General features: G+C 33.6%; 10 protein-coding genes and 1 pseudogene across 15 annotated transcripts; 5 read left to right on the top strand and 6 right to left on the bottom strand.

The window, feature by feature from the left end:
• Positions 1–27,711: 27,711 nt before the first annotated feature.
• Positions 27,712–33,699, bottom strand: LOC25501428 (caffeic acid 3-O-methyltransferase). Its single transcript, XM_013590646.3, has 4 exons — positions 33,182–33,699; positions 31,675–31,985; positions 31,349–31,413; positions 27,712–28,092 (listed from the first exon to the last, which is right to left on the bottom strand). The coding sequence occupies exons 1-4, from the start codon at positions 33,637–33,639 to the stop codon at positions 27,796–27,798; spliced, it is 1,131 nt and encodes a 376-aa protein (XP_013446100.1). The 5' UTR covers positions 33,640–33,699; the 3' UTR covers positions 27,712–27,795.
• A 6,651-nt stretch (positions 33,700–40,350) lies between these two features.
• LOC25501430 (caffeic acid 3-O-methyltransferase-like) lies at positions 40,351–44,539 on the bottom strand (annotated as a pseudogene).
• Positions 44,540–48,257: 3,718 nt separating this feature from the next.
• On the bottom strand, positions 48,258–52,173 carry LOC25501432 (caffeic acid 3-O-methyltransferase). The gene is made up of 4 exons (XM_039828588.1): positions 51,715–52,173; positions 50,123–50,433; positions 49,592–49,656; positions 48,258–48,675 (listed from the first exon to the last, which is right to left on the bottom strand). The coding sequence occupies exons 1-4, from the start codon at positions 52,134–52,136 to the stop codon at positions 48,379–48,381; spliced, it is 1,095 nt and encodes a 364-aa protein (XP_039684522.1). The 5' UTR covers positions 52,137–52,173; the 3' UTR covers positions 48,258–48,378.
• Positions 52,174–56,848: 4,675 nt separating this feature from the next.
• LOC11423705 (anthranilate N-methyltransferase) lies at positions 56,849–61,223 on the bottom strand. The gene is made up of 4 exons (XM_039828512.1): positions 60,654–61,223; positions 59,390–59,700; positions 58,863–58,927; positions 56,849–57,235 (listed from the first exon to the last, which is right to left on the bottom strand). The coding sequence occupies exons 1-4, from the start codon at positions 61,070–61,072 to the stop codon at positions 56,939–56,941; spliced, it is 1,092 nt and encodes a 363-aa protein (XP_039684446.1). The 5' UTR covers positions 61,073–61,223; the 3' UTR covers positions 56,849–56,938.
• A 5,808-nt stretch (positions 61,224–67,031) lies between these two features.
• On the top strand, positions 67,032–70,727 carry LOC11423702 (nicotinamidase 1). Of its 3 annotated transcripts, XR_003008137.2 has the most exons (6): positions 67,034–67,264; positions 67,347–67,530; positions 68,446–68,579; positions 69,171–69,356; positions 70,349–70,557; positions 70,599–70,727. XR_003008137.2 is itself a non-coding variant. In XM_003628849.3 (5 exons), exons 1-5 carry the CDS (start codon positions 67,088–67,090, stop codon positions 70,424–70,426), a joined length of 735 nt encoding a protein of 244 aa, XP_003628897.2. In that variant the 5' UTR covers positions 67,032–67,087; the 3' UTR covers positions 70,427–70,727. The 3 variants fall into 3 exon arrangements, 2 of the variants coding, with proteins under 2 accessions (XP_003628897.2, XP_013446107.1); XM_003628849.3 differs by having other exon boundaries at positions 67,032–67,240; positions 70,349–70,727; XM_013590653.3 differs by having other exon boundaries at positions 70,349–70,727.
• Positions 70,728–71,363: 636 nt separating this feature from the next.
• LOC25502885 (protein NETWORKED 2D) lies at positions 71,364–75,222 on the bottom strand. The gene is made up of 2 exons (XM_024773045.2): positions 74,926–75,222; positions 71,364–74,453 (listed from the first exon to the last, which is right to left on the bottom strand). Exons 1-2 carry the CDS (start codon positions 75,017–75,019, stop codon positions 71,584–71,586), a joined length of 2,964 nt encoding a protein of 987 aa, XP_024628813.2. The 5' UTR covers positions 75,020–75,222; the 3' UTR covers positions 71,364–71,583.
• Positions 75,223–77,118: 1,896 nt separating this feature from the next.
• Positions 77,119–81,000, bottom strand: LOC25502886 (uncharacterized). 3 transcript variants are annotated; one of them, XM_024772176.2, is made up of 3 exons: positions 80,805–81,000; positions 79,442–80,034; positions 77,473–77,905 (listed from the first exon to the last, which is right to left on the bottom strand). In XM_024772176.2, exons 2-3 carry the CDS (start codon positions 79,908–79,910, stop codon positions 77,850–77,852), a joined length of 525 nt encoding a protein of 174 aa, XP_024627944.1. In that variant the 5' UTR covers positions 79,911–80,034; positions 80,805–81,000; the 3' UTR covers positions 77,473–77,849. The 3 variants fall into 3 exon arrangements, with proteins under 3 accessions (XP_013446110.1, XP_024627944.1, XP_013446109.1); XM_013590656.3 differs by lacking the exons at positions 77,473–77,905; positions 80,805–81,000 and adding an exon at positions 77,119–77,333 and having other exon boundaries at positions 79,442–80,792; XM_013590655.3 differs by lacking the exon at positions 80,805–81,000 and having other exon boundaries at positions 79,442–80,591.
• A 1,767-nt stretch (positions 81,001–82,767) lies between these two features.
• On the top strand, positions 82,768–86,512 carry LOC25502887 (uncharacterized protein At4g38062). Of its 2 annotated transcripts, none has more exons than XM_024771877.2 (2): positions 82,768–82,919; positions 84,007–86,512. In XM_024771877.2, exon 2 carries the CDS (start codon positions 84,052–84,054, stop codon positions 86,353–86,355), a length of 2,304 nt encoding a protein of 767 aa, XP_024627645.1. In that variant the 5' UTR covers positions 82,768–82,919; positions 84,007–84,051; the 3' UTR covers positions 86,356–86,512. The 2 variants fall into 2 exon arrangements, with proteins under 2 accessions (XP_024627645.1, XP_013446111.1); XM_013590657.3 differs by having other exon boundaries at positions 82,770–82,919; positions 84,016–86,512.
• A 1,160-nt stretch (positions 86,513–87,672) lies between these two features.
• LOC25502888 (very-long-chain (3R)-3-hydroxyacyl-CoA dehydratase PASTICCINO 2A) lies at positions 87,673–90,720 on the top strand. The gene is made up of 9 exons (XM_013590658.3): positions 87,673–87,919; positions 88,021–88,132; positions 88,282–88,300; positions 88,396–88,484; positions 88,863–88,916; positions 89,382–89,452; positions 89,528–89,609; positions 90,105–90,201; positions 90,302–90,720. Exons 1-9 carry the CDS (start codon positions 87,849–87,851, stop codon positions 90,370–90,372), a joined length of 666 nt encoding a protein of 221 aa, XP_013446112.1. The 5' UTR covers positions 87,673–87,848; the 3' UTR covers positions 90,373–90,720.
• Positions 90,721–98,897: 8,177 nt separating this feature from the next.
• LOC25502890 (kinesin-like protein KIN-14B) lies at positions 98,898–114,968 on the top strand. The gene is made up of 23 exons (XM_013590661.3): positions 98,898–99,370; positions 100,632–100,755; positions 101,129–101,215; positions 101,410–101,580; positions 101,682–101,788; positions 101,928–102,059; positions 102,182–102,360; positions 102,619–102,780; positions 104,041–104,132; positions 105,706–105,857; positions 106,080–106,253; positions 108,352–108,498; positions 109,155–109,328; positions 109,809–109,880; positions 109,984–110,057; positions 110,132–110,366; positions 110,916–111,107; positions 111,245–111,436; positions 112,102–112,452; positions 113,013–113,111; positions 113,716–113,856; positions 113,944–114,102; positions 114,322–114,968. Exons 1-23 carry the CDS (start codon positions 99,149–99,151, stop codon positions 114,775–114,777), a joined length of 3,894 nt encoding a protein of 1,297 aa, XP_013446115.1. The 5' UTR covers positions 98,898–99,148; the 3' UTR covers positions 114,778–114,968.
• A 204-nt stretch (positions 114,969–115,172) lies between these two features.
• Positions 115,173–117,069, top strand: LOC11423703 (N-acetyl-alpha-D-glucosaminyl L-malate synthase). The gene has a single exon (XM_003628850.4). It carries the CDS (start codon positions 115,414–115,416, stop codon positions 116,881–116,883), a length of 1,470 nt encoding a protein of 489 aa, XP_003628898.1. The 5' UTR covers positions 115,173–115,413; the 3' UTR covers positions 116,884–117,069.
• The last annotated feature ends 5,386 nt before the right edge of the window (positions 117,070–122,455 follow it).

Below are 122,455 nucleotides of genomic sequence, written 5' to 3' on the forward strand. Positions count from 1 at the left end.
ATGTTTTGCAATGGTGCAAGTAAAGCTTCACATCAATGATCTTTTTTTTTTTTTTTTTTTTTTCTATAAGCTTAAGCCTGACCAATTTAAATTAATGAGTTTTTTAAAAAGCTTGAGCCAGACATATTTAATAAACGAGTTAGGTCAAATCAAGCTTTAAGTAGACCGGGCCATAAGCCCTGACGGGAGGCCTGGCCTATTTCCACCCGTTTATGAGTGATAATTGTTATTGAATTGGTGTGTTGTGATTGATAAATGGTGCTTCTGAGTTTCAAGTGTCTAGACAAGCCGTTTCGTGTCTTGGTTATGCATTCAAATGTTGCAGAGTGCAATTGTCTATAGAACTGATACTTAACTATCGTAGGTGCCAACGATAGTTAATTACTGTTCTTAGAGCGATAATTAACTATCGTAGACAGTAATGGTAGTTAACTGTTGATGGATATGTTTTCGTCTGTTTAAGGTGTCAAAGAGCAAATACTGGAGTCTAAATAACAATTTTCTAGCTAATATTGTCAATTCAGTTTTTGTTGTGTTTGTAATGAAATCTATGATACTATATGTAGCATCTTTTAGCTAATGAAACAGGAGAGATTTCACTTGCAATAACAATCTTCTTGATTTTTAACATTTTCGATCAAGGGTGACACTGATGGTTGCGGTAGCCTAGGGCATCATTCTTTTAAGGGCATCAAAATTATTTATTTTCATTTTGTATTTAAAACTATATAAATATATTTTTTTATAACTTCTTTTGACTAATTCTTTTTTGAAGAAGGTAAAATGGAATTTATTAAAATCACACTAAATCCTAACCAGCACAAGGAATGCTAGAATAGGATTCGTAAAATAGCAAAATAGTACAAAGGAAAACCACCACACACAAAATAACCAAACACCTATGTTATTCTAACAACCACAAGCTCATCTTACCACCGAATAAATTCAATTCTACCACCACAAAAACCACCATGAGCCACCACCATCACGCCACAACCATCATGAAATCTACCACGAAAACCAACACAAACACCCATAAAAACCATCGAACTCTACCAAACGAACCACCATAAGAGCTGAAGTAGATAAAATAGTCACAAGGAAGGGGGGGTTTGAATTGTGACCCTTTAAAAATTAACCTGAAACTTAAAAGTGATTCTCAAGTAGTTTACTTGGAATAGTTAAGTTAATATTCTGACTTCAGAACGTTCTGAAGTTCATACACATAAACAGTTTAATAAAGTAAATGTGTAAGTGTGTGTTGTGTATACTGTAATTAAAGAGTATAGGGAAGAGAGAAAGAACACACAGAGAATTATAGTGGTTCACCCAATGTGGGCTAGTCCACTCCTCACAATCTTGTGAGAGTTTCCACTATGATGCTTGAGATAACCTCTCAAGTCCTGCACCATACAATCTTTGTTCACCTGAACAATTACAATCCTGTATTCTCTAAGCCTCAGCAGGCTTGCACCTTCTTGCTAAGTTAACCACTTAGACTTTTACAAACTCATCTCAAACTAACACTTTAGTACCCCTAAAGCTAGATGAGATTTGTTTCTTTTCTTCTTGCTAAGTTACCCACTTAGACTTTTACAACCTTTGCTCAACCTAACACTTTAGGACCTCTAAAAGCTAGATGAGACTATGTTTCTTTTCTTCTTGCTAAGTTACCCACTTAGACTTTTACAACCTTTGCTCAACCTAACACTTTAGGACCTCTAAAAGCTAGATGAGACTTTGTTACAATTTGTGTGGAAGTTGGATGTTTGTAAAACAAACAGTGGAAGAAGAAGAAGAGGTTATCCTACAGATAACAAGAGTATTGATTTGCACTAAGTTGATGAAAGACTTAGAGATTGATCAATTTCAGTTTGCAAAAGCTTCAAACAATCAAGTTGTTTTCTTGTATGCTTTGCAATTTGTTTTGGAGTTTGAATGTTTGAGAATCAAACAGAGGAGGAGGAAGAAAGTTATCTTTGCACGAGATAACTAAGAGTATTGATTTGCACTAAGGAAACAAAAGCCTTAGAGATTGATCAATTTCAATTTGCAAGAGCTTCAAACAATCTTTGTTGTTTTCTTGTATGCTTTGCAATGGTGCAAGTTTTGCTAAGGCCAAGCCCTCTATTTATAGAGTCCTTGGGCTCATATAGCCGTTGTAGGGTGTCCAATGGTGTTATGCCATGTGTCCTGGGTCCCACAAGCTTTAACTTGAAATTCTGGGCAAACATTCTGATCTCTGATGAACATCAGAATGTTGTTGTGTTCATGATGATCTTCATCTGGGTTCATCACGTTCTTCATCTGGGTTCATCATGTATGAATGAACACATGAAGTTCTGGGCTATGCATATGCTTTTCATATGAATTTCTGGACAATAACCAATGTATGGACTTTTCTTCATACATCAGAATGTTCCTTTCCCAGATTTTGTCTTGGAACCGGTGCAGGAGGATTTAGTGGGATTCTGCATCTTCATGCCCATGCTTTGAGAGATTGTGTTGTCCTTGTTCAGTACCAACTCTCAGACGTGTCTATCTTTTGTTGAAGATGACAGATTTGCTTTGCTTTTGCTTTTTGCTTTTCACCTACTATACTGTTCATAAAGTAAGCATGAGCTGAGCTTGAACATTCTGATCATCAGAATGTTCCATCTGTTTCACTTAGGATGATTTGTAAGACTATCATTTGATGTAATCAAATCCTAATAGTGAAACAATAATGAAGAGCAGTGATAATAAAATCTAGGATGATATTCCTTTGTGAAATATTCCTAGTACATCAATGTTCATAGTCTTAAATGAACATTGAATGCCTTCTTTGACATAACTCTTGTATATGCCTTTATTGCTTGATTGATCCATGCAAATGTACTTTCCTGGACATATATTCATGTCACATGTGCCTTGCATGACCTTGATCACAGTTCTTGAGATTCTTGGCTTGTATAAGAACAACCTTCTGAACTAGGTTGCTTCTGAACAACCTTCTGAACTAGGTTGCTTCTGAACTGGGTTGCTTCTGAACTGGTTGCTTCTGAGCAAGGTTGCTTCTGAACAGGGTTGCTTCTGAGCTGGTTGCTTCTGAACTGGTTGCTTCTGAACAACCTTCTGAACTAGGTTGCTTCTGAACTGGTTGCTTCTGAACAACCTTCTGAACTAGGTTGCTTCTGAACTTGTTTGCTTCTGAACAACCTTCTGAGCTCTCATCAGAACGTTCTGATCAACATTCTGAACTAATTTTCTGAACTTCAGAATTAGTTCATGGATTCAATGTCCTTTGATTTTATGCATCTTGGTATGATTCAAACCTTGTTCCTGTCTTAGTGAAAACACTCAAGAGCACAAGTTAAATACCAAGGAATTAATCAAAGTCCATTTAATCCTTAATCATTAAAGTTTATTATCTTTAAAATTAATTAGGGATTTTGCCTCAACAAGAGCCGCCACGGAAATCAACACAAACAATACGAAAACCACCTAAATATGCCACCACACTTGGAAGAGAATAGTAATCACCAACAAGAACACACTAGAAATCAACCCTTACTAACAACGACAAAATGAAATCAAAGAAGGATACGCTACCACCACAATTGCCACCGGTGGACCCTTGAAATCAACCACCACCACCACCCCCTACAACCACACAAAATCAACACCAACTATGACCATCTCGCGAGTCACCACATAACCACCCATAGCCATCACACAACCTCAATAAACACCTAAGCCAAAATCAACAACAAAAGCTTGTTGAAATAGTGACAACACCGTTGACAAACCCACAGCCCTATATAAACAACACTTGTACCACCTCTTGATCAGCTCCAGTCCACCAAGAAATCCGACTTCAGATCCGAATCCAAAATTTCGACCACGATACCATCCAAACCACACCTATACATCCACGAAAAACCACCACCACCACCGACCCACCCGTGAACCACCACTACCTAGCAATAACCACCTTAAAACCACCACAAAAATGCCACTTAAACCTGAAGGTGAGAAAAACACAAGAGGGGGGGGGGGGGGGGGGGTTGAATTGTGTTTTCTTTTTCTCTATAAAAATTCTTCTTCTGATAGTACTTCAGAAGCAGTTTGAGAAAGCTTCTGATGTAATGACTAGAATCAGATATGCAGCGGAAAAGATCAAAGCAGAGAAAAGAAAGACAAAGACACAAGCAGTTATCCTGGTTCCTTCCACAAAACGGAAGTAGTCCAGTCCCCCTTGCACTTCCAAGGAGATTTCACTATAATCACAAAGATTACAAATGCTCAATACTCTCTAAGTATGAGACTTCACAAAAATGCTCAAGCACACACGCAAGAGTCTTCCAATGCTCAAGCACTAAGCAAGAGTCTTCTAATGCTCAAGCACGCAGGCAAGAGTCTTCTGATCAAACAAAAAATACAATGAAATATGTTTGACTTGAACACTTGATATACAATCAGTGGTGTTCACAATACAATACGTTAAAGACTCTAGACTTTTGAATTTCTAAGATGTATCAAATCAGTGCAGAAATTCAGTGTGCTTTGTAGAATCAAATTGACAGAGTTTTGGCGCTTGTTATCATGGTTTTTGGGTGCCAAGCCATTAATTGGACTTGAACCTTTTGACCGTTGATATTCTCTATTTTTTCTTGGGAAGGGCAAAATTGAGAAAAAACCCTTAGATTCTAAGTTCGGGGGTCGTTTTCGCTACGGGAAGGTGTTAGGCACCCGGAGCGATTATGGTATTCCATAAGAACCGCTCTCCTAAGTTTATTTCTACGCTTTAGTTTTATTGCTTATTTGTAAAAAAGGAAAGTGTGATTAGTTAAGAATGGGGGTGAGAAGAAGTAGAATTTGATTTTATTTCGGCTTGGATGAGTTTTGACTCATTGCCTACGTACCCTTTTAAGGGATCAAAACCGTTCGTAGTTCTTACTAAAAAACTTGTTTTTTGTTTTAATTGTTTGATTTTAAGTTTTGAAAAAAAAGTTTTGAGGAAGGAGATTGGGAGGCTTCATGAGCATTAGATTTAGCAAAAAAGTGAGGTTTGATTAGTGATTAGAAAGAAAGTCTAAATGATTAAGATGAATTGAATTTTTTCTTAAGAAAAAAAGAAAGGAAAAAATGAAGTGTTGACTTCATATTTATTATGAAAATTTTTGAAGTGAAGTTCAATTGTTTTTTTTGAAAAAAGGATGGATTTTCTCTAAGTGTTTAAAACCTAAACGCTTACTTAACCATACAATCCTATACATACATCTAAGGTGAGTGTGTGCGTGTCGGTGCGCCATAGTGTCCATAGTCCATATTACAACATTTCCTAAATACATTCTATGGCCTCTTTGCCAAGCTACAAACCAATGGTAAATTACATCTCTAAGTGAATTAAAATTTGCAAAAATAAATGCTAGGCTAAAGAAGGCAGAGGGAATACTAAATGAGATGCATGAAACATGGAAATAAACTTGTTAGTGAAAAGAAAGAAAAAACATAACAAGTACTAAGAAATAAAAGCATGCAAGATGGCACAAAAAGTTAACAAAATGACATTAAACCCTAAAAACTTAGGTATGAAACCTGAAGCATTCTTGGCCTCTAATTCTCATGCTCTAACAAATTTTGAAAGAGTTTTCTTTATCTCAAGTTATAGCATGGAATTATTGGAAATATGCAAGCATGGTTTCATGCCATATTTTCTAGAATAAACTTGGCATTTCATATCTTTCAAAATATGCATATATTGTTCATAAAATCAAGAACTTATGAACCAAATCAAAACAGCAAATCAACATGAAATTATAAGCACAAATCTCTCATATTATCATATCAAGTAGCTTTTATCACATATTCTTACATCAAGGACAAATGTGTGAAGAAGAATCCATAACAAATAATTCAAAGAGAACTAAAATGCTATGAATTAATTATACAAAAATTTCATAGATCCTTAATGTTCAAAAATGTCATAAAAACACTAAGAAAATATCAAGAAACATGTGATAATTTTTCTAGGAATTTTACCACAATTTTAATCAAGACATAGGTGCAGGTAGCAAAAAATAGGGGTGTGAATAGCACAGGAAAAACAAAAACGCAGAAAATCAAAGAAAACAAGCCCAAGCCCAAACCTAAAAGATCCGGATGCACAGGAGCCACAGGATTGATCCAGGGTTCTGAAACCCTAGATCAAACGGCCAGGAATCGAAGGGGAATGGACCGGACTGGACCGGTCCGGTTCGCTGGCTTATAAAAAGGGAGGAGCTCCGGTTTACTTCATTTTGCTGCCCTCATTCTCTCTCTAACTCTTCTCTCTTCTCTCATCTCTCACCTCTCACTAACCTCGCCGCCGGCGAGGATGAAGCTACGGCGGAGACCTTGAAGGTCCGCCGGAAACTTCATCTTCTCCGGCGAGTTCATGCAGTTTCCGGTGACCTAAATTTCCAGATTTCAAAGATTCTTACTTCATTTGATTCGTCCTTTAACCCTAAACACGAATCCAGTAGCTGTTTTTTCAAATACGGTTTGAAACGTTGTAGATCTAAAAAGTTCCGTACGGTTTTGAAACTGATTTTTTGGTTTTTGAAAAGAAATGTTTAGATCGTTTAAAGATCTACATCGTTTCGTTGTTTGATTACGCTTCTAGTACTCGTTCTTGCTTTCAAAACTTAGATCCTTATGGATCTAGGTTTCGTGTTTACGGTTACGGTCTTCTTTGAATTCTGGAAATTTTTTTGATGTGCTTTGCTCGCGTGATTGTTTTCTACAGGTTTAACAGTGATATTACTTTTGAGGAAAGATTCTGAGTTTTACCTAAGGTTTTGGTTGAAACCTTTAATGGAGGAAATCTTTGGGAAAACTTGAATGTTCTTGCTGGTTTTTGATTCCTTTGCTTGCTCTTGGACCGAAAATAAATCGGTGATTCTCCTTTTCTCACTGATTCCGTTTCTTCATCTTCTTCGCCGGTTTAGAACTTTGCTTCTTTCCCTCTTCTTTTCACGCTCTGTGATCAACGCTTGAGCTTGCTTCAATGCGAGCTCGCGTTTGGAATTGCAGAGACTGATCAATTCGATGATGAAGATTCAACAGAATCTCTGAGAATTGATCCAAAAACTGTTGATTCTGATGAATTTGATTTCTGAAAAAACGGTTAGGGTTTCGTGTTCTTGGTGATTTCTCTGTGACTTTCTGTTTTTGATCTAGCTAATTGAGAAAGAGAAATTGGAAATGTGTTTATGAGTTGGCGTGTAGTTATTGCTTCTGATTCTGACTCACTGTTTATATAGTTGACATGTGTACACTTGAGCCAATAAAAATGTGACACCTGGATTTGTATGGAAATGGCACGGCCTGGACCTGAAAAATGAACTTTGGACTTTTCTGCAAAAATAAGAACTTGAGGACTAAACTGCAAAATTAAGAAACTTGAAATGAAATAAAAAAAGAAATTTGGACAAAAGTGCAATTTTGGGACCTCAATTGAGGGACCAAAATGCAAAAAATAAAATTTGAATAAAAAACAAAATTTGACCAAACGTAAAGTGAAACAAAAAATAAAACTGACAAAACGGACTAAAACGAACCAATGGCCTAAATGAGGTACTTCAAAGTAACCTCCCCATGCCAAAATTTTATGTGAAATGACCAAAATGCCCTTAGGGCTAAAAACGACCTAAACTGACTCAAACAGACTTGACACTGACTCAGACGCAAGTTTGAAATGAAATTAGCAAGGTTTACTGATGAAATGTTAAAAATCAATCTGAAAAGATTCAGAGACAGTCACAAGGATGAAAATGGGTCCCACTGCAGGAAATGACCAAAATACCCTTCTGTATGACCTTTTGCAAATTTTGAAATAAACTGTAGAAAAAGCAATGTAATGATTCAGAGACACTTTTGAATGACTTACAAGACAAGTAAAGACATTTTGAAAGGTTTTATGCAAGAAAAACATAGGTAAAAATGTGATTGAAAACACTGCGTAGCAGAGACAAATTGAACTGTGCAGTTGAAATTTGACATTTGACAAAGTTTGAAATGAAATTGGGCCCAGTATTTTTAGGTCCAAAAACAGGGTATAACAGCTGCCCCTATTTAAGTTTCTTTGTCTGGAGAGTCAAGAGACGGAGTCTTTGGCTTGACAGGACGAAGATACTTAAATATTAGCATTTGCACTGTATTTGGACGTAAAAATACGCCTACCCATTTTCAAATAATATGCATGCCATGCATCATTTGGATTATGAATGCAAGACCTCATGGGGATTGGAATTAACAAAATATGTCGTATCCATTGCGGGATTGGTAGACATTGACAAAGATAGTGAATAGCAGAGTAACGGGAAACTAGAAACAAGTTGGACAGGTACAAGCTGTTCTTGGATTCGAACTAGCCACTTGACCGGGGATGAAACAAACAGACAACTGCGAGTTGTTCTTATGGATTCGAACTGGTCACTTCACAGGGGATAGAGGTTACTGGACAAACATGAGTTGTTCTTATGGATTCGAACTAGTAACTCACTTGGGGATATTGGAGAGTGCGAGTTGTTCTTATGGATTCGAACTGGTGACCCGACTGGGGAAATTGACAAGTACGAGTTGTTCTTATGGATTCGAACAGGTTACTCGACTGAAAGCAAGGCAAATAGACAGGTGCGAGCTTATTCTTGGATGCGAACTGGTTACTCCACCGGAGACAAATACAAAATAGACAGGCGCAAGCTGCTCTTGGATCGAGCTAGCCACTTGAGCGAACAGAGACAGATAGGCGGGTACAAGCTGCTCTTGGATTGAGCTGGGCACTTGACCGATAACATAAGCAAATTGGTAGGTACAAGCTGTTCTTGGACTTGAACTAGCCACTTGACCGAACAGAAACATATTCACAGGGGATTGGTTTGTTGACAAAATATAGATTGAGATTGACTTGACGTCGATTTGAATTGAAAGGTAGAAATTGACCGATATTATTGGCTCACAAGGTTTTGACAAAGGACCTGTCATGAGTTTTGAATTGGGACTGATATTGACATTGGAAATGCAATATGCATGGATGATATAACAATTTTATTAAATGCATGGGTACGTAATATGCATGATTATGCATGTATGAATGCTTGTAATGCATGACTGTTGGCAGTTTGTAGGCACGACTTCACGGGGAAGACAAGACATCAGAATATTGGGCACGTAGTGGCTCGTGCTATATTACACATTCTTGGAAATCCTCTTTGAAGATGACATCGTTGGGAGACGTATCGGAACCATGGCTGAGGGCAGGTAATTATGTAACTTGCTGGGTATAGAATTTTGGAAGACTTTACTGGGGAAAACGCCGTTGTGATGGGCATGTTGTAGCCATCGCATCTGTGGTCAATGCTCTTTGCATGTTATTTTCTCAATTTTCATTTTTATCCCATTTTTGCCTGGATCGCCCTTTCGGGTTTTCGATCCACCGGGGAAATAGATTCTTTTCAATGCCCCATTTTTGCCTGAACTGCCCTTTCGGGTTGTCAATCCAGCGGGGTGCTCATTTTTGCCTAAGCCGCCCTTTCGGGTTTCCAACTTAGCGAGCCTATTCAATTTCATGCATTTTCATTCTGTTTTTTCATTCTTGCCATTGACCACAGACTATCCTGGAGGAGAACCTGCTTGTAACATATATTGAAATAGACATCAACATACTCTCGCTCATGCATGTTTCATTTGAATGTACCCTGTTGCTCAGGTTTGCTTTTCAAAATAGACAAAAAGTTTTCAATTTTCAAAAAAAATGTTTGTTTCAAGCATTGTCATTATCAAAATAGAAGGAAAATGTTTTGTATATAGCTTTGAAAGTAAAAAGAAAGCAGAGTTTCAAACAAAAGCACAAGCTCTAATTGATGTATAAGAGTGGTGGTCAGCCGAAGGCGTGACTCCACGGATTTACAAAGCTTGGAAAATGGTAATTTTATTGGTTGGTGGTACATTGAACACAGTGATCATGACATTTCCTAGAAACTTTGAATTCGCAAGCATTCGCTTTTGATGAAGATGGTCATTAACAGCTGCAGATGCCCCAAGGGGGACGGTGGTTGGCCAGATATAGTTACTTGCCTTTTGTTTCAATCTCATTTTTGCATGAACCGCCCTTCCGGGTTTTCGGCTCATCGAGACGCTCATTCTTGCCTGAGTTGTGTACAATCTCAGCGAGCTTTTCATATATTTTTTTGTCCCTTATTTTTGCCTGGACCGCCCTTTCGGGTTTTCGATCCACCGGGAAGCGCATTTTTGCCTAGGCCGCCCTTTCGGGTTTTCGACCTACCACGCTGTTCTTTTCATATTTCTAGGCAAAGTATTTCTTGACTATATCGGCATTCACTGGATTTGGAAGTTCTACACCATCCATGTGTGTAAGGATTAAAGCACCACCGGAGAAGGCCTTCTTGACAACATAAGGACCTTCATAGTTAGGCGTCCACTTGCCCCTTGGGTCGGGTTGCTGGCTTATCCTCCTTTTCAATACAAGTTCCCCTACCTTGAATTCTCGAGGATGGACTTTCTTGTCAAAGGCAGTCTTCATTCTTGCTTGATATGACTGTCCGCGAGCCATGGCATCCATACGTTTTTCCTCAATCAAATTCAACTGATCATACCGGCTTTGGCACCATTCAGCCTCAGATAACTTTGCTTCCATGATCACACGGAGAGACGGGATCTCCACTTCCAAAGGAAGAACTGCTTCCATACCATATACAAGAGAGAAAGGGTTGCCCCGGTTGAACTGCGCACTGTAGTACGGTAGCCATGCAGAGCATAGGGTAACATCTCATGCCAGTCCTTGTAAGTGGTTACCATCTTCTGGACAATTCTCTTGATATTCTTGTTGGCGGCCTCAACTGCACCATTCATCTGAGGTCTATAGGGAGAAGAGTTATGATGCTCAATTTTGAATTCTTCACAAAGAGCTTGCACCACATTGTTGTTCAGGTTGGTACCATTGTCGGTAATAATCTTGCTGGGAACACCATATCGACAGATGATGTTGTTCTTGATGAACTTAGCTACCACTTGCTTGGTCACATTGGTATAAGATGCTGCTTCAACCCATTTGGTAAAGTAGTCAATTGCCACTAAGATGAAACGATGGCCATTTGAAGCTTTCGGTTCAATTCTTCCAATCATGTCGATGCCCCACATTGAGAACGGCCATGGAGATGACATAACATTGAGAGCGTGCGGAGGCACATGAATCTTATCAGCATAGATTTGACACTTGTGGCATTTTCTGGCGTACTGGTAGCAATCATGCTCCATAGCCATCCAGTAATAACCTGCCCGTAGCAACTTTCTTGACATAGTATGCCCTGTAGCATGGGTCCCGAAGGTACCGTCATGTACATCATGCATTAACTGCTCTGCTTCATGTTCATCAACACACCTTAACAATACCATGTCATAGTTCCTCTTGTACAGAATATCTCCATCTAACAGGAATCTACCGGCCAATCTTCTCAGGGTCTTCTTATCTTGTTTGGAAGCACCCGGCGGATACTCACGGCTCAGCAAGAACTGCTTGATGTCATAATACCAAGGTCTATAGTCAACCACATTTTCACCAGCCTGATCGATCACATCCCCAATAGCAAACACATGCGAAGGTCTTTCAAGGCGTTGCACTTTAATTATTGGCACATCATTCCAATGGTTTACTCGAAACATGGAGGATAGAGTAGCAAGAGCATCAGCCATTTGGTTCTCATCACGAGGAATATGATGCAGCTCAACCTTTGTAAAATATGTCAGAGGACGTCTCGCATAATCACGATAAGGAATCAACTTAGCATGGTGGGTCTCCCATTCACCCTTTATCTGATTGATGACGAGCGCAGAATCTCCATAGATGTCGAGGTGTTTGATTCTCATGTCAATTGCTTCCTCGATCCCAAAGATACATGCTTCATACTCAGCCATGTTGTTTGTACATTCGAACAGAATTCTGGCGGTAAAAGGGATGTGATGCCCCTGCGGGGATACAATGACTGCCCCAATTCCTTTGCCATAAGCATTGACAGCACCATCAAAGACTAAACCCCACTTGCTATTGGGATCTGGACCTTCATTAATCAACGGTTCGTCGCAGTCTTTGGATTTCAAATACATGATCTCTTCATCGGGGAAATCAAATTCAATTGGTTGGTAATCATCAAGAGGTTGACAAGCAAGGTGATCGGCAAGAATGCTGCCTTTGATTGCCTTTTGAGTTTTGAACACAATATCATATTCAGACAGAAGCATCTGCCAGCGTGCGATCTTCCCAGTAACGGCCGCTTTCTCAAAGATATACTTTATCGGATCCATTCTGGATATCAACCAAGTTGTATGATTCACCAAATAATGACGCAGGCGTTTGGCAGCCCAAGCTAGAGCGCAACAAGTCTTCTCAAGCATTGTATACCGAGTTTCACAATCGGTGAACTTCTTGCTTAGATAGTAGATAGCATGCTCTTTCTTTCCAGTTTCATCTTGTTGACCAAGTACACATCCCATGGATTCATCAAATACTGCCAAATACATAATCAAAGGCCTTCCTTCCACGGGAGGGACAAGGATAGGTGGTTCCAGCAGGTAATTCTTGATGCTATCAAAAGCTTCTTGGCATTCATCATTCCATACAACAGGCTGGTTCTTTCTAAGTAGCTTGAAGATCGGCCCGCAGGTTGCAGTCATATGAGATATGAATCGGGAGATGTAATTCAAACGTCCCAAGAAACCTCTGACTTGCTTCTCTGTCTGTGGAGCTGGCATTTCTCGGATGGCCCGGACTTTATCAGGATCGACTTCAATGCCCTTTTGGCTGACAACGAAGCCTAATAACTTGCCGGATCTGACGCCGAATGTACATTTGTTGGGATTCAATCGCAGCTTGTATTTTCTCAACCTTTCAAACATCTTTGTTAAATATTCAACATGCTGCTCCTCATCTGCTGACTTCACAATCATGTCATCCACATATACCTCGACTTCTTTGTGAATCATGTCATGAAACAGAGTGGTCATTCCCCTTTGGTAGGTAGCACCAGCATTGATTAGGCCGAACGGCATCACTTTGTAGCAGAAGGTACCCCATGGAGTGATAAAAGATGTCTTTTCTCTATCTTCAGGAGACATTTTGATTTGATTATAACCGGAAAAACCGTCCATGAAGGAGAACACCTTAGATTGAGCAGTATTATCAACAAGCACATCAATATGAGGTAATGGAAAGTTGTCTTTTGGACTGGCCTTGTTCAGGTCTCTGAAGTCAACACAAATCCGGACTTTACCATCCTTCTTTGGCACAGGTACAATATTGGCAACCCATTCAGGGTACTCAACTGTCATGAGGAAACCTGCATCAATCTGCTTTTGAACTTCATTCTTGATTTTGAGAGCCATATCAGGATGAGTCCTTCTCAATTTCTGCCTGACGGGATGACATTCAGGCTTGGTAGGGATCCGATGCTCCACGATCATAGGGTCTAGACCTGGCATATCTTCATAGGACCATGCAAAAATATCCGGATATTCCCGGAGGAGCTGGATGATCTTCTGTTTAACCCCTTCCTCTAGAATAGCACCAATCTTGATTTCTCGCTTGTTTTCCTCGGTACCTATGTTGATAAGCTCAATCTCTTCCTGGTGAGGCTGAATGGCTTTCTTTTCTTGCTCAAGTAACCGAGTAATCTCATATGGTACGTCATCACCTTCCTCATCTTCGGCTTCATACACAGGGAATTCAAAATTTGGAGGAACCGTAGGATTACTGTGTTCAACGGGTTTATTATGGTTCAACCTGCATATAATGATTGGATGATTTTAGAAAGAGTTTTTTTTTTTTTTCATGCAGATTTTTGAAATTAATAAGAAAATACAGACGTTTTGGTTTTTTCTGGCATTACCATTGTTTCCAAGGGAAAAAGCACTAAAAAAAAGTAGTCGTGGAAGAAACGACAAAATTTTATTAATCAACGGCAATGCCGAAACAAACATGCCCTTACAGAAAATATCACTCTCGCTTTGGGCAGAGCGAGAGGATTGTTATTTTGAAAACAAAGCATTAAAGCAACAAGACACATTACTCAGAAACATGCATGATTGAAGGAATGTCAATGGCGTCCCAATCACTCGCAATGCCTCCTGGTGTAACAAATGCAGGCCTGAGACCAGATCCAATGGCTTCTTCAGAGATAGCATTAACAAACCCAGCACTGTGGAAGACTCCCGAGGAAACTCTTGATGACGGGGAGAACCCGAGACCTTCTTTACGCTTGTTCTCACAGAGCTGTATCACCTTGCCCCAGCCGGCAGTCTGACCTTCTTGAATGGCTCTCTGAGCATCCTTCAATGAAGCCATAGCAGCCCCAGCTTCCTTAGACTCTGCACCTTCAATGGTCAAACCTTGGAAAGCAGTTCCTTCAGCAGACCCTGCTTCAATACAAGAAAAAGAAGACAATTGGCTGACTAAGTATGCTTCTTCACCATGGATTGTAACGAGTTTTCCATTCTTCACAAATTTCAACTTCTGATGTAAGGTGGAAGTAACCGCACCTGCATCGTGTATCCACGGTCTTCCCAGCAGGCAACTGTAGGATGCATTAATGTCCATCACTTGGAAAGTAACCAAGAAATTCTCAGGGCCAATGGTTATCGGCAAGTCTATCTCTCCCAGCACATTCTTTCGAGATCCATCAAAAGCTTTGACCAAGAAAGTACTTCTCCTCAACGGGGTCCCACGGTAGCTCAACTGATCTAGAGTTGTCTTGGGCATTACATTGAGGGAGGAACCGGTATCCACCAACACATTTGATATCATGTCTGATTTACAATTTACCGAGATGTGCAAAGCCAGATTGTGACTCTTTCCCGCTTCCGGCAACTCTTCTTCACTGAACCAGAGGTTGTTACAAGCAGTAATATTTCCCACTATGCCACCAAACCGATCTACCGTAACTTCGTGGTCAACATATGCCTGCTCCAGCACTTTCAACAAGGTATTTCTGTGAGCCTCAGAGCTCAGGAGTAATGACAAGACAGATATCTTCGAAGGAGTCTGCAGCAACTGATCAACGATCTTGTAGTCGCTCCTCTTTATTATCCTCAGAATCTCATCTAAATTTGAATCCTCTATAGATTTGCCTGACTGGTTCATATCTGTAGCAATGGGTGAAACAACGGTTGGAGTTGCTTCTTCAACTGGCGGAATGGTCGGTGTAGCTACTTTCTTCTGAAATAACGGCGGACGGACCTTCCCGCTTCTTAGCGCTGCAGAAGTCCCTTCGGCAATATTGCTTACTGTGGCAAAGGAGGCTAGAGGCACCTCTACTCCATTTTCTATTATAGTAGCATTGTACTTGTATGGCACTGCCTTGTCCGAAACATAAGGAATTGGTCCTGGCAACCTTATCACCAAAGGCTCAGCATTCTTCTTCAAAGGTGTACTCTTGACAGGCGGATCGTGAAAAACTGGCACAATCACGCAAACATCACTGACGGTCAGAAGATTATCATTCATCAAGCTTTGGATATCGCCTTGAACAGCATGGCAACCCAAAGGATCACGGAGGCATCCTAGACACTTGGCATGATCATGGCTGAACAGAGAAGCTTCGCACAGCTTGATGTGTAAAGGCACCAGAGGAGTTGCGACGTTGCGGACATCAAGTCTAGGAACTTCCTCACACACTTCGATCATATTCACAGCGGCATGATTTGGAAGAGGATTGTCAAGGACATGTGGAACATTATTCTCAAAAGTCAGCTTCCCTTGATCGATGAGCTTCTTCACGATATACTTCAAAGCATAACACCCCTCGACATCATGACCTAGGGCACCTTGATGAAAGTCACATTTGAGATCAGACCTGAACCTTGGAGGCAACGGATCAGGTGGAGGCTTGCCCTGTCTAGTTGTACAATGCCCTCTCTGGAGTAAAGTTGGAAGCAACTCAGCATATAACATCGGTATCGGAGGGAAAGTAGGCCTAGCTTGCTGATTTTGTTGTTGTTGTTGAACCGGCATCTGTTGTTTCATCTGTTGGGCAATTGCATTGACGGGCACTTGAGGTTGACCCGGCGGCAGGGGGTACTGATGGTAAAACGGTGGGAAGAAAGGATGCTGAGAATACGGCATATATGGGTATGACGGAGGCAATTGAGCTGCATTGATAGGAGCAACGGTAGCCATGGATTGACCGGCTCCAGCTGACACCATCCCCACTTCCGTTTCTTTCTTCTTGTGGTGTCCATTATCATATCTCTTCGACGCATTCACAGAGGATTCAGCTTTCTCAAACACAATGATTCCATCCCTGACGGCTTCCTCAAGACGGGTTCCCATAGTGACCATCTCTGAAAAGTTGTTCGGGGCAGCGATGATCATCCTCTCAACATAATCTTTCTTCAAGGTCTTCAAGAATGTCTGGGTCATTTCTTCTTCATCTAAAGCAGGAGTAATACGGGCAGCTGCCCCTCTCCACCTTTGCGCATATTCACGGAAACTTTCCTCCTTTTTCTGAGATAGGGACCTGAGAAACTCCCTATTCGGCTTCAATCGAGTGTTAAACCCGTAGTGGCTCTTGAAAGCAGTGGCTAGCTCATCAAAAGTATGGACATCATCTTTGCTCAGACTAGTATACCACTCCGCAGCATCTTCCATCAGACTGTCTTGGAAGTAATGGATCATAAGGGAATCATTGTCCTTGTAGTTGCCCATCTTCCGGACGTATTTGACAATATGATTTTGAGGACAAGTCAGCCCGTTATACTTGTCGAACTCCGGGACTTTGAACTTTTTAGGAACATCCACTTTCGATACTAAGCAAAGATCCTGGGTTTTAATGGAGTCTCCATTTCCCCTGTTGGCCTTAATTTCCCGTCGGAGCTCTTTGGCAAGTTCTTCCATTCTCTCTTCCATAGTTCCGGTTGTGGCAATACTCCCGTGGTGCGCATTAGCATGGGCAAATAGAGGCACCGCATTCACAATGGGCTCGGTAACAGTTGTTGCAGCTTGAGTCAAGGCGGTACTCACAGGAGTTAAGTTTGCCCCTGAGATTGGGCCACTGTTGGTAGTACCAGAGGTCCCTGCCCCTGTATTAGCAGTATAGTACAGCGGAAGTCCGTAAGGATACCCGGATGGCATGATAAAGCGGGGATCAGTCGTTACGGTAGGAGTCACATTTGCAGCTGTAGAAACTACGGGAACTGGTTGTTCCTGAGCAGCCAACAGAGCAGTCATAGCATCATGAGCTTTGGCCAATTCCTCCCTTAAAGATGCCAATTCAGTACGGAGTTGCGCGTTCTCTTCTTCCATAGCCCTTTTCTTTCTTCTGTATTCTCTGGTTCGATCAGTTCTATCAGGTTCGTAAATCCTCTGAGCACGAGCCACTTTTTACACTGAGGCAGAGAAACCAGGAGATAGTGAGCACTTGGAAGCCTTTGTGACCAATGCATGATGCACATGATGCATGATATGCAAATGCAAATGCGAAAGACTTATTTTTTCATCGAAGGATTTTTAAACAAATTAGAAATCTTGCAGATAATCAAAACTACATAGTATTTTCAAAAGGAAGACTTTGAAATTTCAACAAGATAAACAAATGAAGCCCTCAAGCATAGGAAGTAGTCGGAGGATCATCGGACTCGGAATCTGAATCACAGTATCTGGCAAAGAAGTCTCGTCGTCCTCGGGCTCTCTTGGAATCCCTCATAAGCAGCTCGTCTTTCTCTTCCAATTCCCTCCGGGCCTTAGCTAGTTCTTTCTTCAACATTAGATTCTCATGAGTCTTCTGCTCATCTCTACCATCCAAAGTCATGATTAGATTCTCGGCTTGATTGTACCGAGCTTTCCATACTTGCTTCTCATGACTCTCCATGGCTAGGTGCTCCTGATACATATCCTGAGTCGTAGGGAGCAGAGGTAGAGGCACAGATGGAGTAGACGAAGACACGTATCTCATAGCTGGATAAGGCATACCAATCTCCTCAGCTCGATCTATCACCCACTGAGTGTAGGCCTCATGAGCAACACCGGATCTCACACCTAGATGCTTCACACTCTTCCTTCGGACCTTAGACCAAGCATCTATGAAAGCTTTCCTTTGTCCGGTAGGAGCATTCGTGTAGAAGAAGAACTCTGGAGATGTAGCAAGATTGATGGGCTTCGACTTCATAGGGAAACCAAACTGTCTCATAGCAAGCTCGGGGTTGTAGTTAATTCCTCCACGAGTACCAAGAAGAGGTACGTTGAGAAAGTCTCCACAACCCATGATAATTTCCTTGGCTTGAGCGGCGGGAGTGATCCAGACCACCTCATTAGGAGTGAGAGCCATAATCCGCTGAGAGTAGGACCAATTTTCCGAGTTATCATGGAAGGAACTCGGAAGGTGCGAAATAAACCACCTATACAAAAGAGATATGCAGCAAAGAATATACCCACGGCCTTTGAGAGTCCTGTCATGAATGGCGTGGTAGGTATCCGCTAGCAAAGTAGGAACCGGGTTCTTGGAATGGAAGACCTCGATAGCATTCATGTCCACGAAGTTGTCGAGGTTCGGAAAGAGAATGAGCCCGTAGATAAGCAAAGCAAGAATAGCCTCGAGTGTATCCTGACGAGTAGTACTGAGATTAGCCTGATCAAGAAGATACTTCGAAGTGAACCCCCGGATGTGAGACTTGGTAATAAGATGGTTGGAGACGTCGGAAGTCTTGAGGTAGAGATCCTTAGCAATAACCAGAGGAGTAAGAGAAGTCCCGGGACCAGTGAAAGGTGTCTTCTCGGCTATAGGTAAACCCACTAGATTGGAGTAAGCCTCGAGAGTAGGAACCAACTGGAAGTCCGGGAAAGTGAAGCAACGGAAGCTTGGATCATAAAATTGCACCAGAGTGTGCACTAGCTTCTCGTCCACATCGGTTCGGAGCAAAGTAAGCAATCCCCCATATCGGAGTCGGAACCCTGTTTGACTCTTGACCTTGAGTGCCAACTCTCTCAAACTAACCAAATCCACCTCCTTGAACTTGTAGCACTTAGTCTTCTTCATACCTGTGATTATTTACAAAAATTTCCATTTGTTTAAACCCTTCGATGAATGCATGAAAAATGTTTATGCATGAATGCATGTATGCATGATTGTGTTGTTAAAGAACAAAGTGGGTTGAGTTTCAAAGTAACGGGGCCACGGATGGACACGGCGTCCGGTGAACTAAGGCTTTGGATAGTAGTAACCAAGGTTCTAACACAGTTCCCAAACTGCAACCTCTCTCACATATATCATGGTAGTACAGGACGACACCCGTTCCATGATTATTTGTGAGAAGGTCTAGTTTGAGTGTAGTATCGCGTGACGACTAAAGTTTGAGACAACACTCAATTTAGCCACCGCACTACGTCCTAAAAAGGCTAGGATGGGTTTGGTAACTACGGTTCATAGCTTCGTCGAACAATTGAAAGTGAAGTGCCTAAGCATGACAACACACGCCGACAATATCACCTTCAAAATGCCTCAGCTATGTGAGATTGATCGCATAATCCAATACACGAGGCAACCCCCGGATCGAATTGTCGATTATATCTCTACCTAAACATAAGTTCACTCAGCCCGGGTTAGGACTTTTGATATTCTCACCCCACACGTCAAATGAAAGTAAACAAGTATTCACATATGTAAGCAATAAAACAAAGCGTAAATATAAACTAAGGAAAACTAGGCGCGACCCGCTAAAAAGATGTCCCCAGTGAAGTCGCCATTTCTGTTATCATGGTTTTGGGGTGCCAAGCCATTAATTGGACTTGAACCTTTTGACCGTTGATATTCTCTATTTTTTCTTGGGAAGGGCAAAATTGAGAAAAAACCCTTAGATTCTAAGTTCGGGGGTCGTTTTCGCTACGGGAAGGTGTTAGGCACCCGGAGCGATTATGGTATTCCATAAGAACCGCTCTCCTAAGTTTATTTCTACGCTTTAGTTTTATTGCTTATTTGTAAAAAAGGAAAGTGTGATTAGTTAAGAATGGGGGTGAGAAGAAGTAGAATTTGATTTTATTTCGGCTTGGATGAGTTTTGACTCATTGCCTACGTACCCTTTTAAGGGATCAAAACCGTTCGTAGTTCTTACTAAAAAACTTGTTTTTTGTTTTAATTGTTTGATTTTAAGTTTTGAAAAAAAAGTTTTGAGGAAGGAGATTGGGAGGCTTCATGAGCATTAGATTTAGCAAAAAAGTGAGGTTTGATTAGTGATTAGAAAGAAAGTCTAAATGATTAAGATGAATTGAATTTTTTCTTAAGAAAAAAAGAAAGGAAAAAATGAAGTGTTGACTTCATATTTATTATGAAAATTTTTGAAGTGAAGTTCAATTGTTTTTTTTGAAAAAAGGATGGATTTTCTCTAAGTGTTTAAAACCTAAACGCTTACTTAACCATACAATCCTATACATACATCTAAGGTGAGTGTGTGCGTGTCGGTGCGCCATAGTGTCCATAGTCCATATTACAACATTTCCTAAATACATTCTATGGCCTCTTTGCCAAGCTACAAACCAATGGTAAATTACATCTCTAAGTGAATTAAAATTTGCAAAAATAAATGCTAGGCTAAAGAAGGCAGAGGGAATACTAAATGAGATGCATGAAACATGGAAATAAACTTGTTAGTGAAAAGAAAGAAAAAACATAACAAGTACTAAGAAATAAAAGCATGCAAGATGGCACAAAAAGTTAACAAAATGACATTAAACCCTAAAAACTTAGGTATGAAACCTGAAGCATTCTTGGCCTCTAATTCTCATGCTCTAACAAATTTTGAAAGAGTTTTCTTTATCTCAAGTTATAGCATGGAATTATTGGAAATATGCAAGCATGGTTTCATGCCATATTTTCTAGAATAAACTTGGCATTTCATATCTTTCAAAATATGCATATATTGTTCATAAAATCAAGAACTTATGAACCAAATCAAAACAGCAAATCAACATGAAATTATAAGCACAAATCTCTCATATTATCATATCAAGTAGCTTTTATCACATATTCTTACATCAAGGACAAATGTGTGAAGAAGAATCCATAACAAATAATTCAAAGAGAACTAAAATGCTATGAATTAATTATACAAAAATTTCATAGATCCTTAATGTTCAAAAATGTCATAAAAACACTAAGAAAATATCAAGAAACATGTGATAATTTTTCTAGGAATTTTACCACAATTTTAATCAAGACATAGGTGCAGGTAGCAAAAAATAGGGGTGTGAATAGCACAGGAAAAACAAAAACGCAGAAAATCAAAGAAAACAAGCCCAAGCCCAAACCTAAAAGATCCGGATGCACAGGAGCCACAGGATTGATCCAGGGTTCTGAAACCCTAGATCAAACGGCCAGGAATCGAAGGGGAATGGACCGGACTGGACCGGTCCGGTTCGCTGGCTTATAAAAAGGGAGGAGCTCCGGTTTACTTCATTTTGCTGCCCTCATTCTCTCTCTAACTCTTCTCTCTTCTCTCATCTCTCACCTCTCACTAACCTCGCCGCCGGCGAGGATGAAGCTACGGCGGAGACCTTGAAGGTCCGCCGGAAACTTCATCTTCTCCGGCGAGTTCATGCAGTTTCCGGTGACCTAAATTTCCAGATTTCAAAGATTCTTACTTCATTTGATTCGTCCTTTAACCCTAAACACGAATCCAGTAGCTGTTTTTTCAAATACGGTTTGAAACGTTGTAGATCTAAAAAGTTCCGTACGGTTTTGAAACTGATTTTTTGGTTTTTGAAAAGAAATGTTTAGATCGTTTAAAGATCTACATCGTTTCGTTGTTTGATTACGCTTCTAGTACTCGTTCTTGCTTTCAAAACTTAGATCCTTATGGATCTAGGTTTCGTGTTTACGGTTACGGTCTTCTTTGAATTCTGGAAATTTTTTTGATGTGCTTTGCTCGCGTGATTGTTTTCTACAGGTTTAACAGTGATATTACTTTTGAGGAAAGATTCTGAGTTTTACCTAAGGTTTTGGTTGAAACCTTTAATGGAGGAAATCTTTGGGAAAACTTGAATGTTCTTGCTGGTTTTTGATTCCTTTGCTTGCTCTTGGACCGAAAATAAATCGGTGATTCTCCTTTTCTCACTGATTCCGTTTCTTCATCTTCTTCGCCGGTTTAGAACTTTGCTTCTTTCCCTCTTCTTTTCACGCTCTGTGATCAACGCTTGAGCTTGCTTCAATGCAAGCTCGCGTTTGGAATTGCAGAGACTGATCAATTCGATGATGAAGATTCAACAGAATCTCTGAGAATTGATCCAAAAACTGTTGATTCTGATGAATTTGATTTCTGAAAAAACGGTTAGGGTTTCGTGTTCTTGGTGATTTCTCTGTGACTTTCTGTTTTTGATCTAGCTAATTGAGAAAGAGAAATTGGAAATGTGTTTATGAGTTGGCGTGTAGTTATTGCTTCTGATTCTGACTCACTGTTTATATAGTTGACATGTGTACACTTGAGCCAATAAAAATGTGACACCTGGATTTGTATGGAAATGGCACGGCCTGGACCTGAAAAATGAACTTTGGACTTTTCTGCAAAAATAAGAACTTGAGGACTAAACTGCAAAATTAAGAAACTTGAAATGAAATAAAAAAAGAAATTTGGACAAAAGTGCAATTTTGGGACCTCAATTGAGGGACCAAAATGCAAAAAATAAAATTTGAATAAAAAACAAAATTTGACCAAACGTAAAGTGAAACAAAAAATAAAACTGACAAAACGGACTAAAACGAACCAATGGCCTAAATGAGGTACTTCAAAGTAACCTCCCCATGCCAAAATTTTATGTGAAATGACCAAAATGCCCTTAGGGCTAAAAACGACCTAAACTGACTCAAACAGACTTGACACTGACTCAGACGCAAGTTTGAAATGAAATTAGCAAGGTTTACTGATGAAATGTTAAAAATCAATCTGAAAAGATTCAGAGACAGTCACAAGGATGAAAATGGGTCCCACTGCAGGAAATGACCAAAATACCCTTCTGTATGACCTTTTGCAAATTTTGAAATAAACTGTAGAAAAAGCAATGTAATGATTCAGAGACACTTTTGAATGACTTACAAGACAAGTAAAGACATTTTGAAAGGTTTTATGCAAGAAAAACATAGGTAAAAATGTGATTGAAAACACTGCGTAGCAGAGACAAATTGAACTGTGCAGTTGAAATTTGACATTTGACAAAGTTTGAAATGAAATTGGGCCCAGTATTTTTAGGTCCAAAAACAGGGTATAACAGCGCTTTTAACTTGTGTATCTCTATCTACAATCTTCAAGTCTTCACTCCTTTATATAGAGGCGTGAAAAAGACGTTGAGATGATTAGCACGTCTAAAGAGTCATTTGAAATCCTTTGATCATTCACCAGTAATCCTTTGCCTGATTTGGGTGTAGTCCTTTGAAGAAATAGCTTCAAATTCATTCCCATCTTGAAGGCACAAATTCTGCAGGCATAGCTGTTGTCTTGTCTTGTAGCGTGGACAAAACAGAGTAGTGGAGGTAGTGGTTGTACACATGTACTTTGTCAACTCTGTTAACGAAGGACAAATACTCAGTGCTATCCAAATGACCGTTGATACCTCCCTTTCAATTCTTCGTTCTTCTTAGATAAGGTTGAAATGAGAAACAACTACTTTAGATCTTCAGTTTGAATTTACGGATTAAATGTAGCTTCTGGTGATGATATCGCTTCTGATGACCTTTTGCTTCTGATGACCTTTTGCTTCTGATGATGTCATCACTTCAGATGCACTTCAGCTTCAGACGCAGTTTTCTTCAGATGCTTAGAATTCTTTTGCTTTCCATTGTTCTTCCAAGACCTATTGAAATTACTTGACTAGCCTTTGGTCCTGTACACTTGAACAATTATTAGCAATAACCAATTGACAATTTTTAATACCTTGTTATCATCAAAACTCATTAAGGTTCATTGTGAAACACATTTTGTTCCAACAAAACCACCATGTCACCATCACCAGACATCCGCATTTCACCACCATTTTACCATCTCAAAACCACCACAACACTACCTACAACACCGCACGTCACCGCCTCCTCACCACCACAGAACCACCACCTCGTCACCACCCACAAAACCACCCAAAACACCGTGACCCCACCTCTTCACCACCACGGAGAACAAGACCCCATCACCGCCATAACTCGCAACAAAAATATCAGTGGAGGTCGCCAGCATAGCTGCAGCCGCGACTGCAAAGCAAATCTAAAAATGAATAACAAAGATCTGGAGCAGATCGGAACGCGAAGACGAACCCGGGAAAGGGAGATCAGATTGGGACCACCATTGAATCCACCACAACCTTACACCTTGCATCGATCCAAAAGAAAAACGACGCGGGACGATGAACAGAAAAGGAAGAGCAGCGAAAAGAACAACAAAACAGATCTAGTACTTCCAAAACTAACGACGATGTGGCCGACAGCGATCTGGAGGCGAGGGCCACGACCCTTATCACACCACCACCTAGAGGTTCTACATTTTGGAAAAGTTGATTGCATTTTGAGCAATTCTACTGAAAATATATTTCTAGAACGCAAAAAATCTTAAAACCGACTCTGCTTTTGATATTGGCGGTCTTCCATTTTTATCTATCTATCACTAGAACATGTTAATTAGCATTAGAGTATGCTGCCTCTATTTGGATTCTAAAAATTCACTGCACATACATGTATGTATGCATATACAGAGATGAAATTACCCATACATTTCATTTCAGTTTGATTGGTAGGTGCAATCATGTAACCTTTAAACCTACAGAAAATGCAGTCCCCGGCCACCTCCGAATTTATGTTAGTGGTGTATAACTTTTGGCATGGAGTTTAGAATGACAATACATCACTTTTTGACTTTTTTATGTTCATAGTATCAATTAAACACATACATTCAATAAAATAGATGATTAAAATACTTATTACAGTCCTTCAAAAAACAACATTCATACTGTATCACCACTCAAAAAACAATACTTAATACACCAACTCACAGATTTGCTAAAATTGAAAAAACAAAAATGATAACTATGACAATACATAAAAATGAAAATTGGAAATTGACATTGAGATATTGTTCTGTCTGAATTCGGCCGGCGATGGTTTGAATTGCGGATCTCATTAGTGATTGTACCATTTTTTATCTCTGACACACAAGTCACAATCTTCATTGGTGTTTCTCCTATATTGCAGCAGTGCTTTGACTATGAAATCTGCTAAGCTTCTTTCCATTTCGAACACGCTTTATTAAGAAAGAGCACTTGATAACAATGGAAGCCATCGACACACATATAAGAATAACAAAAGGGGTTACAAAAGTAACGATCTTTCCACTTCTAGGGGTTATCTGCAACATAGAAATCAAATAACAAATGAAAAACCAAGAGTACATAAGAACGACTGGTGTCACACTTGAGGCTATAGTTATTATTCCCATAGTTGACATGAGAAAGAGAATCATATTCATAGTCGAATCTGGCATGATGGACTTCCCAACATTTGCTGGGGTAGAAATAGTAGAGTTTGAGGAAGTGATGTTCAAATTACTGTCACCAGCACTAAATCTGATAAATTCCACCAGGGGGTGTCAGAGCTGATTCAAACATGGTAGTTGCAATAAGAGTCGCGACTATTAACCAAATGTTGCGTTGATCCTCTGTTAAGTTATTTCTAATACGAAAAAAAACGACGGCCATTTTATCTGTATAGGAGGTCTATATTACCGGCCTGAGCTGCCGCGTTCAATCGAGCCTGATTTGCAGCTTTCAATTGGTCACCATTAGTATTTGTGGACATGTTTGAAGCTGTAAACTTTTGGTAATGTGTGCAATATAAAACAAAATATCAGCTATTTTGATTGACATAGCTTCGATTTTCTTTACTCCTTTATAGAACAATTATGCGGGTGCTTTAACAAAATATCATGATATTCACACGCCATTTCTCTGATTTCTACACCTTTTAGTTTTGGGGCAAATTATTTTATCAAAAAATCCCTTGTGAAAGAAACTACTTGGTTGGTCAAACTATTTATGTTTAGGCATAGACGTATTTGAGAAAGGGTAGATAGAAAAAATAATTAAATAATATGTAATTTTATAGTTTATGATTAAAATATTATGGTGTAAATTGATCAATGCAATAGACCTTATACTTAGTGGGATAGGACTTGATTATTTTTGTTGTATAATATGTAATTTTAAATAACCAATTGATATTCCTTCAAAAAAAAAAAAATAACCAATTGATATGTATTTTTATGTGAGTGTGTCCGGCGTCCAAATATATGTGACTATGTAAAACTTTTTTTTGCGAAAAGAATAATGAAGAAACATAGTTTGATTTGCTTATCCAATAGAGTATTTATTTTTGGAGTATTGCTGTTGACACATTTAGTTTGGTTGAGAAACACGAGTAAATTACTCAAATGTCCCTCGGCAGTTAACTGCCGAAGTTTAGTAAAACCGGCTGCAGTTAACTGCCGAGGAAAACCTCGCCAGTTAACTAGCCAGGAAAATGAAAACTCAGAATTATCATCATCCATCATCAATGGGTTCATTATCAAGAATCTACACATTTCGGTTCCAATTCTCTTTCATTTCCAATTCCTAGTGTAACAGTGGTTACATCATCATCATCAATGGATTGAATTAAATTCGATTTCGATTTGTTATGGATATCGCTACATAATTCACAAATCATTGAACACGTTAGTTTTTGTAGTGATTTTTTAGTGATGATTTTGCCTTTGATTTGTCTTATAAAAAGTATTTGTTCAACAAGTTCCCCGTAATCGACATAGCGTATTATAATTTTTGCCTTTGAATGCATTGGAACTGTACCTAGAACTGCCGAAGGGCATTTTCGTAAAATACTCGTGTGGCACAACCTTATGTAATGTGTTAACAGCAATTCTCTTATTTTTGAAGTTGACATTATTTTTACTTGTGACAACTGTATTAGCTGAAACAAGTTTCTCTTGTGAATTTTGCTACGAGTCAAATGAGAAATTGTACGAGAAAGACTTTTCAAACGATTGTCTTGTAACATAAATAGAAATTAATTTTATCTTTTGAACAGAAGAGATTAATATACTTGATAGCGTTGAGAATATGCAATAAAAAAAAAATGTTACAACACTTTAAAATAATATTTTTATAGTGTTTCATCTTTTCATTGATTTTTTTTAATAAAGAATATTTTGAAGAATGCTTCAAATAATAAATTGATTTAAGTTTAGTTCTTATTTAAGTGTAATAGTTTTTTAATTCTTAAAATTTCTGCATACAGTTTTAGTCTCTTTTAAACACAAATTTATTTAGTTATGCTTAAACTCTAGAGTTTTTGAACAATTTTTTGTACGTGTATTAAGAGCATTACTAAAAGTTCCTTCACAAAAAAAAAATTAGCTCAAAATTTGACTTCTACGTCCATATTTTAGTTACTTATATCGTTTAAAAAAATTCTTATTTAATTCATCTCATCTTAAACAATTTAAAATTTTAGTAAATGAACATTTTATAATATTCTATAACTAAATTTCATTAGTTCAACCAGTTGGTTTGATCTAACAATAGTTTTAATAATCCACTTCACAAAATGAATACATAATACTTACTGTTTTTTTATTAAAATTTTCATAAATTATCATATAGTATATTATTTGATTTTTCAACCATATGCAACACACGTGGAATTTACTGTAGTAGTAGAGAAAGAAAATAGCACTAGCATGTGCTCTTTACTTAAAGAACTCCATAACCCATTTGTTACGAACACAACATTCATAATTGATGCCTCTAAATCCAGCTCTAGTTGCCAAATCAAGAAATTCTTGCTTAGTTCTCTCTTTTCCTCCTAGGGTTTGAGTCATCATCAGAACATCTAATTGAGAGGTAGACTTCGAAGCATAATCATTCTCATGCACAGTGGGAATTTGTGCCTCTAAAACAATCACCTTCCCATCATTAGGGATAGCATCATAACAATTCTTCAAAATCTTTAAGCAGAGCTCATCACTCCAATCATGGAGTATGCTCTACAAAATATAGGCAACATACATAGATTGATGTTATTTGAACATAAAAAATTAATATTAATATTGGACTCTGATGCTTTATAAATAAAAAAATAAAAATAAAAAAACATGCATAAATATATGAGAGGAAAAAAAAGAAGTTAAATTGAATCCGAAATCCGAGTCATGTATATAAAGAAGATCAAATTCGGGTTATGTAGCAATTGGATAGTGGGAAGGTGATTGTTATCAAATTGTCCAGTAACCTTTTGTTAGAATCTGTGTTGGGGGGGTTTGTTGCAATAACTTGACCAAGAAGATGATGAATATGAACATGATGAAGAATGCGCATAAATTCCAAAGCGTGTGTGGGACACACTAACTTTTAGGTTTGATTCGCCCTCACCAGTTATGTCAACCAGATGCAAAAGGGTATACTGGTGTGGCTTATACATTCACACCAAGCGTATTGATCAATGATAATTTATAGAATAAAGTTCTGTCAATTTTCCTCGTGCCCTGGAGAAAAGAAAGAATGATTCATATTTTCAGCTGAATTTAGACTCACAAGAATGTGATACTTTATCTCTTTTTCTCTCAATCATTTTCTGCATCCAAAGTGTCTCTATTTATGGAGAAACTTATGTTCTTTGGTGAAGAGAAACATCCCTTTAGAAGAGTTTGTTCATGAATGGTTACATTGCTTCAATTGTTAAGCATTACACATTTTCTCTAAAAGATCTCTATTTACCCATTGCAACTTTTTCGAAATATTTTAAAAATTACTCTCACACCTTTTAAAATCTATGAGTAGTCATTTTCAACATTTGAAAGACTGAAAATCACGTTTGCTATGAAGATTGTTGACCTTGTGAACATTAACAGTACTCACTCTCTATAACTGAGAAACCTCAAAGACTGCTTTATCATAAACAAAACAAAAAAAAGGGAACATTTTGAAGAATCTACTTGGCAGTGGCACCCTTCAAATTAGTTCATATATCTCCACTTTTCCCATACACATGTATAAAAATATATTTCATTTTTTTTAAAAACAGGAAAATCAATTGTTCTATATTTTTCAATATTTGAAAAATTCTGAATATAATTTGATTTTTATTAATATTTTAGAAACTCAAAATTTCAGATTTTTTAAATATTTGAAAATTCAAAAGCTATTTTTCTTGAAATATTTAAGTGCCTTTTTTGGTCTTTTACTTTTATGTGATTTAGGTTCAATATAATTGTTGGCATCTTATAGCGCAATTAAAAACATGGTGTGCTTTAAAAACATGGTTTGGGTTCAATATCATCTTATTGTTGGCATCCTTTTTATTTGCAGCGACAATTTGCTGGATTTTGAGGAATAGAAACATGACATGCTTAGGCAATGAAAACCGGTCCAACACTCGGTTATCCTTCAATATTATAGGTATGGTTGATACTCTCAAAACTTGTTATCCTTGCAACACTAATAGTACCGAGGAAGACAAATTTGTAAAGTGGAACAACAATAATCATTCATGTTTAATCCTAAATGTTGGTAGAAGTTGTCGTGGCTCTCATATAAGAGTTGGCTATGGAGGATTCTTAAGAAATGATGCGGGTTTTTACTCTCAGACTTTTTTTACTACATCCAAAATTCATCTGACATTCTATATGCGGAACTCTACACCATCTACCTGGGCCTCTTGTTGGCCAAAGACATAGGTATTATTGACTCAGTTTATTACTGTGATTCTTTACACCGTATCAACATAATTAATGATCCCTCATGAGGTTCTGTGTTTATGTTGTTTTGATTTAAGATATAAAAGAGTTATTGGAGCAAGGAAATGTTACACTTTATCACACCCTTCGAGAAGAGAAACAATGTGCAGATTTTTTTGGCCAAGTTTAGCCCTTCATTGAATATTAAGTTCTTTCGTCATGACTCTCCTTTGATATATCTTTGAAATCTTCTTTAAAGTGATCCAGCTTAAATCTTTGAGAGTAACTCTCTCTTTGTTTTCTCGCTTTCTCTTTTTCCTTTTCCTTTTTGTTTTAGCATTGTACACAAAAAAAAATTTGTAACTTTCTCTCCACACTAAGAAATTAAATAGAGAACTGCTTTTTTGACGAGTTATATATGATGTTGTTCTAAATAGTTTCTCTCCACATTCCTATAGATTTGTTTATCTAAACAAGAAAAAGTAGTTTTTTTTTCTCGTCTTAGGATAGGTATATAAACAAAACGGTGTTTTTCCCATTCAACTTGATAAAATAGGATGAGCTGGATGGTTTTTAAGAACTATAAGGATAAAAAAAAATAAAAAAAAAAGAAACAGCTCTCAAAATTATGAAAACCACTGTCGACAATTTAGCCAAATATATGGGTGCGGTTATCATGCATAAGGAATCCTTATGCACCATGCATAAATCACAACCCATTAACCATTTTGTAGTGGAAATGGTTTCTGTGAGTTGGACTCCAAAATCATTAGATGTACTTAATGGTTTTCTTTGATCCAGCAGGGTGCAATTGAAAACAGAACCGACGGAAATCAGTACTCTATAAAGGTACGACGAGCTTCGCCAGTGAAATTGAAAACAGAACCGCCGGAAAATGAATTTCACGTGAAAGTTACGAAACCGTGAAGTTACAATTCTGTTTTATGCTTCCTTTGCAGAAACAGAATTTCACGTGAAAGTTACGATTATGTTTACACGGTGAAAGCATGTCACTTCACAACCAACAGAACAAATTTCACCGTCGTGAAAACATGTCTCTTCCTTTGCAGAAACAGAACTGCTGGAAAACGTCGCCGTGAACCTGGCCGGATAAATCACGTCGGAGCGGCGAGCAAGGGTGAGAATCACGTCAACGTCAGAGCTACGATGAGCTTCTGCATGTGTGCGATCAAATTGTGAGAGTGCGATCAAATCTGATGGTTGTGAAATGTTTAATGCAGGGTGCATAAGAAAATGGCTTATGCATAATAACTTTGCCCCAAATATATATGTTATTGATAAGTATGATTTATTTGGATTGAGGGCTATTCTCAATGGATTGGCTTATTCTTCTTATTTATTTATTTTGCTACAAATGACTGGTTTATTCTATTGTATTTCATTCAGCATTTTTAAAATAAATCATCTCGTTCTTTAAAATAAAATTTGTCTTGTGTTTGTTTAGGAAAGAGCTTGTTTATTTTCCTAGTTATCCATTATAGCAAAAACAACAATTCATATTATCTGTAAAAAAAAAAAAAAAAAAAAAAAAATCATATTCACTAACCTTCATAAAGATGGCATCTCCTTTAGGAACACTTTTAAACATATCTCCGTCAACGTGTTCAACTCCTACCAACATTAAATAGTTTCTTCAGTTAGAGATTTTTTTTTTGTTGGAACTCTCATACCCTAAAGTTTCAGTCGATATAGAATCCAACATCTAATAATTTGACACCACATTACTTTTTTATATGTAAGTATTTTTAGTGAATTTAAATTTTAGATAATATATATATATATATATATATATATATATATATATATATATATATATATATATATATATATATATTTCTTTGAGAATGATAAATAACATTTTAAAGATCATACCAGGATACGAGGGGGCATGTTGAATGACATGAGGCAAGTCGAAATTGATACCGTGTATATGAGGGTGTTTTGAAGTGATCAAGTTAATGTTGATCCCAAGACCACCTCCAACATCAACAAGCCTTTTTATGCCCTTGAAACCATTGTAGCTCTCAAGAACCTTCTTCATAACTATTTTGGTATAACTGATCATGGCTGTATTGAAAACTTGATTAAACCTTGAGTCAAAACTTGCATAATCAAAGGCATGTGTGCCATGAACCATGTTGAATGGGACACCCCCTTCTCGAATTGCATTCTTAAGGTCAGACCTAAGAATGAAGAAACAATTATGTATTTAATTACTATCCTAATAAATGAAGAAACTGGCTGTTGAGATTGAAAAGGTCTCTATTGGAAGGCTTATCTAGCAAACAAAATTCATGTTGCAATGTTGGAGCAACAATTTTATAAACAACTAACAAAGTTTGAAAAATCAATTGGAATTTTCTATGGTCCCTAGACCAATTGAAAGGTTGTTCATATTCAATTTTTTAAGGGGAGGTTGTTGATATTCAATTATTTCTTTGGTACAATTTTATTGGGATTTAAAAAAATAATAGAAAATATCATTTTTTTATAGTCAAAAAGAAAAATATGTGGCTAAATATTATAGGCAAAGTAAATAATAACACCCTCACTTTTGTTTAAGGGAAGAGAGAAGGGAGAATGTAAAGACATAAAAGAAACAAGGATCGACAATCTAGAGAAATCAAATGTGATATGGTAATATTTTTTTCTAATAAAGATAGGTTGACATCTTTAATGTGTACATCATTTTGTATCATTCTAAAAAATTTCAGTTAACTAAATATATGGTTATGTGACCATATTTTTTCGTTGCATGACTTCTATTTTTCCAGAATTTAAAAACTAAAAAAATGCGATCACACAATTAAAATGCAAGTGACCATTATTTTTCTACTTAGTTAACCAAATAAATAATTGTCACGCAACTAACAAAATGTGGTCATACTGAACATATATTTGGTTAACTTAGATTTTCTAGAGTGGTATAAAGAGGTGTCAACCTATCATTGTTGTATTTTTTAACAACAAAATACCCCATCAAAATCCAACAATATACACTTTAGAAAACAGTTAGCATTCAGACGGACAACATGTGACCTTCTTTTTGTTTTTTTTATTGTGCTAATGCATATAATAATGATGATGATAATAATAATAATAATAATAATAATAATAATAATAATAATAATAATAATAATAATAATAATAATAATAATAAGAGGAGTGTTATGTACACTCTCTTTCTAACACTCTCTCTAACACTCACTCTCTTATTGGGTTAAATTTATGTGGGTACCACATATTGGAAATGAATCCCACATAAAGTGGTGAGACTCACATGAGTTTCACTCAATAGAAGAGTGAGTGTTAAAGAGTGTGATAGAAAGAAAGTGTTCATAGCATTTCTCTAATAATAATGAGAAGGAGATGAACTAACCAGCTAGCCAAGAAAACCTTATCTTGATACAAAGCCAGCAAGGGTCCTAATGAAACACCATCAGAATTAGGAGCAAAAAACCTAGCAACAGGAGTCATACTATAAAGTCTACGAAATGATCCAAGCTTTTGTTCATCTTGAATGACCAAACACTTTAACACATCATGTGATGCAAGAAGAGCAAGAATGCGATCCAACATTTTGGGAGCATCAGGATTGCTGCAAGAAATACGCGACGCAATCTCATCGGCAGAGAGTTGAGCACCTTTACCAGCTTTTTGCAACACATCAAATACACCAAGCTGACTTGCAGAATGGAGTACCATTGGTAGCACCATAGAGTTGCAAAGCTGTATACCAAATGAGAAACTTTCTTCATCTTCTAATTCTTTTTTTTCTGACCTCCTCTCTCCATTTCCATTCACACCTAAGTCTATCACATTAGAATGGTTTGCCATATGAACTTGAAAATCCTAACACCTGCAAACTAATGTATGTAGCTATAAGTCTAGTTGTCTTGTTTTGTTTTTTTAGCTATATTAAGGTTCGTTTTAGGTAGTTGATTCTTTTTCCAGTTGTCTTGTCTTGTTTTTTAGCCATATTAAGGTTCGTTTTTTGTTTTGGATTGTTGTCAATTCCCCACTATTTTTTGTATTGTATCACTCATAATATAATTGTATTTCTTTCCTGGCAAAGTGTCATCAGTCATTTTTTATAGGTAATAACCACGATTCTTGTCTTTGGAAGCAGTTAGTTTGTTGGGAAGTAGTTTAGGGTTAAATATGTTTTTGATCTCTATAAAATTTGGAATTTCTGAATTTAATCCTTATTTAATTTTAATAATTATTTAGTCCCTATAAAAATAATTTACATGTAGTTTTAGTCCCTAATGAAACAAAGTTTCTCTAATTATCTTCAAACTCTTAAATCTTTAAATGATTTTTTGAGACAAATTTAGAATAGTACCATAAAAGGTTTGTTTACTAAAATTTGGAATTTATTAACATGAAATGAATTAAATATAAATATTTTTAAAAGACTAAAGTTTAAGATAAAAGTAACAAAAATATGGACGTAGAAATAAAAATTTGAGATAATTTTAGTAATATTCTTAACACTTCTACAAAAAATTGTTCAAAATCTTAAAAGTTTAAGCATAATTAAAAAAAATTAGATTTAGTAGGGACTAAAATTGATTGCAAATTTTTTTTATAGAGACTAAATGAATTATTAAAATTAAGTAAGGACTAAACATAAAAGATCTCAATTTTATAGGGATCAAAAATATATTTAACACGTTTTTTTATTAGTGATTGAATATGGTCCTAACCAAGGTACATTACCATGATTTTGATAAAGACTATACTTTAAAATTTCAACAAAATCATTTTGTCATTTTGATTTTGTCAAATTCACCCTAGATCTAAACATACACTGAATTTTTTATAGTTTATAACTTAAAAAAGTTGGCAAATTTTATCGTGGTGTACTTTGATATGTGGTCAATTTTAGATTTGTCTTTCAAAATCGTTTAAAACTTTAACGGTGGTATATGTTGTCTTTTAAAAGTGGGAATTAAAGATCTTTTGTGTACTTAAAATTGAGATAATGAAAGTATTGATGTAGGTTTGAAAAAATAGGAAAAAGAAATTATATTTTGATGAAATATTTTTAAAAGGACGAAAAAATTTGTAAATCATATCGCAAAGAATAAGGATGAAAATGAATCTTTTATAAGATAAAAGTCCAAAATAAATTTTTAATAATAAATAATAGGACAAAAGAATATTTTATCATTTCTTTTTTATAAAGTAACCGCATTATATTTTGATTTTTTTCTAACGACATAATTTATTATTGATAAACAAGACGAATTACAAAGTACAAATAATACTTAGACGACCAAAACGGATACAAAGTACAGTGGGTACTTAGGAAGAACAAACACCAATCAAAAGAAACTCACCTAGTTTCTCAAAATGCACTCTTTAAGATACCTCAACCACTCATAGAATAAGTTAGGACATCTCTTCTTCCTACCCAATAATCATTATCCAGAGACATGTTGAATATGATCCACAACCTCTGACGCCAAAGATATTTTAAAAATATTTATACCCCTTTTCTTTTTTCAATCATACTTGTTTTAGTCTATGAGTGTGTTATGTTAATCAAAGAAATGAATATACTATATTCAAATGTACACATGGGCACGTTGGAAAGTGGCCATGGGTTCTTTAGAAATATAATTTCAAAATTTGATTCATGTGGTTGTCAGCAACCATCATACTGCAGCAATCAAAGGAGGAGACCATGCAAAATGACGACTAAGCTAAAGACATCCTATGTCTATTTCAAGTAATTTCGTGATGGCAACACATAAATATTAAGGACAATATGCATATGCTTCTTTTGCCTCTGCATACTTATATAATCACTTTTACATTTGCCAATAATTGCCATTTCATCCATCAATTGTTATGATTTAAGATTGATTTAATTATGATCGATGAATTGTCGGCCTGGTCTCAGAATATGTTATTTAATTAAAGATAGTTGTTTTATGAATTTAACACTGAAAATAATATCCTCGTTTAAAGGTATGGATGACGTTTTATCCTAAGTTTGGAAACTCATTTAGATTTATTTTTTTTTTTTTTATCTCAATCCACTATTATTTAATCTTTTTCAGACGTTTGCAAGGATCATTCAAAATTCGATCACAATTGATTCTAGGTTTAGGAATGTTTTTTTAAGTTGCTTACTTAAAAAAAATAGTTATGTAAACAATTATTTGAGTTTAATGTCTAAAGTAATGTTTAATTGTAAAGCTCAGTTGAAAAGAAAGATGTAATCAAGTTTTCAAGCATCTCAAAGCCAGTTTTCCATGTATCGTTCTATATTCTTCTGAAAATGAGTTTAAATTTCTATTTTATAAAAAAAAGGGTGTTATAAAAGGGACACAAATGTCTAGATGCTAGTGACAAGCTTATATTTCTGAAGATATCGTATTTGATGAATCAGAGTTTCCTTATGTCAACTTATTTTCCTTATATATAATGTAGACTCTCTTTTTAAATCATAATCAAGTATCATAATGAAAAGAATGATAGAATTCTGCTCATTACCCAAATAATATCGCTCATTTTAAAAATAAATGTCCAAAATGCCCATGGGCATGCGCGACGTGACTTAACATGCGTTAATGTATTTTCTTACCTAAGTTAAGTCACGTAGCGTGATTTAACTTGCGCTAGTGTATTCTGAGCGTGAGTTAACTCGCGCCAGTTGGCCGGTGCAGAATTGAAGAACAAACGTTTTTTTGGTCTGTGGACAGTTTTTCAACATTCAATCCACACGTTTTTAACACTATTTTTCACGTTTTTTGACCATATTAATGGTGTTTATAACCTATACTACCATTCCCACCTATAAATACCCCTCCATACTTCCCTAATTCCTCACACCATATCACTTTCTCCCCCTCTTCACTCTCTCCCTCTATTTCTCTTCTTTCTTTCTTTTTCAATATTCTCTTTGGGGGAATCAATCTTCGTCGGAGTAAAATAGTGAGAAGCCGACATGGGGAAATGATCGACCCTTGGAATAAGTTTAAATTTGTTTTTTTTTTTACTCCATAAACTTTTTACCGTGGGTAAAAGATTCTTGCTGGGGTATAAAAAAACCAGATTTAAATTTAGCCCAAGGGTTGGTGATGTATTTTCCCCAAGAAGGCGGCTCACTATTTTACCCCAAGAAGATTGATTACTTTTTACCCCAAAAGGGAGAAAATAAGTAGAATAAATTAGTGAATTGGAATAAATTATTGTATTGTATGAATTCTATTAATAAAATGAGATATTGTTATATGCCTCAATTTTGTTCATTCCTTTTTATTTTATATTTGCTTTTATTTTCTAATTTTGTATTCAATGAATAAATATTAATTTAGTTTATTTACTTTTATTTATATTTGTATTTATTTAATGAATAATATCGAATCAATATTTATTTTTAGTGCATAAATAATTTAGAACAATATAATAAACTAATTTAGAATAAAGTAAATAAACTAATTTAGAATAAAGTTCTTTTTTTTTACAAGTAATTTAGAATAAAGTTAATAAATAAAATTAGAATAAAGTTAATAAAATAATTCAGAATAAAGTTAATAAAATAAATTAGAATAAAAGATAAAATGTAATAAAAAAATAAGAATAAAGGCCTAATTGAAAATTATTTAATAGGTTTCATAAGCACTAAATTCGGTCAAAAAAAAAGTAAAAAAACACGTGTAAAACTCAATAAAAGTTTTGAATAACCGACCAAAGTTCATAAAACGTGTTCTTGACCACTGGCTAAACTGGCGTGAGTTATCTCACGCTAGTGTTAACCTGGGCGTGAGTTAACTCGCGCTAGTGTTAATCCTGGCCTCAAGAACACACGTTTTTTTGACTTTGTTCAATGCATTTTAATTGTTTTTAAATGTTTTTGTTAAATTTAACATGTTTTTGTTAATAAAATGATATTTTATATCTATTATTTTTGTTTCTTTATTTTTGTTAATTGTTGCATTTATTTTATGATTGATTGCGTGCGTACTGAATTAAAAATTTGAGTAAAGTCAATAAATAAATTAGAATAAATTAAGCGTGAATTCGAATAAAAATTGGGACAACGTGAATTCGAATAAAAATTTCGACAGCGTGAATTCGAATAAAAATTCTAATTAAGGTTTCGTTACATTACATAAATGGCATGTATGTCAACAATAACATTACATTTCATGCACCTTCCAACTACAACAATTGTCTTGCCCTTGAATGGGGCAAATTCAAACTTGCTAAGCAGCAAGACTCCAATATTCGATCAGCATCTTGAACGCTGGTATTCAAGTGTCAAAAGAATGAGGTGCATTCCTTGACACTTGAATATCAGCGTTCAAGACGCTTGTCGAATGTTGGAGTCCTGCCGATTTACAAGTTTGAATTGCCCCATCCAGAGTAAGACAATTGTTGTAGTTGGAATGTGCTTTTCAACTACAACAATTGTCTTACCTTTGAATGGGGAAAATTCAAACTTGTCAAACAACAGGACTCAAGCATTTCGCCCCACATTCGTGTTTTTCCTTTGAAAAGAATAAATTTTTGTTAGGCTTGCTTTAGATGATGGTATTCAAGTGCCAACGAAATGAGGTTCATTCCTTGACATTTAATACCTTCATCTAAACCAGCATAAAAATAATTTAATCTTTTCAAAGGAAAAACATGAACGTTGGGCGAAATGCTTGAGTCATTGCCGTTTGGCAAGTTTGAATTACCCCATTTCACAAGTAAGACAATTGTTGTAGTTGGAATGCACCTTACCCTAACTAATGACAATCTTCTGGCGGAATCAAGCGGTTGATGATATCTTCAGTTGATCTCAACAACGTTACACGCATATCGATCCACTAAAACATGTTGTGCTCCCAAAACATGCTCGTCACGTTTTCGTTGTTCTTTAACTCCACTCAAGTGAATGATATTCTCCCCTCGTCGAGCGTTGGACGTTTATACCGAACGTATTCCACCCTCCTTGCGTCTCTGGGGTTGACTCCTTGGTTGAATTCATTTAGTTGATCCTTGGGACCTTTTAACGTTACATCAAGGCACCGAACCTTCAACCTCTGAGGTTCTCCGCCATTGAATTCTGCAAGAACTTCGATCCACCCGGCAATTGCTTCAAATCTACACAATAAGAAATTAAACACAGTCAATGAAAAACTCAAACAAACATTTTATCAAACACTTGGAGTGCAAATTATACATAAACCCTAAAAATGATAACTACAACATAAACATGCAAACATCTAAATAATTAAGCAATATTACTCATTTGCATGTAACATTGGGTCATATCTTGCAAAAGAAAAAGAAAAAGATTAAAGAAACCCTAAATCTAAAAAAATCTAATCTAAGTGTAAAAAATCTAACATAGTATCTAAAGATCATAACAATTAAGCACTATAAGTCATTTGCATGTAACATTCTATTATTTCTTGCAAAAAAAAATTGAAATTTTAACAAAACAATAAACCTAAAAAATTCTATATTAAGTGAAAGAATCTATCATACCAACATAATTTAAGTGAAAGCTTACCTGTTCTTGTTGTTGGAGTGTTGTTTGATTTGAAGTTGAAGGAATTTTGAACTTGGGTAATTTGAGAGAAAATTGAGATTTGTGTGTGTGTTGTGTTTGAAAATGATGCATAATGAGGTTCTGCCTGAGTTAATAACAGCACGTAGCGTGACTTAAGTCACGTAGCGCAACTTAAGTCACGTTGCGTGACTTAAGTTGCGTTCCTCTTATAACTAGCGCAACTTAAGTCATGCTATGCATGTTAATATTTGCAGGGGCATTTTGGAATTTACTTTAGAATGAGCGATATTGTTTGAGTAATGAGTAGAATTTTAATGAAAATATCTAAAAATTTGCAAGCAATATATCTAGTCATGAATCTTAACAACTTGTAACACTATAGAGAACTTCGATACATATGTAATTTAAATATTTTTTTTTTTTTTCAGTATATAAATGTATAGTATATGTGCATCTAAAGGTCTTTAAGTTTTTTTCGTTTTTTTTTAAGTGGTCCTTAAAGTTTCAAAAGTCTCAAGCAAGTCTTTTAGTTTTTGAATCGTTTCAAACAAATCCTATTGTAGATATCATAATTGGTAATTGCTTCCTTGAACTCATCTTTGATACCAAATCTGGCTCATAACACCCACTTAAAATTAGTCATCTTTTAAGGCATGACAAATGGTGGATAATGCTCTTTGTTGCTATCATCTGAATCATCACCATCATCCTGTAAAAGGACTTGTTTGAAACGATTCAAAAACTAAAAAGACTTGTTTGAGACTTTTGAAACTTAAAGGACTTGTTGGAACTTTTAAAACTTAAAGAACTACTTTAAAAAAACAAAAAAATTTAAAGGACCTTTAGATCCATTTGACCTATATGTAATAAGCAAACAAGTAACCCAATTTGAAAGAACTTCGATCCCATATAGCAGCACTCTAGTTTTTTTTTTTTTTTTGAACGGCGAAAAACTCTTATATTAAAAATAGAAAGGAGTACAAATAGTACTATACCCAAGTTTAGTTGGTAATAGATCCACCCAAAGACACCAAAGAACACTAGTACATGTTCATTACTTAAAGAACTCCATAACCCAGAAATTACAGACACGACATTCATATCTGATGCCACTAAATCCAACTTTAGTTGCCAAATCCATGAATTCTTGCTTATTTCTCTCTTTTCCTCCTGGGTATTGAGTCATCATCAGAACATCTAATTGGGAGGTAGACCTCGAAGCATAACCATTATCAGGTATAATAGGAAGAAATGTCTCCAAAACAATAACCTTTCCATCATCAGTAATAGCATCATAACAATTCTTCAAAAGCTTTAAGCAATTATCGTCGCTCCAATCATGTAGTATCCACTATAAAAATTAATCAATATATATAAACTAATGTTATTTGATCATAAAAAAGTTAACATTGTATTTTGCGTACCTTATATAAATGTATTACAGATAATTGATGATCAGACATTCGGAGAGAAAAAAAAATTCAAAGTCAAAATGTATCCTTATTACACTAATCGATAACTTTTTATTAGATACATACATATTTAATATAACTGAATGTTTCAGAAGATTGTTGAAAACATGAATAATGACATTTACTACTCATATGGGAGTGACAAACCTCAAAGCCAACTACGTTATCACGAACAAAAATATATAATAAAGGAACATATTTTTTGCGGTTAAAAATTGATATTTAATTAAAGTTTTGTCAAACAATTCTAATATTTTTTTAGAGATTTTTACAATATTATAAAACTCATATTTTTTTATGAGTTGACTTAAAAATAGGAACTAAAAGTGGTGCTTAGAATTTATAGATTAAAAGTCAAAAAATATATTAGGGGAACTAAAACGAAAATTTATTATATTTATAGAGACCAACAACATATTTAACAACAACATATAGAGACCAACAATATATTTAACCGTATTTTGTATATGGGTTTAATATTCCTTATTTGAGCCATATTATAGCGCAATTAAAAAATTGAGCATTCACCACACCAAAGAAATTTAGAAACACTACAATTCACATATTATCCAAAACAAGTTGATAAGCTTAAAACCATAAGTGGATTGAGGACTACCTTTAATGGTTGACCCACTCTCTTCAATTTTGAAATAAATATTAACATTTTTATTTTCATAAGAAAAATAAGAGCTTATTTGTTGCCCTAGCTATATCCACCATACCAAGAACAATAATTCATATTTACTCACCTTCATAAAGATGGCATCTGCTTTTGGTACGCTTTCAAACATATCTCCTCCGATGTGTTCGACTCCTACACAAGTAGTTTATTAGATATATATTCCCAACATTAAATCATTTGACACCATGTTACAATTTTTTCATATTAAGGGTCTGTTTGGGAAAACCCAAAAAAGAGCTTTTAGCTTTTAACTTATAGCTTATAAGCTCGTTTGACAAAAAAAGCTCTGTTTGGTAACACTTTTTCACCATGAGCTTATAGCTTATTTCACGAGCTTATAAGCTATTTTTCAGAAGCTATTCCAAGTAGCGTTTGAGCTTATAGCTTATAGCTTCTCACTTTTTCTTCCAATTTTACCCTTATTATTTCATTTAAATTGTATTTTTATCCATTATAATTTTTATAATAAGCTACGTAATAAAGACTACTATCCCTTTATTCCAATTTTTGTATATATATCAGCTGACCTTTTTTTTTTTTTTAAATATATACCTTCGTTTTTTTTTTTTTACGAAACAAAATACTATTATTCTATTAGTGTTACTTTTTTTTTATTTTTTTGAGGTAAGTGTTATTTTCTTTATTCTCTGTTATTAATATTACTCTATTAGTGCTACCTTTTTTTTTTGTTTTTGAGGTAAATGTTATTTTCTTTATAAAGTGGAAACACTTAAATGATAATAAATATAAGATAAAATTTTAGTGAATAAAATTTAATTTAATAATACATAGGATATATTAAATTAATAAATTTAAAGTATTTTTTTAAAGAAAAATTAGTTACAAAATTACAAATACTTAAATTAATGATATAATTTTTATTATGAATTAAGAATACCCTTTATGTCATTTTACATTTATCAGCTAGTTGAACCGCTATTTTTACCAAACACTTCAGTTAGCTTATCAGCTAATTTATCAGCTAAAAGCTATCAGCTAACTTATCAACTATCCGCTATTTTTACCAAACAGAACCTAACTATTTTTTAAGCTGATTTAAATGTTTTAGTTGATCTGAGTTTAAATTATGGGTACAATATCTACTTTTTTTCATAGACATATCAAAGATTTTTCTTTTTAGGAATAGAGTTCTCTTTAAAGAAAAAAAAACAAATAAAATCTTTTCTAAGGAATATGACTGTCGTGTAATAGGTCATACCAGGATAAAGAGGGGCATGTTGAATGACATGAGGCAAGTCGAAATTGATACCATGTATATCATGATATTTTGATGTGATCAAGTTAATGTTGACCCCAAGATCACCACCAACATCAACAAGCCTTTTTATGCCCTGGAAACCATTGTAGCTCTCAAGAACCTTGTTCATAACTATCTTAGTATGATTGATCATCGTTGTATTGAAAACTTAGTAGAACCTTGAGTCCAAGCTTGGATAATCAAAGGCATGTGTGCCATGAACAGTGTTGAATGGGACACCCCCTTCTCGAATTGTATTCTTAAGCTCAGGCCTAAGAATGAAAAAACAGAAACGAGAAAATTGAGATGTGTTTTTGAATCAAGTTTTTTTTTGGTTCCCATAAAACGAAGTGGACATGTTTTTATCCTTACAAAATTTTCATGTACACAATTTTGTATAGACAAAATTTTTAAATTTTCAAGTACCGAAAAATTAATATTTGTATAGTACCAAAAAAAATTGAAATGGTCAGAAAACTTTGAAAGTTTTTTAATCAAGTATTTTTTTTTTGTCCCCATGAAAGGAAGCAAACTTTTGAGATTTAAAGAATTACTGTTTAATTCATTCAATGTTAAAAAATTTCAAAATATTTGTAAAGAAACATTTTATAATGTTTTATGTATGCATGAAAAAAATTGTTCAAATATTTAAAAGTTTAAGAATAATAAATAATTTTGATAATTTTAAAAAGCATGAAGGACTAAAACTGTGTGTAGGAAAATGTTGTAGATACGAAAACATGCCACATTTTTTATGGAGACATAAAATAAAATTTGATAATTTTTTATAATTTGTAAAAAAAATCTAGATCGAATACTACTATAGTTATGTTCACTCTTTAAAACTTCTAATCGTCTCAATCGAATTCGAAATATCCAAAGACTAACTGAGTATCAACATAATTCTTTTATTTCAAAGAAAAAATTATTATTTTTTAATATGTGGAATACATTCCAGTAAAGTATCGATCTCATACTTTTATTTTGGTAAAATCTTTTTCTTTTTTGGACAAAATCTATTAGGGTTCTTAGTTGGCCAAATAGATCTCACATTCTAATCATAATTTTTTGTATTCATATGATCTAAGTCCAATTTTATGTGAATATTTTGCTGTTTCAAAAAAATAGTGTCCCGGTTTATTGCTGAACAAGTAGAAAAAAGAAGATGCAAGTAAATTAAGGGTTTTGTGTAGTGGTAAAATTATAAAACTTAGATTAAAAGGTGCTAGATCCTAGTCCTGCTGGGACATTCTCCTCTCATACCATAATTTTATTTTATTTGTTCAAAAATAAAATAAAAAGAGAAGATGCAAGTAGTGGAAAAGGAGATGAACTTACCAGCTAGCTAAGAAAACCTTATCTTGACCCAAAGCCAACAATGGTCCTAATGAAACGCCATCAGAATTAGGAGCAAAAAACCTAGCAACAGGAGTCATACTATAAAGTCTATGAAATGTTCCAAGCTTTTCTTCATCTTGAATGATCAAACACTTTAACACATCATGTGAGGCAAGAACAGCAAGAATGCGATCCAACATTTTGGGAGCATCAAGATTGTTGCAGGAAAGACGGGACGCAATCTCATCGGCAGAGAGTTGAGCACCTTTGCCAGCTTTTTGCAACACATCAAATACACCAAGCTCAGTTGCAGAATGGAGTGCCATTGGTAGCACCATAGAACTGCAAAGTTGTATAGCAAATGAGAAACTTTCTTCATCTTCTAATTCTTGTTTTTCTGATCTCCTCTCTCCATTACCATTCACATGACCGAAGTCTAACACATTAGAATGGTTTGCCATGTGAACTTGAAAATCCTAAGCAAACTGAAATAAATTAATAATGTTCCTAACTAATATATATAGGTATAAGTCCTTACTCCTTGCTACCACTGAGTGGGTGAGGGTGACCTACAATTGATTTTATAGGTAGTTGAATATTTTTCCAGTTGTCTTGTCTTGTTTTTTTAGCTATATTGAGGTTCGTTTTTGGTTTTGGAATATTGTTGTCAATCAGCTCACTATTTTTTGTCGCTTTATGAAAAAAAATTGTCCCAAATTATATGTTGCTTTAAAATATCAATGCAACATTAATGTTATTTTTCCTATTATAACCTTGATTATTTATTACTCTCTCTTCTTTCAATTCTTTCATTTATCTTTCCCATATTATTTATTAAGGACAATTTTGTAAAACAACTCATAATATCTCTTTTCCACACAATATTAATTGCATTTCTTAATATGTGTGAAATGCCCAAAACGTCATACAATTTGAGACGGAGGGAGTAATATATATAATTGTATTTATTCAATTATATACTTTCTTTCCTGCCATTGTTATCATGTATTTTTTATATGTAATAATTATGATTCCTATCTTTGGAAGTAGTTTATTGGGAGAGGCCACATCTGAATAAGTATATTTTTTATTAGTGAGTGAATGTGGCCTAATTATGGTACATTACCCTGATTTTGATAAAAATTATACTTTAAAATTTCAACTAAGTCATGTCATTAGAATTTCGTCAAATTCACTGTAGATTCAAACATACACTAAATTTTTTAAAGTCTTGTTAATGAGTGTCTTTTAAACATTGTTTAAGAAAGTATTAAAAGGAAACATTGTCTTCAAAATTTAACTTTTATGCAACTTAGACAATTAAAAGTGTAATAGTTTAAGACCGGAAATAAAAATTGAATTGGTTCATCCTTTACCGTTGTAGGCATCTAGATCGAAAGGTCAAAATAAAATTTTCAGAAAGAGAAATGATATTTGTACAACCATTTTTGTATAACTTTTATACAACCTTCTCTCTCATATTCACATTATCTTCTTATTTTCTCTCTTCATTTTTCTCTCTCTATTGTTTTCGACCAATAAGAAGAGAATACAACAAGGTTGTCCCAAAAATTGTACCAAAAGAGTTGTTCAAATATCACTACTCTTTCAGAAATAGACTCCCATTTCCTTCTTATCCACTCCTCCGTCCCCCCTTAATTAAAAGCGTAATAAATGATACTTATGAAATACGAATAAAGACGAAAGACGTACTTGTTTTATAATATAAAGTAATATGACGAAATGAAGTATGTTGTAAAGATGATGTGTTGTTGATGTAATTGTTACATGATGTTTAATGAGTCTCCATGCATCATATCATATTGCATAAAGACGAAAGATGAAAGACGGGTGTATGTTCAACGACACAACTGACCTACATTATAAAGACGATAGGATCTGATACCAACATGTATATAGATGATAGGAAGAAGTGCATTGCATATGAGTCATGATGTGTGTAATTGATATGTGTTTAATGACGAATATGTGATATATGTGCTAACGATAAGAACTATTATACGTGCTAATGATATGTGTCTGATGTATGTGATGAAGATGTGTTACTGATTTATATGTTGATGAGGTATAATCTTGATGAAGTAGTGTGAATAAGTTGTGAATGATGATCATTGACGATATGACTGTTTATTTTGATTTATTCATGTATCCCAATTAACTATTATGATGTGTATTTTCACCCCTTTGTTTATCCCAATTAAATGTATCCCAATTAAATGTTATGGGTGGTAAACCCTTGTTTGCGAGTTTTAAAAAAACAAAGGAAATGTTTTGGGGGGTTTTGAAGGACTTCATTTGTCCAATTTTAAAGTTCCCCCAAATTGAGGGGTTTTGGGGGTTAAACATACAAATTGACAATTTTGCCCTTATAATAATTCAAAATTCCAATTTTAAACATTACTGAATTATTACAATCTTCTTCAAAAACAATTTATTCAATACAACTTATTTATACAAAACAGCTTATCACGAGCTCATTTTCAAAAACCGCTTATTCAAAACAACTTATTTATACAAAACAGCTTATTACGACCTCTTTTTTCAAAAACAACTTATTTATCCAAAACTGCTTATTACGACCTCATTTTCAAAAACAACTTATTCAAAACAACTTATTTATACAAAACAGCTTATTACGACCTCTTTTTTAAAAACAACTTATTCAAAATAGCTTATTTATGCAAAACAGCTTATTACGACTTCTTTCCAAAAAAAAACTTATTCAAAACAGCTTATTGATGCAAAACAGCTTATTACCACCTCTTTTTAAAAAACAACTTATTCAAAACAGCTTATTGATGCAAAATAGCTTATTACAACCTCTTTTCAGAAGAAAAAAAAAAGGACTAATTCAAAACAACTTATTGATGCAAAAGAGCTTATTACGATCTCATTTTCAAAAACAGCTTATTCAAAACAACTTATTTATGCAAAATAGCTTAATACGACCTCTTTTCAAAAACCAACTTATTCAAAACAGCTTATTGATGCAAAACAACTTATTACAACCTCATTTTCAAAAACAACTTATTCAAAACAGCTTATTTTGCAAAACAACTTATTACAACCTCTTTTCCAAAAACAACTTATTTAAAACAGCTTATTGATGCCAAACAGCTTATTGCAACCTCTTTTTCATAAACAACTTATGGAAAACAGCTTATTTTCAAAAACAACTTATTCAAAACAACATATTTATGCAAAACAGCTTATTTATGCAAAACAGCTTATTATGACATCATTTTCAAAAATAAAATGTTTTGCATAAATAAGCTGTTTTTGAAAATGATGTCCTAAGAAGTTGTTTTTTTATAAATAAGTTGTTTTGAATAAGTTGTTTTTGAAAATGATGTCATAATAAGCTGTTTTGTATAAATAAGTTATTTTGAATAAGCGGTTTTTGAAAAAGATGTCGTAATAAGCTGTTTTGCATAAATAAGCTGTTTTTGAAAAAGATGTCGTAATAAGTTGTTTTGCATAAATAAGTTGTTTTTTTTTTAAAAAAAAGATCGTAATAATTTGTTTTTTATGAGATAAGCTGTTTTTTAAAAAGAGACCGTAATAAGTTGTTTTTTATAAAGTGATTGTAATAAGTTTTTTTTATTCTATAAATAATTTGTTTTTCATGAGATAAGCTCTTTTGAATAAATTAGAAGCTAAATTACAAAATATAACACAATGTATTAATTTTAAGAGAAAAAAGGGTAAAATAGGAAAATTATAACATAAGTCATTCATCTCCTTTCCTTGTTGGTGTTTTAACTCCCAAACAAGGGGAATGTTTTCCCTCCTTTCTCCCTTCCCTCCCTTTCCTTCCCTTCCCCTCCTTAGCCTTTCCTTTCCTTCCCCTCAAAACTCGCAAACAAAGCCTTAGTAGTAGAACCTCACATGGCTCATACGAGTTCTTCTATATAATACAAATTCTCTCTTTTAAATCATAATCAAGTATCATAATGAAAATTTGAAAAAACTTGCAAGCAATATCTCTATTCATGAATCTTAACAACTTGTAAGGAGAGAGAACTTCAATACATATGTAATTTAAATATTTTATTTTTTCAGTATATAAATGCACATGAATATTATTGTAGTAAGCAAACAAGTAACCCTAGTCGAAAGAACTTCGATCCCATACAGCAACACTAGTTTTTTTCTTCTAAAAAGTGTGTATATATGTATATGTTTATGTATTAAAAATAAAAACGAGTACAAGTAGTACTAAACTCAAGTCATAGGAGAGAGAATAATAAATCCACCCAAAGACACCAAATTAAGGACATGCTCTTTACTTAAAGAACTCCATAACCCAAAAATTACAGACACAACATTCATATCTGATGCCACTAAATCCAACTTTAGTTGCCAAATCCATGAATTCTTGCTTAGTTCTCTCTTTTCCTCCTGGGTTCATAGTCATCATCAGAACATCTAATTGGGAGGTAGACCTTGAAGCATAATCATTATCAGGTATAATAGGAATAAATGCCTCCAAAACAATCACCTTTCCATCATTAGGAATAGCATCGTAACAATTCTTCAAAAGCTTTAAGCAATTATCGTCGCTCCAATCATGTAGTATCCACTATAAAAATTAATCAATATATATAAACTAATGTTATTTGATCATAAAAAAAGTTAACATTGTATTTTACGCACCTTATAAAAATGCATTACAAATAATTGATGATCAAAGAACGTAGAGAAAAAAAATTAAAAGTAGATCAACTTGTATCCTTATTACACTAATCAAAAACTTTTTATTGGATACATATTTAATAAAACTTAATCTTGGATAGAAAATTTTGTATGATATACACTCCTTCCGTTTCTAACTATATATCGTAGTCAACCACTTTACAGTACATAACTTTGACCGTTTATACTTTTAATTATTTACAGTAAAAAATTATAAAAATTTAATATTTTGAAAATACTCATTGAGACAAATCGAACAACATCTTGCATACTACTGCTAACATTTGTATTTATATATTAGTTATGGTCAAGGTAAATTATGTTAATAGTGCACATTGTAGGAATGCGACATCTATTTATGAACGGAGGATGAAGTATCATCTTTGTAAATTTTACAAAATATTAAAAATAGGGTCTTGCTAATTAATGTCCCAAGAGCATTTCTTAAGGAACTCAAAAAGAAAAAAATATATTCTTTAAAATATAAGTTTTTATTTTTTATTAAAAATAACTACCCAACTTTTTAATAAAAATTTATTTTTTTAACTTACTTAACCAATGCTCATGAACACTATTTATAAGCTTAACCAAAGTAAGGGGTTGAGGACTGCAATTCACATATAGATTATCCAAACATGTTGATAAGCTTAACCCGAAGTGGATTGAGAACTACCATGGTTGACCCACTCTCATCAACTTTGAAATAATTAATAATATTTTTATTTCATAAGAAAAAGAAAGAGCCTATTTGTTGCCCTAGCTACATCCACCCATACCAAGAACAATAATTCATATTCACTGACCTTCATAAAGATGGCATCTGCTTTTGGTACACTTTTAAACATATCTCCTCCGATGTGTTCGACTCCTACACAAGTAGTTTATTAGTTATATATTCCCAACATTCAATCATTTGAAGCCATGTTAATCTTTTCATATTATTTTTTAATCTTATTTAAATTATGAGTTGAGTTTATTTCACGGGTATAATATCCACTTTTTTCATAGATATGGACGGTTCGGTGTACTAAAGTTTCCGCATAAGCAAAATTCGGAAATGTCTCTCACTATTTTGGCGTGTAATGTACGCAATCTTACCCTATTTTTCACACAAAAAAAATTTGTTTTTAGCCCTTTTTTCTTTTTGAAGGAAAATTGTTTTCAGAACTTGAAACCCATGACTTTTTGAGTCACTTGAGAACAACTTTATTTTTCCCCCTATACTTTTTTCATAGATATAACAAACTTTTCTTTTTGAGAATAGAATTCTCATTAAAGAAAAATACAAATATAATCTTTTCTAAGGAATATAATTGTCGTGTAATAGATCATACCAGGATAAGAAGGGGCATGTTGAATGACATGAGGTAAGTCAAAATTGATACCCTGGATATGAGGGTGTTTAGAAGTGACCAAGTTAATGTTGACTCCAAGACCACCTCCAACATCAACAAGCCTTTTTATGTCTTTGAAACCATTGTAACTCTCGAGAACCTTCTTCATAACTATCTTGGTATGGTTGATCATCGCTGTATTGAAAACTTGATTGAACCTTGAGTCAAAACTAGGATAATCAAAGGCATGTGTGCCATGAACCATGTTGAATGGAATACCCCCTTCTCGAATTGCATTATTGAGCTGGGACCTAAGAATGAAAAAATAGAAACGAGAAAATTGAGATGGTCTGAAGACTTGAAATTTTTTAATCAAGTTTTGTTTTTTTGTTCCGATAAAACAAAAGACATGTTTTTATCCTTACAAAAATTTCATGTACACAATTTTAAAATTTTGTAGGGATCAAATTTTGAAATTTTCAAGTACCAAAAATTTAATATTTGTATAGTATCCCTTCTGTCCCAAAATGTAAGCAAAAATTGGTCAATAAAATTTATTGTATTTGATTCAGAATTTATACAGATACATCAACTTTTATTGACTCATTTTTTATTAGATTTTATGATGGATGAGTATCAAAACATTTTGAAACGGGAAAATTGAAATGGTCGAAAAACTTTGAAGTTTTTTAATCAAGTTTTGTTTTTTGTCCCCATAAAACGAAGTGAACTCTTGAGATTTAAAGAATTACTATTTAAATCATCTAACGTTAAAAAATTTGAAATATTTGTAAACAAACATTTTACAATGTTATAAGTATGCATGAAAAAATTTGTTCAAATATTTAAAATTGTATGGATAATAAATAATTTTAAAATGCATGAAGAACTAAAACTGTGTGTAGGAAATGTTGTAGAGACAAAAACATGCCACATTTTTTATGGAGACGTAAAATAAAATTTGATAATTTTTTTATAACTTGTAAAATAATCTAGGTCGAATACTACTATATTTATGTTCACTCTTTCAAACTTCTGATTGTCTCAATCGAAATACCCAAAGACTAATTGAATAGCACCATAATTCTTTTATCTCAAAAAAAATATTTTGAATTTTTTTAATATGTGGAATACATTCCATTAAAGTATTGATCTCATACTTTTATTTCGGTAACTATGTTTTTTTATTTGGATAAATTTTGGTAACTAATATTTAGTTGGCCGCTTTTAAAGAGATCTCACATGCCAATCATAATTTTTTTATTCATCTGAAGAAATCTGAAATATTTGTATTCAAATGATCTAAGTCCAATTTTATGTAACTCAACATAATGTTAATACCAAGTGTCCCTGTTTATTGCTGATCACAAGTACCAAAAAGAAGATGCAAGTAAATTCTAAGGTTTTTTTTTTTTTTTAAACAAGTAAATTCTAAGGTATTGTCTAGTAATAAAATTATAAAATTTAGATTAAAAGGTGCTGGATCCTAGTCCTGCTGGGACATTCTCCTCTCATACCATAATTTTATTTTATTTATTCAAAAATAAAATAAAAAGAGAAGATGCAAGTAGTGGAAAAGGAGATGAACTTACCAGCTAGCTAAGAAAACCTTATCTTGACCCAAAGCCAACAAAGGTCCTAATGAAACACCATCAGAATTAGGAGCAAAAAACCTAGCAACAGGAGTCATACTATAAAGTCTATGAAATGTTCCAAGCTTTTGTTCATCTTGAATGATCAAACACTTTAACACATCATGTGATGCAAGAAGAACAAGAATGCGATCCAACATTTTGGGAGCATCAGGATTGCTGCAAGAAATACGCGACGCAATCTCATCGGCAGAGAGTTGAGCACCTTTACCAGCTTTTTGCAACACATCAAAAACACCAAGCTGACTTGCAGAATGGAGTACCATTGGTAGCACCATAGAGTTGCAAAGCTGTATAGCATATAAGAAACTTTCTTCATCTTCTAATTCATGTTCTTCTTTCACATTAAAAAGGTTGGCCATATCAACTTGAAAACCCTAACACAAACAAACTCTCTACGGAAACTCCAATTTATATATAATAGGCATATAATAGACATTGATGTTCCTAACTACGTGATGCGTGTGGTGAGAGTGACATGTAATTAGTTACAAGTACTCAAAGAACGGTAGTTGATTCCTTTACATGTAGTCTTGCATTTTTTTCTTCAAATAGCCATGTGGTGAAATCTTGTCCATGTTTTGGCCATTGATAAAAACGTCATTGGTTTTATTAGGCATGGCTACTGGGCAGGGGCTATGACGGTTTTTGCCTTCTCTATCCTCAAATATGATGGAGTTCATGTATTTTTGTACCCGTCTCTAATCACCGAAGGGTCACCTTTAAAATTAAAATTAATATTTGAAATTATGAATGTAACTTATAAGTTTAATCAAGGACTTCTAATTTAAACAGAGGTAAAAATGTAATTTTGATATAAACGGTGGGTTTGGGGATGTGTTCGGGGTGAGTATCAATGTTCTCATTACTCGTCCAACCCCGTCTTATGAAATCAAAGGAAAACTCGAACTTGAACTCAATGAATTTGGGTTTTCTCAGTTGAAGCAGGTTCAGACGAATAACCACGAATACGTGTTTTGTTGCATTGATTGACACAAATGATAAATAGCATTTTAAACTCTATAAACTATGGTGTTCTTTTAAACTTGATCCATATAATATTTTGACCATTTTTATTCCTATAGAGGGACTAATAACGCCCTTTTTTTTTTACCATTTTTATTCCTAAAGAATGAATAATAACGCCCTTTTTTTTTTAAAGTAAATAACCATTTTTTATTTTTTTATAAAAAGAAATAGGTTAACCCTCGTTTGTTTACCCCAAAAATAAAAAACACATTGTTTTTATAGAAAGTTGTGTAGGAAAAAATCAGAGATAATGTTTTCATAAAGTGAAGTATTTTTCTTCACAACTATGCATATAAATAGGCAAAAATTGAAAGAAAAATGATATTTATACAATCATTTTATGATAATTTTTAAGATAATTCTCACTCATTCACACTCTCGTATATTCTTAATCTCTCTATTGTTTTGATTTTCGTCATTAATACCTATATTTTTTTATATTTCTTTAATTGTCTCCTAAATTTCTCTAAAAATGATTGTTTAAAAGACATATATACCTCAACTAAAAAATGCAAATTACTATGAAATAACAATAAGAGAAAAAATAAATAAGAATGATATTAGCAGTTTTTACGTGGAAACTTTTTAAGTGCCCTTGGTGGCACAGTAGAGTTGCTAATTAAGCTGTATACTATAGCATATGAGAAACGTTTTTCATCTTTTAATTCTTCTCCTTAATTCTTTCAATTTTTCAACCTCACCCAACAAACCCTACCACTAGGGGTGGGCAAAAATATCTAAAAACTGAATTGAACCGGTTAACCAAACCGAACTAAACTAAAATTAACTGAATCATTACATTGGTTATTAAACAGAACCGTTATTTTAAAAACAGTTCATTAACTGAACCAAACGGTTAACCAAACCGAACCAAACTCAATTAACTGAACCGAACCATTACATAATATATTTCAGATTTTCTTTGAAATTTAAGCATATCAAAACCGCTTAACAACTAGAAAGAAATGCTTGCCTTGATTAAGGACTATGAGAATTTAAGAGAACACATAACTAAATGAAGAGACCAAATATAAATGCCTAGCAACATACATCAATCACTATCATGCACGAACCTAAAAATCACCAATATAGTTTATGCAATGGTTTTTATGTTATTATTCTGTTCTTAATTTAACCGTTACATTAAAAGTCCGCTGTTGTGATTTCATCATATTTTAGATAATGATTTATATATTCCCCATGAGGCCATGATATGTTAGTATTTTGTTTTGCTTATATTTTTCTTATCAGATAATGTCTTTGTTTATGCCTATTAATTATAAACATTTTTGCAGGATTTGAAGTGCTTTGTTCTCAATCTTATTTCACTTCACTTCAAGATCAAGCCTATACCTATATAAGATGTTTACTGTTAATTATGAGTTCGTCCTGCTGGGAATGTGAACATTTTCAACAACTTTTCCTTTTTGCTAAAGAAGTTTGACATCTGAATTAGTTCGACAATTAAATTTGCAAAAGGATAAAAAAATACATTTTGGTTCCAAATTTTGGTTTTCGTATCGGTTCGGTTTAGATAATAGGCAAGCAAACGGTTAACCAAACCATAACTTTGGTTTAGTTCGGTTAGTTCCAAATCCTAAACGGTTGGTTCGGTTATTCCGAACCATTTCAACACTTCAGTTCGGTTCAGTTCGGTTAATATAGTTAACCGAACTATGCCCACCCCTAACTACCACACATTAAAAAGGTTGGTAATCTCTGAATTTGAAAATCCAAGCACCCTACCCTATACGGAAACTGCTATTAATAAATCTCATATATCCTAACTCGGTGGGAGTTAGGTGAGCGTGACTTGTAATAGTTTTTAGGCAGTTTATTGGGTGATATATAGCTTGTATTATCAAATAAGTGGTTTGTTGGTGGACCACTTTCATATACTGATTTTGCCGGACCTGAAATCTTTAAGTGATAATGTTGAATGAATTTTGTGTAGGGTATTTTCGTTAGCAACAACCTTCTTTTTCAGGCGGATGAAGGTGGCCAGTGTACAAGTGTTAGCGCAACACGCATAACTTGTATTACAAGCAATCTAATAGAATGAATGAAAACTAAGGAGAAGATGGTGAAATCAGATAATAATGCTGAAATGAGAGAGTTTTTTTGTAATTGTATTCATTGATTGATGAACTGTATGTGTACAACTTTATTTATAAAGATAGCTTGTTGGTTAAGAAACTAGCTTAAAACCAACTAACAAAACTAACCAAAACTTAACAACTTTGTAACTAACTAACACACCCCTGTAATCCATAATCCTAAAAGCTTATAAGACGTAACTTGTTTCTTAAGAAAACAAATATGTCAATCTTCATTGCTTAGTAAAGGCATATGCAAGTTGATACTCAGTGGGACATTATATGATTTTCAGCATTCCTTTCATCACTTGCTCTCTGATGAAGTGAAATCTAGGCCATATATGCTTGCTTCTTCCATGTGCAATTTGTGTAAAATAGATTTTAAATTTTATTTATAAATAAAAAATTTAAAAAATGTTTGTCATTTTTAGATTTTATTTAGGCTTAATAGGTCATTTGATTTCCTAATTAATTTTAAGTGTTCATTTTGGTTCCATAATTAATAAAACTCATGTTTTGGTCTCACTTAATTGTCTTCCCGTCAGTCAAATAAATCTGAGACTATTAAGTTTAACCCCAAATGTCTATCATGAACCAAAATTGTAGGTGGTCCATCATAGACCATATTAATTTTTTCAATTTTATCCCTTTGATCTTTTTTAAAAAAGAGGATCGTTGGATCATGCAGGTGTATCGTACCTTACAATAAACCATCACCAATTAATTTTTTTTTTTCAATTTCTTCATCTTCTTCCCTAAACTTCTTTATACAATCTTCAAGAACATTCATAAAAAATCCTAATAAAAAAAAATTCTAAAATTCTAAAATCATAGTGCCTAGGGGTTTTTTCTTTAAAGCTTGTGAAAGAGAGGTTGTTTGTGTGAAAAATATTTTGGCTACTTATGAAGACGCTTCGGGGCAAACCATTAATCTATAGAAGTTAGAATTATTTTGTAGCCGTAATACTCCAGATGATCTGAAGAGCCTCATTGCTTCTACTCTTGGTGTTCGCCAAGTCTTAGGAATCGGTACTGGTAAATATCTTGGGTTGTCATCTATAATTGGGAGAAGTAAACATGCAACTTTTAAGTTTATAAAGGACCGCATTTAGAATAAAATCAACTCATTAAATCAATCGTACAATATATTCCTTCTTATGTGATGAGTGTTTTCCTACTTCCAAGATTACTAATCAATGAAATAGAAAAAATGTTAAACTCTTTTTGGTGGGTTCATAATTCAACATACTCTAGAGGATTGGATTGGCTATCTTGGGAACGTCTTTCCATTCCTAAGGTGTTTGGTGGAATGGGTTTTAAGGCCATTAAGGCATTCAATATGTTTGAAAAAAAGTCAACAAAAAATTTGGTCGCCCTCTTCTTTTAGTGATATGGCACAATCATTAATGATATGTATGGTGCATATTTGGCATTACTGAGTTTGAAAAATAATTTCCATGTCAACATTGTTATAATTAGTATAATAATTTGTTTTATTTATAATTAACAATTAAAAATTATTGTTGATAATTGGAAGGAAAAAAAAAAACACATACACACATTCATCATCATCAAATCTAGATATGAACCCACCACCATCATCACCCAATGTAGGAAATTATGATCCAAAATCAGTATACTTTCGACTGCATAATACCTTCCAATTTTTACAAACTCAGCAACATCTTCCAATGACGGAAATACCTTAACCGAAACAACAAGAACACCAATGGCAAAATCCATAATCCCTATTGGAACTTTCAAAAACTTAGGCTCCTTCCCCAAAAGCTTAAACAAAATCTCCCCTTGTTCCGTTTTTGTCAATGCATTCTTTGGTCCTCCAATAGGTATAATCTTGTTAATTTATTCTAGCTAATCACACAATCAACAATAGTATTTAAGAAAGAAAAAAAATAATGAACATACATGAAATAGTATTTCAGCAGTAGTAGAACATACATGTAAATTGTAATATTATTGTAATAGGAGTAAAACAAACAAGTAGCTCAATTCCGTATAGCACAAGTAAAACATGTTCTTTACTTAAAGAACTCCATAACGTAGAAGTTACAGACACAGCATACATATTTGATGCCACTAAATCCAGCATTGGTAGCCAAATCCATGAATTCTTGTCTATTTCGCTCTTTTGCTCCTGGGATTAGAGTCATCATTGTTACATCCAATTGCGAGGTAGACTTGGCAGCGAAACTATTTGCAGGTATAATAGGACAAACTGCCTCTAAAATAATCACCCTTCCCTCGTCAGGGAGAGCATCATAACAGTTCTTCAACAGCTTTAAGCAATGCTCGTCACTCCAATCATGGAGTATCCACTATAAAATTCGGTCAATGTAAATATTATATTCTATCACCATATAAAAATACATTACTTATAATCTCTCATTAGACATGGGAGAGAAAAAATATAACAAAAAGTCAGTTGTATCCAAATCTTTGATGTAAAGAGGGATATAATTATATTGCTGTAACACTTGAATAATGTTTCATAGAATTACCCTTGTATATTTATATTTACTTGATAGATTTTTTACAAAACACGTTGTTGGATCAAAAGTATTTTATCATATAGATCATTCCTGTAAATTTACATTAAATTGAAATTATTTGATGATATGTCAAGATTATCTCTGTGATTATTTCAGTGTTTGAGCAATTGTAATCTTGTGTGATTATTTGTCAAGATTTATGAAGCCCCGATATTTCAAAATGGATGACGTATTGTATCCCCTGCTAACACCGATACCTTCTTGATAAAATTTTAATATTTTTAAAAAATAAGGCTTAAGTGCAAAATAATAAAAAATAATAAAAAAAAAGACAATTGATTATTTTGTTATGTAAATCGTAACCAAAAAGCCAAATGCAAAAGTGCTTCCCAAAACCAAAGGCAGAAGCCAAACGTAGAAATGCATCACTTCCAGTCCTCAATTTCTTGTCGCCGTTCCTTACCCTTTCCCCTTCTTCATCGCCGTCTCTGTTCTCACTCTTCGACGTCGTCCTCAATCTTCGCTGTTCTCACTCATCTCTTATTTGTTGCTTTAATGTTTATGATTTTTGGTGTTGTCCCTTGGTCATCTGGGTTTATGTTTTTGTTGCTTTTGGGTCAGTTATTCAATTGAAGGCTTTAACATGAAAATTGGGAAGAATGTTTAAATGCTGGTGTTGTGTGATTTTTGTTACGTGTGGGTTGGGGTGTGTTTTCTTAAGTTTGGATCGATATAATATACCATTAATAATGTTTCTTTTGGATATAGTATAGCACTTATTGTGCTTTTTTTGGGATATATTGTGTATGTAATTGACTAATCATCACTCTTTTAATCGTCAATGTTATTTATATTTATGTTGATGTTCTACGAGCCTATGACTAGATTCTTTTATTTGTTAATATATTTTCATATTAAAAAATGGTTATAATTATATTGTACATTAATTATATATTTTTTTTATTAACGTATCCCAGCCGTATCGTATCTTGATTTTTGAAATTTTTTCGTATTGGTTTAGTATCGTATCCGTATTGTATTTCGTATTCGGGCTTCACATGTCAAGATTAAAATGTGTAAAAAAAAAAAAATTGGTTTTCGCACCGGTTTCCGACATACCAATGGTGGGCAACTGATCTGGCTCGTGCGTAAAGACATGCGCACTGATTAAGCGTTGTAATTAAAATGTTAATTATTGGCTTGAAAATTTAATAATTTATAACTTGAATAGAAGTTGTTTGAAATTGTATCAAGAAATCATTTTCAATGTATAGAAGACAAGAAATCATTAAAATGTTGTAATCAAGTTTTTAACAATAAAAAAAACACCCCTAAGTAATTAAGAAACACTGCATGAGTGCATTCTATTATATCTAATTCAACCTTTGAAATAATTCAACACGTTTTTTTTACAAAGAAAGAGATAGAAGGAACAACCATTATTATTACTCACCTTCAAAAAGATGGCATCTCCTCTAGGCACACTTTCAAACATATCTCCACTAACGTGTTCGACTCCTGCCAACATCAAAAATATTATTAATCTTTGTCCGAGAATATGTGGAGCACACAAAATTATGAGTTATCCCTTTTTAATCTAATTTTCTTCAAATGCAAACAAGGGGAGTTAAGATCCTCTCCATTTTGGTTCTTCTCTATTTCTTCTATTTGGAGAGATAAAACACAATACAACTTGAAAATAGTTAATAATGGTGGGACCCACTTGTTGGTAGAATCCATAATCTATTTTTTTGTCTTTTTTTAAATACAATCTCCATTTAGTTTTATAAATGGGGAGGATCCTTACTCAAGCAGTCAGCGAACTCTTGACCACTATACTTATTAAACATTAACTCTGATCTAAATTCTCTGCCTATTGAACTAACTATTCGTTAGTAATATTAAACATTACTAACATAGAAACATGATATATATTGATAACTTTCCTCATGATGATAGAGAACATGTAAAAAGCCATACCAGAATATGAAGGGGCATGTTGAATGACATGACGCAAGTCGAAATTGATACCATGTATATGTGGGTATTTGGAAGTGATCAAGTGAATGTTTGCCCCAAGACCACCTCCAACATCCACAAGCCTTTTTATGTCCTTGAAACCTTTGTAACATTCAAGAACTTTTCTCATGACTATTTGGCTATGATTATCCATGGCAACATTGAAAACTTGGTTAAACCTTGAGTCAAAGCTTGGATAATCAAAGAGATGTCTCCCATGAACTCTGTTGAACGGAGTACCCCCTTCTCGAATTGCATTATTAAGCTCGGACCTAAAAATGAATAAACAATTATATATATCTAATTAGTCCCCTAATTAATAAATTGATAAACCAAGTGTCGAGGTTGCAAAAGTCTCAACTGGAAGATTGATCTGCCAAATTGTTTCTTGTGTTAAAGATGGAGCAAAATAATTTATACGAAATCTTGTGTTAAAGATGGAGCAAATAATTTATACGAAATTATAAGAGTTTTTTTTTTGTTACAAAATTTTTAGGGTGAGGGGATGGTGCTGCAGTCCAAGGTAGGGAAGACCTTCGGGCTCAAAGAGCACTTACAAAGGTATTTACATTTACTTTCCTCCAAAGGCACTAGTGGGGCTTGAACCCAGGTTCTCTAGAATTCAAGACCTGTCATTTTACCACTAGACCAAGCCTTTGGAGTCGAAATTATAAGAGTTTGAAAAACTAATAGGGGTGATGATGGCCAACGATGGGAAAGAATTTTCTAATTAATTTAGATTTTTAATTAAAATAGTGTTCTTAAATGTTAATGACATGTGGGTTACCAAAAATAAATGTTAATGACATGTGGAGCCCATGTAATTTAATGTGGCCATGTGGCACCCCGTTGCGCCTCCACTTCATACTTATGTGGAGACCAATCTTGCTAACGGTGGAAACATAGACAAAATATTTATTAAAATTTAATTTGGAACCGAAGATAAAATGTCGCAATTTTTCAAGGAGTTGATGTTAGGATAATTAAAATAATGAACACTCCATGTGGTGGGGACTTACCTAATTCTAGAAGTAAAAATTACTCATGTGGTGTGCATTTACCTATATAAACATTGTATGACCTTATAATAAAGTAATGAAGAATTTCATTATTATTTTAGTATCTTATATAGGAGTAGTTAGAGTAAATTAGTACTTGGTGATATTCATCACCTAACAGTTGATTTGAAATATATTAAACTCTAATAATAATGAGATGAACTAACCAGCTAGCTAAGAAAACATTATCTTGAATCAAAGCCAAAAAGGGACCTAATGAAACACCATCAGAATTAGGAGCAAAAAACCTAGCAACAGGAGTCATACTATAAAGTCTATGAAATGATCCAAGCTTTTGTTCATCTTGAATGAGCAAACACTTTAACACATCATGTGATGCAAGAAGAGCAAGAATGCGATCCAACATTTTGGGAGCATCAGGATTGCTGCAAGAAATACGCGACGCAATCTCATGGGCAGAGAGTTGAGCATCTTTACCAGCTTTTTGCAACACATCAAATACACCAAGCTGACTTGCAGAATGGAGTCCCATTGGAAACGCAATAGCGTAGATAAGTTGTGTAGCATGTATGAAACTTTCTTCAGCCTCAACCAACTCTACCATATTAGAAATGTTGTTGGCCATCTCAACTTGAAAACCCTAACTCAAATAAATTAATGTTTCTAACTCACCCGATCGGTGTTGTGACTTGTGAGAGTGAAGGTAGTTGTTTCCTTTTCAAGTAGTCTTTCCTTTTTTCAGTAAAGAGTCATGCGGCAAAGTCTTGCCTTTTTATCGTATTGATAAGGACGTCATTGGTTTTACATTTTTTATTTTGTCCTTTTTATATGAATCATTTACTAATTCCAACTACATTAACATACACACGCCCCTATTTATTTATACATCTTTTTTTTCAATGAGCAATAAATAATATATAGAAAATATAAATTAACTCTCGCTCTTAAGGATAAAATTGTAAAAACAATAATAATTGTAAACAACTTTAATACAAATATCCACTTTTTTAATTCCCATAATTTTAACAAAAGGGTCTTATATATATGAACGGAGGTAGTAGATTTTTAATTTCTATAAAAAAAAAACTACAAATTTAATCTTGATAAAAGTATGAGTGTTTTTTGTCCCGTAAACTTCGCGTAATAGGTAGAAATATTGCATAATATATAAAAAGATTGAGGTTCAAATTTTAAACTACTCACTTATTATCTTCAAAAGAGAATTTTTAACCACTACTCTAATTAGAAAAACAAGCTTTTTTCTGTACAATATAAAAGCACGACCTGTTTACTGTGGATTTGGCTTAGAGATGAGCTATACTATTATTTTTAATATTTATTAGTAATGGGAAATTACACAAAGTCAATAGCCACTTCTCAAAATATCATGGATGAATTAAAAACATGAGATTAGAACCGATATATAATGGCAAAGCCTCTCTAAGAAGTTAAAACATTAACTTATATTGCTATTTGGTTAGATAGGCATTAACTAATGAAAATTGCTTTTCTGACATTAGAAATGTCCTAATAACATAACTGAAATAGGTTTTGAATTTAGGTTACCCGTTCTGTCCCAATTTAATTTAAGGACAGATGTTTTTTTTTTTATATTATTTTACATACTCTTTCAAACACGCTCTCTCACGTACGACTTTTTCACTTTCACAATATTCACTTTCTATTTCGAACTTCAACTTAAGGTTCATTTCACACGCCGCTTCATTCCTCCTCTGACTTAGTCTCATGTCGTTGCTTTTCCGGCTTAGTAACACACTTTCTTAAACCATTGTTTCTTGAGTGAAGATTGTACTCTTTAATTTATGCACCATTTATTTTGATCATACATAATATGCACGGTTAATTAATTATAACACACTGTTGCTACTACTATTGATTATATTGTTATTTCCTATGATTCAAATAAAAAAATTGATTAATTCTTTTTTTTAAATGTATGTATTGGCGACTTGTCTTGGAACAAACTCGGTTTTATCTTTGTATTGTCTCATTCTGGTTGGACATGAATCTCATCAGGATTGATGGGGTTCATGGACGGATTTGGGTCTAAGAATTAGTCCGGTCTAATGTGAGGAACAGGTTGAGGTTACATACAACCCAACCTTACCCATCCTTTGTACGCCCTATTATATGGCACTAATTTTATTTGAAAGTTTTCTACCAAAGTAAAAGTTCATTTGAAAGTCGAAGGCAATAAAATTAGGTGATTAACAGACAAAATGAAATGATTTTGGTATAACTCTTGTTCAGAACTTGCATACGCGAAACCATAGTTTGAAGCTTTGAAAACATAGTCTCAATATCTTCTTTTTGAATAGATTATATTGTTGGACTAGAAGATTTTCCTTTGCTTCCTTCATTTGTTGAATAGTTCAATTAAGTAGCACAGAGAGAATCAAATATACTTTTAGCAATAGAATTGTCAGCAATCTTAATATACTCAGAAAAAGGAAGAGTGTTCACCATGTCAACCTTGTCTTTCTTTTCTATAAAATTGGAGTCCCTATAAATAGACTGAAATTAGTTCATTTTTGTATCGGATACGAGTTTTTTTTTTTTTAAATATCCTCTTGGAAGAGCACATCTTAATAAACCTTTGGTGGGTAATTCGTCTTAAAATGTTAGACAAGTTCTCACTACACTACCTGTATGCATGGTTAATTGTTCATTAATACTTAATAATTGTTCAAAACTCTATCACAATAGATGTTATTTTTTAAAGTAGAAGCTCACCATAGAAATAATCATTTGATTCGTGTTGGTTCGACAAAAACAAAAATTATTATGTATAATTTCAAAGACTTGATCTAATGATAAAAAAAAAAAAAAAAAAAAAAAAGATTTTAAATTTAAAGGTCTCAAGTCCGAGCCTCACTAATGCATTTAGAGGAAAGTAAATGTAAACATCTTTATAAATACTCTTTTAAGTTCGAAGGTCTTCATTGCCTTAGAATGTGGCACCATCCTTTCATCCTAAAAAAAAATTTACCAAAAAAAATTAATATGTATGCCTCAAAATTCACATTCACACTGTGACTTAACATATTTTGTGACTTAACATATTCATCAATTTATAAAGGGTTAATTAAGTTTTTAATCCTTATAAATATTCACAGTTTTGTTTTTAGTCCCTACAAAATAAAATCACACTTTTTAGTTCTTATAAAATTTTCCATCAGCATTTTTAGTCTTTATAAAAATTTTCATCAGCACTTTTAGTCCCTGTCAAAAATTTTCATCAACAATTTTGGTTTCTAAAATGTTTAAGAAAAATGTCACATGGACTAAAAAGTGAGATTTTATTTTGTAGGGACTAAAAACAAAACTGTAAATATTTATAAGGACTAAAAAGTTAACTAACCTATTTATAAATTTAGCAGAAAATTCTAGAGAAAAAAATTGATTCGCTCTCCATTTGATATGGATGGTGTATGTTAGGGTCATTTGAAAGAAAAAGAGTAGCTGTATTTTCCGCCAGAAAGATCAATCTTTGAACCACCTGATGGAGAATGTGAAGCTTTCCTCTTGCAGGTGGTTACAAGCAAGAAATAGTAACTTAACTTTCGATTTTCATTGACAAACTAATTTGAGTCAGTGTTTTACATTTCCCCATATCTAGCTATTGCTCGATTTCTAGCTAGTGTTGGTTTTGGTTCATCGTATTTTGACTGTAATTACTTTTGAGTCTTAACCTAACACTCTTTGTATGCATATGGAGTTTCATTGATTAATATGTATTTCATTTTGTCTTCTTCAATAAATGTATTTCTTTTTGTTAACAAAAAGTTATTTTAAGCCTAGGAGAAAAAAAATTACATAGAAATTAAATGAGAAAAACTCCAAAAACATTGGGATTAATCAACAAGTTAATTTGAGCATGGCATGCATCAAAACTGCCATGGATTATCAGTTTGTTACCATCGCATCGCATCTCATATTTGCAAGAACATCAACACATCGGTTAGCTTCAGGATAAGAATGACAAATTTCGACATCTCCCGATCCATGATTGTTATTATTTAATTATCACTATTATTTCTTTATTTATTTATTTTTCATAGGTTGCATTCACTTCAAATAATGAAAGGTCTGATACTAAGCAAAGATACCTCTTTGGTCGGAATATCTCATTGTAGAAGTTTGATCCTTTCTTCTACAATAATTTAAGAGTCTACCGCAAAACTTACATATTTTAAAAGTTTTTTTTTTAGGAACATATTTTAAGAGTTGAGGAGTGAAGAACTGCATATTCGAATTAGCCTTTAAAACATAAGTGTTTATGCAACCTTTAACTATATGAGTTGGACGTACTAGATTAATTATCATTGTTTTTAAACTTAATTATCATTAACTTTGAGCACTCATGTAAAATATGATGCACTGTAGCACTACATCCTCATTAGGGATGGCAAAATGGATTGGACCCGTCGGATTGACCGGTTTAACCCGCTATTTTTAGCGGGGTGGGTTGAGATTTTGAACTTGCCATAAGTAGGGTGCCCGCTCCGCCTAACCTGCTAAAAAACGGGGCGGTGACGGCGGCAGGGCGGATTGGACCGTTGGGTTGATATATTAAAAAGAAACTATATTTTTCACTTCTTTTTATTTATAAGTCACAATCAATTTATCAATTTTCACCTTCACATAATGGGAAAAAAATACAATTAATTTTATCACTTTTGTTTATGATTTTAGCCTTATATTTTTCACAATTAGTTAATTTATAACTCATGGAATTTTATTTTCAATATGTTATTGATTTATTATAGAATTTTAGGACATGTAATTTATATGTTTGAATAATTATTTTTATATTTTTACTGGAGTCACTAGTTATATATTTAGATTTCTTTAAATTTGCTTTAAATTTATATATTTTTACATTGTTTATATGAAGATTTTAATTAAAAAAATTTAAAAAAAACATTGACGGATCAATCCGTCAGTCCGCTATAAAACGGAGCGGGGGTAAGATTTTCAACCTTATTTCTCTAATTAGCTCGCCTCGTTCCGCCTCTTTTTAGACTGGTTATTGACAGGACGGGACGGGTCGGCCCTTTTTGCCATCCGTAATCCTCATCGCATCACATATCAGCTTTTGCCATCTTATAAGGGGCTATAATCATAATCAAAATTGAAAATACAACCAAAATAGAAGTTTCGTGATCATTCTTCAATTTCTGTGTCGCAAGAATTTAATTCCTTTAGACAGACAATCTTTTGGATTGCAATATGGATAAAAACATTGCCATTAATGAAAAATTTAATTATCATGCTTCGTTGACAAAAATTGTGCTATTTTCGGTAAATAGGAAAGAGAAAAAACTCAAGGCTATGAAACACGGATACGAACGTCGGACACGACACGGATAATGATACATCGACACTGCTAATAATTTGAAAAATTCACATAATTCAATGTAACTACAAATGTCGATGTCGTGTCGGTGTCGGACACGACACCTGTCCGTCACCGAGACAAGTCTAATTCAAGGAGTGTCCGTGCTTCATAGCTCAAGGGAAACTACGAGCAAGTCACGTTTGAAAATTGCTCCTTTTCCGTTCGTTTTTTATCATTTCCTTAATTCAGCATGAGTTAACTCATGCCAACACTTTTAAAAGTGTCAACGTGAATTAACTCACGCTGAATTAAGGGAATGGACAATTTTAAAAAGGAGAAGAGCAACTTTCGTCATGATGATACCAATTACATCAAAATTAGTTCTAGGACTAAATGATCCATAACATAAGTAGGATTGAAAAATAAAATCATTTTCATATTATGCTTTATTCGTGCTTATGAAGACAATCATATTGTATCATCATAAGCACGATTAAAACATAATACGATAATTTATTCTAACTTATCTTTTTTATTTTTTATCCATATTATAAAGTGATGTTTTTTTGTCAAGTAGTTAATGACTAGAAATTCTAACATTTAAGGTGAATAAATGACTGTTTGTATTTGAACCACAATGCTTCACCCCTGCATATATATTATGCAATGTCTCTACCAACGATAACTAAAGTGAATTTTATAAATACTAAGTATACCTAACCACTATCTAGTTTAATTGCGGTCAACAAAAAGATAGAAGAAGAAAGTTGTCGCAAAACAGTACGAGATAAAACAACACAACATAAGATAAAACAGCACATGATAAATTTTTATGACATTGAATAATTTTTGATCTTGTACGATTTTTGGTGAACAAAATTTTATTTTGGTATTTTAAATAGCTTGTACGTAGGACAAAAAATCATCTAATATGCCACTTTTAACTTAATGTTTTTTAGCACAATAATAAAAGAGACTAAAATGACTAACAAAGAAGGATTTAAGGGATCGAAACGTAACTTTTATTAATTAGAAGACTAATATAAAACTTAAAAAATATTTAAGGACTTAAAAGTGTGATTAAACCTAAAAAAAAAAAATAAAAAAAATATCAAGTGGACATATTGAATGAGTAAAATCTTAGCTACTGCCACCGAGAAAATGATAGTTTATTATCAAAATTGAAAACACACACAATTTGTCCCTTATATATATAATTGTAATTACGTGATTCGGTCAAATAATTTGCCTTCACAGTCAACCCCAAACCAAAACAGCATGGGCTCTGAATCTCAATCTCCGACCTTGGAGCTTGTAAAGGAAGAAATCCCAGTTAAACAACAACCTCTTCTTCTATCAGATAACTTCAAAACTGGTCTTGTTCTCGTTGATCTTGTTAATGGTTTCTGCACCGTTGGATCCGGCAACTTCGTAATTCTGTTTTTTCCTTTTAACGTACTCTGTTATCTCACCTTTGTCTTTTTCGTTGCAATTGAATAAATTTTTTTTATTTTTTATTTTGTTCTTGTTATTGTAGGCGCCAAAAGAACACGACGAGAAAATTAGTAAGATGGTGGAAAATTCAGTGAAGCTATCAAAAAAGTTTGCTGAGAAGAATTGGCCAATATTTGCTTATCTGGATTCTCATCATCCTGATATTCCTGAACCTCCTTATCCTTCTCACTGTCTTATTGGCTCTGATGAAAGCAAATTAGTCCCTGGTATTTTTTTCTTTTCTATGATTTTCAAATAAATAAAATAATATGGTTTCACTTCATTAAATTTTTTATATTAGAACATAGACATAGATGGACCCTAAACATTAACATTGATACGTCGACACTGATAATATGTGAACACGTCGAGTTTATTGAATGTAACTATATATGTGGGTGTTGTGTTAGTATCAAACAACGAACGGTGAACACTTCTTCAATCCAAAGCTATGAAGCACAGAAAATAGGTGTGTCCTAGTGTCCGACACCGACACATATAATTACATTGAGCTATCTGATTTTCTAAAAAAAAATTAGTAGTGTCGGCGTCTTGCTTTATAGATCCAAAGTGTTGGTGTGTTGGTGCTAGGTGCTAGTAGTTTTTACGTGGATTTTGTCATTTATACATCACCCTTTTTTATTAAGCCATGGCCCACAAAATGACATACCAGACAAGGGTGCCTACATATGTGCTAATGTTTATTCAAAAATGTCCTTCAATGAGAGTATCTAAAAGTACCATCTTCCTAATAAGGAAGTACCCTTTAAATCCCCTCATCAAATATGGAAACTCTAAAAAGGGATATAAGTATAATTTTCCAAACAAATAGAAGGGACATGTAAACCAAACCTTAGGAGAAGTAAGTTCTTTTTTTCTAAATTTTATGTTAGAGGTTCTTCAAGTCATTTTATTGGTGAAGAAATTAATCCCTAATGTTAATTTTTTTTTTATCAAATTATTCCCTATAATTTTTTAGCATTATTTCAATTATTAAGGAATTAACATGAGTCATGCTATATGTTTCATAAATTAATTAATTTAACTCTTTACTCTTAAACCTATTACTTGATACAAAGATATATGTTTATTGTGTTGGTGTTTTCTTCCCTAATTTGATTTTGGTTTCCTCTGAAATGAAGATCTCCTCTGGCTGGAAAATGATCCAAATGCAACACTCAGGAAAAAAGACTGCATTGATGGATTCATTGGTTCATATGAGAAAGATGGCTCTAATGTCTTTGTTGATTGGGTGAAAAGTAATCAGATAAAACAAGTAAGCATTACCTGTGTTGTTATTATTTTATTCTCTGTTATTACAGGAGTTTTTTAAACCATCATAAAGCAAGAATGTGTAGTTTATTGTAGTTAATAAGGTTGCAGTAGCTTTTAGAAACCGGTGGCATTATATGCTTCATTACCATGGTAAGCCACTATGTTTAAGGTAGGGTTTGGTTTTGATTTTTACTCATTTGAATTTGGGATAGGTTTTGGTTTTAGGCACTATAAATGAGAAGGATTAAAATCTTCTGAACCATGATAAATAACGATAGGTTTTGGTTTTACACTTTTTCGAAGTGAGAATTAATGTTTTCACTTCCCTATATGTCTCCCCAACTAATGATTGTTGGAATCTTGAGACCATAGTTCTAAATTGAGGTCTGCCAATTGCGACTGCAATACAAAGGCCTTACCATAATGGCATAGTAACCGCAATTGCAGCCGCATTGGCTGCATCTGCAATATGAAAGCTTGCAGTGGAACCTTGACCACAACCGCAACTGAGAGATTCTTTATTGATATCATTTTTTTTTAGTTCATAGATTCTTGGCTGAGGTTCTGAGGCGCTGGTTTTCCCTTGTTACAGGTTTTGGTTTGTGGGATATGCACTGACATATGCGTGCTGGATTTTACCTGTTCAGTTTTGTCTGCGAGAAATCGTGGTTTCCTTTCTCCTCTGGAAAATGTGATTGTGGCCTCCCAAGCTTGTGCTACTTATGATCTTCCACTACATGTAGCCAAAGCTAGCAAAGATCTGGTGTCCCATCCACAGGTATTTGGTCAAATTAAATTTTAGCTTTCAGTGATACACTTAATTATCTTAAAGTTTTTTGTTTGTTTTTTATTTGTATTTTAATTTAAATTGCATAAACTTTAGAACTCAAATGATAATTCTGCCTTTCCCATCTTATGTTGGTTATAAGTATTGCAAACCTTGCAACTTTAGTTATTTTTGACAGCAAAATGAAGTCATAGGGAAAATTTTGCAGCTTTAAGACGCACTGTAACTGGTAGAAAATATAATTAGCATAATCTCATTATTTAGATGTTGAATGATGGTCATTTATTTGACATTGCCCCTTGTTTTTTTTTTTTTTTAAACATTGAGGTAATCACATAGTCACCAATTTGGTATGTTGAATCAAGATTGAACAGCTCATGTTCTGACTTTGTATTTTGGATTTAACATACAAAGTTGGAACCTGAACCGTCTGATTTTGAAAATTTGGTCCAATGGTCTGGATGGCGGGGCCACGTCAAATGCATGATTCCCAATTTCCCAGAGAGATTGGATTGTCTGTAGCGGCTGCAAAGCGGTTGGATCAAGATTCACATGGGTGTAGTTGATATTGATATTGATCTAAAGGCCATTTGCAGTGGAAGCAACAAAATCCTTCCTTAAATGCTTGGAATTGAGACTCGTATCTGTTCTTTATGTCACTATATGATAACGAACACTTGCCAAACCTCTAGAGTTCCAAACTGTGATCTAGACCTTATTTTTACTGTCTATTTTTTTGCATCTACATTCGTTTAAACACAAATGACTACTTTATATCTAGACTACTATCATCCATAGCAATGGAAGGGATTTTAAGATGGATTGAAAGCAACAGTTAACGACAAACATTGTTTGTGTCCATGTGAATTGTGATAGTCGAAACGCAAACAATTCTTGTGCTGATTTTACATCGAAAAAACTTAAAAATCAAAGTTTGTGACTATTTTTTTTTTAATGTTTTCGTTATTATTGTTATGCTGCAGGAGCTAATGCATCATGTTGCACTTTACATAGCTGTGGGAAGGGGAGCCCAGATAGCATCAGAGGTGTCATTTGAATAATGGAAAGAGCGCTATGTGTTGGTATATAAATAAACGCTGTCATTATCGTTCAAAAACATGTTTCAGGTGGCATTTATAAAAATTCCTTCGATGAAAAGTGTCTCAGGAAGGAAAAGTTTCTCTAGAAGTTTGTTCTATGTTGATAATATTCTCAAGCAAACAGACACTTAAGTCTTATTAAAATGTTATTGGAATTTGTTTATAGTAGTTGGTGTACTTGAACTTGTACTCTTATTATTATGTCTCACACGATCTTAAGTTTTTTCATGACTCCTGAAAAATTTAACAATTAGTTAAATTATGTAAACTTGTTAGTAGAATTCCTTAAGTATGTAGAAGAAGTTATTTGAGCAATTAGACTAGTGTCACTTTCATTAGCAAGTGTCTAATTACGAAACTGTAGAGGAGCTAAATCCTAATTAATTCAAAAATGATGTTTTCTTTAAGCAGTACTCTTCTTGAATTAACTCACCGTTTTAACAATAGCCTTCCAAAAAAACCCACTGGGGTTGGCCTGGTGGTATTACTTGGAATCTGGGAGTGCGCTCCTCCTTAAGGTCTTCGGTTCGATTCTCCCCGGTATCAATTTGGGTGGACTAATTTAGCTTTTTCAAACAAAAAAAAAAACCATGAACTAAACATTATGAATTAATGGCTTATTCATTAAAAAAAAAAATAAAAAGAAATTAAACTAGTGGAGCCCTATATGTCATATTTTGAACTGGATTAATTATTGTTATTTTAATTGTAAATCTCCTATAATCTTGAAGAGATTGTAACATGCACAATATTTCTGATTTTTATATACATCTACACCCTGAGTGAAATCAATAGAAACATATCAGAACCATTCTTTTGAAATCCTTTCAAAGTATTTCATTCATGAGATGTTTGGTACTTGGAAGACAACATTTTTAAAGAAAACTGGATTCACTGATGTACATTGAAAAAGGCTCAAAATACATAGGGTAATCTAAAGCCCCTACACACATTTGGTCACACTTCTTACAATATATATAGACAAGTATAAAATGAAGATATTCTCCCTTAAGTAAAAAAGGCCAATTGCAATCTCTAACAAATTTCAATACATACCCTACCTAATGAAACCAATAAAATTAACAGTTTAAAAAATTGAACAAAATGCAGTATGAGTATTACTTTACACGGTATTTCCTATGCATTGAAAAGATAGACTGTTTTTGTTTCTTTGGTTTGACTCCAAAGATAAATGACCTTAGAGGAACAGCGTTCTTCGAATCCGAAGGTCTCGTCTGGTTTCTCTTGGAATTTGACAGTCCAAATTTTTCATTCAACTTTGCAAGAGCCTTCTCAGCATCAAGTTGAAGAGTTGTTACAAGATCAAACCCAGCTTGAAGCTCATCAGCAACTTTATGATTCTCTTGTTTCATATTCAAAACCTCTCCTTGGAATTTTGCAGCATTATAGCTTGTAAACTTGAAATCATCGTCTTCAGCACTCACTTTCAATGCTGTTGTTATCTCTTCTTGGATTTCACACAACGACGAGAATCTTTGTTGAAGTTCTTCCTTCAGCAACGCGCTGTTTTCCAACCATAATGTGAGTTCATTTTGAATCTCTGCAAGGTGTTTATAAAGTGGTCTTGCATCTGATTTCAATGAATATTTAGTGCTAGTACTTCCTTCTGTTGCTTTCCATTTTGTTTCGAGATTCGATACCTCAATCAGTAAATCTTTTGTAGTTGTTTCGTATTTCTGTATCTCGGTGAAAGAAGTGCTGAATTTCATCCAGAATTCTAGATTCTCCTCGAGAAGTTCGTCGATACCCATCCGAAACTTCTCTTCAACAGCAGAACTTGATTCTGGTTCTTCTAACTTAAACATTTTCTCAATAACATGATTTTCTGGTGGCTGCAAAGGAGGTAACTCTCCGATTTCTTCATTTCCCTCAAGGCTTTTGTGCAAAAGACTTAGTTTCTGACGTAGGAGTCGAATCTCTTCGTCTTTCACGGCATTAGAAGTCTTCAATTCTTTCACCTGCAATGATGACTCAAAGAGTGCATCTTGATGATTCTTCTCTAATTCGCTGAGTTTGTTCTTCACTTCTTCATAATTCATAAGAGTGTTCCTATACTCTAAAAGCAAAGCATTATCTTCTGGTGTTGTTGCTTTCTCCTCGGAATCTTCTTTAAAAGTAGTAGTTGTCTCGGATGAAATTTCCTTATAATCCTTTTCATGATTTCCAGCATCAATTGATTGTATTATACTGTTATTGCTAATATCATGAGTCTTTTCTCTTTCTTTCAACACTATAGGAGATTCATTTTCCACTGAGATTGTTTCTTCTTTTATTTGTGAATCAGCGACATTAACTTCATTTTCCAATGAATAAATGGCCGTATTGGACTCTGCACCATCATTCAATAAGATTTTGTCTTGATCTAATGCATCTTGTGATTTAACGTCATGTTTCGGTTCATCTTCTATTGATGAATTCTTTTCTGTTTGAAATATTTCACTCACCTTATCCTCCTCGTTGGGTATCACCTTTTGGGCTTCATTTTCCAATGAATCAATGGCCGTATTGGACTTTGCATCATCAACATTCAACAAGATTTTGTCTTGACTCAATGCATCTTGTGATTTAACATCATGTTTCGGTTCATCATCTGTTGATGAATTCTCTTCTGTTTGAAATACTTCCTCTTCTGTTTGAAATACTTTACTCACCATATCCTCCTCGTCTGGTATCACCTTTGGGACTTTATCAGAGAGATTATCAAGACTACAATGCGCTTCGGTGAAATGAGTTTGAAGATTGTTGTTCTGATCTTCAACAACTTGGTTTAGTTCTTGCAGTTCATTCACCATTTCGTCCATTTCTCTAAGTTTCTCGTTCAATTTAACTTTGTCGTTAACCAAACTTTCCTTTTCCGTTTCAAGGTTGCGAACCAGCGAATGGAGTTCATCAGTTTCATCTTTTAAATTCTTTACCAAAGCTGTTTGAGAAGAAACAGCAGATTCTAAACTAATCACTTTTGTAACAAGCTCATCAATTTTTTCTGCCATTTCTGACACGGTTAAAGTCGAATTTGAGCCAGCCTCGAAATGTTCTTTAATCTTCTCTTGCAATAACTGCAACTCTTGTCTCTGCTTAGTCATTGTCTCCACATCTTCACTCAAATCCTTTGTTCCTGTTACTTCTTTTACACCTCGTTTTGGCCTCGGCTTTTGCGAATTGGATTGATCATATTGAAGTTGATTCATAAGGGAACTTAACTTATCCCTTACTTCCCTTACTCTTTTGGACTCGATTTTCGTCTCATCAAGCGATTCTGCCTGTTTCTCTTGCAAACGTGACAATGTTTCTTGGCACGATTTAAGAGCCGCTTCTGCCATCAAACGGCGAGCCTCCTCATCATCAATAACATTAACAACACCTTCACCAAGTTCGTCTTGCAAATTGGAAACTCTCTCTTGCAATTCCTTAATCTGTCCCTCAGTATCCCAATATTTAGCAATGGAATTATCATAAGAGCTTTTCAGAAACTCTTTCACAGTTTGTAATGCTAGAATCTGTTTCTGAAGTTTATCAACCTCTTCAATTGCTTGCTTTCTACTCAATCCTGATTTAGGAGCTTTAGGAGTTGTTGATGAAGATGCTTTCTTGTTACTGAATTTCCTTGTGGCTGTCGCTGTCGTTATGACACTTTTTAAATCTTTGAGTGGAGTCTTTGGAGCTTTCGGAACGTTTGGTTTCAATCCTTCTGGCATTTTTCTTGGTGGCCTTGGCGATGCTTCGTCATCGTCCTCATCCATATAAGGAACTCTTTCTGGACAGACAGAAGCAATTGTGTTGTTGGCATTTTGTAACTCCGTTGATAAGTGATCGTACCTATCGGCTAAAGATCGGTATGCGCGGAACGATTCTTCAACGAAGTTTATTACCTCTGGTCTCCTATTGTAATACATTTGTGCTCTTTTTGCAAATGAGTCTCCCTCTTCTTCTAGAAGCTTTAAAACAGATTGTACTTTTTCCTCCATATCTGCACATATCATTTTGCATATTTTAGTTTGATCTATATAATTATATAACAAGTACACAACCAATATGGTAATAGGTTATGGGAACATTTGATGTGTTGTGGCACAAGTTCGAACTCGTATTATCTAACTTCTCTACACTTAATATATGTGATTCTCGCTTCTAGACTTGTAAAATAAAATAAAAAGTTAACTATCCATATACGGTAAGTCACTTATTGATCATTTTTCGATTTGTGACACCTTCCTTAATTATTTTCCCGTACGAAAGAGCAAATCTCTTTATACCAAAAACTTTCGTTTTTTCTATCCATGACACCTTCCTCGATTTTTTTTCCGTACGAAAGAGCAATTCTCTTTATACCAAAAAAAACAATAAGAAATTGCATTTTTCTACTATGAACATATGTTACAAAACTTATATGATACATAGTTTGAGTATATAGAAACAAGAAAATAAGGAGAAAAAATAACCTTGGAGGTTTTGTTCCATCCATTTTGATTGCTTTGTTCTAATGTGGCTGGCCCACCACCATGAATAAGCATTGCTTGCAGCTCTTTGCAACATGATGAATTGTTTTTTCTTCTTATGATAACACTTTCTTCTCTCTCTATATGTCTAGAGAGGGAGGAGAAGACATGAAGTCTAGCATAGAACCAAGATCATAGAAATTAACAAGTAGTAAAAAATTGAACAAAACAAAGACTCATTCAACAAATAGAATAATTGTTACAAGGTTGGTGTGGAAAAGAGAGCATGGAATGGAACTAATATGTTCTAATTATGGGATCATGGAGGGGAGCAAACCTCGCCCGAAGTTGATGTCCCTACTCTCCTTTTCCAAAACACAACAACCAATCAGTTATGTGCACTTGGCACGGTCCTATGTTGCCAAGCTGAAAATTTGATATTATCAAACTTCAAAGTTGAAACATAAATATTCCTTGGGATAAATATATTTTTGGTCCCTATAAAATTGCGATCTTCTAAGTTTAGTCTTTGCTTAATTTTAATAGTCTTTTTGATCCCTACAAAAAAAAAATTACTTATAATTTTAGTCCCTGCTAAAATAAATTTTGCTTAATTATTGTTAAACTCTTAAATTTTTTAACGATTCTTTTTATACAAGTTTAGAACACTATGAAAGGTTCATTTACTAAAATCTATAATTTTTTAACATGAAATAAATTAAATATGAATTTTTTAAAACGACAAAAGTTTAAGATATAAGTAACAAAAATATGAACGTAGAAATCAAATTTTTGCGATATTTTTTTCGGAGGACCTTTTAATAACGTTCTTAACACGTCTGTAAAAAATTGTTGAAAAACTTAAGAATTTAAGCATAAATTAAACAAATTTGGATTGAGTAAGGACTAATATGAAGTGCAGAATTTTTTTGTAAAGATTAAAAAAGCTATTAAAATTAAATAAGGACTAAACTTACAAGGTCGCAATTTTGTAGGGACCGAAAACATAATTAACCCTTCTTATTATAAGAAAAATTTCGTCCAAGTATACAAAAAATGGTTAGTAACTAATTTTCATTTTAAGTATAGAAAAAATTATAGAAACTTGTATGAAAGCAATATCGAGTCTAACATAAATGATTGGTGCAAAGTTTGTGTCCGTGTTATAAATTCTACACATCAAATTTGATTCTCACTCATGAAAAAATCATTTAACTAAGTAAAATATTATCTTTGGAAGAAAATATACACAAAAGTAATGATTTGAAAAGTTGCGGTTAAAAATTTAATCCACATATATTAACTTTTCAACTATGATATTTGCTCCTTAAAAAAAAATCTATAATATTTGCTTATTTTTCATTTTATAGGAAGTAATTGAACATCCATTAGAGACATATTTTCTTATTTTGTATCTTTGTTTTTATTTATCAAATTTTCAAGAAACATAACCAAAAAAATACATAAGATCGTTTTGTCATGACCAAACTATACTTGATTGATTGTTCATCTTTGATTAACATAAACACACTTTCCACCGCTGCTTGGTCTCCATTAAAGTTAATAAAAGGTGGAAAAAAAAACATGTGATGAATCCCACAAAGATGATTTCTTTCCATTGTGAGAAGAAAACAATTCCATTTGCATTTCATTTTACTTTTATTTGAGCGAGCTTCTAAATTGGTTCCTAGAATTGTATTAGTGTGTTACGTGTATTTATGGATTCACGGTGAAATTTGCAATTACATTGAGCCATCATAATATTATAAAAACTATACCTAAAAACTTCACAAAATCATGGTGTCACCATAATTTTATCAAATTCATCGTATGCACATCGTGTATGTTTGATTATGTGGTGACTAAAATTCCAAATGTAACTTTGACGTCACTCATTTTTAAATTCATTTTGCTTAATAAAAAACTTAAATTAATTTTCCACATCATCAACATAATATCACTATGAGAAATGATATTTGTGCAATCATTTTATAATAATTTTTGTGACAATTTTATCTCTCATACTCACATTATATTTTTATTTTTTCTCTCTATTGTTTTGGTTTCCGTGTTAATATATAATTTTCTTTGTAAATTGATATTTATGCAATCATTTTATAATAATTTTTGTGACAATTTTATCTCTCATACTCCATTATATTTTTACTTTTTCTCTATATTGTTTTGGTTTCCGTGTTAATATATAATTTTCTTTGTAAATTTATAGTTGTCTAACAGTATAGTCTCTACAAACATCAATAAAGAGAAGATCTAATTAACATTTTACAATTAATGGATCATTTCATCACAGTTAGGAATCAATAATCCATGAGGCACCAAAAGTCACCAACTGATTAAAATTGCAGAATACGTGCGCCAGGATGAACCTTCAGTTACAAATCCCTATCAGCCTGCAAAGTTCCACCAACATATGCTTGTGAACAATCATAACTAGTTTCACTACAGCTTTAGCCTTTAATGTGGTCCATTATACCATATAGCACACAGTTTTTCAAAAAGATTATTCCACAAGTACAAAAACCAGGAAAAGATGAAAGGTAAATATATATCTCCAAATGTAGATAATCCACTCTTTCATGCCAACTACATATTGCAACATTAATCAATATAAATAAGATTAAATATCTTCAAATGTACACTGGTTTGTCAGTGATTAGAATTCTAATACTCCTCTTAAAATAGAAAACTGAAAAGCTTATAGCTTATAGCTTTTTTCTTTTTTTACTTTTGTATTTTCTACAGCTAGAGAGAAAGTGGCATCTACAGTTAATACTAGTACTAATAGACTAGGTAGTTTAGGTCCCCTGCCCCTAGGGATCTTATCACATTCTTCATTAACTTGCTATTTATAACTTGTAGCAGTTAATTACCAAGGACCATCAACGTGGATAAGTTATTTTCTTATTCTAAGCTCCAAAATTCTGTAGAGTAGCCAACCATTGTTCCATGTAATTCTTCCCGTCTGTATCAACAATCAGAATTACAAAATTACTATGTATGGATAACATATATATAACAATGTACGGCGATCCAATCAGTGTCGGTTCGAGAAAAACAAAACAAGGAAAACGAGTATGAATAGCTCAAAACTCAACTTATATTCATTCTGTTTTTTTTTTCTCAAATCAATATCGATCAGGTCAGTGTCTCAGTCGTAAAGACGTGGAGAACCCTTTGCTTCTAATTAAAGGTGCCCATGTCGGTCATCGTCAAAGTTGAGTGATTTCTAAACATCGTAGAAGAACACTTACCTACCCTAGAATTCGAGCTCTAAAAACATTATTTTATGGAAAGCCTTAACAATAAGGGAAATAATAGCTCATTCTACATAAACATAAGCAAGTAAATAATAGTTCAAATTACGGAAACAGATGATAGATCTACCTAACATTTCTGATTAACATAGTATCATCAAGACTAATCTCATAACGTAATTCTATTCTGCTATTGTTTAAACATCATCAGCACAATAGTAACAATCTGGAACTCCTGTGTAACAGAAGATCTTGTGCTCAATAGTCAACAAAGGATAATCAACCTAAAAAAGAAGCAATAAAAGAGAGGAAAAAAGTAATGCTATTGACATAGATGTCATTGCCAAGCATGGAATCAATTGCTTTAGTTAATTTAATTTTATTACTGAATTGAGGACCTTAAGTCAAATTATGAACTTACTTTAGTGCATAACATTACCCTCTATCATAAAGAAACACTTAAAAAATTGATTGCCAAAGCAAAATTTCAACCTTTTTATATCTGACTAGTACAATTAGAATTCACAAGGAGGAGAAAATACAAGCCAGAATAATCATAGAAACTAGAAAAAGAAAGAGGCAATGAAGAAAAAAACAAAGAAAAAGAAATTTACCACATAAAAGCTCTTTGAAAATCAGAGTTATATATATGAATAATAATAAAATGAAGAAAAACCATAGATGCTAGAAAATCATGCCTAACCCACTATAAATTGACAAATAAAAAAATTAGTATTGTCTAAAGCCATGGGCCATAAACTAGAAAGGAAGCCTTAAAACTATTGAACTTTTAAGCTACCAATAATTGCCAAACACCAATAAACATAACAGAAAATAAGTAAATAATCATTTTATCTCTAAATGTGTGAGGTAGTATCATTATTGTTCTTGAATCTATCAAAATTACAAAAAACTTGGTTGAGTGTATGTACTGTTAGTAATTTGATAGAACAAACTAACTAATGGAATATACATCCAATGATCAAACTTTTGATGAGCAAACCGACTAACAAGAGACATGTTCGATGATGCTTTTGTAATTTCGGTTAATTTGGGGATTGTAGCAACAGAGTCGGACACGTTCAAGAACCAAAATGACTATTTACTCAGATAACAAGTCAATTGATTCAGAGAAAATAAAAATCACAATTCCAATAACAAGGATGAAATTATATATACGTAATCAGAACAGAACCAATCAATAACAAGACCATAATTCAAAAATTCGTTATGGAAATTCTTACCAGAAGAAAATTCATTAGGGAGGTTCTTAATGGCATTCAAAAGCACATTGCTTGAGCCTTCAATCTCCTTGCAGCCAGGTGAATAACAAGGAACCAAAACAGCAAAACTATCACCACCAGAATCATCATCATCATCATCATCATTGCTTTCAAAATCAGAACCAAGAGGCTCCAGCCACCCAATAGACCAATCAGAGTCATCAGATTCAGAACCAGACAGAAAACACCAATCACCACCATCAGATGGAACAAACACAACATCATACTCTCTATCAATTGTTCTCTCTTCCTTTTTCTCCTCTCTTTTCCTTCCAAACTTCCTATGCGATGGCGATGAAACCTTCTTGTTTTCCTTCACCACCTCACATTCTTTCAAAGAAACACCCCATTCAGAAACTTGCTCTTTCTCATTTTCTCTCCTACCACCACCACCCCACATGTTCCATGATGAAAAAGGGTTCAATGACATAGCCAACCCTCGAATTCAAGCCGAAAGTGAAGCTCTTTTTCGAAGTTTTGTGTAACAATGAGAAGGAAAAGCCTCAAACTTTAAGGTGAAGAAAGCAATTAGGAGTTGAAATGATGAGTGGTTCCTGCCAGTTGCAGTGACACCACTGTATTAGGAAAACTATCAATGCAAAATGTGGTACATATATATAAATGAATTCCACCAAAAAAGAACATCATCAAAATCAAACCCACTTAGTAGTAGTATTAAATATTTATTGATAAAAAGCTAAGTCTATGAAAAAGGAAAAGCAAAATTGAACAGTTACAGTAAACTTTTTTTAGACCAAACCCCAAAAACTACTTACTTATTAAGTAAATCATCGATTTTGCTTAATCTAAACAAAAATCAGTAGTACATTGTTTTAGTTTGACATACAGAACCATTATCTTTAAAACACGGACACAGACACGTTCGCACCAATAAAGATTTACGACATGTGTCGGACAACGGAACAGACATGCCTTTAACCAGATGTGTCAGTGCTACAAAGTCAATTAAACTTCAAAAAGGAATACTTTAATTTGCAGAAACTTTAACTTCATCATAACTGCCAAAAAAAATTCTTGAAACAATCACATTCACAGAAAGTCCACAAAAATGGACAAGAAAGTTCATTATTATTATTCCAAAATAAGACATTTCATATAAAAAACCAAAAAAATATAAAAAAGAATTGTAATTTCACTCAAAACCGATTCAGATTATTATGACGTAATTGAATTGTGTTCTTCTGCAGTATCATCGGAATTTATATAAAAAAATAAAAAATAAAAAATAAAAAGTTGCCGGAAAATCGAAAAAGAAGGAAAAGAGTGATCGGAGTAAAACAGTAGTTGAGTTTGAAACCCTAACCCTAACTCATTGGTCACACTCTAGTTTCCATGATCATCTTCATGAGGTGCAGTGAAAACTGAAGCGAGTTTTCTTTCTAATTTTAAAGACGTTGTGTTATTTTTTTTCGCCATTTTTGTAGGGTGTTGCATTCAACGGTTGAGATTGTGTGGAGGAGGGTGATCTAGTGGGAGAGAACGGTCCAATCATGTGCTGCATTTGACACGTGGAAATTGGTCAGCATTGACGTTGAATAATGTTGAAATAAAAACATATATGTGTGTAAATATGTCAAATAGTGAATCTTAAATATTCATTAATTTTCTTTTTGAGTCAATAATTGAATAATGATTTTTATTCAAGTAATTCAAGCGTTAAACTTAGGTAGTAAGGTACAATTCCATACCTATAATTTTTACTGTTTTAATGCGATAAACATGTTAAAAACATCATGTCATCATCTCTAAGAAAAACTACGTGCTCATAATTTCCTCTACCCATGTTTAATGGATGCATAGTTTTAAAAACTGGACCGGTCAGATCGTAAACCGGTAGGGTATCCGGTTCGAGCTTCTCATTGGATCGGTCATGCAGTTAGACCGGTGTAAACCAGCATGGCTCGTTTAAAACCGGTCAAAACCGGCGACTCGGCCGGTTTATAGAACCGTCCGGTTCAATGCTTGCATTCTTAAAAAAAAAAAAAAAAAAAAAAAAAAAAAAAAAAAAAAAAAAAAGAAGAAGAAGAAGAAGAAGAATAAAGGTTGTGGGACGTTCTGTCAATGGAAGGAGAGAAAGAACTTAAAGCTTGAAACCCTATCAGAATTCCTTGTAGAAGATCCATTTAATACTTACAAAGAAAACGAGCAGAGAATGAGAAAGAAAATTGCACACTGTGCGGCGGCTAATGTTTCTGGAGATGTGCTATAGCTGTTTAGGGTTTTCACTTGGTGGTATATATATGATGGGCTTGTCAAATAAGCCCAATTTTAATGTTTCAACAACCTGCACGGCAATTACAAAGCAATGTTATTTATTTACCTTTTTTTTTTTGGATAATTATATTATTTTAAAGGGCAATGTTATGTTTTTAAAAATTGGAAATTAACATTAAATTTTTATAAAATAACTTTTTTGATAGATATAAGATAATTTCTTCTATCTTTATGTTCTACAACTTCAACAAATAACAAATAAAGTATAAATTTAGTTTGATATATATTTTTAATTTAGTTAAATATTTATAAAAAATTTAATCTTAAGACCGAGTCACCTAACCGAGTTATCCGGTTTAATCCGATTCAGTCATGCGGTTCAACCAGTGACTCAGTGGTTCGACCATTGACCCAATAACCCAGTACCCCTGCCGAGTCGATGACCGAGCCGAATTTTTAACATCATTTCATCATCTCTAAGATATTAATTTTTAACATTGCGAATTTATTAGAGTTGAATATAAAGATTTTTTATACATTCAATCAATCATAAACCAATAAAAATATTTGACTTTAAAATAACATTTCCTAAAATCACGAATATGATTAATTGTGATTTGTTATGTTGGACCATGAGGTGAAGTCTTACTAGGTCGGATTATTGTATTACAAAGAGCAATCGTATAAGTAAAATTCAAACTGCATTTTCACTAAGAATCTTAAGACTTTGAGATGATGGACTGTCTCATTTATATGCCGCATACACTCAACTATTTTATCAAATGCAAAACTTAACTCACAATATTTTTAAAGAAGTTAAATCAGTCCACTCAAATTAACATTGGGGAGAATCGAACATGAGACTTAACTCATACTTGATTAACACTTTTCAATTTGGAAAATTAGTAGTATGTGATACTAGGTTGGTACAGTCCTTGTAAGGGACGAAAATAACATAAGGAGTGCAAATAGTCATAAATTCTTGTCGTAGATAATAGGCCCAAATATAGTCTAACCCGAGAAAATCTTTCAACGGCTAGTTTTTCATTCATTTCAAAGAAACTGCATAATACTTTCTCATACTTGGTTATTTTCTTCTTCTCTCTCGTAAAAAACGGTTGAAACATTATAACGGTAACTTTTCATTCATCTTTCTCCTTCTTCAGGGACAACATTACTTGCTTTCTTCTGTTCTTCAAATCAGGTCAGTTTCTTCGTTTCGTTTCTTTCAATTCTTCTCTTCATTTCGCTGAATATCTTGAAAATGTGTGCAATTTCTTTCTGGGTATTAACCATTCACTTAGTATTTAATCTTTATTTTTATCTTTCTTTGCTATTTTCCATTCATTAAATTACTTTTTGTTTTTGAAGAAATTAATTTACTTGTTTTATATGTTTCTTGCAATGCCATGTAATAATTCGTATAAATTGAAAAAATGAATATGTAATATCCAGATTTTGCTTCTTGCGTCTTATACAAACTTTGTTTTCACATAATTTCTTGTTACTAATTCAGAATATTTAGGGGGAGGGGGGGTTCCTTTTGTATGATTTAAGAAAATCAAGTAGTAGTAGATTCTGTTATGTCTATAATTAGTAGATTCTTAGAAATTCTAATGATCTTAAATGATATATAATTGATAAGGCCATATCGTAGTTTTCAACTTCTCTAAGGATGTAATTTCACATTACTATAATTGACCGAAGGGGGGTTGGGTCTAGCGGAAGGGGCTTATGCACCTTTAGTGCCTCGCATGCTTCGAATAGGATTACCTCCAGTTGAGGTAACCTATTGAGTAACAATTAACAAGTTCCCTTTCACTAATTCAATTGCAATGTTGGTTCTTGATAACATAATTTGGCTGCACAAAGACAGAACTAATCTCACTTGTTTAGGAATGAATTAGTTTTAGGACATCTGGGCCTGTTTGTATAAACAGCTTATTTGTAACTTATAGCATAAACACTTATCATGATAAGAATTTATGTATATGCTGGCATAGGCTATTTTTATAGCAAAAAATAACGTTAAATTGCTTTTACATATGCTAGAAGTTGTTTTTATAAGCTATATTGCTGAACTTATGAAATAAGTTGAAAAAAAGCTTATGAAAATTGTTATAAGCTGTTTTCATAAGTTCTCCCAAACAGTCTCACAAAACTTATGTTACTAGATAAGCCCGAATAAACTAATCCATATAGTCCTAATTTCTCTTATGAAGCATTTTATTAACTTCTCTTATCAGCATAGTCTTTGTGTAACTTTGCTTGTTTTATTTTCTCACTGCTAGGGAAAACAGATTTCTTTGTTGAATTTCTTATATGTGAAAAGAAAAATGGAAAAAGTTTATGAAGAGTTGGATGAAGCAAAATCTGAGATTGACAAACTCAAGGCAGAACTAAGAGCAAAATCAGATTCACTTGAGAATTTGAAGAGATCCCTTAATGCACAAGTCAACCAAACACAAGAAGCAAAGTCCAAATCTGAGAAGCTTGATCAGGAACTGCTTCAGAAGGCGGACGAAATTGCTGAGGCGAAGAGTTTATATGAAAGTCTGAAAGGGAACTTGAAAGAACAAGAGTCCATCATCAAACATCTCAAAGCTGCAAACGATAAACTTCGAGTTGATTTCGATGAAAAGATTAAAATGTGGGAAAATGAGAAAAGAGGGTTGGTGTTGGCCTTAGAGGAAGCAAATGACAAGGCAGAGAATCAAGATCAGCAGGTTTGTCGATACAGAAAAGAAATTGAAAGCCTGAAAAGTTGTCTATCGGTTTCGAAGCAGAAGTGTTCAGAATCACAGAAGAAATTAAAATCATCCAAAGAACTAAGTGAAAGAGATGGAATGTTTCAGAAGTTGGAGGAGGAAAAAGTGAAGTTGGAAGATCAGTTAAAGTGGAAGAAGGAACAGTTTAAACATCTAGAAGAAGCATATGAGAAACTTAAAGGCCAATTTAAGTCTAGCAAGAAAGAGTGGGAGATGGAAAAATCCACATTGCTTGATGAGATTTCCTCACTTGAAACTAAATTAGAGTCTCAGATCAGAATATCAGAAGATCTTCAACATCAGTTACAGACCTGCCACCAAGCTCTTGCTCATGTAGAAAGTCAGAAAAAGCGACTCGAAGTTGAAGTTTCGGATTTTAGGCTGCAGCTTGATAATGCTGGTAGCGAGTACCATGATGCCAGACTACAGCTTGATTGTTTAAACTCTGATCGCGACAAAGATATTGTTGATTTGAGATATTCGCTGAAAACAAAAGAGGCGCATATTAAAGAAGCAAAGTACCAAATGGAGAAGCTAGAGCAAGAAAATCAAGAGTTAAGGATGTCACTCAGAGAACTACAGGAATCTCAAATTCAAGCAGGTGCTTACTATTCGCAGTCAAAGTTGAGGACCAAGCTTAAAAATTTAGAACAAACACATAAAGAGTGTGCTTTGACTCTTAAGGCTAGAGAGGCCGAATGGGACTCTCGGATAGAACAATTGACTGGACAACTGAATACGTGTCAATCTGAGTTGGAAGCCAAAATTGCAGCAGTGGAAGAGCTTCAGATGGAGTTGGAAAGTTCTCATTTGATAGTCGTTGAGACAAGGTTGTTAAATGAGGAGATGTCTGTGATGCTGCTAGTGTTGAAACAAGGAATTTCTGAGGCTCAGTTAAGGCTTGCCAATTATAAAGATGAGATGGATCTGCTCAACAAAGAGAAAGAAAGGGAGATTTTTCAACTGATGAAGCAGTTGGAGATGAAAGATGATTCTTTGATCAGTGCTCAAAAAGGCTTAAATGAAGAACGCGAGAAAGCAGAGTGTTTGATGAGGAAGATTGAGTCCTTTGGATCCAGCAAAGAGTTGCAGCGCTCACTACAAAATGAACCTGAGTCTTATGGATGTAACAAAGAACTGCAGAACGAACTTGATAGGTACAAAGAAATGCTGGAGGAATCAACTAGGTGTCAGCGGATCCTCGAAGAGAAGGTTTTGCAGATCGAATGTGAATCAAAAGAACAACTTAGAGAAACACATGAAGCTTTAGACATTGCTATCAATGAACTGGATGAGAGAATTTGCGAAAGAAGTGAAATGGAATTTGAATTGCAAATATGGAAGTCAATTCTTGATCGTTTGAAGAATGATCTTGAAGAAAGCCATTTGATGCGTAAAGAACTAGAAGCTTCACTTATTGCACAAGTAGATGTTGGTGAAAGCATCAAGCAAGAGAAAGATAAGGCTGTCGAGGAGCTTCAGAAAGAGGTTTTTATGTTGGAACAAGAATCATTTAGAAGAGAATTTGAGAGTGTTGTGATTGCAAAAAGCACAATGGAAAGAGCCTGTGAGCTGACTGGAAATGCAACAGAACTGTCCTTAGAAAGGGAAAATTTGTTGGCTTTTGTTCAAGGGTTGTATGATAGAATCTATGAGTTGTCTAATGCAGACACTCAACTGAAGGACATGTTGAGAAGCATGGAGGAATCTTTTGAGATTGATGGTGCTGGAGTGAATTTGAAAAAGGATGATAACTTTTTCCATGTGAAAGAGAATATGTCAGTTCAAGTTTCTCCTGCTAGTAGGATAAAGAAAGTTGAAGCCATTTCTGATGCAAGATCTCCATTCAAGGAACTCAATAGTAGTTGGTAGAGGAATAATAGGATGTGTGCATGAAAAAGTCATGTAGTTTTAAAACATGACCTTTTTTTTCTTTCTTTCTTTGGTTTGTATATGGAATTCCATTTGTATTCTACGTATACTTGTTCATTTTCAATGAATCTTTTCCACTGAGATTTCTCTTTTTTAATAATCCGTGACTCACCACGATTAGGGCAGACCATAAAGCTTAGCGAACGTTAATAATGATTGTTGAACTCCGCAACCAGATCATGCGTTAGTAATAAAATGGTCCTTGCTATTATCTTTTCAGAAAAAACTTAAAATATTCAAACAATAGTATAAAATTTATGTTACATTTAGCAGCTCTGCTTCTTTTTTTATCACTTTCTAATTTCTATTTGTATTCATTTTATAAAATATGGAAACATAGCTTTAATAATATTAAACCAATTCTATTGAATTCTCAAAGTGCACACGCCAGAGTTATCAAAATCAGTCCATACCATACCAATCAGCCATCTCAATTGACCTGATACAAGACATGGGCTAAGTTTTAAAGTTGACAAAATAGAGAGCAACTACAAAATCAGTCCATACCATACCCATCCCTCACATTATTTTAGGCATACACGTTTTATGTTTTCTGAAAATGTATTTATGGAAATTTAAATGGTCAAAAACTACATTTCTAGTCTAGATACATGTTCAGTTGCCACTTACCACATCATAAATTGAATGAGAAATGGAACTTATATAGTGTAGACAATCCATGATAACTTATCATTGATAAGAACCATGCATTTGATCTAACTCTGGATGTTACATGACCCAACTGATCCTAGCCAAAAATGATACTACTTTCTCAAAAAGAGAATAGAACCCTTTTTTTTACAAGAACAGAAACCATATTATCACTGTAAAGAAAAACAGAAACCTTTTTTTTTTTTTTTTTTTTCTATTTTACTATTTTTTATATAATTAGTTCCCTTAGTCCTGTAATATCCTTAATTATCTATCATCTATTTTTCTCTCTATGATAAATAAATACACTACATAAAAAATAAAATGATAAGTAAATTATAAACAAATTTCTTTCTACAAAAACGACAAGTAATAAGGAAGTGGGTGCAAAATAGACAACATAACATAAATAAAAATAGAGAGAACAGAAACCATTTTATCATAACCAGATCTATGAAACCAAATCCTTTTATTTTTGTATAAAATAAAATAAAAACAGTAAAGAATTTATGAACACATGAAAACCAAACCAACCATGTTATTATTACTTACTTACACGTGACGTGTTTGGTTAAGGAGTTCAACTACTATGCCACTTGCACTTTATGTTGTTATTATTACCCCCATAATTATTAATACACTATAATTGTTGTTAGTTGGGCTACTACCCCCAATTACAATCCCATGTCACCCTATATAATCCAATCATAAGATAAAATCATTTGCCAAATTCATTAACTATTCAACTTTTTGAACCCTATCTCTCTTCTCTTCATTCTTCAATGACTGCTTCTGTTTCACCTATGAAAAGACTCTACCTTTCTCTTTATAACTTTACCGTTTTATTTGGATGGTAAGTAAATTCTCATTCATTCATTCACTTTTTCAAATTGTTTTCATTGAAAAATTGTTTTTATCATTGTTGTCTTAGATCCATTTTTCAAATTTATGCAGGTTACAAGTTCTATTTCTTGTTTTGAAGACATTGAAGGAAATGGGTCATCAAAATGTTTACTCTGTAGCTCAAAAGCCCTTGCTTTTTGCTCAAACTGCTGCTATATTAGAGGTATTTGGTTCTAAAAGTTTTGATTTTTATCATTTTTGGAGACACCCTTTTGATTATTATCACTTTTTTGAGATACCGTTTTGGGAATTTAACTAAATTTTCTTCATTTTGTTTTTTTGGGTATGGCGTTGTATTGCATGGTGTGATAGATTCTTCATGGTTTAGTTGGTGAGTAATCCATTGATTAAATGCTTAATGTAGATTTAATTTGATGTTCGTTTTTGTTTTTGCCTTTTTCTGATTTTGTTTTTGAATTGATGAAGGGATTGTGAGGTCTCCAATATCAGCAACATTGCCTCAGATTAGTTCAAGGCTGTTTCTAGTATGGGGTATCTTGTGGAGTTTCCCTGAGGTGAACACAAATTTCAACTTTTTACTTATTTATGTATTTTGGCTTAAATACTTTTTTTGGCCCTTTAATTAATCTAATTTACAATTTGGTCCCCTAAATTCAAATTTGCAATTTTGGTCCTCATTTTTCAACTTGTATGACTTTCCCTCACCTATGCATTTTAAGGCTGAAATTTGATTATTTGGTAATTGAAGACCAAAATTGGGGACCAAAATCATAGATTTAGAAATAAATAGGCCAAAATTGTGAATGATGCAAAAATAGGAGGACTAAAACTGTATTTAAGCCTTTTATTTATTATTTTTTCTGTTGGAGTCATTAAATTCAGGATTTTGTCATATTCTGTTATTGAAATTTTAGCGCATCTTTGAATGACAGACTCAGACTCATTTTCTTGTGAGCTCCCTACTTATCAGCTGGTCCATCACCGAGGCAAGTTTTTCATGATACTGCTTTTTTACTCACATTCAGCACTCACACTATCTGTATGGTACTCCAATTTGTTTGTTTTGTTGGATATTGGCTGAAATAAATAAGTTGGCAATGTCTGTTACGGAATATTGCTTTCTTACTTGTTACGGAATAAAACACTTCCTACATTTTCCCGAAGAAAGACAAAATGAAAGTATTGACGAGAATTAACGCTAATGTTACCAATATTTTTATTGTAGCTTGCACTTAATCATTTGTTTTACCATTTCTTGTTAGATATTGTGGATAGCTTGAACTATAATGCTAAACTTTTTTGGCTTAGCATCCCATTTTCGCTCTGCAATTTTCTTTTGTTTCCAATAATCCTTGAATGTCATGGACTATGAGTGAAGTCGCCGATTGAAAATGCGAGAAAACTTTAATGAAGATCAATAGTTATAATCTGCTTTATTGTTATAATTTCAGATTATTCGCTATTCTTTCTTTGGACTTAAAGAGGCTTTTTCATTTTCCCCATCATGGCTTTTGTGGCTTAGGTATGAAATTTGTGTAGTATTGATAAATCTTACTTTTGCTCTTATATTATATTGACTACAAATTTTCCTTTGCAGATATAGCACATTCTTAGTTTTGTATCCAACAGGCATAAGCAGTGAAGTTGGTTTGATTTATATTGCCTTGCCATTCATTAAGGTAAAGATATTGAACATTGAAGAATCGAAATTACCTTTAAGGCCTGTTTTGATTGTCTTATTTTAGGCTATCTACTGGCATAAGCACTTGTGAGATTATTTGAGAGAGCTTGTGTAAATAGCATATGATATGTCCATAAGTTGTTTTCAGCTTATTTCCATAAACTCTCCAAAATAGCTTATGAAAACAGCTTATAGCTTATAAGAAAATAGTTTGACTTAATTTTATAGTTTGTTATAGGAATAGCTTATACATAAGCATTTATATGATAAGCACTTATGCTATAAATGCTTGATTTAGCTGTTTATCCAAACAGGTCTAGAATCTTCAAAATATCTAAACCTGGTGATGTGTTGTTTATAATCAGAAAGGTGCAATAAGAGAATTGTTGCTTGTTAGTCTATGACTTATTTATGATTAGCTCTACTTGAACTATTTGATGATCTTGTTTATCAGGAACCTGATTTCAAGTTATTGATTTGGTATGTTTTTCAGGCATCCGAGAAGTATTGCATCAGGATGCCGAATACATGGAACTCTTCATTCGATTACTTTTACATCGCAATTGTTGCGTTGGCAATCTACGTTCCAGGCATGCACTAAGCATTTTTCTTACTACTATATTCCCTATTTCCAGCGTTTATTTTGCCGACATTATGCTCCAACTGATTGAATTTCATAATTCTATGCAGGTAGTCCGCACATGTACTCGTACATGCTTGCACAGAGGAAGAAAGCCCTCGCCAAAGCAAAGGCCGCTTAGTTAAACATCATTAGTAGTTTTCATTGTAGTTAGTAGTCATTACCACTGGCAGAAATTTCAGCCTTAATTAAGAGTTAAGACCCACATGAAGGAGTAGTTGTTATGTTTTGTTGTTGAAAGATATAAGGTTGAGAAACTATGGTCATTGATGAGTAAAGGCCCGGGGTGGTTGAGATGGATTATGATTGAAATCGAGAAAATATTATAATTATTGATTAGGATTTCATTTGCAAATTAGTTCTTGAAGGATACACATGAATGTACACATGAGAGCCACGAAGATATAACATGTTACATTAGCTATTTTGTTAATAATTTTTGTCACAACTAGACAAAATATTTGATCAATAATGTATTTGATCAATTAAAGAGACGTAACATGTTGTACCAAAAAAAAAAAAAAAGAGACGTAACATGTTCTTCTGAGCTCATATTAGTTGGTATAGATATTGTATAATATATACCTGAATTTTAAGTCGTTAAACTACTTGATCAAAAGAAGAAGAAAAAACCGGAACATAAAGTTTAATTAATACAATTAAAATTAACAGCATAAGTCGTAAAAGATATGGTTTTCATCGAACAACTAGACTTTTTCAATAAAATTAAACAACATAAGTCATAGAAGATGGTTTAATTTTGAATACATGCACAAATTTTTCAAATTAGCTTCTTTTTCTTTAATATAAATTTGAAACAAATTTATTTTATTGTTCAAATATTTATCTCGTAACTTTTTATGTATTAGTAACAAATATTTGTCCCATATATTTTTTCTAAGTATCAATGGAAAATATTTATCATGTGCTTTTATATTAGTCAATGACAAATATTTGTCTCTCACTTTTTTTGCATCAATAATAAATATATGTCTTGTATTATTTTTTAATACTTGTGACAAAGATTTGTCGTGTACTTTTTTATGTATCGGTGACAAATATGTGTCTCATATTTTATTTTATTGGGTCTAACACTTGATTTGTCCAATGAACCGTATTTTTATGTATCTCCTTTAAATTTGATTTGTCCAAAAAATATGTTCCTTAGCTTGAGTAATTTTTTTTATCATTTCACCTTCTATCCCTGATAGTTCCTCAATGTACACCCATTCCTTGAGGACTCCATTAAAAAATGCACACTCAATGTCTATTTGATGAATTTTTAACTTGTATTGAAATGCTAGAGTGCTATAGAAATTATAAGTATGATATCCAGACAAATGGTTCATAATATGGAAAGAGACATAATAGTGTGAGATTATTCATTTTCTCGGTTTTCATTAGAGATCTTTAATTCATCATGGTGATAACAGTTATATGTTGTCCTAAAGATCTTGAATACTTCATGTACGTGTCACAATTCTTTCACTTCCCGAGTCTTTCAAATTGAATGACGTTGGTAACAAGGCCATATTTGAATTTATCTAGATTTTTTTTCTTATTTTAATCGAGGAAAAAAATTATACTCCTTTTTTGTGGGGTCCCATTGTCTTGTTCCTCATCATTATAGATCACATCTCAGCTAATTACAATCTCATTCGTTTTTCGATTGTTCAACTTGTATATTTTAAATTTTATCTTAAATGATGAAAATGAAATGAATTTCTCGCTTTTGTCGTCAAGTTTAGCTCTTTTCTTGTCTAAAATATGAACACGAGCAACACTCTCAAATACCTTCAAGTGTGAGATATTGGGATTTCTTCTACTCCACACTTCTTGTGGTGTATTTTTCAGTCACACTTCATGTTGGAGATCGATTAGAAAGATACACCACACACGCTACAACATATATTTGAAACTATTTTGGTAGTTTCTTGCTTTTCCCTCTCCCTCTCCCTCTCCCTTCTCTCCCTCATTTTTGCTTGAAAGCATATACCCATCTTTTGTGGCAAGCTTTGAGATATTTTGCAACATCATTTTGGACATTCAACAAGAACGTTTTATTTCTTGACATTGGTACCTTGATGATGTGATTATTTTTCTCATATTTGATGGAGAGACTTAAATATTTCAAGTGAATATCAAGCCTTTCTCTAAGAGCAATGATATTTGAACAACCATTTCTTGTGACAACCTTTTGGACAACTAAATTATACAAAGAAATTTAGGTAGTGGCACAAAAATCAAAACAATAAAGAGAGAGTAAAATGATAAAGTGGGTATGAGAGAGAAAGTTATCACAAAAATTGTCAAAAAATGGTTGTTCAAATATCATTTCTCTTTCTCTAAAGGTTGTCCTTGAATAAAATAATCATTTTTTTTCATGTTTGGAACATAGTAGACATTTGAAATTAAATCACATATTCCATCTTTCAAGCAAATTAACATAGAGAAATATACGGCCCTTTTATAAGTTGTAACAATTTTTTGACAACTTTCTTTCTCATACTTATATGATATTATTATTCTCTTTCTTACTTTTTCTCTCTCCATTGTTTTTTACCAATAAAAAAAAAGAAAAATAAAGTTGTCCTTAAATGGAAGTTAAAATATCATTGCTCATTAAGATATTGTCTTTGTCTTTTCACTTGATTCTTGGAATGGTCGCCAAATGGGATACTACAACTTACTGATTCATCAAGATCCACGAATCTGTCTTTTTTCTGCACATACTATTGCTTGCAATATTGTTGAGGTGCCATGATTTTATTTTTTGATTTCCTTTGTTACTTCCATGTGCTATGAACATTGTTTCAAATTCTCATCCTTTTCTTCCACAAAATTGGTCTCTTCCTCGATTCTACTCTTCGAAAATCTACATTCTAAAATGTAGCGGTCAAACTTCATACAATTGTATCATTAAATTTGAAGTTTTTCATACCTCTTGTTTGAGTGTCCTCTTCCACGTTCCTTTTTCCACACATATGGTTGCTGCTAACTATTGACTAATGACTAGTTGAGGACCTAATCCACCACAGTCTTTGTTGACAGTAGACATAGTCATAGTGACTAGAATGGACCTACCTCGCAAACTGTTTGAGCATGCATAGATAATATGAAATCATATGCAATGCAACCAATGATTTGATTTAACCATTTACTTTTTGTGTGTGCTTTTAATCCTTTTCATTTATTATATAGTATCGTAATTGATTGAGGCATGGCATGATTTTATTTTACGGTTATATAAACCATGTCTAAAATATTTTAACTTCTCCATCAAAGCATAAAATAGTTTCACCTTCAAAACCCGACAATGACACAAAATTCTCAAGATCTTGCATTATTTGAAGGAAAAGTTAAAATATTTTAGACACGGTTTATATATATATAATGCCGTGAAAAATGCAAGATTTGAGAATTTTTTTCTTTACATATAAAAATATTTTATTTTAGAATATTTCAACTTCGCCTTTTTTTCTCCTTAAATTAAATAACCTTTTACAAAAAGTGATTTTTACTATCTTGTGATTTTATCTATACTATATATAAAGAAAGGGAACTACCCCTTTCAGCACTTTTGAGTTGAATTTTTCTTTCCAAAAATACCCTCAATTTTCAATACAAATAACACATGTAACAAATAAATAAGAATAAATTTAAATATTAAAACAAATGTAACAAACACGATATAAATCTATATTTTTTGTTTTTTTTACTTTATCATTTAAAAAGTGTAAAAAACTAGATGAGTGTATTTATACATATCTTTTCATCATTTCAATTATACCCCTTAAACAACTTTTTCCATAATAATTTTTTTAGTTTTAATAAAAATTAAAATTTAATAAAAAAACGCCGTTCATAATTTTCAAACGTTAGCACAATAATGTGTCGTCTTTTCGCTAATTCAAATAAGGAAACTTTACCTTAACTTTTTTTAAACTTTCTGAGGGTTATTATTCTAACACTCTAATATTCTTATAAACTTGTGTGCGTGTGTGTTCTTCTTAGTAATTTTTTAATTATTATGTAATTAATAGTTTATTTTATGCTAAGGAATTTTATTGAAATTGTTACACTCTTTGTTTTATTGAATTAGGTCAAATATCGTTGAGTACTTTAAGTTAGTTTTTTATTACAAACTAGTCCTTTGATTTTATTTTCCAATAAACTAGTCCTTTAACTTGTTTATTCGTAACAAATCATTTCTTTAAGTCATACAATAATTACAAATGTTACCTTTTTCTTGTTCAACTTCTTTAAAAAAATGTTTACATTAAACATTATGGTGATGAGTCTAAAAAGTGTTTATTGCACCAAATATGATTATTTATATATATTTTCTTCTTGTTTATGAATTCAATCTTAATTTCACAATAAATATTTAACGAACAACATTATAAACATCATATGGACCTTAGTTTTTAGAGCACTGAATTTGAACTCACCAACATAGCATTAAACATCCACAATGAACACATTCCGACAAAAGTATTATTTATTTTATTAGTGGGAGTGAAAATAATATTTTGGGTAGATTGATTGATGATTAAATAGACCAACCGTAAGAATGTAGTATTGATGAACTAAAATGATGTCTCTTCGTTAAGTGAAAGGTTGATAAAATGTGTACTCAGTATATCACATCATTTTAATGATATTATAATGCTTATGTTTTTTTTTTTTTATATAAATAAATTGTTTATTAACTTATTAATAATTTGACAACATATTATAATGTGTACTTAATTTATTAACTTAATAAATTGTACTTTAAGAATTTGACAACATATTATACTAGATAATTTGAACAAATCTCAATTGGTAGGAACATTACAATATAAATAGAACGGAGTTTAAATTTAATATTTTCACTTATTCATCTTATGAGGTGATATTATGGCCACTAAACTTTTTGACTTATAGGTGTATAAAATCCGGTTCAATCTTGCAACCCGTCCCAGCCTGAACACAAAGGGTCAAGTTGGATTTGGTAAAAAAAACAAACAAAGACAGAAATAAAGGACAGGACAAGGATAAAGTGAAACGGGACCGAGCTCGATTACTAGTTCAGTTGCAATTTAATTTGAGGACAAATATGCTTTTTTTCATATTACTGTATAACACTCTTATTATTTCTCGCACATACTCACTTTCTAATTCTTCAATGCAGCGTTGCATATTTTAGGTTTATGTTAAGAATTTGGTGTTTGCATGAGTATTGTGTTATGTTGACTTACTTTTTTGTATAACTACACATGGTGGCATAACAACTACCAAGTTTGTGTCTTGAAAGGTAAAATATGATTTGTTGATCATTGATTAAAGGTCACAAAGTTGTTGTGCACATGAGTGTTAAAATCAATAAATAAAATTACAATTTTGGTTCATAGTCCTGTCCCAATGACTCAGTGATCTTCGTAAGATTGAGAGTGGTTCTTCATGAGTTTAAATGTGCTATTTTTTTTTTCTTCTTTTTCCCGTAATATTATATAGCCAATGGAATCGATATTGATGTTATGCAATGATTTTTAAAAAATGTTGATTAATTTTTTTTTTAATTTATGTATTGGTAGTTTGTCTTGGGACGGTCTTGTCTTGATACCATCTCGTCGTTATTAGACGTGAACCTCATCAGGTTTGGTTGGGTTTATGGTCAAGTTCAAGTCTAAAAATTCACCTGAGCTGATGTTAGGGTTGAGTTCGGATCACATACAACTCGACCTAACCCATCCTTTGTACACTTCTAACTTGACAAAAAAATATTTTACACTAACAATGCATAAAAAATTGAAAACTTTAATACAATTTTGATTCCCCCATTTTAACAAATTCATAATTTTGATCCCTCTATTTCTAATTATGCAGCTTCGGTCTCTCAATTTTTTAAATTCAAATATTTGGTCATTCTCATCAATTTGACTCCTAAGTTTAAGTATGCGTGTATGTTTAAGATAATATTTTGAGTTAATTCGTAGGGACCACCAAAAAGAATGGTCCAACTTAGACCAATTTATTTGAATCATTGATAAAATAAGATACACAAATTTTATCATGGTCCACACACACATGATTAGTCTCTCACTCTTCCATATCTCTCTCTCGGAAACACCACTTTTCGGTTCCCCTGTGAAAATCAATGAGTAAATAGTCAATTTCCCCCCTGAAATTGTAAGTTTCATCAATTACCCCCCTAAAATTAACAAAACTTCAATTACCCCCCTGAAATTTCACAACGTTAGTCAATTTACCCCCTCCGTCAAATTTTTCTGTTAGTGAACATGACGTTGCAAATACCCCTCTGAAGTTTTGCACTTATGTGCAAAATGCCCCCAAACTTAAAAATTTATATTATTTTTTTCTTAAAAACAAACAATTAATAGTTAAATATTAAAGCTAACTATTAATTTTGGAGTTTGGAAAAACTGCATACATATATACATCAAAATAGAGAAAAATGTGTATTTTTAAAGTGACAATAATGATTATTTCTAATAGACAAATTATTATTTTTAGAGGTTTATAAACAAATTAATAATCAGATTTAAATTTATATTTTCTCCTTCACCATCGATCTTAGTCTTTTAACTCCTCCAACTCCTTCAACAATTTGCTCAAACCATTTAAACTACACAACCCCCATATTAATCCACAAATCATCCCATTATTGTCACTTTAAAAAATACATATTTTTCCCCATTTTGGAGCCTATTTTGATGTATATATGCATGTGGTTTTCCCAAATTCCAAAATTAATAGTTAGTTTTAATATTTAACTATTAATTGTTTGTTTTTAAGAAAAAAATAATATAAATTTTTTTATTTGGGGGGCATTTTGCACATAAGTGCAAAACTTCAGGGGGGGTATTTGCAAAACGTCATGTTCACTAACAGAAAAATTTGACGGAGGGGGTAAATTGACTAACGTTGTGAAATTTCAGAGGGGTAATTGAAGTTTTGTTAATTTCAAGAAGGTAATTGATGAAACTTACAATTTCAGGAGAAAAATTGACTATTTACTCGAAAATCAATTTCACATACACCATCACTCATATTCCTTTTTGCTGCAATTGCAGAGCAAAATCATAATATATTATATATACATTCTTTTTTGAACTTGAATTGATGGTTGTCCATTATTCATCAATCTTCACATCTTAGATAAACAAAACAGGAAAATAGAATTGGTAGAACAACTTTTAGATCTAGCACTTGAAAATTGAAACACAAAAACCATTAAACATTTTAAATATAGCAACTTTGATTACTAACCCAACTCAGAAACCAGTTTTATATGTTTGGTTGGATACTTGGATTCCATAATTTTTTAAAATCCGCATGAAACAGGCTAATAATAATATTGGAGAATCCTTCTAAGAATGAAATCTCTTCATCCATGTTGCACTTGTCACATCACAAAGCTAAATAGGAACAAGGAACAAAAAGAAATCAATTGTATTCTTTAGACCATTGTTGGAAGGAGAAAAAAAAAAAACAGGCCCATTGTTGCAAGAGTGAAGAAGCTCAAAGGAATAAAGGAAAAGTGACGAGTCTTTTTGGTTCCAGAGACAGAGTTGCAAAGAGTGAGGTAGAGTTCATAGGTTTGATTTAGTGTGGATGGATCATAACATGAAAAAAATGGTCTAAGTTGGACCAATCTATTTGGTAGTGCAAGCTAAATGCCACCTAATTCGTAAATTAAAAATTGAGTTGGAAAGAAAATGTTATTAAAAAAAATAAGTATGATTTATCTCGATTTAAAAGTTTAAGATGTCTATAATTTTATCAAAATCAAAATTTTATATATTTTATTTTTTTAAATTTACATATCTTAACACAATAAAAAAATGGACAATATGATAGTGTCCCAATGCTAGTTAGAATAATAAGAATGTTTCTTAAAAAAAAAAATAATAATAATAATAAGAATGTTCTATACAAAAATATCAATCTTTAGTTCTTTATTTCGCGTGTCGACGTAAAACACACAAATTTGGTTGGGTTGGGGAGCAGAAGTTAACGTGAAGGTGAAGGTAGTATATAAGAACAGAGAAGAACAAGTGTCACCCTTCACATGTTTTGCCTTATCCTTCATAAACCCCCAAACTTCAAAGCTAAAAACACAAAACAATAAATAAGCTGAGAGCGAAACGTGAAAAATCAACAAGCACAAAATATTATGTGAGCCACAACAGCCCAACAACACTCAAAAAACACCCTCACTCTTTTCTTTAATGAAAAAAAAGTTTAGATCAATTAGATTTTAAGTTCATCAAAGTTAAGACAAATATAAAAACTTAAGGTTTCAAGTTCATCAAAGTTAAGACATATATCAAGACTTAAAGAATTTCTTAAATATATTTATTGATTATTTAACAACGAAGTTTTTACGTCGACCATAAGAGTTAAACTCACGTCCTTGGTAAGATTAGTTGAGTTTTGAGTTTATTAAAGTCAGGACAAATCTCAAACCTCATAGATCTTTTCTATGTATACATATAGATTATCTAACAAAGATTTTTACATCGACCACAAGAATTGAACTTACATCTTTGTCGAAAATTAGTCACCTTCTTATCAACTAAACCAACTTTTATCAACAAAAACAGTACACACTTTGAATTTCATTCTCAAAACGACGTCGTTTAATTCACTCCAAACCAAACACCAAACTATTCTCTTCTCCCTCCATTCATTATCAACAAAAAAAGCCACACACACATCTATAGTAATGATAACAAAACAGCCATAAAGCACCTCATCTTATTTATTACTTCCATTTTTAAATTCAAAAAATATCATACACATAAATATTCTACACATTCCTTTTTCACTTTCTTCATTTCAAAATTTGAAAACAAAAAAAAAAAAAAACGAAATCTGAGAAAACAACAATGGCGGAGCAACGAAACCGTTGGAGTTGGGACGTTACTGGCTTCGAACCGTGGAAGTCATCCTCGCCGCAAAAGCCGTCGTCTCCGGCGGCGGATTACGATGATCGGAAACCTAATACGTCGTTAGTGAGAAGATACTCAATTTCTTCGGCTTCATCGGTTCCTCCGCAGCATAAGAACACTACTGCGGTTAAGCTTCAACGGTTAAAGGATAAAGTTAAGGTAATGTGTTTTTTAATCTTCAATTGTAACTGTATTTAGCTTCTTCTTCAGTTTTTTTCTCAATTCGGTAAGTGTTTCAGTGGTTTATGGTGCGTGGTTTGAATGTGTGAATTTCTGAGAGAGTCAAGGTGTTAGGAAAATTAGTTTTGAGGCTTTTGGAACTTCAATGCACTGTGTTATGCTGTTTGGAGCTGAATTAAGTTTGTTATAGTGTCAATTTGTTGAAAGATTTTCTCATTTGATGTGTCTGTGAGTTCGAGTGAACGAGGATTTGTCGTTTTTTTTAGGCATCGGTGGAAATTTGCCAATTTTGTTGTGTGAACTACTTCAGTTAATTTGCTGGGAGGATTAGTAGGTCTTTAAACCGGATACCGAGTTTCCAAAAGAAATAATTATGCTGGGAGGTTTGTTTTGATGAAACACAGACATCAGACATGATACTGGCACTGACATGTAGAAGATACTAGCAGTAATTTAAGAAAATAGAAGTAATTGAATATAGCTGCATATGCAGGTTTCGTGTGAGACACTGACGCTGATACATGTTGGACACCGGACACACTTTTAATTTAAAGTGTCGGTGATATATTGACTCTATTATGACTTTTAATGATTTAGTTCTTGGTTATTATGTGATGAAGTGGGCAGAGTGGAGGGTTTCCTTGCTGTTTGAGGTGTGAATATTTTGAACTAATGACTAGGGTGTGTTAGGGGGAGGTTTTTTAGAATAATATAACATGAGCTGGAAGAATTCGGTGTAGGAGAATTTAGGATCAATTCAAACCAAGAGCTAAGTTGGAGACTTTGAAGATGTGATGTCACATGTATGTAAAATGAATTGTTTTTGTATAAAAACAGGTTCTATCTAATATTTTCATTTGAAAAATAAATTCCTATAGGAGTCTAATTTCAAATGTTTGCCATGGATGGCATATAAAAAGTATAAGCTAAATGACCAGATTCTTAATGTAACCAAATAATTGTAGTATTACTAGTATATAATTTTTTGTTTTTGAATTTTAGGATTTATTGAGTAGATAAGGGGTTTGGGTAGTTTGGCATTTGGTACAAATCTCTGTGCTATATTGCTATGGTTTATTATCAAGATGATTAGAATGTGTGCAATGTGCATCTATAAAATATCTGTTATCTGTTATCTCCACATTGTTACAGTCATGCTGGGTTGAGTGTTATGTCGTATTCTTGCTGATTTGTTTTATTTTAATCACGTGTTAACAATTACATAAAATATTTTGCACAGCTCGCCAAAGATGACTATTTGCAGTTAAGACAAGAAGCTAGTGAGCTTCAAGAATATTCAAATGCAAAACTTGATCGAGTTACACGATATCTCGGTGTTCTTGCTGAGAAAACCCGCAAACTAGGTAAGAAACTAATTTGTATTGACTCTTAGGTCATGCTAGATTAGTAGTGATTTTTGAAATTTGACATTTTTCATATAAATTATTTTTATTGATTGGATAACTTAATTTCAGTGACAACTTGAGACTTATACTTTAAACTCTGTCTGATCTGTGCAACCACCATAAATGTGGTAGGTTTAGATTTAGTTTCTTGAAATACATGCATTGTTTATTTTTTGGTACCTAAAAGTTTAGAGCGGGGGAGGAGGTTGCCTTATTCAAAATTATGGCATTCTAATTCAATCCCTTGTATATGTGTATCTGTGAATATATTGTACTGTTAGATTTTTGTCGTTAAATTTTGATTTTTTTTTTGCCTACCTGTGAATTTCAGATCAAGTAGCCCTTGAAACTGAAGCAAGAATATCACCATTGATCAATGAGAAAAAAAGATTGTTCAATGATTTATTGACATCTAAAGGTAATTACTATGTATAAAATTTCCTTTAGTATTCTGCATCTGCAGTTTCTTCATATTCTCATTTTTTTTTTGTCACCCAAATACACTTTTTATACATTGTTTTATATGGAGTGGCTGGAACAGAAGCTAGTTAAATAATCAACTTTGATCTTATTAAAGCTGATCAAAACTTAAGCTGTTAATATCTTTTGCAGGAAGCATACGTGTATTCTGTCGGACAAGGCCGTTATTTGAAGATGAAGGTCCTTCAGTTGTTGATTTTCCAGATGATTACACCATTCGTGTAAATACTGGTGATGAATCCTTGGCTAACTCCAAAAAAGATTTTGAATTTGATAAAGTTTATGGACCTCATGTTGGTCAAGGTAAAATGACTCTATTCTTCATATGTTACTATCTTTTTTGAGTTGAAAAGTGATCTTTGATATACAGCTTACTTATATTGTTCATTATGCTTTGTTTGCAGCTGAGTTATTCAGTGATGTTCAACCACTGGTGCAGTCAGCTTTGGATGGATATAATGTTTCCATATTTGCTTATGGTCAAACCCATTCCGGAAAGACCCACACAATGGTCAGTCTTCATATTTTTTGCTGTGCGTGTGTGCCCATGTGCATTCTCTGCCCAATGGTCGATATTATTAATTTCTTTTTACATTTAATAATGTTTGGTCTGATCAATTGCTTATTTGATGTTCATTCATTATTCTCAGGAAGGATCAAGCTATGATCGAGGTTTATATGCTCGGTGTTTTGAGGAGTTGTTTGATTTAGCCAACTTGGATACAACCTCCACTTCTCAATACAAATTCTGTGTTACAGTTTGTGAGCTTTACAATGAACAGGTCTTTTTCAGTTTTCAGCTACCATGTACACCCTTTTTGTCATGTCTCTGCTTTGCATCCAGGTTTTTATTTCATCTGGGACTATTAAATTTTTTATGCAAGCTCCTTTTATGTGCTTTCAGACAAGGGATCTACTTTTGGAGTCAGGGAAAAACATGCCAACACTCAGCTTTGGAGCGGATGAATCTTTCGTAGAATTGGTGCAGGAAAAAGTCAATAATCCTTTGGAATTCACTACAGTTTTAAAAACTGCATTTCGGAATCGAGGAAATGATTTATTAAAGATCAACGTATCTCATTTGTATGGTCTACATTCTCTGCCCACATCATGTGTCACCATGGTTATATTGTACCATGGCTTTATTTATTATGTTTTAAGTTGAATGTTAAACTTATATTGATGGCATACTTTTACAAGGTTTTGGTAGATTTTACAATTTTATAAGGTTTTGGTAGATTTTACAATTTTGATATTTTGTGCATGTGTAGCTGTATTTCTATTTCTAGTGAGGGATATACACTAATTTAGCTCTGTTGATTTAATGTTTTGTTTTGTCAGGATTGTCACAATACACATATTTTATAACAATTCAATCAGTGGTGAGAACTCATATAGTAAACTTTCTCTGGTTGACTTGGCTGGAAGTGAAGGTTCAATAACAGAAGACGACAGTGGTGAGCGTGTCACAGATTTGCTGCATGTTATGAAGTCACTTTCAGCGTATGTAATTTTTCATGTTCCCCCTTTGTTATCAAAATTATATACATATGCCCAACAGTCGGCAAGATGTTTGTACTCCATTTCTTTAGGTGTCAATGCACTTTGACTGTTCTCTTTTATCCTATATTTGTTGGTTTGTCAGTTTTCATTACTTGTTGCAATTTGCAAATGTTACTAAATACTAAGTCAGCTGACCAGATTTGTCATCTCTGTGTTTGCTTTGGAAACATATCTGTAGGTAATTAGTCCCCTATAACTGGATGTAGGTTTAAGTTGGTTGGGCAAAGCACTTAAAAGGAAAGGGTGTATTTTTCATTATTAGATAATTAATTTTCTATGACTGGATGTAGATTGTGTTTATTTATAGTGGTTGGGCTAAACAATTAAAAGTAAAGGGTTCTTTTACTAACGTGATAACTGATTCCATGTTTCCCCATATCGGCAGTGAACTGGAGTGCGTGGCTTACTCATCAACATGTTAATGGTCTAGATAGATTGTTCAAAATAGTGATCCCAATTTCCAATTGAAAGTTGATAGGGTTTCTAATTAACCTTTCTTTGCAAGAAAGGAAAAGGGACAACCTCTGTAGGAGTTTTGCTCATGGTTTAGATTGTTCAAAATAGTGATTCCAATTGAACGAGGAAGGGGTTTCTGATTAACCTTTCTTTACAAGAAACCCACTTGGGTTGGCTTGGTGGTATTGGCTTGAGACCTGGGAGTGTGCTCCTCCTCAAGGTCTCATGTTCGATTCTCCTCGGTGCCAATTTGGGTGGGCTAATTTAGCTTCTTCAAAAAAAAAAACCTTTCTTTACAAGAAAGGAAGGACAACATCTGTAGGAGCTTTGCTCTGTGGCAGTTGGAATTCATTTCCACTGTATTTCGCTTATTTCAGAAATACTCATATTTCCTATCCATTGTTGAGCTATTTGTTGCATAGATGATTTATAATAATTAGCTCAATTTTATTAAAGTTGTCAGAAAATACTTTAAGATTGATAAATGAAGAATTTGAACTTTTTTTTTCTCAATATCAGTCGTGCCATTCACAAAAATTTTAGATTAAAAATAGAATGAGTATATCCAATGTTGATAGAATTATAAAGAACATAAATAGGATTGTTAAGTTTTCGTGTGATATATATACATTTCTGTCTTAATTTGTATTGAAATTTTGGGCAATTTGAGCAGAGTAAAAGAATGTGATGCATGTCAAATTTCATTGTCTAACTCATTGTGTCATTTTTGAAATGTCTTTGCAGGTTGGGAGATGTTTTGTCTTGTTTAACATCTAAGAAGGATATTATTCCTTATGAAAATTCAATGCTAACAAAACTACTAGCAGATTCACTTGGTATTGATATTTTCTTCCTACTTCTATTTATGAGCTTGTTTTAGCATCTATTTGAGTTATCAGATGATCATGTATTAGTAACAGAATTTGAATGTCTATTAAGGGGCTAGTTAGGTGATACTTGATAGTTAATCCCAATTATTTAATTTGTTAGGAATTAGTTGAGGGGGCAAGTGGGTAATGAAGTATTAAGAGGCAAGGGTTAGAGGGAGGGAGGTCAATTTTAAATAGCTGCATCCTTTGGGAATTTAAGAGGTAGCCAGAGCCTCAAATATCTTCTATTTTGTTGTGCATTCATGGGAATTCTTCCCTATTTTCTCTAATAGGATACTGGGTTCTATCAATTGGTATTAGCGCTCCAATCTTGAATCTGGGCCTGTGGGATGCGAACGGTGCATTCAGAAACTGTGCAGTATCCAACAAGAGAGCTAACAAGAACCTGTTGCATTGGCACAAGCCTATAAAAAAAAGTTAAGGGTAGCATGACCCAAAGAAAGAGGACAAGTGAGTCAAACAAAAAGCAGGGGCGAAGGCAGAAAACAATTTGGAATCGAAAGATCAAGTTGGCAGCAAGAAACCAGAACTGCCTATGTCAAAAGATGGGAGCAAACTGCAAAGTTGTCTTCATGTATAAAAGAAGCCGACAAAAGTTTCAAAAAACTAGGAAGATTGGGTGCACAAAGTTGGGTAAGAAAGTCGAATGAAGAACAAAAATAGGGGACATAGAAGTTCATAAACTTCTAACAAAGGAGAGGAACAAAGAGAAAAAAAAAATAAGAGCAGTAGATAGAGGAACACAAGGTGCTGTCATGCGTCCTGCAAAGGTAAAGAAGAAATCGGGAAACAAAAACCACTTTGAGCTTATCTAGCTCAAATACTTAAAGAATCGAGGCTTGAGGATGGTGTGTAGATGATAATCTTTGTGATAATTAGACTGCCTGCATTTCTTCTCAGAGTCAGTTTTCTACGCGAGGACCAAATACATTGAGATAGGTTTCTATTTCATTAAGGATAAAGACCATGAGACTTTTTGGGAGAGCTTATGAAAACAACTTATTATGACATGTTCATAAGCTTTTTCAGCTTATTTTTACAAGCTCTCTAAGATAGCTTATGAAAATAGCTTACAACTGATATCAAAACAATTTGACTTTATTTTATCTTTTATTTTAGAAATAGGCTATACGTGATCAATTATATGATAAGTGAAGCTTTTTATCCGGGCATGGCTCATAACTCGAGACATTACCACTAGTTTCGTCTACTCAAATAACCAATCAATAGAGATTTTCAGTCTTCACTAAGTCACTGAGAGTTCCTCAAATACGTTGTCAAGGAATAATGTCATGATGGGTAATTATGGATTGATTCTGTTTTGTGTATTATAATGTAGATATCGAAATTGGGGTCACCGTAAATCCTTGCATATATGACTCTTAGTGAATATAATATCCTTTAGTCTGTAATCTGACTCATGGCCATCACCTGTCTCATCTCTTTTCCTTCTCAACACATATACTTATATATATACACTTTATTTGCATATATTTCAAGTCTGTTATTTGATGTGCAGGTGGGAGTTCAAAAACTCTGACGATTGTGAATGTCTGTCCGAGTGTTTCAAATTTATCAGAGACATTAATGTCTCTGAATTTCTCTGCTAGAGCTCGAAATTCTGTCTTAAGTCTTGGAAACCGAGATACAATAAAGAAATGGAGAGATGTTGTAAGTTCCCATTCCCATTTATAATTTTGATATTGTTTTACCCATCTGTATGAATTTTTGATCAAAGCATTTTGAAACCATAATAACTACTATTATAAATTACATAGGATAAAAGATAAAATTACATGTGGATACTGGATAGAATGATGCCTATATATGATAAAAGATAAAATTATAGCATCCTTATTTATATTCTGCATTCTATTTGTCATTGTTTTATAGGCCAATGATGCCCGTAAGGAGTTGTATGAGAAGGAAAAAGAAATTCTTGATCTAAAGCAAGAGGGTCTGGGACTCAAGCAGGCCCTTAAAGATGCTAACGATCAGTGCGTTTTACTCTTCAATGAAGTACAAAAGGCATGGAAAGTTTCCTCTGCATTGCAGACCGATTTAAAGGTTTGGCAATTTATGAAGCAACTAGTTATTGGTAGTTTGACAGATTTGTTTTCAAAATATTGCATGCATGACTTGTGTTTTATCCATCGAGTCATTCTATTTTCTTTTCATGCTGCAAAATGTTGGAAGAACAAAAACTTTTGTACAAGATTTTTTGAGAATATAGGTTCATAGTTAGTAATAGTTAGTCATCTGACAGATGTTCATTGTGAATGACAGCTGTCCGGTGTTAGTGCATGATAAATCACTTGTGTAGGATAAGAGTCAACTATATATAGCTGTTCCTCTCTCATTTGTGACTGAATTTGATCGTTTTAACAGAAGCAATAGAATCATTTTAGCATCTGCATTCTATTTACAACTTTGAAATATATGAAAAACATTTTCTACCGGTTTATTCCAAAATATTGAAAAACTGAAACATAGTAACAATTAACAAATAAAGGGTTAATATATGTTCACCCCTCTGTAATATTAGCGATTTCTAGTTTACCCCCTTGTAAATTTTTTGTTTAGATTCCAACCCTGTAACTAGAAGATTATTTGATTTTGGACCTTCATGGCATCAATTTTCAAACTTTAAGGTACTTCCGCTCCCTGTAATTTGAGCAAATTTTGGTTTAGCTCCCTGCCATATCATCGATTTTGTACAGTCAAAATTCATGAAGGTCCAAAATCAAAGAATCTTCAAATTGCAGGGTAAATATATATTAACCCACAAATAAATAATCCACTATTCACAGAAAAAAATTGTTGATGACCTGAGATTCTAAGACGAAGCCTATGGCAAAGCAACTTGGGCTCATCCAAAACGCAGATCCGAGCTATTAAGTTCATCCCAAAACGGATCACACGAGTTTATGGTGGGTTCCTGACTTCTTATCAAAACTAGGTGATTCACCCTGCTTCACACTGGTTGATGCTGAGCGAGACGAGTTCACACCGGCTCTCAGATTTTGGTCAAACAAAAATATGGGTTGGGAGTCCTAAGTCCTAACATTGTCATTTTGGGTGTGTGTTGGGTCTTATTCCCCACTTCTATGCAAGTTTTCTGACTCATTGAGCTAAGTTGCATTTGATCACAGTTAGCTCAAGTCTTATGAGCAAACAAGTTTCTGCGCAAGTTGACTCAGTTTTTACACCTAACCTCATACATGTCACAACTAGCGAGTTTGACAACAATGCTGCAGCCAGATGCAGCGTGAATGACAAGAGAGACAATTGGAATTGCACCACCTGAACTCAAGTTCTAACTGCGAAGACCAGAGGAATTAGAAATCAATATCTGAGAAAATATTTTATTATTAAAATGTTACTGTATCTTCAGAGATTTTCTAAAATTTATACAGTCTGTTAGCTCTAACATAATTCTTACCGACTGTCGAACAGTCTGTAACAGACTCTAATAAGTCACAATTATAGCACATGCAAGAAGAACACCTTAAAACAGAGTCTGCACAGATTTACTCTACACTCAAAAGACTTTCAAATATTAGGATAATTGTTACTACCTCCGGTTTGTTTTATAAGAAACAATTAGGTTATTTCTTTTGTTCTGATTATATGAAATAGATACTAATTTTCGCGAGTATTTTTTTCGAAGAAGCTAAACTTTCCCACCTAAATTGGCACTGGGGAGAATCAAACCTGAGACCTTGAGGAGGAGCACACTTGAAGGTCCCAACCAACACCACCTAATTTTCACGAGTATTAATAATTAGAATTTCTTTTATACTTATTTATGTTAGCTGATAATCGTCCTATTCCTCGTGTAAATGTATGCATTTAATGAGTATTCTTTCCTGATCCTAATGACTGTATTTTGTTTCATATGAAAAAAAAGGTAGTATTTCACTATTTTTATTCTTCTAATTTCGGCTTAAATATGTACTTTTTTTTTTTTCAATTCTATCTATGAATTAATCTCATTGATTAATGGCATGTGTACTTTGTTTACCTAAGAGACTTAGATATTGTGTTAAAAAATTATCACTAACTGCATACAATCATACTCTTCTATCAACACTTTGTTATTAGCTTTGAATATATAGGCTTCAGTCTTGTCAGTGAGCTATATTGTTGCTTTTACCTCTTGCAGTCAGAGCATATTTTGCTCTCAGATAAGTATAAGATTGAGAAAGAAGAAAGTACTCAGATTAGAAATCAAGTTGCTCAGCTATTACAGTTAGAACAAGATCAAAAATTGCAGATACAACAGCAAGATTCATCCATCCACAGTTTACAGGTTGGTCTAATCTTATGCTAGTTTGCATAAAATATTCAATACGAACTTAATGGTGTGCGTAAAACCATTTACGATTTGAATAGCTCATTTAGTGATTCGAATCATATGTTAAAAATTATTTAATACATATAAATAATGATTCAAATTTTCGTCAAGATTTATGATCCTGATGAAGAATGATTTGAATCGCCGGATTTGTGATTTGAGAATGCAAATAGAAAGTCTAGATTTTTGAGAAACCATCCATGATTCGAAACATAATGATTCTAATGAAAAGATCCTTTGATTATCCATGATTCGAGTCGTTTAAAGGAGAACCTTATAGAAATTTGAGAAACAAGGTCTGATTCGAATCATACTTAGGCAAAATCTTTCAAATCAATATCTTGCTCTAAAACATTTTCAAACAAGGTTTTTATGCACATGAAAATATTTTAATGGAGATTTATGATATGAAATGATCCTAAGATAGATGGTGCATACACAAAAATTAATCTAAGGGACATCACTCCAAATTTAGACAAATAATCTAGAACCAATACAAGAGTGCAACTTACAAAACCTTTACCCTAGATGTAATTATGTATGTGATCATCATTATTCATGCTTGTTAACCAATTTATGTACCCTTCTCTGTTTTCTTGTCTCTGAATCAGGCTAAAATCAGAACCCTTGAAACTGAGCTAAGTGAAGCTCTTGGATCCAGCAAAAGCAGTTCAACGTCAGAGCCAGAGTCTGCAGCTAAATCTGATTCCAGATCTACTGGAGATGGCACTGTGGTAGCGAAAAAATTAGAAGAGGAACTCAAGAAACGTGATGCTCTTATTGAGGTCTGCTTTACAGTTGTGTCTGTTAGTAGTAGTCTACGTATTTTTTTTTCCTATTAAATTATGGTTATTATTTTTTACTTCTTTGACCTCCACGTTTAATCATGGTTATTATTATTTTTTGTTGATCTGGATTTTTTTTAATAAAAAACATTAATGGCCATTGTACTCGGAACATGACATCTTGTAGATACAAAGTGATGTACATACGGATATAGGAGCATAGTTTAAGAATGGGCTGATCTCCATGACAGAAACAATGTAGATAAAAAAGCTTTTAAACAAAAAATGAGTATAGATTTAGTAAATGTTTCATTGCCCTGGCGGCACCATATCTGCAATGAAATAGAACAAATAAACCTAAACTTGCAACCAAGAAAGACCAGCTTAAATTTTTTATTTTTTAGATGTTTTGGATTTGGATTTGCCCAGTGTAACTTCTGTTTTCACGAGGAGCTCAATTTTATATTTGAATTTTTGCAGAGGTTGCATGAAGAAAATGAGAAATTGTTCGATAGATTGACTGAGAAAACATCTGTGGCTGGGTCACCTAAGGTAGGAAAGTTTCACTATATACCTGGTTGACTTCATACAATCGAAAGTTTCAATATTTACATTGATAATCACACTTACGTGCTGTATTTCTGGTTTCTTAAAGGTGGCACCTTCTTTTCCGCCGTCAAGTCCATTATCTCGTGAATCGGTTAATATTCAGCCTCAGAATATGAAAAGGTAGAATCTATTCTATTGCTTGTATGATTTGCAATTTTTGTTCCACAATATATAATTAATTGGAAATGAATTAGGAATGGCACTAGCAACAACCCAACAGCAAATTCCATGCATGCTCTTTCTTCACCTTTGACTGCTGCTGCTGCTGCTAAGAACGATGGAACAGTTGCTTTGGTTAAATCTGGCTCCGAAATTGTCAAGACCACCCCTGCGGGTGAATATCTTACTACTGCCTTAAATGACTTTGATCCAGATCAATATGAAGGTCATGCTGCCATTTCTGATGGTGCAAACAAGCTATTGATGCTGGTATGTATCAGTGATCTATTTATGATTCGGTTTGCTGAAAACAGCTTTATAATAGCATTTGCGGATATGTTCTTTCCACTTCTATAACAGTCTGAGTCTTTAATGTGTCGGGCACAAGCCTCAGGAGAAAAATGAGATTTTTTTTGTTGTTGTATAAACCAACTATCCTATAACTTTAAACTGTTTGCAAAAACCTTGTTTTCAAAACTGAACAAGACTGGCCGGTTTAACTTATTGAACGAGGAACAGAGAAGGCTTAACTCAAAAAACCGGTTGATCCTAAAATCAATGGAAACTGTTTCAAAGTTGGCGGTAAAGAACAGTATATTCTGGGCATCAAAGAGAGGTTGTAGATATAATTTTATCCACAAAAGACGCTGGAGTAAAGACACCAATTGATTGTTTCTTTTTGACGGATCATTTCATTGGTGTTGATTGCTCTGGTTCTCAGTAAAATGCCTGAACGGTTGCACCAATTCCCATACTGACAGTTTTTCAATCTTTATTACGAGCTAGACTTTTTTATGATTGTATTTAAAATTGGTGCAGGTTCTGGCTGCTGTCATCAAAGCCGGCGCCTCTAGAGAGCATGAGATACTTGCTGAAATTAGGGATGCTGTTTTCTCTTTTATCAGGAAAATGGAACCAAAGCGAGTAATGGACACCATGCTTGTTTCACGTGTTAGAATTCTGTATATACGATCTTTACTTGCAAGATCCCCAGAATTGCAATCAATTAAGGTAATAACAGGTAGAGGTTATTGGATTTCTCTTCAAAAGAATATGATACAGTTTTGACTGTGTATTTTGCGGTGTTTTATCGAGTCTAGTGGCATACCTTATGTTAATTTGGTGAATCTTGCACATTGATTTGGAAGGTCTTGCCTGTGGAGTGCTTTCTTGAGAAGACTAATACAGGGCGCAGTAGAAGTTCCAGCCGAGGGAATAGTCCTGGAAGGTCTCCTGTGCAATATGTCGATGAGCAGATCCAAGGATTTAAAGTGAATTTAAAGCCAGAAAAGAAGTCCAAATTTTCATCTGTTGTGTTGAAGATTCGTGGGATTGATCAGGTAGCTGCTAATACCTATTAATCTATTATTATTATCAACAGAAGAGTTCAGCTAATGAGGAGTAGAAAACTTTTGAAGAATGAAATAATAGTTTCTCACAAGATTTCTTTTCAAACTCTGGACATATTTTTTTTAATCTTTTCTTGTTGTCCGTATCTTATACTCCCTCCGTCCCAGTTTAACTGACCCATTTGTAAAAAAATATTGTCCCCAAGAATCTTGACCCATTTCACTTTTCAATGCAACATTAATTACTTTTCTCCAATTATAACTCTAATTAATACTACTTTCACAACTCCCAATTCAATATATTCTAGTTTACATTTATGATAAAGAAGAATGCACCAATACTTGAAAAAGGCACTCAAAACTATTTTTCTCTCTCTTTACTTTATACACTTTTCTTAATCTGTGTGAAATGGAAAACTGGCTCAGTTAAACTGGGACGGAGGGAGTATAATTATATTATCATCTTAATAACAGGTTGAGGAATGAACAAGACCCTTATTAAAATTCAAAGTTTCTTTTTAGCTTTTGGGTTGCTTATGTGCCCTGTTTTCTTTTCTGTCTAATACATACAAAATTCATTCATTTATAGAACCTCTGTTGCAAGTAGATTCTTCATTTTACCTTACTTTCTTTGCAATTCGAAACAAACGGCACAGGAAATTTGGAGACAGCAGGTGACTGGTGGGAAGCTTAGAGAAATTACCGAGGAAGCCAAAAGTTTTGCAATAGGTAACAAGGCTCTTGCTGCGCTCTTTGTACATACTCCAGCAGGTGAGCTGCAGCGCCAGATTAGATCCTGGCTTGCAGAGAGCTTTGACTTTCTATCTGTTTCTGGAAATGATGCATCCGGGGGGTCAACTGGTCAGTTGGAACTTCTTTCAACAGCAATTATGGATGGTTGGATGGCTGGACTCGGTGCTGCTTTGCCTCCACACACTGATGCCCTTGGCCAGCTATTATTTGAATATTCAAAACGTGTATATACTTCTCAACTACAGCATTTAAAGGTACCTCTCATGTTAGATCTGCTTAGAATGACTATAAAGGCATATCTCACAGATTCTTGATTACTGGAAGAACACTTATTTATCTTGAGTTGAGATATGGTACTCTTACAAATTATGAAGCCCGTATATTTCAAAAATGGAAAAGTATTGGTTTCCAACACGTATCCGATACCAATATGCGACAAAAGTATCCAATAATTATTTTAATTCTATCTAAAAATATTTCCACCGATACTTCTCAAATACATCTTGATGCTTCTTCCCAACTAAAAACACAGTTGGCATCTTGTTAGGATCACAAGTTTATTATTATTATTATTATTATTTTGTAAATTGTGATCATCATATACTGATTACTGATATGTTTATATATTAATGCGTAATTAGCAATGTGAACATCTCTTTACAAACATTGTGCATTTATGCTCTCTCTCTCTACACACACATTTTTGTTGATGTATCTCTTGATTGTATCGTATCGTGATTTTTAGAAACTTCTTGTATCCATGTGTATCATATGTATATATGGCCTTCGTTGCTTATAAACTTTCGGTTGTCAGGATATTGCTGGTACCTTGGCAACAGAAGAGGCTGAAGATGCGCCGCAAGTAGCAAAGTTGCGTTCAGCTCTCGAATCTGTTGATCATAAACGAAGGAAGGTGCTTAATTTTTTTAACTTTTAAATGTACATGGATGTCGTTGTTATATATGAATTTACCCCATATATCTAAGAGTTTCTGCAGAATGTTCTCTTTATAGTTATTGGGGTGATATGAGGTGATATAAAAGACAGCACTAATCTCTTTATTCTTCTGAAAAACTTGATCCTTATTAAATGTGGAAACAAACTTGTGAAATTAGATCAATATGGACATTAGGCACCAATCCTAAGGGATTATATAATCTTATCAACCATCGTAAGATATAATCATGATATTATGCTATTTTGCTTCTAGGGCTATAGAGATTTCTTGCGTTTGATTGTTTACAGTTTTAATCTAGGTTAATGGAGTTAGCCTTGGATGAAAATCCTATATTTGTTAACCTTGGATTAAATATGAATGGGTATTTTCATTAAATTGGTATGTGCTCAAAGGTTATTAATTCCTCCCTACTAGCTACTAGTCTACTACTGCTTTGTTAATGGTATATATCCGATTTTAAAATCATTTACAAAATGGTACTAGCTAGTGCACTATTATTTTCTTAAATGATTTTCTTATCATCATTGGTTAATATCAAGTTCTTCATTCTTACAATCAGATTCTGCAACAAATGAGAAGTGATGTAGCTTTATTGACATTGGAAAATGGGGGTTCGCCTATTTCAAATCCTTCTACTGCAGCTGAAGATGCACGATTAGCGTCTCTCATTTCACTTGATGGAATATTAAAGCAGATCAAGGTTCCAATATTATTTGTACCAATCCGTTTTTTAAAGTTTGTAAACCTATTGGATATATATCAATAATTATAGGTATTATTTAAACAGGATATAACAAGACAGTCTTCTGTGAGCATCTTAAGCAAAAGTAAGAAAAGAGCATTGCTTGCTTCTCTTGATGAACTAAAAGAACAGATGCCTTCACTTCTGGAAATTGATCATCCATGTGCTGAGAGCCAGATTGCCAATGCTTGCCACATGGTTGAGGTATGCAGAGTAACTCATCTCGCCCTCGTTTCTCTCGTGTTTTTGAGTTGGTAATACTATTCAAATTACCATCACAATTTTGCTGAAATAAACCAACACTAGTTGTTTGCTCTTATAGGGACTAGAGTTGAGTTTTTAAACTACTGAGGATTGAACTGATAAAAATAATTTAGATTGATTTCCTTTGAGATGCCTAACTCTTCTATTGTTATGATACAGTCAATTCCTGAAGAAGATGACCGCATTCAAGATCTATCTCATGATCGCAACCCAGCAACAGATCTAGGCACCGGATCAGAAATTGACGTGGCACAGTGGAATGTACTCCAATTTAATACAGGCACTGCCACACCATTTATAATAAAATGTGGTGCAAACTCAAATTCAGAGCTGGTCATTAAAGCTGAAGCTCGAGTTCAAGAACCTAAAGGTGGTGAAATTGTGAGGGTTGCCCCTAGGCCATCCGTTTTGGAAAATTTGAGCTTAGACGAAATGAAACAAATATTCTCTGAACTACCTGAGGCTCTAAGCTTGCTTGCCCTAGCAAGGACCGCAGATGGCACTCGAGCACGGTATTCTAGATTATATAGAACCTTGGCTACTAAGGTTCCATCTCTTAGAGATTTGGTCAATGAACTCGAGAAAGGAGGTGCACTCAAAGATGTGAGAACATGACCATTGAAAGCTGTATGGTTGTTAACTACTATGCCTGAAGTTTGTTATGGTAAACTAAACTGTCAATGCTCTTTTGGGGTTGGGTTTAGTGGTATTGCATTATTCTTGTGCAGGCAAAATCTGTGTAAAATGTAATCGTTACCCAACATTAATGTATTTAGTAGCAATTATTTTATCGTAATTCTTCTTCAGTTTTTGCTTGTGCAGTTGATCCAAATAACTTTATTTATGTCCACATTTACCAAACTCAAACAGGTGAACAAGCAGACACACCCGATTTCAATTTAGATACAGGTCTCCTTGTCATTAGTAAGTAGATATCTCAGTTAGAATATATGTACACCTTGCTAAATTGAACTGTTGGGAATAAGAAAAACATATTTTTTTATATGGAAGTGAACAAATTTATTTTCCTTCCTGTAGGTTTTTATAGACAATTGTTGTAAAATGACAAGTGGAGAGGCAAATTTGCCGTTTAAGCAAATCCAATTATCAAAGTCAACAATCTTCTTGTGCTGAGGCCTAGAGACCATGTGATAGGTTTCTTCATGTATACTTTCTTGTCTCCCTTTGAGTGTATTTAAAACTAATTACACAAAACTATGTGACCATAGCCTCATTCTCATCTTATATTCCATGGCAAAGGATCGAAGTTCTGTATTTAGATTTCAAAAAATTTGCTACATTGTCGTTATTTTTTCCATTTGCTCTATCATCTTATTCCTTTCCTGGACACATTGTTGCAGCCAATGCTATTCACCTTTTGCTTACCAAACAACACTACAAAATCAAACTCAACCAATCAATCTCCTTTCATATCCTTTAGCATGGAACAATCTAATCTTTCCATCAAACCCAGCTTCAAAATTCCTCAAGATTGCACTTTTTGTCAAGAAATGGCCACAAAGATCTCATGCAGGTGGACTTGAACGCCATGCCTTAACACTTCACCTTGCCCTTGCCAAAAGAGGCCATGAACTTCACATATTCACCACTTCAACAAACCCCTCGTTCTCTAACCACTCAATTGACAACAATGTACATTTTCACTTCTCAAAACCATCACCTGCCGGTTACCTCGATCAAGCCATAGTTTGGGAGCAATATCAACTCCAAAACTCAACCATTAGGCCATTTGACATTGTTCACACTGAAAGTGTTGGCCTTAGGTACACACGATCTCGATACATCACCAATTTGGCTGTCACATGGCATGGAATCGCATACGAGACTATTCATTCCGACATCATTCAAGAACTTCTAAGACCACCCCAAGAACCACAAACAAATGCAATAAAAGAAAGAACAATAAAAGTTGTTGAAGAGATCAAGTTTTTCACAAATTACGCCCATCATGTCGCAACAAGTGATCATGCCGGTGATATACTAAAGACGGTCTACATGATTCCAGAAGAAAGGGTTCATATTATTCTTAACGGCGTTGATCAACAAGTTTTCAAGCAAGATAATTCCAAGGGGAAAGAATTCAAGAAAAAGCACGGAGTTCCAAATTCTAAGTCATTGGTGATAGGACTAGCAGGGAGGTTGGTAAAAGACAAAGGACACCCTTTAATGTTTGAAGCCTTAAAACAAATAATTGAAGAAAACAACACCTTTTTAGAAAGTAGCATGGTTCTTGTGGCTGGAGATGGACCTTGGGCAGCAAGATATAGAGAACTTGGGTCAAATGTATTGGTTTTAGGACCCCTTGAACAAGGTGAACTTGCTTCTTTCTATAATGCTATTGACATATTTGTAAACCCTACTTTAAGAGCACAAGGTTTGGATCACACTCTTCTAGAAGCTATGTTGAGTGGTAAGCCAGTAATGGCTACTAGACTTGCAAGTATTTTAGGGTCTGTAATTGTTGGCAATGAAATGGGTTATACATTTTCACCAACAGTGATTTCACTTAAGAAAGCCATATATGAGACATGGGTTGGTGGAAGGGGAATTCTAAACAAGAAAGGTCAAGTTGCTAGGGAAAGAGGTTTGCAATTGTTCACTGCTACCAAAATGGTGGCTGCTTATGAAAGACTTTTTCTTTGCATATCCAGTTTAAATCATGAGGATAATTTTTGTGAATACCATCCATTGAGTAATTAAACAAGTTTCAATTTCAAAAAGTAGAGGAAAAATGCAGAAGCTTGTTGTTTAAGCCATCAGTGTATTTTGTGAATCCTTATAACTTTGTTTGCCAATCTTTGCACTATTTTATGTAATATTTTCACATGATAGCTTGCAACTATACTTGGTGTGTTCTCAGAAGCTTGAACCTTTTGATATGTCATGTAACCGAAGTAAATAGTAATTAATATTTTCTTAGGTATCCGTATCATGAACTTTATACATTCTTAAGTGAGAGTGTCTTCTACTGTATTGGGAATACTTAGACACGACCTTATAAAATTGGTTGTGAGAACATTTATCTTCTCACGTAATGCTGCAACTGCTTCAATCTTCTTGAATAATCTTAAATCATCTTGGTTCATTGTTGATTTTCTTGATTAAAGTATATGAGATCTGGCAATCTAGTCTTCGGTATTAACACATTTAAGGGACTAAATTGACGGATTTTTATACACTTTAGAACACTAAATTGGCAGATTTTATGTTTTAGGGATTATTTAGTATGATTATATATATTATATTTATATAGTTTAGGGAATGAATCGAAGAGAAATTAGGGGTTGGATAGCTCGATTGGTTTGAACTAATGGTTAAGGAGTTGAAGCTAAGGGTTAAAGAGTTGAAGGTTTAGGTTCAAGTTCTGCTGAGGAGAAGAAATTAACATAACAATTACTAATAAACTAACATTTGCCGTTAAAAAAAATCTAAAAGAAAATGACAAATGTGTTTTAATATGTTGAATATATTTTATACAATGTCGAATATGTTGTTGACAAATCTGTGTTGAAATAACACAACTCTTATAAAATATAAGTAATTTTCGCCTTATCATATTTACCACTAAGAATCGTACAATGCATGCATGCGGTTATCACATTCTTGAAAACATCAGTCAACAATGAACAAGAAGAATGAGTGTGACATTACTGAAAAAAGACACTTGTTTGAAGGTGGCAAAAACACAAAAAATGGAAGAGGTTTGAATTGCGTCAGTCTTTTTTCATAATTCATTTGGATCTCTTTGGACATGTAAATGCAAATGCAGGTAGTAAAGAGATAAAGGAAGAGAGATGAAACAAGCAGGTAATCCTCACTCAGTCCACAATCCGGAGTTTATCCAATCCCCTCGTAATTCTGAGAGATTCACTATAATCAACCAATTATTTCAATACCACCAAGACAACCTAGTCTTAGATTTTATGCGTAAACCTAGAGAACTTCCTAATCTCAATCCAGAGATTTACAATAAGTGATTAAAATAAATGTGTTTACATAAAATCTAGTAGTAGTATACGAATTAAGTACAATACATTATAACACTATCTCTTGAGTGTTTCTAGACAAGGTGTATATTATGAACAAATATGAACTCTAAGTACAATAATATATGAACATGATAGACTTTGAATGATTGTATATACGTGAATATGTTTAAGTGTTGTATAGGTTAGCACCCTTATTTAGACAAAACTTGATCCATTATATAGAGATGAAGTATAATCACCGTTGTCATGGGCGGAGCCACCTCTTAGTGAGGCTGTGCACCTGCATCCCTTGAAATTTTAAATTTTCAACCAAATATCTTATTTTATTTGTATCTGCACACCCTCAAATATTTATTTTGCACCTCCTCACCCACGTTTTACCCAACTCTGCACTGCACTAGTCCAAGCCCAATGATTTTTCTCTCACCTTCTGACGCATAACAGATAGCAGGCGTTGCACATCACACACCATGCAAATTTTTCTAGTTTCTTCAGTCAACGCTCTGGCTGTTTCTTAGTGTTTTAATTACTTTTTTCCCCATTCTTAATATTATATTATTACTACTTCAATTTCTCCTCAACGTTAAGATAAAAATCATGTAGAATGTGTACTGCAGTCAGGGATAAGGAGTTTACCACAAACTTAATGTGTTTCATTTGTAAAACATTAACGACATAATATTGATGATATTTCTCTTGCCATTATATATGTGTGTGTGTAAACTCTAAAGAATCCTTAAAAAAAAAAGTTTCCCTAAAGAAATTATTAATGAAGTTTAAGAGTCTGCACCTCCTGATCTAAGATCCTGGATACGCCACTGATCGTTGTTGAATAATCCATTGTTTTTGAATGCCCGATTGAATGTTGAGATATTATTTAATTGTAGTCAGCGAATCAACAATTCACTTCCATTAATGATGCTCTAAATTAATTTTAATCAATTCCATAAATCAGATCAATGTTTCTTTTCTTAGCAAGGAGTTTTGCATGCATCAGTGACGTGTTCTTGAGTCACCGCTTAGTATAGAGGATCACAGTCCAACCACAAAACATTGACTCCCTTAAGGTTGACCTTGACATTGATACAAAGCCTTATTTTTATCTAGGACACATGACTTCACTTTGAGTGTTGCTTTTACTACATTGAATGTTTTCTATAAACACATGAAAAAGACTAAAAAGCCCAGCTGTAGTTAACTACCGCCGGTTTTCTAGTTATAAGTCAGCGGTAGTTAACTATCACTGGGGGCATTTTAGTATTTTACATGTGTTTTTAGGAAGTTTTAGATGTTAAAAAAACATTTTTCCTTCATTTTAAGGTTAAGAGTGTTGACTATATTGGCCAAGAGGTAAAACTTCATTTACTTAGAATTTCCTGCACAATTGAACACATATTAGTGTATCCTTATTGTTCTGATATACTTTGTTATCGTCAAAACTTAAGGGTTTATGTTCTTTAACCAATTTTGGTCTAACATGTGGTGATTGAGAGATCATTACTCTAAAAAAATACTTAGGTTAAATGGAAATGATAAACACATAAAAGGTAATGCGCTCGCAAAATCAAACATATTCGAGGGATCACAAATTTTTTACAAACAATGAGAACTTGAAGAAAGAATGAAATTAGATAATTGACATTTTGTAGAATATTCAAAAAATAACGTCTCCAATCTTGATGGGAGATATTTGAAGATATTCGTTGAACATATGAAAAGAGGTACAACCGAGTCAAAATTTAAATGTAGTGGATATGGAGCCTTTTGCGTCTTTTCGCAATAAATTACCGACCAATAAACAAGTTAGTCCAACAATTAATAAAATGAATCTCATAGTATAGAACCTTGTATGTGTTGAGCATGAATATAACAACATATTTCTTCTAAATGTTCACCTGAATGAACAAGTTGTTTTCAAGAGTTATCTAGGAGATAATATTGACTATAATATCGTTAGCGGGGCATCAAAGAAAGTTTTGTATCTAATGAAAATTTGTATAATTTTTTTTTGTTGAATTCAGGGGCCATGGAGAGCTTGAAATACTCATTGCGTTGGGAAAAAATATCCATGATTTTATAGGTAAAACAGACAATAAAAATAGTTTAAGTTAAAGTAACCAATGAGTTGATTGGTCGATAAACAAATGGCTCTTTCTTGTAAAGAGGTCAAAAAATTTCAAGATTCCTCCACAAAGGTGCATTAACCTTTTGAAATTGAAAAATAAACTTACTTTTAGACATATATATATATTATCTATAAATTTCGTTAAAAGTAAACTAACGCGAAGACAAACTTAACTTCTCTGGCAGATTGTTACATGAATACAATGACTAACCTCAATCTGCAAAAGATATAAGAGAATCAAAGCTCGCACTAGAAACAATACATTACATACAAAATGTAAAGAAACCTTAAATACCAATGTTTTTACCACTCTTTTTTTCCTACACATTTCTCAATTACAAAAAAAAAAAATGATGTATTATATATTTAGACATACAAAAGTCCAACACCATATTTGACATTGTATATAATGCAATCCAGGTGTGAACGAAATTTGCTAACTTTGTAGAGGGAAAGTCACCATGACTTTATCCATATATCTCACATATAGTACTCTCTTATTGTTGTTGAAACAAAATGGGTTAATACAATGCTTTTAAAGTTTTGATGATAACAAACTATCGAATAAAAGTTAAATATGCTAATATATATTTAAGTGTAGGACCATAGATTAAAATTTGTCAAGTTCTGAACATATATAAGATCATTTGAAGTACAAGAGAAGCTAAAGACTCTATAGAAGATATGAAAAAAGGTCAACCAGAAGTCAACAATGTGATCAGAAGTGAAGAATTCATTCAGAAGCTAATGAAGGCCAGACTCTAAGTCAACCAGAATCCGAGTCATCTAGACTCTGAGTTATCCACACTCTGAAGACTTAGCAGCCAAACTCTAAGTTATCCAGGCTCTGAAGACTTAGAAGCCACATCATCTTTGTCTTCTTCTAAGAATGGTCGCTTTCAGCCCCTAACAAAGTACAATTTGTCTTCTTCTGAATCACGTGCTAAGTCAAATTCAAGGACAAAAAGGAATTAAACAGATAATTCTAATTGCAACAATGATTTTCAAATGTCTTTTCAAACAACATTAACCATATCAGACAACATTCCAACGTCTTGATTTGAAAACTTCTCAAAGACTCTTAATGTGCTCGAACCTCTCCAACATCTAGTGTTTCCATCCCTATGTAAGGAGCTGAAGACTTGAAGAAATAAACAAAACTCTGCAGTTTTAACAAGTGCCCTTACTCTGTCAAATTCAAAAGCGCGTAAATACTTGAGAATTTCTTACCAAGTTCATATCTTATAAATTCTAAAGTCTTAAGAATCTTACTTTGTTTTGTAATTTCTTACACCCCTAATTGTATATGAAGTGTAAAACCAAACAATCTTTATTTGATTAAGTTAAATTGTAAAAAGTTTCTTTCAATTGTGATTGAGCATTAAAAGTCTCTTGCTTGTGTGATTGAATATTTGGAATCTTGAGTTATTATAGTGAAATTCCTTGGAAATGCAAAAGGACAGGACTATTCTCGGTTTGTGAGAGGCACCAATATAATTGCTCTCTCTCTCTCTCTCTCTCTCTCTCTAATATAATTCAATCTGCCTTCTTGTGTTTTTCTCATCTTAAATTATAATTATCATTCTTTTTTCCTCATAAAATATAATAAAATCACCATAACTTTTCCCCTAAAGTAATCCGATTCGAACCCATCTTGATGTAGATGTTTCCGCAATGCGGTTTGGTTCAATTTTAAAAAAATCACCTGAACCGCGAGATAAGAAAACATGATGTTTGATTTGGTTTAGTGGGCTTTTAAAATAAAATAAGAACCAAACTAATATGGTTTGGCTTGAATATGTTAATGCGGTTTTTCTCAAGTCAATACAATCTTTTGTTTTCAACATTAAAATCAAGACAAAAAAGTTAAAACACAACGTATTTTCAGCATGTTTTCAACAATGTTTTGAATTTCATCCAACATTACAAAGTTAATCCTATTATGTAAAAATTGCAAAAGACTAAGGTTTTATCATTCTCTAAAAGTTCAATTAACATATAAATACATTTTTAAAATAAAATGCAAAGAAGATACTTAAAAACAGAAGAAAAAAAATGTCATTTTATAAAAATTTACATTGAGTTTCTATAAGTATTGATCTAGGTGACATATGTTTAATTAGTGTTTTAAAAAATATGTCATTTTTGTTTTGTTCGA

This window comes from Medicago truncatula, chromosome 8, assembly GCF_003473485.1.
Source record: "Medicago truncatula cultivar Jemalong A17 chromosome 8, MtrunA17r5.0-ANR, whole genome shotgun sequence".
NCBI lineage: Eukaryota > Viridiplantae > Streptophyta > Magnoliopsida > Fabales > Fabaceae > Medicago > Medicago truncatula.

Coding starts and splice junctions, on each gene's coding strand:
- LOC25502887 (XM_024771877.2), top strand. CDS start 84,052: ATGGAAAAAGTTTATGAAGAGTTGGATGAAGCAAAATCTGAGATTGAC.
- LOC11423702 (XM_013590653.3), top strand. CDS start 67,088: ATGGGCTCTGAATCTCAATCTCCGACCTTGGAGCTTGTAAAGGAAGAA. Junction 67,531..68,445: donor TGAAAGCAAATTAGTCCCTG/GTATTTTTTTCT, acceptor TCTGAAATGAAG/ATCTCCTCTGGCTGGAAAAT. Junction 69,357..70,348: donor ATCTGGTGTCCCATCCACAG/GTATTTGGTCAA, acceptor GTTATGCTGCAG/GAGCTAATGCATCATGTTGC.
- LOC25501428 (XM_013590646.3), bottom strand. CDS start 33,639: ATGGCAAACCATTCTAATGTGATAGACTTAGGTGTGAATGGAAATGGA. Junction 31,986..33,181: donor AAGGTTTTCTTGGCTAGCTG/GTTAGTTCATCT, acceptor CTTCATTCTTAG/GTCTGACCTTAAGAATGCAA. Junction 31,414..31,674: donor ACATGCCCCCTCGTATCCTG/GTATGATCTTTA, acceptor TAATGTTGGTAG/GAGTTGAACACGTTGACGGA.
- LOC25502888 (XM_013590658.3), top strand. CDS start 87,849: ATGACTGCTTCTGTTTCACCTATGAAAAGACTCTACCTTTCTCTTTAT. Junction 88,485..88,862: donor TCTTGTGGAGTTTCCCTGAG/GTGAACACAAAT, acceptor TTTGAATGACAG/ACTCAGACTCATTTTCTTGT. Junction 90,202..90,301: donor GTTGGCAATCTACGTTCCAG/GCATGCACTAAG, acceptor AATTCTATGCAG/GTAGTCCGCACATGTACTCG.
- LOC11423705 (XM_039828512.1), bottom strand. CDS start 61,072: ATGGCCAACAACATTTCTAATATGGTAGAGTTGGTTGAGGCTGAAGAA. Junction 59,701..60,653: donor AATGTTTTCTTAGCTAGCTG/GTTAGTTCATCT, acceptor ATTCATTTTTAG/GTCCGAGCTTAATAATGCAA. Junction 57,236..58,862: donor GAGATGCCATCTTTTTGAAG/GTGAGTAATAAT, acceptor CGAATTTTATAG/TGGATACTCCATGATTGGAG.
- LOC25501432 (XM_039828588.1), bottom strand. CDS start 52,136: ATGGCCAACCTTTTTAATGTGAAAGAAGAACATGAATTAGAAGATGAA. Junction 50,434..51,714: donor AAGGTTTTCTTAGCTAGCTG/GTAAGTTCATCT, acceptor TTTCATTCTTAG/GTCCCAGCTCAATAATGCAA. Junction 49,657..50,122: donor ACATGCCCCTTCTTATCCTG/GTATGATCTATT, acceptor CTACTTGTGTAG/GAGTCGAACACATCGGAGGA.
- LOC25502890 (XM_013590661.3), top strand. CDS start 99,149: ATGGCGGAGCAACGAAACCGTTGGAGTTGGGACGTTACTGGCTTCGAA. Junction 101,789..101,927: donor CCGGAAAGACCCACACAATG/GTCAGTCTTCAT, acceptor CATTATTCTCAG/GAAGGATCAAGCTATGATCG. Junction 111,437..112,101: donor AGATTCGTGGGATTGATCAG/GTAGCTGCTAAT, acceptor CAAACGGCACAG/GAAATTTGGAGACAGCAGGT.
- LOC11423703 (XM_003628850.4), top strand. CDS start 115,414: ATGGCAAAGGATCGAAGTTCTGTATTTAGATTTCAAAAAATTTGCTAC.
- LOC25502886 (XM_024772176.2), bottom strand. CDS start 79,910: ATGTCATTGAACCCTTTTTCATCATGGAACATGTGGGGTGGTGGTGGT. Junction 77,906..79,441: donor CCCTAATGAATTTTCTTCTG/GTAAGAATTTCC, acceptor TTGTTGATACAG/ACGGGAAGAATTACATGGAA.
- LOC25502885 (XM_024773045.2), bottom strand. CDS start 75,019: ATGTTGCAAAGAGCTGCAAGCAATGCTTATTCATGGTGGTGGGCCAGC. Junction 74,454..74,925: donor GATGGAACAAAACCTCCAAG/GTTATTTTTTCT, acceptor TGATATGTGCAG/ATATGGAGGAAAAAGTACAA.